Source organism: Cibotium barometz, chromosome 17 (genome assembly GCF_041138505.1).
Source record: "Cibotium barometz isolate CiBa-2024 chromosome 17, ASM4113850v1, whole genome shotgun sequence".
NCBI lineage: Eukaryota > Viridiplantae > Streptophyta > Polypodiopsida > Cyatheales > Cibotiaceae > Cibotium > Cibotium barometz.
This window is the reverse complement of record NC_141062.1, coordinates 21,167,293-21,289,719: the sequence shown is the minus strand read 5'-3', so window position 1 is coordinate 21,289,719 and position 122,427 is coordinate 21,167,293. Positions and strand designations below refer to the sequence as shown.

Here is a 122,427-nt window from a genome sequence, read left to right as displayed (position 1 = left end):
CTTCACTGTCGGGATCTCTCCTGGATGCAACTTAACAATTGAAGAGGGAAAGCATGCCTTTTGGGACTACCTTGCTAGGGGATTCTAGGGGAGAATAGGTAAATGGGTGGAGGAGAGCTTGGGGCTTAAGGGGTTTTGGGGTGATTGGCTACTGGGAGATTAATTAAGGAGGCAAGAGAGATGGATTTAATATTATGTATTATAAGATAATGCTGTGTGTGGGAGATTTGGGTCTTTAGGAATTTGTTGATATTTAATAAAGGATCTAAACAGTGGGTAGATGTGTTAGAGATGATGTTCAAATGTGTGCACTTTTTTTGGTATGTATACTATATTAATAAGCTGAATAATAATCTATTTGCTGAGGCAATTTAGGCATTGCAGGCAGTTTCAGGCCTCTGGTGTTGGGATGTTAACACATACTAGGGTACCCTAATGTTGATTGGTTTGTGGTAGGTGTACACTCGGAAAGATGTGAGAGCCAAATATCCCAAGTTTGGGACTAAAACTAAAAGGTGGTACTTGAAGGAAAAGCAACCATTGGATATTTGTATGGCCTTGATTAAAAATCCTTTGGGAAGGAGACCTATGGTGAAGATCTGGACTAAAGGTGGTACTTGAAGGAAAAGCAACCATTGGATATTTGTATGGCCTTGATTAAAAATCCTTTGGGAAGGAGACCTATGGTGAAGATCTGGACTAAAGGGGATTATTTTGAAGAGCAGAATCCTAAGGAGTTCACCTCTGATATTTTGTTGATTGCTTGTATGCAGTTGGGCTTTCATATATCTTGGGAAATGTTCTCTTTTGTTTGGGAAGATGAGAAGTGGGAGTTAATATGTGATCTTCTTAATAGGGACTGGGAGTAGATGTGATATGAATTTGGCTGAAAACTTTCTTTATGTTGTTGGTCTATAAATATAAATATATAATTATTGTTAAAGAAAGGAAAAAAGAGCATATCCTTTGTGTTTCAATTTATCAAACGAATTAATTCGTGGTACCCCCAATTAAGGTTGTGCCACAGCGATGGCTCTGCATACCTACGTGTTGAAAAACCCAAGAAACGCATGGGAGAAGAATTGCCAGCCAGTATGTATATGTAAGAGAGACGATGCATCCATCATTGGGGGGTTCTTGATCTCCGGCACTGGTTCTACCTTCTTCTCCATCAGATGGGAGCCATCGCTTTAACCTGATCGAAGCTTTTACACACACACCCATATCGATTCCTTGTGCAGATTTCAGGATCTGCTCTGTTGGCTATGGTGGGAGACAGCCGCGGTGGCCATCGGCATGATGGGGCCTCGCCATTGCCTTTCGGAATGGATGCCAGCCCTGCCCCCACTCGATGGGTACGTGTAAATTCTCTGCCTTTTGCTTTTTCTTGTTGACTTTCTGCTTTTCTGCTTTGCGGGCATATTGGATCAAACACCATTGTATTGATTGCTTTCTGTGTTCTGCTTTTTTTTTTTGGGTGGCAGACTGGAGGCAACACTATCTGGCCCCATGATCCACGCTCTGGCTGGAGCTACTGCGTCATGATACCATCTTGGATTGCACTTCCCAACTCACAGACTGTCGCCTCTGTCGATGTTGGCAGCCATACTGCAAACTCTACTGTGGTAAGTGTTTTTGATTTTCTTTTTCTCCCCCCTCTCTTCCTTCTTTGAATGCATTGATCATGAAAGGTGTGTTGGTGTTGTACATGGTCATTTATAGATGTGGCTCAGAATAGAACCTTCTTTGATGAGGAGTTCAGGATCCCGGCTATTGTTACAGATCGTGTACAAAGAGCCAAAGTAGCGTTGAGAACACTTGGTAGTGATCTAAGTGTATGTAGGTCTACTAGGGTTAGATATTTGGTGGACAGGTTGAGATATGATGGGTACACATCACATCATTGTGCATATATGGTCAAAGAAATACAAGAGATGGACGCAGGTCTACGAGAGCCCGTGGAGAGGTTGAGATATGATGAGTATTCAACCCATCATTATGTATATATTGTAAAAGCATTACAAGGGATAGAGCCCACATGCTTTGAGGAGGCACTTGGACATGAGCATGGGGAAGATGCCATGGATGACCTTGATTGTGGCCTTACCCTTGGCCCATTTGATCACAGTTAATCCGTAGCGACAATAGTATATTTCGTGCTAGCGTGCTTTTAGCTACAAGACTAATGAGTCCAACAAAATCCATTTCCCATTTAGCAAACGGTCTGACAAACATCATAGGTTATAAGGCACTTTGTCTTTTTATTGTGAAGCACTCGCACTCGCACTCGCACTCGTACTCATGGCATCCAAAGAGTGTCGGCCACCACAACCCGGCATAGAGGACTTTTCAAGTGGTAATTTTATCCCCAAAATGCTCTCCACAGTGACTCTTGCATGAGGTTATTCAAGAATATCTACGTACTTGTCTTCACATACACAAAGTCTCCTCGGTGCATCTAGCCTTCCAAATGTGTCGGGCTGTGATGCTAGCAATCAAGTGTCCAATCTCTGTGTTGGTGATACGTAGCTTGACTTTGGCATATCTTGAAGATGGCACCGTTGACCCACTCCTTGGGTAACCCGCATGACCATCTCTTTGTTGTTCCCTTCAAACTTGAGTTGCGGGCCGGACTGTGTCAACGAAGCAATAGCACCAAAACAAATGTAGACATTGCTCCTTATCCTTCTAAAAAGATGTGCTATTGTAATCCAACTTCTTTGTGCCTCCCTACACTCCCTATGAGGGAAAAAGGACGAAAGGGCCAGATGTACGAGAGATCAGAGCAAAAACAACACAGCATGAAATGGGTGAGTGAGTGTATATATGATGGTGACTGAAAATATGTACAAAAGATTCTCTGATGTGAGGAGACTCTGAGTAGAAGACCAGTGCAAAAGCATAGACAATGACTGAGTTGAAGCACGGTTGATGACGAAGGCTTGCATCGATGTGAGCAAAGGCACTCCGATAGGTGGTTGGTGTCGAAGGCTTGCATCGGTGGATGCAGAGGCACTCCGAGGTGGTAGTGGGCAGCAGAAGGTGAAGTGATGCAGACTTTGGTGACAAGGGTGCTGCGGTATCTGAGGGGTGATGAAGAACAGAGAGGGCTGTCGTCAGGAGTGGTGCAGGCTCTGGTGACGAGGGTGCTGCAATACTTGAGTGGTGGTGAGGAGCAGAGAGGGCTGCTGTCCCATGAGCTGAGGTATAACGTTGGTGTGCTAGAGCAGAGAGCTGATGATGATGAAGCAGATGTAGTGTAGGCCCTGGCAGCAGCAACACCAGTAGATGTGGTACCTGATGTGGTCTATGAAATGGTACAAGTGCTGAATGATAAAGCGAATCTATATATAGTATGTGGGATGCTGGTTGGCCTAGTGCAAGGGACAATCGACCAACAGTAAGACCCAAAAAACAAGAATAAAACCTAATAAATCCCCTTTTTAGGGTTGGACAAAATTCCATTTTCACACACCCCCTCTCAGGCCAAAAAGGGGACCATGAGAGAAGATGAAGGATACCAGGGTCCCATACTAACACTTTGGTAGAAGGAATGTATTCCCCTCTGGAAGCAAAGTTTGATAAGATCAGAGAGGGAGATCATGATGGCAAAGATGGTGAAGATGAGTGGGTTGATCATCTCTCAATGTAAGATCTTGAACGGGGCTTTCCATTGAGTGAGAAGTCCCATCCACTATGTGATTTAGATCAAAGTAAGGAGAAATAACTTCTGGTGAGAAAAATTGGCCCTTTAGGAGTGCGGGTAGACAATCCATGTTGTGTGCTCTCGAGGTCTTTAATCCTTTTGCTCACGATAGCTCTGATACCATGTGAGGGCAAAAGGATGAAAGGACCATATGTACGAGAGATCAGAGCAAAAACAACACAGCATAAAATGGGTGAGTGAGTGTATACATGATGGTGAGTGAAAATATGTACAAGAGGTTCTTTGATGTGAGGAGACTATGAGTAGAAGACGAGTGCAGAAGCAAAGGTGATGTCGGAGCTGAAGCATGGTCGATGACGAAGGCTCATGTCGACGTGAGGCAAAGGCACTCCGAGAGGTGGTCGATGTTGAAGGCTCGCATTGGTGGATGCAGAGGCACTCCGAGGTGGTAGTGGATCTGAGGACTTCCTAGTCTATTGACATGACTAAGATTGAATACAAAAACTAAAGAATTAGAGAGCGGAAAGCTGTGTTGTTTGCATTGAGACACAAGGCCTTGTTAAATAGGGCCTGAAGAGGTACAAATAAAGAGGTACATCCCTGATGAAAGGGTGTGTCGCTTGAATGAATAGTTATGTCCTTTGGACGTAGAGATGTGTCCTTTAATCAATAGATGTGTCCCTTTGAAGAGACGTGTCCTTTTGTGATGATCCATGTGACCCTTCATTGGTGTCCTTTCAATGATTAAGAGTAATTAGGATAATTAAGATAATTAAGAGAGATTACGTCACAATCGTAACATTCCCTCCCACTTAAAATAAGATCCATGGTTATATAAGTGATTGTTGTTGACGAAAGAACTCTTGAAGTAATTCTGGGTACTGTTGTAGATCTTTATCACTTTGCCAAGTTGAATATGAATCATCCAAATCTTTCCATTGTATCAAGAATTCTCTAATAATCTTCTGTCGAGTTCCTTTCTGTCGTACATCAAGAATCTTTTCTGGAATTAAGATCATATGCTCATCTTCAATCTCTGGAATATAATTGCAAAATGTCTGGAATGGGAGAATCTCCTTGTACAAACTTCTTGATCCATGATATGTGAAAAGTCGGATGAATCTTTTTCCATGAAGGTGGTAACTTCAACTTATAACTTAAAGGAGAATTCTTCTTAATAATCCGAAAAGGACCATAGTAACATGGTCATAACTTTGGAAAAACTGATTTCATTGTTTTATATTGATGAGGAGCCACGAACAAAAGAACCATATCACCTTCTTTGAATTCATCACGTCGACAACGTCGATTAGCCGCTTGTTGATATTGTTCCTGAACTCGAATCATCTGATCTCGAACTTGAAGAAGAGCATCTTGTATTTCTTAAACTAACTGATTCGTTAATGTCACCTTGTGTTAAGAACAAAGTTCGATGGCACAACTGGTGTATGACCATAAGCGGCTTGAAAAGGACTCACGTCCACGCCTATTGCTGTGTGATGAGAATTATTGTAAGCAAATTCCATTAATGGTAGATAATCTTCCCAAGATGCTAGGCGAGACTGAATATAATATCTGAGCATCTCTTCAAGAATTTAATTAACTCTTTCAGTTTGGCCATCTGTCTGTGGATGATATGTTGAATTGAACATTAAATTTGTGCTAAGTGACTTGAAAAGTGAAGTCCAAGAAATGCCTTGTAAATTTAGGATCTCGATCTGAAATAATGGACTTTGATAACCCATGTATCTTGAAAACATACTGAAGAAATAACGAAGCAATATCCGGAGCTTGAGCTGTCTTCTTGCATGGTATAAAATGTGCCATTTTGGATAATCTGTCGACCACCATCATTATTTGGGTATTACCTTTTGAAGAACGAGATAAAGATGTAATGAAATCCATACTGATACTTTCATTTGGTACTGAAAGTGGTTGAAGAAGATCGGCTAGAGCTTGTTTATTGGCTTTCATTTGTTGACAGGAGAAACATGCTGTAACAAACTTTATAACATCTTGCTTCATTTGAGGCCAATAATAATAAGCTGTCAGCAAAGTCTTGTTGATACCAGGATGAGCTGCATAAGGAACCTCATGATCCAAGAGTTTACGCATACTTGTGTTATGAGGCACACAAATGCGATCCTGATAATATAATAATCCATTGACGAGAGAATAAGCTGCATAAATCTTTAAATCAGAAGGAGTAGACTGTGTAGTCGTAATCACTCGAAAAGTATTTGCAAAATCTCGATCGTCTGCATAATGATCCACAAGAGTTGTTGGAATGTCGATTTGAACTGTAGAAATAGCCATTGCTAAGGCCTGAGGCATTTTGCTAAGAGCATTGACAACCACATTAGAAAGACTAGGAACATATTCAATAGCCATGTGGAAGTTTGCCAAATACTCCACCCATCTGTCTTGTCGTGCATTTATAATTGGTTAAGTGAAGATATACATCAAGGAATGATGATTTGTCTTAACAAGAGAATCTGCTCCTAGAAGATAGTGCTTCCAAGCTCGATAAGCATGAACAATTGCCAAGAATTCTTTATCGTATATTGGATAACGTGTTTGAATTGCTGAATGTTTATGACTATCAAAGGCAATGGCACGGCCTTGTTGCATGAGAACTCCGCCAGTTGCAATGTTAGAAGCACCTGTCGTGACTTTGAAAGGAAGTTTGGGGTCTGTGATTGCCATTACTGGGGTTGTTGTCAAAGCAACCTTTAGCTTATCAAAGGTGTGAGAAGCATCATCTGTCCATCGAAAAGCAGGGGCTGACTTTAAAACCTCTGTCGAAGATGCTGCAATTTCCGAAAACTTGAAGATCTTTGTATGATAAAAATTGGCAAGACCCAAGAACGATCTGACATCATGAATATTTTGCAGTGTCGGCCAATCTTGAATAACTTGTATCTTCTTAGGATCAACGGAAATGCCATAAGTTGAAATGACGTGTCCAAGGTACTTCAGTGATATCTCAAAAAATTCACTTTTCTCTGGATTGACAAAGTGCATTATCTCGCAAAACCTGAAAAACTTGATGTAGATGCTTTTTGTGCTCATCGATTGAAGCACTAAATACCAGAATATCGTCCAGATAAATAATCACGAACTTGTCCAGAAATGGTCGAAAGAGGTCATTCATGAGACTCATAAAAGTTGCTGGGGCATTGGTTAACACAAAAGACATGACCAAATACTCATAATGTCCATACTTCGTGCGAAAGGTAGTCTTGTGCTCATCACTGAAGGCACTCAAGGGTTAGGGTTAGGGTTTACACAGGTTCAAGCAAGCGTGGAAACCAAGATGAGAGAGAACACGACTTTTTGGTATGCGTCAATTATCTGAAAAGTGAAGTACAATAGCCACATGATAGTGACCCTAAAAGATAAGTGTTCACATGTTCGGCCATAAATGTGCCGGGTGGACCAAAACACTTATAAACTGCATATAAGTGAAACTGAACTAAACTGGGGGAAAAAACCTCCACTAACTGAAGTAAAAAGTGCCCCAGTAATCTACTGATGATCACTAGCACTCCTCTGGGTGCATACACAACATAAAACCCAACAAACCCCCCTGGAGTGATATGTGATCATTGTACATCATCCACCAAAAGGAAACAAATTCAAAGCATTGCGGAATGCTTCAAATTTCAGACGTGGTAATGCCTTGGTGAAGATGTCTGCCACATTCTGATCTGTAGGACAGTATATCAGACTGATATCTCCTGCCTGGAGTCTCTCCCGAACAAAATGATAGTGAATCTCAATGTGTTTCGTGCGAGCATGAAACACAGGATTCCTGGCCACAGCAATGGCACTCTGACTATCAGTATAGATAGGTGTAGGCTCCTCCACTGAAATATCCATATCAGTCATAAGACGACGCAGCCAAACACACTCAACAGTAGTAGTGTAGGCTGCTCTGTACTCTGCCTCACAAGACGAAGTGGCCACTGTGGTCTGTTTCTTGCTTAGCCAAGAAATGCATGAAGCGCCAAGGAAGAAACAATTTCCACTAGTGGAATGTCTGGTATCAAAATCACCAGCCCAATCTGAATCACTGTAAGCGTGTAACTGCATGTCACCCCCCTTGGGATAAAGCAACCCAAGAGACAAGGTACCTTGCAAATAACGGAATACACGCTTCACAGCTTGCCAATGTGACAACCGTGGGCTGTGCATGAATCTGCTCAACTGAGAGACTGCATACTGAATATCTGGCCTTGTATTACACAAGTAAATGAGGCACCCAACAGCCTGAGCATATGTAGTGGCATCAAAGGAAACACTGTCATCTCGTAGTGACAGTTTCATCCCAGGCTCCATAGGAGTACTAATAGGCTTGCAATCCTGAAATTTAAACTTCTCCAGAAGTTTAGCAACATAGCGTGATTGCAACAATCCAATGCCTCTGTTATCCTGCAAAAACTGTATGCCCAAATAGTAATGTACAAGGCCCAAGTCAGACATGTCAAATGTCTGTTGCAGTATCTCCTTAAAAGTTGCAATTTTGTCATCATTTGATCCCATGAGCAAGAGATCATCCACATAAAGACTGATGACCAGCAAATCTGTCTCTTCTTTCTTTACATACAGAGTGGCCTCTGCTGATGGACTGTTCACAAATCCCTGAGTGAGTAGAAAAGCATCTATTTTTGCATACCAAGCTCGTGGAGCTTGTTTCAAACCATACAAGGCCTTTTTCAGCCTGCAAACTTTCCCCTCATGACCATGTTCTGCAAATCCCATGGGCTGAAATACATAAACTTCCTCCTCGAGGTCCCCATGTAGGAATGCAGTCTTTATGTCCAACTGGTGAACAACCCAACCACGATGTGCAGCCAATGCAATGACACACCTAAGTGTCGACATACGGGATGTAGGAGCAAATGTCTCCTCATAATCAATGCCCTTCTTCTGTGCATAGCCCTTTGCAACTAGACGGGCTTTGTACCTGTCAATGGATCCATCTGCATGTCTTTTCAACTTATAGACCCATTTAGTACCAATGGCTTTCTTGCCTTTGGGCAGATCAACCAAATCCCATGTTTGATTCCTTTTAATAGAATCAAGCTCATCCTGCATGGCTTTGTTCCAATGCACATTATCTCGTGCATCCACAAATGAATCAAGCTCATCATCATCCTGTAAACTGGCTGCCATAACCAGATTCAAATCCATGATGTGTGCATGCTCATTGGTCCTTGTCTCCCTACGAGTACGACCAGCAAGAGGACCCTCTAAATGGCTGTCGTGTAATGTCCTCAAATACCATCTAGGTATATGTCTGACCTGTGGTGCCTGCTGTCCCATATTTGGTTCAGCTTCTGGCTCATTTGGCTGCTGAATTTCTGCACCACCTACATCATTTGCTGGCTGTCCAGTACCCTCATGAGTTGGATCACCAACTGTGGAATGAAACTCCATGGGTAGTAGACCTTCAAACACATCATTTTCAGCCTGATTTGCCTCATAACCAGCCATGGATATTTCTGATTTTTCATCAAAAATCACATCCCGACTAATGAATATCTTCCTGGATAGTGGGTCATATAACCTGGATCCCTTGCTCTCACGGCTATACCCAACAAAAATGCATTTTGTGGCTTTATCATCCAGCTTCCTCCTCAACTCTTTGGGTATGTGTGCATATGCAAGACACCCAAAGATACGAAAATGCGATACAGAAGGCTTGCGGCCATGCCAAGCCTCAAAAGGAGTAATAGAGACCAATGCCTTTGTGGGACATCGATTCAAAATATGACAAGCACACATTACTGCTTCCACCCAAAAGATATGTGGTAGTCTTTTTGCCTTTAGCATACATCTGGCCATCTCCATGAGTGACCGATTCTTCCTTTCTGCAACCCCATTCTGCTGTGGAGTGTAAGGAGTAGTATACTGATGTTTTATACCTCTACTCCCAAGAAAGGAATTCAGCACATGTGACATATATTCCCCCCCTCGGTCAGAACGGAGAGTCTTCACCTGACTCTGTCTCAGCAAGTGCTACAAAGGCCAAAAATGCATCATATACCTGTGATTTCTGTGTCAAAGGATACACCCAGCATATACGAGAGAAGTCATCAATAAATGTTGCAAAATAAAAGCAACCACCTAATGACTTCGTTTGCATGGGACCACAAAGATCACTATGTATAAGTTGCAACTTTGCAGTTGCTCTTAGAGCCTGATCACGTGGAAAGGAAAACCTGTGCATTTTTCCCAAAATACATCCTTCACAAATATGATCTGGAGGCTTCTCCATGAGAGGTAGATCTGTAAACATATTATGTCGCTGCATAAGCATAAGACTCCCAAAATTTACATGCCCCATGCGAGCATGCCATAACTCTGCATCAACCATAGCTGGAGTAAGAGTGAATGCATGATAAGCAGACTGATCCACTGGCTGAAATGCATCCAACTGATAAAGTCCATGACATAGTGTACCAGTAAGCATCAAGGTCAAGGCATTTGCTTTGTCTCTGACCATGCATTTATCATCATCAAAGTGGACTTTTTTTTTTGTTTTGGAAAAACGGTCCTTCTATTAGTTAATGAGAAAACGCCATATGGCTACAAAGCTCACCTCGCAAGGAGGGATAAAAAACACAATGAACACCTGAGCTCCCCCCCGTGGCTGGCCGCTCTCTGGGGGGGGCTACCTAGTAATACATGATGGAGGTGAGAAAAGCCAAACTGGCGGTCTATAGTGCCAAGTGACATCCTCGTCCCTCGCGGGCGGTGAGGAAAGGACCAGGCTGCCAAGTGCGGAGGAAAGCCTTGCGGCGCCCTCTCATGCGATCCGAGTCGCCCTGGAGTTTCCCCCAGTGTCCTCTCAAGGTGTGAATGATGTCCACCCAGAGGGCCTGTATGACCTCCGCCGGTGGGGTCGCCTGGTGGTCAATGGCCTCCCTGCATCGGGCTCTCCATATGTGCCAAGCCGTCATGCTGCTGATCATCTCCCATCTCTGCCCGACCCCCTCCTGAGAGGCTGCCGAAGAGAAGTCTGGTGTCGGAACCACCGCCATCGCCCTGTCAGAGACCTGGATGGTCACACTGCCAGGGACGTCCTCATATCCAAGTGCAGGGCCGCTGTCCGTGGCCCAAGCCACCGCACCCCACGTCACCAACATCTCACCTGGTGAGCCTGCAAAAACCATCCTGAGAGCGCGCTGCCAGACCTGTTGTGCCTGTGGGCAATCCCATAAGCAGTGCCGCTGTGACTCCTGTGCATGGCCGCACCGAGGGCAGGACGCTGGGTGTCTGCCAAAAGCTAGCCAAGCCCCCACAGCCAATCCTTTATGCGCTGTGAGCCAGAGAAAAAGCGTCACCTTCCGGGGCTGGAAACTGGCCCAAAGGCGCTGCCAGAAGTCCCTAAGAAAGGCAGGAGAGAGCCCCTGTCGCCGCCAATGCTCGGCCGCTGCCGGGGTGCTTGCTATCCTGTGTCTCTGAATCCGCCGCCCCAGCCTCGCTGTGTACTGAAAGAAGGGGATGGCAGGGCTGGTAGGGGCCGAGTAGGGATCTCGCCAAAACCACTCACTTGGATCCCACTGGAGGCGAATAAGAGGCCTGCTGTCCCACGCCCATAATCTCCAAGAGCAGTCCTCCCCTATCGAGGCCGGTGAGGGGTCTACATACCACTGCCTCTGATGAAAGCCGACCACCCGTACCCTCTGAAGAATACAACCCTGGAGCCCATCCAAATCCAGTCGTGTCCTCTGGAGCTGGCCACCCTCTCCCACCTCGAAAGTGAGTGGGGAGACGCTCTCCGCTGTGCCGCAGACCGCTAGAAGGATCTCATGCCGAGTAAAGACACCCATCCACTGTGGAGGTGGAGGGTCCTGTACTGGGGTCCGCCACTCCCGGGGGATGGCCGCCTCAATGTCCTGTCTCATCAACTCTCTGCCCCTCATCCCACTGAGCCTCCTCTCCTGAACCTCTGGAGGCAACTACTGAAAACATATCCAGTCGTCTAGGGACTGGGCCGGGCCGGGCCGGAGCTCAACGGGCCCCACGACACGTGAGACCGCGAGCCAACCATATGGCCACTGGGAAGTCGAATCAAGGGGTTCCAGATCAATGGCTGCCGCAAGCGTTCCTCATCGGTGCCCGGGGGAGTCTGGAAAAGGGACGGCCTCAGATGCGCCCAGGCCCTCAGAAGGCTGGCTGCAAAACGCTCCTCGAAGCCAAGGCCCACTCCTCTGGATCGCTGCTCCGTAAAGATCCACCTGATGCTGGGGGTCCAGGGGCCGCTAAGAGAAGGAGTGCGGCTGAGCATCCTGGAAACAAGAAACTCCTTCCACGGCTCAGCGCGCCTGGCAGGAGACCACGAACTACCAACTTGCCAAGCAAAGCACGACTTTGGCAAATAGGATCTACAATGCCCAGGCCGCCTCTCTCCCTCGGCTGAGTGATCACAGCCCATGCCACCTTGGCCCTGGCGGGTCGCCCGTCGCCTCCGGACCAAAGAAAGTTCCTGATGAGCCTCTGCACCTGGCCAATGCACGCCCGAGAGAAGGCCCAGCAAGAAGTGATGTACCACATGGTAGCGAGCAGAACCTGGTTGGCCACAACTACTCGGCCAGCCAGAGATAAACGAGCGGTACTCCAATACAGAAGCTTCTTCCGAATACTCAGAAGAAGGGGGGCTATCTGCTGCTCCGGAGATATATCAATGCCCACATAGCATCCCAAATAACGCACTGTAGTGCCGGGGGGCAGCCACTGAAAACCATCAACTGGCCTCCAAGTCGGGGGGGGCATAGAACTGACCCACAGCCCACACGACTTGTGCCAGTTGATCAAAGCGCCCGAAGCTCTGCAAAACCTGTCCATGGCTGAGGCGAAGCGACGGAGGTTCTCCTCACCTCCCTGAAGATAGACAGCAGTGTCGTCCGCAAACTCCGAGTCTAGGAGCTCCTCTGAGGTGCGGATGGGAAGCTGGAGGCCCCTCAAACCTGTGTCCTGTGCCGTCAAGAAGGTGCTCATGGCCTCCGCCACAAAAAGAAAAAGAAAGGGCGCCAAGGGGCACCCCTGCCGCACCGAGCGCGAGAGCTGGAACCTCTCTCCGCACACGCCCTGTATCAGCACCTGGCTATGAGCCGAAGTGTAGAGTGCAGAGACCCCACGAATCCACTGAGGGGGGAAGCCCATCCTCTCCATAGTGCCTTCCAGAAAGGCCCAGTCCACCCGATCATATGCCTTCTCAAAGTCGAGAAGGAGCACCGCCAGATCCTCCTGTCGAAATCTAGCCAAAGCCGTAGCCTCCCAGAAAGAGAAAATGTTATCCAGAATGCTCCTATCCTGGATGAAGCCTGTCTGCGTGGAGTGGATGATGTCCGGAAGGTGAGGCTGAAGCCGCCTGCTGATCGCCTTAGCTAGGACCTTGTAGGCCGTGCCTAGCAGGGTGATCGGTCTCCACTGTCTAATCTCCAGTCTGTCTCCTCCCTCTTTGGGGATCAAGTGGATCAACCCCTCTGCCATGCTGTCCGGCATGACTCCCGTCTCCATAATCTCCTGGAGTGCCAATCTGAAGCCCCTATGAAGGAGGCCCCAGTATCTCTGGAAGAAAGCCACTGAGAGACCGTCCTCTCCTGGGCATTTGCCCCGAGGTAATGCCTGCAGAGCCTCCTCCAGTTCCGTATCCGAGAAAGGGGAGAGAAGGGAGTGCTGCAAATGGACCGGCACAACCGGTCTCGTGAAGCTCCAGACCGCCTCCCTAGCCTCTCTCACCCTGTCGTCTGCTGGCTCAGCAGAGAGAAGATCCCTGTGAAAATCTGTGGCTATCGCCCGAACCCTGGGGGGATCCACCACAACCTGGCCATCAGCTTGGCGAAGCCGCCTGAGACCCTCTCGTCTGAATCGAGGCCCATTCGCCTCAAAGAAATCCCGAGTCACTCTGTCTCCAGCCTGAGTCCAAAAAGAAGCCCGAGCATGGAATCGAAACTCCACCCGCCTCTCCTCGATGGATCTGATCTCGGTGCGGGCTGTCTCCGTCTGCTCTGAGATCCAGGGGCTCAGAGGATCTCTCTCCTGGAGTCTCTGAAGGGACGCTAGACTCCTCCGTAGGCTCCTCTCCTGCTCTCTGAAGGCCTCCAGACGGTCCAAGGCAGCCAGTCTGAGCATCCGACTGATCTCCTGCAAGCCACTGGCAAGATCACTGGCTGTCGATCCTCTCCTGAACTGCAGCTCCTGCCAGACCTGCTCAACTCTGATTGCGATCTCAGGCTCCTCTATGAGGCAATCTGGAATCCGGACGCTCTGGCCCCGCTCTCCTCTCGTAGGGTCCTCAATCTGGAGAAGCACTGGGAAGTGGTCTGAAAGCGAGGAGCCTGCAAGTATGCCCACGGTGCCACCTCTATCACAAGCCCACTCATCAATGTAGAACCTATCGATGCGAGAGAGGTTAACTCCTGTGGCCCGTCTATCCGAGCGCGAGAAAGAGAGACTCCCCTGCAACCTGCCAAACTCCGGGAGAGTCCACGGATCCTGGCCTCTCACCTGTAGCACAAGCTCCTCCCAGGCAGCGAGCTCTGGCCCATGAATGGTCTCCTGGCTGCCCCCCAGCCTGTCCTCTGCATCCTCCAGCATGTTGCAATCCCCTCCTAGGCACTAGTGGTCTGCCAAGGGGAGGGATTGCCTAATGGTGCTCCAGAACTCAGCTCTCCCGGATGCCCCGTTAGGGGTGTAGAAGTTGAGGAAGCCAATGCGATCTTCCCCAACCCGAAGGATGATCCACTGCGCGCGACCCTGAACCAGGGTGCCAGAGTCCACAACCTCGGAAAGAAGCTGCTCGCTGACTGAAATGCATACTCCGCCCTGATTCCCCTGGGGGCCATATGCCGGGGACCAAAAAGTGTGACTCCTGCCTGGCAAGATCTTCCCGCAGGTGCGGGTACGCCCGGCAGAAAGGTGGTGCTCCTGGATGAAGAGGATATCTATGGGTCCTCCAACGAGAGCCCTCTGGATCTCCTGGCGAAGTCTGCCCCGACCAATGTAGCAGCGACGTCCACCGAGACCCTGGATGTTCCATGAGAGGATCCTCATGGATGAGCTGTGGCAAGTGAAGCAGCCACCACTGGCTCACCCCTCTCAGCCGGTCCGGATGATCTGCCCTCCACTCTGTGAGTCTTGGGCGCCGGCTTGGAAGGAGAGTAGTCACTGTCTGTCCGGGTGCGGAGTCTCTCGAGTCTGTGTCCAGCTCCACTCCGCCTTCGCCCTGTCCAGAGCATAGGCGTGAGACCACTCCTCTGCATATAAATATCGAAAGGTAGGCTGCACCCTCGGGGCGGCATGGAGGAGAATCAATAGCACCGCCTCAACTGATGTGTGGACCGGATCCACCCGCCAATCTCCTATACCAAACAGGCTCATGTGGGCTGAGTGTAGTCGGGTCTGCAATAAGTCCGTGAGCCCCAAGTCACTGAAGTGGTGAGAAAACTCCAGTATCTGGTCACGAAGAACTTCCTCTACAGAGTTGCAGTCCCATGCTGTGTCTGGGGCAACGCTGAGAGGAAAGGAGAAGGCCACCATGCTGCTCACCACTGAAGGAGAACGAGAGGGATGGCACACCACGCAAACTCGCAAGGGCGCGACCAGTGTCTCGAATGGGCCAGCATCCAGCTGGAGGCACCTGAAAAAACTGTAATCCACTGGAAGCCCCATCACTCGTGGGGGCCCCCCCGGGGAGGCTGGAGAGAACTCTGTGGCGGGCGAAGCTAGGATCGCCATCTCCACCGGCCCGGAGAGGCGGTGAAACAGCCGCTGGACTGAACTCTGGCCTACCCCGCTGCGCTGCCCCGGGGCAGCGGGTGGTCTGGCAAAATATCCTGGAGAGGCCGAAAGGGGGATGGGGGCTCGCGGCGAGGGGGGGGGGGGAGCGAGTGGAGGATGGAAAGGCATCTGCCAGAGGATAGGAGTCAGGGGGGGCCGCAGGGGGAGGAGGGAGGGGGGGGGGCGGGGGGGGGAGAGGGGGGGGAGGAAAGAGTGCTCTCCGGGTGGGGGGGAGAGGAACCGGGGGTCGCAGAGAGCGGCCGGGGATCCTCAGGAAACTGCTCCAAGGAGGGGGCGGGGCCCCCCGGGGGGGGAGGCGGGAGTGGTGTCTCCACGTGAGAGGCTCCACCATCGGCCTCAACAACGGGCACTGAGTCTGAATCCTCGTCCATCGGGGTGGGACCTGCAGGCCGCCTATCCCTGACTGGAGCATAAATGCGGGTAGGTGCCTGTACGCCAGCCGGAGTCGCCTGTCCACCAACCTGTCCGCCAGCCTGTGCTGCCTGCTGGCGTCTGCGACGGTCCTTGCGGGCCGGGCGTTTCCGCCGGCGAACCTCCTGCCAGCCGCCAGTCTCCTGAGTCTGCGCGGCGTTCTCCGCTGGAGCCTGCTCGTCCGATGGTGGTGCCTGCTGTGGCGAGCCAGGGATGTCCGGTCTTGGAGGTGGATGGCCACCTCTCGGGTCTCCTGCAGTGGGTCCAAAGACCGCATAGCGTGAAGGATGAACCCCCTTGCGGGGGCATGCGCGTGCGAGATGGCCCATCTCCCGACATATGAAACACTGGCCGGGGAGGCCCGAATACTCCACGCGCTGTATCAGATGTCCTCCAGAAAGACAAGGGAGGAGGATCGTCTTCGGGAGGGACTGGTGACGGAACCACAACACGAATGGCCGGGAGTCCTGCTGCCCGAGCAACCACTGAGGCCGCGGTCTGTGGCACCTCCACCACTTGCCCGAAAGCCCTGCCTATGGACGGCAAGAGGGGCAAGTACTCCCTTCGGAGACCTGGAAAGCAGACGGTGATGGGGAATCCAGTCGCGCCTGCCAGTGGATCAGACGATGGGTCGAAACCGTGGGTCCACCGTGCAAAGAACGCCCGAGAGGAGCGTAGGGCAATGGGGCTCCGAGCCAACACCCTCTGAGCTGCTGGAGGGGACTCGAACTCCACCTGGTAGTAGCCGCGGCCTAAAAAATCCACGCTGACGATTCTTGCAGTCTCGCCAATGAGGCTACCCTGCAGTAGGTCGCGTAGCTCTCTCCGCATTGGGCGGCTACCCACCACCTTGCAAACCAAGGAAGAGGCCTCCAAGGAAGAAACGGAGGACGCGAGAAGCTGCTGCTCTGCATCTGAGAAGTCTAATCAAAGACCTGTATCAGTCGGGGCTGACGGAGAGGCTGCCATGGAGTCCTCCTAAGGGAAAAGACCAGGTACTGGCTGAATCGAAGAGACGAACCCAAGAAAAACCTCTCCACTACGCGGAAATTGCCGAAAAAAAGGGGAACGGGGGGCTGAGGCGGGGAGAAGGGGAGAAGCAGGGACGGGGGGCAGAGAGGCGGGGGGGAAGAAAGGAAGGAGGCGGAAAACAGGGGGGGGGGGGGGGGGGGGGGGGGGGAGGCGGAGGCAGGAGGGCGAGGGGGGGCTGCGCAGGGAAGGCGAAGGGGGGGGGAAGAAGAGGGCGGCGCGGAAGAGGGAGGCGGGGGGCTGAGAAGGCTGGCGGCGCAGGCGGGGGGCTGAGGGGGGCAGGCGGGAAGAAAGCGGGGGAGGGGAGGGGCTGCGGGGACAGGCGGGGGGCTGGGAAGGCTGGCGGCGACAGCGATGGGGGAGGCGCAGGGGGCAGCAGGCTACGCGCTCGTCATCCAGGAGAGAGAAGGTCATCATCAAAGTGGACTTGCATTCCACAATGTGCTAAAGAAGAAATGGACAACAAATTCTTCTTTATCCCTGGTACATATAAGGCATCTGTAAGGCGGAGAATGGAGCCATCAATGGCTGTGAGCTGAATCTCCCCAATGCCACGAACTGGATATGAAGCATTGTTGGCACACTGAACAGTTTTGCCAACAGGGGCAGGGCCAACATGACTAAACAAATCCCTGCGAGATGTGATATGCTTTGAGGCACCACTATCAAAATACCAAGTACATGCATGCTCTGTCAAACTGAGTGCCTGTGAAGACCAAGAGGCATCATAGCTGCATGTATAAAAACAGTAATCCCTGTCCTCAACAAAAGAAGCAGTCTCTGGAGGAGCTTTAGAAGTATCATTAACTGACATCCCAGCTTCCTTTGCCTTCTCTTTGGCAATCCTCTTCCTACATTCCGTGATGTAGTGACCTGGCTTCTTACAGTAATGACATTTGCCCTTCTTCTTGGGCTGTCCATCACCTTTCTTGGTATCCTGTGAAGAACCACCATCACCTGAATTTTGATTTGCACTCTTTGGCTGAGTTTTTCCTTTCCCCTTTTGACCTGTAGTAAATGCTTGTTCAGCATTTGTGTTCATATTCATATTCTTCCTCATTTGCTCCTCTTGTAGTAAGAGAGCAACAAGTTCCTGATACTTGAGGGGTTCAACAGCATTCCTCATGCTGAGGTTCAAAGAGGTATGGAAAGCCAAGTAAGATCTTGGCAAAGAGTGCAAGATGGTGGACACAAGCTGTGTCTCAGGAATAATCTCATCCACATTGATGAGTTGCTCTCTCAAATCCTGCAGCTTGTTTAAGTGGCTAGACATATCATCTCCTTCATTCATTTTCTGATTTTCCAGCTCTCTTTTCAAAAATGAGATCCTAGCCTCATTACGAGCAGCATACATCTGCTCCAAAGTCACCCATGCATTCTGTGAAGAGCCAGCTGAACGAATATGAGGTATAATGGACCTCTGAACTGACAATGCAATGAGTGACAAAGCTTGTGCATCCCTGGCATCCCATGTCTTTTGAGCATTTGTTCTCTGAACAGGCAATGGCTGTCCTGGAGCCTGTACCTGTTGTCCTCGTCCACGAGCACCCCCTTGGGGAGGAGTCTCTGGAGCCAATGGACCTGGACGTGGTTCATCACCACTAACAAAATCCCAAAGACCTTTTGCCACAAGCACATTTTTCAGCATAAAACTCCACAAGGAGTAGTTCGTGCCATCCAATTTGTCTTCCTTAGACAAATATGTGAATACATCACTTTGCTGTTGATTTGCCATTATGCTTTACGCACAATGTTGTACCTGTTTGCCAAAAAACCCAATAACAGAAACCCTGATAATAACTGTACTCCACTGAATACAGTTCACCCAAATCTGCCTGCACTCTCAATCCTCTGAACGTGCAGCTCAATGCACCAATGACTGAGTAGAGCAGCAAATGGCGTACACAATGCCAAAATGCCCCAAAAATGCCCAAATTTGCTGCACCCAAACTGTGCAAAAAAACCTGTATAGTTCTTTGCTAGAAAATCTGCCTGTTGTGCCTGTATATTTTCACAGAGAAAATAAAAATGCCCAAAAACTGAATTTTAATGCTTACCACTGAATGACTGGTTAGCTTGTGGTATTCCTGCAGGTATAGTTGACTGTACTAGTAGGTACAGTTTACTGATTCTGGTAGTTGCAGGTCACAGCAGGTACAGTCGTATCACAGCAAGTAGAGTCGCCAGGTATGCAGCACTGAATGCTGCACGATTCTCTGCGCAGGTGATGGTTGGCGCTGACTGTACGGGCGCCTGTTGTTGCAGCAGAGTCGATTGAGTACTCTAAAGCGACCAGCGTTGACAAGAGCTGGTGTTGATACTGACAGGCGCAGTCATTCGAAGCAGGTACAGTATAGGTACTGAAGACGGCGACCAAGTACAGTAGACGACCAAGTATAGTAGGCGGCGCACAGATGTACGGGCTGAAGGCTGCGCTTGAATGTACGGGCTGGGCAATGCTGAGGCAGTGTACGGGCAGTGTACTGCGCTTGACTGTACGGGCTGGTACAAGAACTGAAGGGGATGCAGGCGGCGCAGACTGGGTGTACGGGCAGCTAGCGCACACGTGTAGCTGAAGGCTGCGCAGGTTTGATGTATGGATGCTGTACAGGCAGATGCAGCAAAAGCTTGGCAGTGTACGGGCAGGGCAATGCAGAGCTTCAATGCTCTGATACCAATTGAAGGCACTCAAGGGTTAGGGTTAGGGTTTACACAGGTTCAAGCAAGCGTGGAAACCAAGATGAGAGAGAACACGACTTTTTGGTATGCTTCAATTATCTGAAAAGTGAAGTACAATAGCCACATGATAGTGACCCTAAAAGATAAGTGTTCACATGTCCGGCCATAAATGTGCCGGGTGGACCAAAACACTTATAAACTGCATATAAGTGAAACTGAACTAAACTGGGGGAAAAAACCTCCACTAACTGAGGTAAAAAGTGCCCCAGTAATCTACTGATGATCACTAGCACTCCTCTGGGTGCATACACAGCATAAAACCCAACAATCACCTTCACGAATATGGATTTGATGATATCCGAACTTGAGATCAATCTTGGAAAATACTTTGGCATGAAGCAACTAATCAAATAATTCATCAATCCTAGGAAGAGGATATGTATTCTTGATGGTCAGTTTGTTGAGAGCACGATAATCAATGCAAAGTCGCATTGACTTATCTTTCTTTTTCACGAGCAAAACTGGTGTACCAAAAGGACTCTTACTAGGATGAATATGACCTTTGTCCAAGAGTTACGTTAACTGGTGTTGAATTTCTTGGGATTCAGCAAAAGAGACTTGATATGGAGCACGAGTTGGTGGTGAACTACCAGGAAGTAAATCAATCGAATCGTCAAGGAAGCAAAACTGGAGGTAGTTCTACAGGAAACATGTCAAATCCCCACCGGATCTCCTCGTTGAACGCTCCTGGTACGAGACTCGAAACCTGCAAATAAACAAACAACAAGGGGGTGCAGGCCTGACTCACCTCCTAACCATGACAGCCGTGGGCAAGCCCACAGTCTTGGTTGTCCCCACCGAGCCACGAGCTGAGCTAACTAGGTTGACGTACCGACCAATCTCCACCTCGCGACGTCCCATACCTCCACGAAGCTACCCTCGCGGGCCTCGAGATTGCTGCCGGCCTCGGCTGCGTAAAGCAAGTGCACGTCTGCACTAGATTCAGGCTCCAGACCATAGAGCTCTCACAAATCATGCGAGACTCTATATGACTAATGACTAACCTTGGCCACCCTTTTATAGGCTCTTGGCCGGTCATCAGACATCCACACTTGGGTGCCCGCCCGTTCATACTTGGGTGCTCGCCCGTTAGTCTATCCCTAACTCAGCTCGTCAATCAGCCTGCCAAGCTCCAAGCTTCCCCAAACCTCGAAGCTAATCTTGTGTGCGTGTAGCACACGGTAGATACACACTGTGCACATGACATACTCCGCTTCCTCTAAGAGCTCACTCCTGAGCTCATTAAAAAGCTAGGGTAATCTCTCTGAAGAGTAGTCAATGTCTCCCATGTAGCGTCCTCCTCAATACGATCCTTCCACTTGATCTTGTATTCCGTGATAAGCGTATTACGCAATCTTCTTTCACGAAATCCAAGAATCTTTTCAGGTTCGTGTGGAACAAATGTCATGTCCTCGACATGTATAATTTCTTGAGGAGTAACTAACTGGTTTGTTCCACCCAGTACTTCCTTAAGTCTACTGACATGAAATACAGGATGAACTTTCACATGAGAAGGCAAATCCAATTCATATGCAACTGAACCAATCCTTCGTGTAATACGAAATGGTCCATAGTATCTAGGGGATAATTTCGGAGATCGACCTGTCCGTAAAGTCTCGGAATCTTTCGGAACTCGCATATACACCATCGTTCCTTCAGAGAACTCTCTGGGTGAACGATGTCTATTAGAATAAAATCTGTCTCGGTCTTGAGCACTTCTAATAGATTCCTTCGCAACTTGTAACATTTCCTGCATATCTTGCAAAAAATTACGTGCTGTATCATGCTGAAGTCCTGAGAATCCTATTGTAACAGGTGATCGAGGTTGAAAACCATACATAAGCATGAAAGGACTAAAACCTGTACTCGTATGCTTAGTACTGTTATATGAAGATAATCCTCCCATGAACTTTGTCTTTTGGATACATATGCTCGTCTGATTCACTCTTTCAGTCTGGCCATCAGATTGAGGATGATCTGAGGAACTCAAATTCAAAGTTGTTTCCAACTTCTCAAAAACAAGTTTCCAAAAATCACTCGTAAACTTAGAGTCCCTATCACTGACTATGTCCTGCGGTAACCCGTACAGTCTAAACAATTGCTCGATAAACTGCCGTGCTAATTGCGTAGTTGTAATAGTCTTCCGGGTTGGTAAAAATCTAGCCATTTTTGTCAAGCGATCTACCACAACCCAAATAGAATCGTGGCCTTGATGTGTTCTTGGCAATCCGGTAATAAAATCCATGGAAATACTTTCCCATTTATTACTTGGGATTTGCAAAGGATGCAACAACCCAGCCTGTCTAAAGCGTTCAGCTTTATTTGCCTGACAAATTTGACACTTGAGAACATAATCTTTTACATACCCTTTCATCTTTGGCCAATAAAAAGTGTGTTTCACTAACGATAGCGTCCTGTGTACCTCAGGGTGTCCAGCAGAAGGGGCGTCGTGCAATCCTTAAGAATCTTGGACCTAATGTCCGGGATCTGTGGTACACAAATTTTGTCATTACGGAATAGTAAACCATTCTGAATCATCCACTGGCCTCCTGCAGCCTGAATGGTAGACTGCTCAGTCATTGAGTCTTGGTCTATCAATGAGCTCCCGTCCTGGATCTTCTGCCAGAATGGACCAAAATAACTATCGGTTCTGCAAAGCCCTCGCAATGACTGAAATAAGTCAGTAGAAATCTCGGTGAACGACAAAGTATTCACCTCTTTAATTCGACTAAGCGCATCTGCAACACTATTCATGGACCCTTTCCGATAACGGATCTCAAAATCAAAATCTTGCATTAACTCAGCCCAACGAGCTTTCCTTCCTCTCAAATCATCCGCAGCACACATACACTTATTGACTGATGATCAGTCAATACCACAAACTTGGAGCCATATAAATAATGTCTCCAAACCTTGAGAGCATGAATCACAGCATAAAGCTCTTTCTCAAGGGTTGGCCAACGAGATTGAGTGTCGTCTAGCTTTTTACTTTCAAAAGCAACCGGTCTACCATCTTGAAATAGAGCAGCCCCGATGGCATAGTCACTGGCATCAGTTTCAAGAACATAAGGCCGACTAGGATCGGGTAATGCTAAGATAGGTGCTTCCTTGACTTTATCTCTCAAAAGTCTGAAGGCCATATCCAAATCGTTATTCCAAGTGATAGGCTGATTTGACTTACGTCCACGACTTTTCAATAAGTCGGTCATCGGTAGTGTGAGCTAAGATTACTCCCGCACAGATTTCCGAAGAAAAACAACAAAACCCAGAAAAGAACGAAGTTGTTTCACTGTTCGCGGTATAGGCCAGTCCAGAACCTTCTGAACTCGGTCATAGTCAATCCATCTCTAGTGATCTTGTGTCCCAAGTAAATGATGTCTGTCATAAAAAAACTCACATTTACTTAACTTAGCATATAGTCGATTCTGTCTTAAAATAGATAAGACAATCGTGAGGTGTCTAACATGATCCTCAAGAGTACGACTATATATCAAAATATCATCCAGGAACACCACCACAAATTTTCCCAAATGTTCACGAAAAAGATCGTTCATCATTTGCTGGAAAGTGGCTGGAGCATTGATTAACCCAAAAGGTAATACGAGAAACTCGTAATGGCCATACCTAGTCCGAAAGGCGGTTCTTTCGACATGCCTTTCATGAATACGTATCTGGTGATAGCCAGTACGTAAATCGATCTTCGTGAAATATTTCGCTCCTGCTAACCGGTTAATCAGGTCATCTGATCTAGGGAGAGGATAACGGTTCTTAATTGTCAACTTGTTCAATCTCTTGTAATCTATACACATTCTCCAGGTGTTGTCATTCTTTCTCCTAAGCAACACAGGTGCACCCCAAGGTGATTTACTTGGACGGATTTGGTCCATCCTCAAATAATCTTCGAGTTGTTTAGCCAACTCATCTTCCTCAGCTTGGCTCATCCTGTAAGGTGGAATACTGACAGGATGGGCACCAGGGATCAAGTCAGTACGATGATCTACTGCCCTTTCAGGTGGTAAACCCGATGGCAGTTCCTTAGGAAGTACATTTTGAAACGAATCAAGTATCTTCTGTAATTCTTTGCTTTCAAACACACTTAATTCATTTACATCCATGGAAGGGATGAGAAAGGAAGAAAGTGGAATCAATACACAATGGAAAGCGGTATACAAAGAAGAATCCATTATATTTCCAAAATCATCTATATTTACAAGAGGTCCGTGAGAGGGATGAATACCATCACCTAAAATACTATACTGGATGTGCCTATGCTGAAAAGAAAAAATATGACTAGACCAATCTATCTGGACTTGAAGAGTCTTAAACCACTCAATCCCTAATAACAAGTCTACATTTTCTAGGTGCATAACATAGCATTCCAGAGTACCTTTGTAGTCCTTAATCTGGATTGGAAGCATCTCCACCTTTCGATCCCATACTTGTCTTCCTGTAGGTAGGCGTACCTCATAGGTATGATCGCTGGGTGTCGTATCAAGACTCAATTTCTGCACAAGTTTGTAGTTAACAAAGTTGTGTGAGCTGCCAGGGTCTAGAAGAATGTGAATTTTATGGCCACTCACTTCTCCATAAACTCGGAGAAGATTATGCAAGCCAAATACTATAGAGTTGAACAGACAATCAGAACATGCACTAGGGCGAGAAAGTACAGTAACTGACATAACTGTCAAAGACAACTGATTAGCTGCCTTTGGCTTGGGTCCTGCGTTGGTCTTTGCACCCTTTTGCTTCGGGCACTCGTTATGCATGTGTCCTTTTTCTTCGCAGATAAAACAACGTTCTTTCTTCTTGAGCTTTTAAGCCTTAAGGAGTCGTTTCTTCTTCGCTGGTGTCGAACTTGAATTCTTCGAAGGTTGGTCCGAAGACTTTCCTTCAGTCGTGTTAGCCATAGGTGCAGAGAACTTTCTTTTATGCTTGTTCCCCTGCGCGGTAACGGGTTTCGACTTGGAAGAGACCATTGTATCATCATAGATACGAGCAGAATGGGCTTCGTCCAATGTTTTGCATTTGTTATTTTTAACTTGTAAACGGTATGAGTCTGGTAAACCAGCTACGAACAACCCCAAAAGAGTAGTGGGATCCATCTTTGTAGCTTTCATTTGCAAGTCCCTAAACTTCTGGAGGTAGACCTCATAAGTGAGGTGCTGCGAGGTCATGGTCAAAGCTGTAAACCGGGCAACATCATAATCATCCTCTTTCTTGAGGAATTCATTCTTGAAGACGTCTTCAAATTGTGCCCAAGTTGTGGGCTTAGGGTTGAGTTCCTTCCACCAAAGCAAAGCTTTGCCTGAGAGGAAACCTGCTGCTAACTGGATCTTTTTTCCATCATCATATGGATGAAACTGAAAATGGACCTGCCACTTATGTAGCCAAGTGTCCACGATCTCCTTGGTACGCTGCTTTTGCTCGCCCCTGAACGGTTCCGGAGTAATGTTGGGGCCTAAAGCAGAGGCCAAGGTATCCATACCCGAGAGGGTAGAGAGGGTAGTGGTCAAGAGAGAGATGGAGTTCTGCAAAGCTTGCATTTGGGCGGCGATTTGTGCCCGACGTTCCGAAGAAGAAGCTTCGAGAGCAACTTTGAACTCTCGGAAATCTGATTTTGACACATAATTATAAAAAAGATCGGCATTGGTATCTTCCGTAGCCGGCAAGCCTTCGCGTTCGACAAGGGGCTCCAACTTCGATTCTTGGGTTGACATCGTGAAGAGGGCAAGTGGAGAGAAAATTCGATCTTTGCACAATAAAAGTGCGAGGGAACTTGACAGCTTGAGAGCTTGAAAACTTGAGAGATGTGTGGCAAGAAGCCCACTTAAGGGGTTTATATAACTGTCCCCAAAAGCTACTTGAGCTTTTGCTTTTGTGTTTAATAAATAAATAAATAAATATATATATATATATATATATATATATATATATATATATATATATATATATATATATATATATATATTCTGCTTTCTTTAAAAAAAAAAACACCTCTAAACCTTGGAGGGGACCTTTAACTCTTTTAAAAAAAAGTTAAATCTAAAAAAAACGAAAGCAATCCCAAATCGGCGAATGCTTTCACTGTTTTTTTTTCTCTTCCCTCCTAGATTAGCGCCGTCGGCTGCCTGCGTGAGCCGGAAGTCGCCCACCTTGCTGCTGTCGCCTAACGTGCTGTCAGCGCCGCCTTCATGTAGGTGTGCGTGGCTGTCTGGGCCAGCCTGCCTGCGTAGGCCTGGCCTGGGCGCGTGCCTGCGTAGGCCTGGGCGCTTGCCTGCGTAGGCCCAGGCGCCTGCCAGCCTGGCTGCCTGCGTAGGCTTGGTCGGCTACCGCTAGCCGCCAGCGTGGGCATGGCTGCCTACACGCCTTTGCCTACAAGCTCCGGTAGCCCACGACCAGCACGAACATGCGACCCCGCATAGTCAATCGATCAGTTCTCTCGCTCGCTCTCTCTTTCTCGTTCAACCCAAAAGCAAACATGCTTTTTTTTTTTCTGTTTTCTCTCTGCAGTTCGTGCGGCTGCACAAACATCTTCAGCCTTCTTCTGGCAAAGCAAACAACCCTACCATCTACCTGCACGCTCATCACGGGTTTCCTATGATGAAAAAACAACATACTGAATCTGAAAAACAGCAGTATGCACAAAAAATACAACAAGCTTTTTGAACACATACCTCACTTCGACCTCATCTTCTCTACCTACCGACTTGCTCATTCACGAGGCACGCTCTGATACCACTGTCAAAACCCCACCGGATCTCCTCGTTGAATGCTCCTTGTACGAGACTCGAAACCTGCAAACAAACAAACAACAAGGGGGTGCAGGCCTGACTCACCTCCCAACCATGACAGCCATGGGCAAGCCCACAGTCTTGGCTGTCCCCACCGAGCCACGAGCTGAGCTAACTAGGTTGACGTACTGACCAATCTCCACCTCGCGACGTCCCATACCGCCACGAAGCTACCCTCGCGGGCCTCGAGATTGCTGCCGGCCTCGGCTGTGTAAAGCAGGTGCACGTCTGCACTAGATCCAGGCTCCAGACCATAGAGCTCTCACAAATCACGCGAGACTCTATGTGACTAATGACTAACCTTGGCCACCCTTTTATAGGCTCTTGGCCGGTCATCGGGCGTCCACACTTGGGTGCCCGCCCGTCCATACTTGGGTGCTCGCCCGTTAGTCTATGCCTAACTCAGCTCGCCAATCAGTCTGCCAAGCTCCAAGCTTCCCCAAACCTCGAAGCTAGTCTTGTGTGCGTGTAGCACACGGTAGATACACTGTGCACATGACAAAACAAATCCAAATGTGGGGCAAGGAAGGGTTGAGCCAAATATGTCACTTTGGAATTCTGGTCAGGCACCGTCTCCTTTCAGAGAAAACCATTACGAGAGTGTTGAAGAACAACCGGCCTTACGAACCCACCGCTTCCCCGTGGAGGGTTGATCGCGAACACCTTGGAGATCGATGTCCATCCCATCTTTGACAAACTGTAAAGTGTGGTTGCAGAAATTGATGAGAGGATCATACTGATGTAACCATTGTTGACCCAAGATCATATCATATTGGGATAAAAGGCAGAACCTCAAAATCCATCTTATTGTGGAAGGAAAGTCGAGGAGCTATAGTATTGCAATTACAACCCGATCTGTCTGCAACTCAATCTCGTAATGTGGGGACTGCGAATAGTGCGTATCTTCAATCGTTACACCATCGCGGTGGCCACAAAATTGTGAGAACATCCACTATCAATTAGAACAGTGATAGGACAGCCGAAAATTGAACCAATCAGTGTCAACACTTGAGTGGACACGGAGGCTGGACATTTAGAGTCATCTTGTGTTTTCGCCACTGAAGTAATGACGCAAGCTTGTGCGTGCTGGGAGATAACCATGACACGTTTGCTTGTAGAATTATCTGAAGGCTGAACCTAAGACTTGTCTTCCGAGGTGGAAGGTTCCACGTTGGCGTTCTGCCGTTTACTGGGACGTTTAGGGCATTCGAACCAACGGTGGTTTCTTGAACAAATAGTGCATAGGCCTGTCTTCTGTTGGCCTATAGAGGAAGATTGCTTTGGGTTGCGGGATTGGTCGCGTCCAGAGTCTCGTCGACAGCAGCAGTAGCACCCTTTAGGATTTGATATTTGTCGTATGTCGTGACCCCATTGTAATCCTCAGTCCAGGATATGTTGGGCACGAGCTACGTAGGTCATTCCTCAGCCTTAAAGAGTCAGTCAGTCAGTCGAAGTCCCTTAACCCACTTGGAGAGAATAATTCATGCATATAAATATCATAGAAGCCTTAGGGTTTGCATCAAGACATGTTTGCATTTTTTATAGCATTTATCCCATATGCATTTAGACCACCTAGACCATTGCAGAAGCCTCAGATTATTATCCAGTATTTTTTTCCCATATTTTATATTATTTTTCTGGCATTTTTCCACATTATTATCACCATTATTTATTTAATGCAGGACATGAAGCAGTAGGCCAGTTTTCAGCCAGCCGACTTGTTCATGAAGTGCATATAAATAGCATCACTTGCTCATCCCATCATTCATCTCATAATTCAGCCATAAGTCTTCAAGCGCTTCATCCTTCAGCACAAGGAGCATTAACGCTTGGACCATTCAGCATAGCATCAACAAAACGCAGCATCAATTATCATTCAGCCCCTTCAGGGTTCAGCGTTTTCAGCATACAACCAGTTTTCAGCATTCATATCATCATCGTTTTGCTACAGCCCTTCCGGTGAAGGTAAAATACACGCATTCATTCACAGCCTAGAAACAAAAGCATGTAGCTTGTCTTCTAGGGACGATGTTGAAATCTCCAGTACCAAGTTGGTAAACTGCGAGATATAAGAGGCCAATGATCTGGTTTGGGTCAAATGGCGTAAGCGAGACCGTGGTTGAAAATCCGCATTGGTAGGTATAAACTGCTTGCAAATGACACGCTTGAATTTTTCCCACGTGCTGGCGGTCCTCCCATTAGAGAGTCGTCGTTGCCACCATAAGAATGCATTGTCTTTAAGCAAAGACGTAGTGAAGGTAATCTTTCTTGCATCAGTGAGGTCCATAGAATTGAAGTACAAGCGGAGCTTGTACTACATTGGTCGTATATAATGGTTTGGTTATTCTTGCAAATGATGCTAGGTTTTTGAGCTATTTTTGAGAGGCCCGTGCCTTTCTTGGAGAGTGGTGTATGAGTTTGTAGAATCAATGGAAAGCTTATTCCCTTCTTGCTAGTGCTTACATGGTTGGTTTGTGAACTTGTCATGTGCATCACCGCACGTGGACATACTTTATCAACAAGTGCACTTGAGGCTTGATACGACACACATTCATTGTGATCCCTATTCCAGTATGAGTCGCTCGTGTACCAAGGGGCAGCTAGGACTTATTGTCGTGCATGTCAGTGTGATGCCCATCATGCAGACACTTGTACCCCAACCCACTGTGTGGGATATTACACTGCCACATGGTAGCGCGAGGAACATGAGGGCAAGAATCCATTCCAACAGAAGCATAGAACCTAGGGTTGGGAGGTGAGCTAGCTTGCACCCCTCTTAGGGTTTGTACTAATCACTTGTGTTTTGTGTTTAGAAGATCTGTTGATGTGTTCGGGAGAACCTGCCTTTATAGCCCCATCCAAAGCACACCACCGTGAGGAGGAAACTATCACCAGCACCACAACCTAGCAGAAACACCACTAGAGACCACCAAGACACCCAACTGACGTCCCCGGATCCTCAGCTGACACAATTGAATACTTCAACATCCTCCCAACCTCCCTATTCAGTCCAGCTGCCTATTCAAATTGTCCTCTTAGGTCAGCTCTCACCTCCAGCACCCCTAATCTTCCAACTAAGAGCCCCTTCTGACCTTAGTTGACTCCCAGCTAACCAAAATGGCTTCCAGCCTCCATAGAACTGTCTATAAACTGTTTCCGAAGTCCTCTACCCTTTTCCAGTCATAAATCCGTTCTCCAGGCTCCCAAAATGACCTCCACAATTAGCTAGCCTCAAAACCTTGGATTAAAACCTCTTAGAATCAGACAGTTGCCCTCAGCTGACCAGCAGCAGCAGCTGACAACGAATGCTCCTAGTTGCCACAATCAAATCAGATACTAGCTGTCCACTTGCTTCCGAATTCTGATGGCTCTCCCGAGTCCAAAATGGGTCCTCTAGTATCCTTTATAATCCTCCAGCATCAGCTGACCCAATAGCCATAATCCCTAGACCTTCCTGGATAATCTGCTGACCCTCTTCCGACCTTTCTTTGAACTTCCACTTGCTAAGTTCTGCCTTAGAAATCTGGCATAGAATCAAATCACATACTAGCTGTCCACATGCTCTGAGTTCTGATGGCTCTCCCCAGTCCAAAATGGGTCCTCCAATATCCTTTATAATCCTATAGCGTTAGCTGGTCCATAATCCCTAGACCTTCCTGGATAATTTGCTGACCCTCTTCCGACCTTTCTTTGAACTTCCACTTGCTGTGAGTTTTGCCTTAGAAATCTGGCACAGAACCGTCTGCCTCAGAAGCCTACAGTAAATCAGAGTCTTTCCCAAATATCTTCAGACACCCACAAACCCTCAGGTATCTCTCAACTTGAAGGGATATCACACAATTAACTCTTTGTTGACTACAGCTGGCACCCAACTGCCTCCGAATTGACTGTCCCCAACTAATGAACTAAGCTGATCCAGGGGATGCGGGTATCCTCTCCTTTGCGTTAGCTAGCACCTCTCGAACCTCAAAACTCTTAAACAAAGCCCGAAGCCAACCTTAGAATCACTTAGCTGACAACAAGTGATTCCCTGCTGCCGCAGAAACCCTGTTAGACTACAAGGCCTTTTAACCGCTGACTGTTGACGGGCCACCAACAGTCAGCTGAGACTCAAAACCACCTCCCCTCAACTCAAAAAAGTCAGAACAAGATCCCTACGCCATCAGCTGACTATATTGATGCTCAGCTGATACAAAACTGACCTTGTACCTTCCCCAACAGTTTTTGATTATTGACTCAGAATCAACATCCCAGACATCAAACCAAACATGTAACACGCGGAAGCTCTGGGGGTCTTCTTTCAGCCCTAAACACCACTGAGAACATGCTGATGCAACAAAGCAGACAGAAGGGAGAGTAGAGAGGGAGAGAGAGATGGCTGGAAATTCAGTATATTTCATATGGTACAAAAAGATACCTAATTCTACAGCCATAGGCTGCCTTCTTGGAAAAGGTGAACATCACCAAAACTATTGCCTTCTAAAAAAGGTGAACATCACCAAAATCTGTCCTACTCTAAGGACCCTAAGGATGTCAAAATACGCAGCAGAGATGATATCCAAATCTGAGACCACAAGAGCAAGTAGAGTGCAAAAAATAGACAGCACAAGAGAAGGAGAGAGATAGGCGTGTAACTCTGCTCTATACACAAGATCCCGAAGTGAAAACAAGATACAATGGTGTGGGGGCCATGGGGCCATTTTATATGGCCCCAAACATGTAGTCGGCTTGTTGAAAAGGCAGCCGACTGGACCTGAATGTCCACGACCAGCTCCATCCACCAGTCGGCCAAGTGTACACAATCGGCCAGCATACATGAGAGGTCAGGGACTAGAAGGAGCAGTCGGCCAGCATCCAGGACATCCTGACCAGCAGTCGGCCAGTGTCTGGATCAGCCAGGGTGCAAAGAACTGCCTCCCACACCTGGTAAAAATAGGGAAAAATGGGGAAAAATACGGGGAGTGAGGAAAAATGAGAAAACACCTACAAAGGGCGGGCACACCCACAACAGAGGCCCTGGTGTCTGATAAAGACATGAGATGACTTCTAACACTCCCTCTCAGCTCCTGGCTGTGAAATCAACCCTAGGGAGCTGGAGTGCCGCCTGAGCGTAGCCTGAGGTAGAGACTTCGTGGAAAGGTCCACCGCATTGTCCTCCGTCGAACAATAAAGCAGCAAGATGTCACCAGCCAAGATCTTCTCACGTACAAAGTGATACTGTATCTCTATGTGCTTGGTCTGGGCATGGAAGACCGGGTTCCGAGCAATAGCTATACAACTCTGGTTATCACACTGGATGACTGTGGGCTTCTTCTGTGGAAACCCAATCTTACCTAGCAGCCTCCGCAGCCACACAACCTCGCAAGCAGCACCACAAGCTGCCCGGTACTCAAAGTTTTGGATGTGTTGATCCTAGCTCGTAATAGGTACAAGGACTCGCTCGCTGAAGCTCCCGCCTCCACCTTGCTCTGCGCGCCATCGCTCCCCCCCCCTCCTCGCGGCCTTTTCTTTCCTTCCGCCCCCCGCTTGCTCCCCTCTGCTCGCCGCTGCGCCCCCCCCTCCTTCCTCGCTGCTGCGCCGCCCCCCCCTCTTCGCCAGTTCGCCCCCCTCCCCTCTTCGCCAGTTCGCCCTCCCTCCCCGCTGCCGCCTGTTCGCCCTCCCTCCTCGCTGCCGCCAGTTCGCCCCCCCGCCTCTTCGCCTCTTCACGCCCGCCTCCCTTCAGCAGCGCCCCGCCCCCCTCCTTCTCGCGTTGTCGCCACCCCCCCCTCTGGGCCTCTCCTCCGTTTTTCGCCCCCCCCCCCCCCCCCCCTCCCTCCTCTGTCGTGCTGCTTTTCACCCCTTGGGGGTTTTTGTTTTTTTTCCTCATTGTCATCCGTCCTTCCGCCTCTTGGTGTGCAGCCCGCTTCTTGCAGGTTTTCCGCTTTCGCCTCGCCTTCGCTTGAGCTTCAGACTCTGATGGAGACTCCTCCCGCCTCGCCTCAGAGGGACTCTTCCGCAGCCCCCTCGCCCGCCTCTGAGGTCATCCCCATCAGGCTTTCTCTTTCGCCGGAAGAGGAAGCGAGCCTCACCGCAGAGGTGGAACGCCTTCAGGCTCACTCCACCATCTGCCGTATAGTCGGCACTCGCCCTAGCAGAGGGGAGATCAGGGATCTACTTCAGGCTCGCCTTCTTGCAGATGTGGGCAAGATCCTGGATGTACAGCTCTTGGGCCGGGGACATTATCAGATCGAGTTCGAGGCCGCCCAGAGCGTTGCCAAGGTCCTTGCCATGAGTCCTCTGGATATCAGGGGTGCTCGGGCTTTCTTCAGGCCTTGGCAGCATGGATTTGACCCAGCTGCGGCGGAGCAGGGAGAGCGCCTCTTCCATATTACAATCTGTTTCCCTGGTCTCCGCCGGGAGTATCTTCCGCTCCTCTCCAGGCTCGGAGCATTGGTGGGCTCGGTTCTTGAGACGGGCCCCTCAGCAGCTTCAGTGGTGGCCAGAGCAGCTGGGCTACCTTCGGTCAGAGTGTTGGTATCTGACATCTCCTCCCTTCCTAAGGTCATTCAGCTACCTAGGATAGGGGGGGGGTGGATAGATCAGAGAGTGGAGTTCTCGGGGCTCCCGAACCAGTGCTTCATTTGCAGGCAGGTCGGTCATCTGGCCAAGGCCTGCCCTCGCAGGAGACCTTGGCCCTCACCACAGCAGCAGGCCACGGATGGCCCGCCCACAGATTCGGCTCGGCAGGCTGCCTCAGGGACACCTGCTCAGGCCACAGAGACCTCGGAGTGGCAGCCTGGACAGGGGCGCCGTCGAGGGAGATAGCCACAGCAGCACGCCCAGATTCCGCTGCAGCAGCAGCCACAGTCTCAGCCTCACTGGGTTCCCGTGAGGAACAGATTTGCTCCCCTTCAGGAGGAGACCCCTACAGCGACCGAGGACCAGGAGATGCCAGCTCCCCCTCCTTCACCTCCCCCACACCCATCCCCTCCCACCGCCTCGCTTCCACCATCGCCTCCTCCCGCCCCCGCTCCGGTCTCGGCAGCGGCTCCCTCTCCTCCTCCCTCGCCTCCCCCTCCTCCCCCTCCGCCCGCCTCGCCTTCCCGGGAGGTCCTGGCAGTTCCCTGGCGCTCACCTGCAGTCCGGAGGGCGCTGAGCACTGACCTCGCTCGAGCATCACAGAGGAGACCTATGCCGATTAGGGCCTCACGGATTTCATCTATCCGCAGTCGGCTGAGTCGCCTCGGCATTCGACAGCGCTCGGAGGCGTTTGATTATACCTTCACACGGCTTTTTGGAGCAGAGGGCCCCCATGAGCCAGCACCCATCCGAGTGCATGTAGTGATACCTCCGGCCCGCGGGGAGGAGGCACTAGACTCAGCGGTGGCCTTCTCGTTCCCTCTATGTGGACCTTGTGACCGGGAGTGGACTCTAGAGCTCGCTCTCAGCACGTTGAAGACTCAGGCAGTTGAGTTTTCTCATCACATGAGCGATTTGGAGGTTACAGATGTGATAGGCCGACTTTGGGAGTTGGCTCATTTTTTCTTGGATCCCGGGAGTGTGGATACATCCGGGATTCGGCATTTGGTCGTGCGCATAGTTGCAGATTTGGCACGCGACCCAGGGTATGTGAGTATACACGAGGTTACTATGTCAGAGCAGGAGGCAGTCGCCATGGGTCACAGCCAATGGCGCCTGATCCGGGATTCTTGCAGTACACCGGGTGGGCAGACTCGCAGCCGTTCGGATGGGGACTACTCTCCATCCAAGCCGCTTGCGAAGGCCCGCCGCACGGCTGAGACAGCATCCACCTCAGTAGGACATCCATGAGGATCATCTCATGGAATGTACAGGGCCTTGGCGGAGCACACTTTATACGCTATCGATGCTGCTTGAGGCAGGAGCTACAGAGATGCCTGGTTGGTGGCAGCATTGACATTCTGATGATGCAGGAGCACCACTTGGGTGAGAGCAGGATCCGGAGATATGGTTCGGTGATGCCTGGTAGATGGGACACTTTCTGGTTTGCAGGGTTTGGTCCTTTGGGTGGACAGGGAGGAGTATGCATGGTTATTGCAGATGCATGGCGGCAGGCCATTGTGGATCGAGGGATCATTGTGCCTGGTAGAGCACAGTATGTCATTCTGAGGATGCATGATGAGCTATTGGGTGTGCTCAACATCTATGCGCCCAATCATGCTAGTGCCAGAGCAGAGTTCTGGACTCAGGTTACAGATGCATTGCCAGAGGCCGCACATTGGTGTGTTGGGGGAGACTTCAACATGCTTGAGGACCCGGCAGATAGGGTGGGAGGCTGTCATGTTACAGTGCACGGCACGGAGCTTGCAGCTTGGGACCGGTTTTGTATGTCACTGAGGATCACTGATGCATGGCAGCATGGGGCTTTCTCCCGGTCTCAGGACAGTCTTAGTTTCTCTCGGTCGGATCGCCGGCAGGGAGGGACTAATCTATCTCGGATTGATCGCTTTTATGTGGGCGATTGGTTGGGGGAGCGAGGGGGCTCCGTCGGCATTCTTGCTGGCACCTCATTTTCAGATCTTGCGCCAGTTATATTGACTTTGGAGGAGGGGACACGGGAGCCCAGCTTGCAGTTGAGGATCCCAGAGAGGGTACTTGCAGACCCCAGTCTCGCTGAGGACATTGAGAGGATCTGGCATGATAGTCAGTGCTCTGACCAGGATGCAGCGGGCCAGTGTGCCCAGGGACTCATTGATCTTAGCTCTTTTCTACACGCTGCAGCTTTGACACGACTGGGAGAGATTCGCGAGCGGGAGCAACGGCTGAGACGCAGCCTTGCTTCGCTACAGCGCCTTCAGGAGCAGCAGCCTACATGTGAGTGGGTGGCGTCCCAGCTGAGCCAGGCACGCCAGGAGGTTAGAGAGGCAGAGGAGCAGAGACATGAGTTTTACTATCGTCGTCAGGCCTCTCAGTGGACGCAGCTTGGTGATAGAGTGACTGGGGAGTTTTTTGAGATCACTGGACCCCGTCATGCGCGAGCAGGGGTTCGCCAGCTTGGTAGACCGGATGGATCGATAGCTACTGAGCTCGGGGAGATCAGAGCCATTGCCACTGCTTTTTATAGTGACTTGCTTTCAGCGGAGCCAGCCACTGAGGATCGAGATGTATGCAGACAGACTGTGTGGGCCCATGTGCAGAGGAGGGTCACAGACCATATGCGCACAGTTCTAGGTGCGCCTCTGTCAGAGATTGAGCTTGCCGAGGCCGTGAGGGTCCTGCCGCGACATAGTTGCCCAGGGGAGGACGGACTGACGCCGGCCTTTTTTATGCGCTATTGGGACCTTTTGGGGCCAGGCCTCCGCAGGGGCTTTCAGCATGTTTTGGACACTGGGGTGATGCCGCAGAGCTTTTCAGAGGGCTTGATCTATCTTATCCCCAAGGGAGAGGGAGTATCAGATGATATTCGGCATTGGAGGCCTATTACGATCCTCAATACTGTCTACAAGGTCTTGGCAAAGGCCTTGAGTTTGAGGATCCAGCCCTTCCTGGGGGAGTTGATTCATGCTACTCAGACAGGATTTGTCAAGGAGCGCAGTATCCTTGACAACATCTTTACTTTCTGGGAGGCGACGGCCCGAGCTAGGTTTCTTGGCGAGGACTTGGTCGTGATGCTTCTCGATTTTGAGAAGGCATACGATAGAGTTGATTGGGGATTCTTAGAGGGCACTATGCTACGCCTGGGCTTTGAGCCAGGATGGATCAGAGGGGTGGCAGCTTTGTATTCCACAGCTCGCAGCCAGGTGCTGATTGCAGGAGGTCGGGGGCCGAGTTTTGAGCTGACCAGATCAGTCCGTCAGGGGTGTCCTCTCGCCCCTTTCCTTTTTCTCTTCTTTGCGGAGGCTATGAGTATGTATTTGACGGCAGAGGAGGTTGGTTTGAGAGGACTTCAGCTCCCAGTCCGGGGGGAGGATTTGCTTGATGCTGAGTTTGCAGACGACACGGGCTTATTTTTGCATGGCCAAGAGGCCAATCTTATTCGGGCAGAGCAGTCGCTCCAGGTTTTTAGTGCAGCTTCGGGAGCATTGATCAATTGGCGCAAGACAGTGGCCTTTTGGATCAGTAGTGCTCCCACTCCGGCATGGAGTCCGGACCCCGGTTTTAGATGGATTCCTCCCGGCACAGCAGTGCGGTATTTGGGATGCCAGATTGGCCTCGATTTGTCACCTGAGCAGCAGATTGCCCCGCTTCTTCTGAGCATTCGGAAGAAGCTATTGTATTGGAGTACAGCTCGACTATCCTTGGCTGGGAGGGTGGTGGTGGCAAATCAGGTGCTGTTAGCGACTATGTGGTACATTACGTCTTGCTGGATTTTCTCGAGCTCTTGCATCAGCCAGGTACAGAGGCTGATCAGGAACTTTCTGTGGTCTGGGCGGGACGGTCAGCCAGCTCGGGCAAAGGTTGCATGGGCAGTTATTACACTTCCGCTGGCTCAGGGCGGTTTGGGCATTATAGATCCAGTCGATCAGAGTAGAGCCTTATTGGGGAAGCTTATTGTTCGGGGGTTGCTTCCAGGCGCCGAGCCTTGGAAAGAGCTTCTCTTGCAGCGACTGCAGGCCCGGGCGCCTCCTGCAGGGGGTACTTGGGCACCAGAGATTCGCTGGATCTTCATAGAGATGAGGAGGACAGGCCTCAGTAGAGGATGGGAGGACAGATTTGCTTTGAGTATCCTGAGAGCTTGGGAGCTGCTGAGACCGGGGCTCTCTCAGCGGCCTCCTTCTTGTGTTGAGGAGCGGGCCAGGCAGCCGCTCATCTGGAGCCCAGCGGTTCGTACAGAGCAGGGTCATATGCTGGGTTCTCGGCCTCGTCTAGCCTGGGGACCTTTAGCGGCAGGCCCAGCTCGTAGTTTTGGAGACTGGCAGGCTTTCTGCAGTCTACCAGAGGAGACCCAGGTGGAGAGGCTGAGTCACTTCAGAGGGGGGTTGATTATGAGGGATGATATTCAGGAGGCACTTACAGAGGAGTGGTTCACACCTCTCGAGCCAGTGGCCCCACGGTGGATGGGAGCCTTTACACAGTTGGAGATCCTGATTGCTGTCAGAGCTAGCACTGAGGATGGCAGATGCCTCTATTATGAGATTCAGGATGAGGGCAGACTCCAGAGAGTGGAGGTGGAGTCGCCTTTGGTTGCAGAGTGCACCTTTCAGAGGATTCGGGTAGTGGCTGCCGCTTCTCGGAAGTGGCATATTGACCCCGACCCTGCTGACGTGCTCCCGGATTGGCGCATATGGGCATATGCAGCGCGCCCCTTGGCCCGGCTACAGTGGGACCCCGGAGAGTACAAGTGGCATGATCCTTATGCATCCCTTGAGGCCACAGAGATCACATTTTTCCAGTATACTGTTCGGCTGGGACGGCATATTTTGACGGCGAGGAGGACGGTTTCTCCAGCGGCAGCGGGGCATTGGCGATTGCAGGGACTATCACAGGAGTTCCTGGAGGATTTCTGGGCTCGGCTCTGGGCTAGTCGACAGGCCCGCAGGATCTCGGCTTTTCAGTTGGCACTTGGCTTGTTTACAGCGGTCTTCCGGCGGCCTGCGTCAGATGCGGCCACCCTATGGAGACACAGAGACATTGCCTTTGGGACTGCCCTCAGGCACAGCAGATTTGGCTGCGGATGCTGCGTATTCTAGCCCCCCTCTCTCCAGAGGGTATGTTTACGTGGGGTGCCGCTGCTTGGTCGACTTCGTCAGGGCCTGCTATGGGCTATGAGATGGAGCAGGGCAGTCAGGCCATCAGATTTATTAGGGGCCAGCCTCGCCTGGTTCCGGCACCGGATTTCTCGTCCGCCAGCTGGACACAGGAGAGGGATTTACGATGGGAGCTCCTCAGCAGCCTCACCATCTGGTTCACCTGGAGGGCCCGGTGCTTTACGGCCTTTGAGGGGAGATTAGAGCCACCAGCAGAGACTGTTCGGGGGATTTGGCAGGAGTTGATCCACACCCTGCGAGGACAGTACGACCGCATCCGGGGAGACTCGGATGAGGCGATCTTACGGCGCGAGGCCTTTCATACCACTTGGCGCTGCGGCCCGTTCTACACCCTACACACGGGATCCCCCCGTTGGCACTACAGGCCACCTGTTTGGCTCTTTCCCCCCCCCATTGTATGATTTAGCCGCTCAGTCCTTTAGACTGATGCTTGTATTTTGCAGCACCTAGGGAGAGTCTCCCGGGCTGCCATGATGTATTCACTGCTCTTCTCTCTGTTAGGAGCAGGAGAGATCTCTTTTGTAGCCCTACGGGCGTTTTTTACATAACTAATGAAAGGATCTTTTCTCGGAAAAAAAAAAAAAAAAAAGAGCTGCCCGGCACTCTGCCTCTGTTGAAGATAGGGCAATAGTTGGCTGCCTCTTACTGCTTCAAGAAACTGCTCCTGAGCTGAGGGTAAAACTGTAACCTGAAGTAGATCTCCTCGTGTCTGGATCTCCTCCCCAATCTGAGTCACTCCAACCTTGGAGTTTGACTCCATCCCCTCCTGTGTAAAAGAGTCCTAGATCTTTCGTACTCTGCAGATACCGCAAGATCCGCAATCGTGCGTCCCAATGAGACTTCAATGGCGTGTGCATAAAAGAGCTCAACACTCCCACAGAGAAGCTCAAGTCCAATCTGATGTTCAGCAACCAGATCAATGAACCAACCAACTTCTGATACTGTGAGGCATCGACTAACTCACAAGGATCATTAACAGTTAACTTTGTATTTGGGTCCATCGGCGAAGTAATAGGCTTGCAGTTCTCCATCCCAAAGGCCTCAAGCAACTCATGAACATACCGCTGTTGAGAGACAAAAAACCCCCTTTGGGTCTGCCAGATCTCCAATCCCAAAAAGAAGTGGAGTAAGCCTAGGTTGGTCATCTCAAACTCCTTTGACAAGGCAGTCTTCGTCATGCCAATGTGCTCCACATGACCACCGGTGAGAATGAGATCATCCACATAAAGGATGATAATCGCATAAAGGATGATAATCGTAACCATGCCGCGTTCCCCAAAGAGATACAGGTTGGGATCTGCAACCGATCTCTGAAAACCAGTCCGAACAAAGAAGGAATCAATCTTCTGATTCCAAGCCCTGGGAGCCTGCTTAAGACCATACAAGGCCTTACGTAACCTGTAAACCATCCCTTTTGATCCTGGAACAACAAAGCATGGAGGTTGCTCAACATACACCTCCTCCTGCAGGTCACCATTAAGGAACGCAGATTTTACATCCATTTGATACACAAGCCACCTCTGAGAAGAAGCAAGGGCAAGAACGGTCCGAATCGTGGTCATCCTTGTTGTCGGTGCAAAGGTATCCTCGTAGTCGATGCCTGGCCGCTGAGCATAACCTTTAGCCACGAGTCTGGCTTTGTGTTTGTCCACCGACCCATCTGACGCATATTTGGTCTTAAAGACCCATTTGACACCAATGACTGACCGTTTCGACGGCCTCGGTACCAACTCCCATGTGTTGTTCTTCTCGATGGCATCAAGTTCCACTTGCATGGCTTTCCTCCAAGTATCCTGTGAAAGGGCTTCCTTAACGGAAGTGGGCTTCTTGTTCCGCATAATACGAGACATCAAAGCATAGTTTACCTAAGGAAGCTCCGCTGTATTGCTTTTGTCGCGGACTTTGTGCGATCTTCGAGGGCCGTCCTCTGTGGTCCACTCGGAGGGTAGCTCCGTGACACCTGACTCCCGAAGGGTGTCCATCAACCACCTGGGTACTCGAACAGATTGTGGAGCCTCCTGCTGTTGTGGGGGCTCTACTCCAGCCGGGCTCAACCTCCTGTACTGACTGTGGTTGATCAACTGGAACAATGATCTGGGAATTATCATCAGACTCCTCTGGATCTCCAAGAAGTGGCGGCTCCTCGACGGTGGATACTGGAACATGCTCATCAAAGACCACATCTCGGCTGACAACAATCTCATTCCTCTCTGGATCATACAATCTGTATTCCTTGGAAAGAGAATTATACCCCACAAATAAAAGCTTGCGGGATTTGGAGTCAAGCTTCCCCCTTTGCTTCTTTGGAATATGTACATACGCATCACTCCCAAAAACACGGAAATGGGAGACATCAGGTTTCCTGCCAAAGTATGCTTGAAACAGAGTACTCGTTGAGGGTATGGATAGCCGTTGCCACAGCCTCTCCCCAAAGTGGACAAGGAAGATCACGATGCTCCAGCATGGTCCTTGCCATCTCCACCACAGTCGTGTTTGTGTTCTACAACTCCATTCTCTGAAGGCGACCCTGTATTGGCGAGTTCCCTCTTGATGCCATGATCTGCACAAAATCTGAGAAAAACATTCGAAGAGAATTCACCCCCTTTGTCAGCCCTGAGAGTCTTTACCCGCAATCCAGACTCTTTTTCCACCATCACGTGCCAATCCTTGAACCGTGCAAAAGCTTGGTCGTTCTGTGAAAGAAAGTAGACCCACGTGAATCTGGTACAGTCATCAACAAGCAGCATGAAATAGAGAGATCCTCCCAATGATGGTGTCTGCTGAGGTCCACACGAGTCAGTGTGAATCAACTCCAATGGTTTTGAAGCCCGCTTGGAAGCCTGCTTCAGAAAGGATTCCTTGTGTTGCTTACCACGTATGCAAGAACTGCAGTGTCCTTCCCTGCTGCCAACATCTGGCAAGCCAACCGGTCCCGGGAAGCTCGCCGCAGTGCATCCACATTTAAGTGGCCAAAACGAAAGTGCCACATATCTTCGACCTGAGAACTTATCAATGAGGAGATGGTGGAGAGCTTGTAGATACCATTCTCCACACCGCCTTCCCAAACAACCTGGCCAGTCTCACGGTCGCGTAGAGCAACTGAATGCTCCTCAAATTCCACCCGAAAGCGAGTCTTGCATACTTCATGCACTGATAGAAGATGAAAACCAAGAGTAGGGACGTAAAGAACATGGGATGTATGCTTGCCTCCCTTGCCGTCCGGAATAATCTCCATTCGGCCCTCACTGTGTATCGGAATGGTGGAGTTGTCGCCAATGAAGATGCGACCTGACTGCCATTTCAGATCCAAAAAGAAGTCTCGGGACGGAGTCATGTGCCTGGAAGCACCACTGTCAAGAATCCATTCCCGGGTATCCTTTGCGGTGAAGCCAACTGCCTCCTTGCTCGAAGACGATGAAGCATCTGAGTCCATCATCTCAAGTGCACAAATGCAGGAGTCTTTGCAGCTGAGGCTATAGAATCAGCACTCTTCCCAGTCCGCTTAGGACACTTCCTCCAATAGTGACCTTTCTCGCCACAATCATTGCAAGACCTCTCAGCCTCTCGATCTGTGTCAGGCTTCTTCTCAGAAGACTTCTCCGGTGAAGTCTTCCCTTTGCCCTTGTGATTTCGGCCTTTCGGCCGTTGGCCAGTTAAGGCCTCTGAACCTCCGCTATGAGGAGGGTTCGTGAATCGTTCCTCCTGGTCCAAGACCATGGGCACAGCTCCTCCCATGTAATGGTGTTGAGCCTGCCACTAGTAATCAAAGAGGAGTAGAAAGCGGAATACTGAGGAGGCAAGTGGGACAGCAAAGTAATGGCCATATCTTCTGATGATATCTCCTTCACAGCCTGGAGGACTTCCTGCTGAAGGGCCTGCAGCTTGTTAATGTGCTCCCGCATCGTCGACGACTTTGCAGGGTTCATAACCCGCATCTGTACTTCCAAGGAAATCCTCTTCATGGGCGATACCCTGTTCTAAAAAGAAGCCAAGTGCTGCCATATGCCTCTGGCCAGCGTCATATGCTTTACGTGATTGATCACTTGCGGTGTGCAGTTGAGGAAGATAAATGAACGGACCCTGGCGTTGACACGATCCCACATCTGTGCCTGTGCCTCGCGGTCCTTTCTGGTTGACTGTAACTCCCCTTCCTCTGCTTCCGGCCGTGGAACCCCGATAACGATGAAATCAGCAAGGTCATATGACTCCAGCACAGACTCCATCATAACCTTCCAGATGCCATAATTGTTCCCGTCCAACTGACGGTCCACTGGGAACGTGGGGAGTGTTGGGATCTTCACATGCTTCTCAGCCATCTCTAACAAATCTGCCATTGCGGGGATGTAACTGAAAAAAGGGTGGGTGGGTGGGAAAAAAAACTTTAAACCTGCAAGTGGCTGTCCAGCAACTCAGCCCGCCTTCCTCTTGCTTCTTCTCTTCCCGAACAGTCCCTAACAATCCACCAATCAGCAACCCAACAATCCCCCTCTTGCTCAGAAAACTCCCAAGATCTTTCAAGAGCCTAGGGCTCTGATACCATGTCAAAATACGCAGCGGAGATGATAATCAAATCTGAGACCACAAGAGCAAGTAGAGTGCAGAAAATAGACAGCACAAGAGAAGGAGAGAGATAGGCGTGTAACTCTGCTCTATACACAAGATCCCGAAGTGAAAACAAGATACAATGGTGTGGGGGCCATGGGGCCATTTTATATGGCCTCCCAAACATGCAGTCGGCCTGTTGAAAAGGCAGCCGATTGGACTTGAATGTCCACGACCAGCTCCATCCACCAATCGGCCAGCTGTACATAGTCGGCCAGCATCTAGGACATCCTGACCAGCAGTCGGCCAGTGTTTGGATCAGCCAAGGTGCAAAGAACTGCCTCCCACACCTGGTAAAAATAGGGCAAAAATGGGGGGAGTGAGGAAAAATGAGAAAACACCTACAAAGGGCGGGCACACCCACAACAGAGGCCCTGGTGTTTGATAAAGACAAGAGATGACTTCTAACAAAGGACCCATTCCATAAAGGAATGAATGAATCCTACAATGAGCACTTGCCCCCTTTTATAGCCCCTTTGGACATCTTGGAGTGCTGGCCAACCAGCAGCAGTCGGCCAGCCGACTGGTCACATAAATCCATAAAGCTGTGCCGCTTGGTCTTCTTACTATATCTTGATGCGTTTTCAGCCGCCTTGCTATCCGGTACAACCGACGCCTTCTGGAAGCAGCCGACAGCAGCTCCCGTGCCTTCATGCTCTTGCTCCAAGTCCACACTGCCAAACAGCACTCTGTGCTCCATGTTCAGCTCTAAAGATCTTTTTCTTGGCTGCCCTTTCTGGATTAGTTCTGAGAATGTCCATGGCATTTCATGCACATGACACAACACATCCTGGTGGTCCATCTCCATCAACTCACTCAAGAACAACACACATATCTCAACTATCATATCAAATACAAATACTTGTATCCATTCAGAATTGAGACAAACCAAACTCTCAAATTTCATCAAGTAGATAAAACCGAATAACATCCCAACATCCTTGAGATATGGGGTATGAACAGTAAAAGAGGCAACAAGAGCAAAGGGGGATCCACAACAAGATTGTCCCAACTTTTCAATTCCATGAAACCAGACTCATAAAAGGCTCTGCAACCACACCTGCAGGCCACTGCCAACAACCACAACAGAGAAAGAATTGAGCAAGCCTTGGGTGGTTCAAGTTCCAACAGTGCTGCAGCACCACAGAAATCTTAGGGAACCCACCTCTCTACAAGATACTGTATCTCCTTTGCACTCTCTGCTCTGAACAAGCCGATCTTCCTAATTCTATCCTGCGTTGGTCCAGACAAACCAGACAAAACCAGCAAGCTGCACAATATCTGCATTACAAATCAAAGAAATCTTGGGTCTCTCCACCCCTTCTCAATGTTCTTTCTTCTCACTCTTCCCTTCAATTGTTCCTCATCTCCAATACCCCCGTCCCCCCATATTGTGCCTCGCAGCTATTGTGTATTTTTTGTCAACCACTCTCGCCATCTACAACATCCCTTGTTCCTAAGGTTTCATACATACTCTACAAGCCTTGCATCTTCGTGGGGTGTGGGCAGTCACCTCCATTGGGCATATCCCTTGGGCCACAAAAAATCCTATCATTATTTGCAGAGCCCCCCCCATGGTTAGAGCATTCATGCTCAACCACTTATTTGGCAAACACTTTATTCAAACTAGCAACTACCTAGCTCCTATCTAATTATTTGTACCACCCAGCCTCAACATACTTCTCCACCGGGATCAAATGGCATTTCCATGGCTATGTCATGCATCAAGTCTTCATCAAGGGAGTCTTCAGCATCTTCTTGACCATCCGGTTAGTCCAAGGCACCATCCCTAAGCATGGATCTCATATCAAACCCTTGCAGGCTCACATTCAATTCCATGGAGTCACCTTGCTCTGAAACATCCTGATTCTTCATAACAGTGAAGTCCATAGAAGCAACCAATTCTTCATCAATGTCGCCACAAATTGTAACATGCGGAAGCTTTGGGGGTCTTCTTTCAGCCCTAAACACTATTGGAAACAAGCTGATGCAAAACACAGACATGAAGAGAGAGTAGAGAGAGAGAGAGAGAGCTGGAAATTCAGTATATTCATATAGTACAAAAAGGTACTCAGTCCACAGCTCTAGGCTGCCTTGTAAAAAGAGTGAACATCACCAAAATCTGCCCTACTCTAAGGACCCTAAGGATCCACTCCTTAAAGGAATGAATGAACAACACAATGAGCAACTATGCCTATTTATAGGCTGAATATGACAATCAGATCTGGCTGACTGCTGGTCGGCCAGCTTTCTGGGCACAATATTTTATTTGCTTCAGTCGACTGGACATCCCTGCATATGCTGGCCGACAACACTCCATGTCCTCCAATCAGTCAATTCCCTGCCCAAAACAGCAGCACATGCTCGAATTCCCTGGTTCTAGTCATCTTTTTCTGGCTGCCCCTTCTGGACTAGCTTTAGGATATGTCCATGGGCAAAACTTGCACATGACATTCCCCTCTGCTAAACTTGAACATTTCCCTCTGCTAAACTTGATGACGGATTCCAACCTGTTCTTGGATGACTGTCATCATCCCATTTTGTTCCCTGAGTCCCTCTGTCATCCATCCGTCTCTAGCAACCCTTTTCACTGAAAACCCGGCCCGGTCTCCAAAACTGCTCTGACTCTGAATAAGATCTATGCATCTGTTCCATCCAGTCCCCAATCCGTTCTTGCCGTGACTCTGAACACCGTCTTGGTCTTCATTCTTGAGAAATGAGTCTGGCACTCTCACTCCACCCGTTGGAGGATCATCCTCCCTTGGGACCGTTGCCCGAAAACCTATCTGGCTCACAGGATTTCCATCCCCTTTGGGCTTTGTGGAACACCACCAACAAACCTCTTGGGAGCTCTTCCCGATCTTGTGTTCCTTGCCTTTGGGCTTCGTACCTGTGCACTTTCTTGTACCTTGGACCTGCACACCTTCATATGGGACTGAATCAGTGTTTAGCCTTGCTGAGCCTGATGCTCTGATACCAATGTAACATGCGGAAGCTCTGGGGGTCTTCTTTCAGCCCTAAACACTACTGAAAACAAGCTGATGCAAAACACAGAGATGAAGAGAGAGTAGAGAGCTGGAAATTCAGTATATTCATATAGTACAAAAAAGTACTCAGTCCATAGCCCTAGGCTGCCTTGTAAAAAGGGTGAACATCACCAAAATCTGCCCTACTCTAAGGACCCTAAGGATCCACTCCTTAAAGGAACGAATGAACAACACAATGAGCAACTATGCCTATTTATAGGCTGAATTTGACAATCAGATCTGGCCGACTGTTGGTCGGCCAGCTTTCTGGACACAATATTTTATTTGCTTCAGTCGACTGGATATCTATCCTGCATATGCTGGCCGTCAACACTCCATGTCCTCCAATCAGTCAATTCCCTGCCCAAAACAGCAGCACATGCTCCAATTCCCTGGTTCTAGTCATCTTTTTCTGGCTGCCCCTTCTGGACTAGCTTTAGGATATGTCCATGGGCAAAACTTGCACATGACACAAATATCTTCATCAAACATAGACGGGCGACTACTCTGGTTTCTTAACATAGCTATCCTGGCATATGCATGCTGCACATTCTTCTGTATGTCAAGATCGAGTGCCATTTCTGGTTCAGTTTCACTAAGAACGTCAATATCCCAACCATCAGGTATATTAACCATCACATCATCCACAAGATTGCCTAGCCTCTCCAAGCAGTCGTGAACAGCCACACAGTTTCTCAGGTCCTTAGTAACTGGCAAAACACTAATAAGTTCTCTAGGTCTGTCCTTCATACCAAAATCTATGGGCTCTTGAGATCTTGAGAAAAAATAATGTATCATTTCCTCCACATACAGCCCCTAGGCATCATCCACCTGTATGTCCAATTCCCCAGCTATACCTTGGTTACCTGGAACAACTGCATCAACAGCCTCAGCATCTATGTAGAGATCCATACACATATCTTCAAGAATCAAGATACATCTCTTCTTCAACTGACAATATCATTTGGCTGTCTATTTCCATTGGCATCCCTACCTGCTGACAAACATACAGTTCCTCTGACCCTTCCTCTGCACTGGAGCCTATTCCAACTGTAGACACACCACCATGGTTGCTGGTACCATCCTCAGCAAACTGGCTTGCAATATTACACACCTCTCCTTCAAAACTCATGCAGCCACTTACCAACTGGCTGTCACACAGGGATTCCAGGTTGACATCCTTCCTTTCCAAGCAATCATCACTGACCATTTCGTCTTCTTCATCTCTAGGAAGAGCTTCAAAAAAACCATTCCCCTCATTAGAATTCTCAGTATCATGTTCAGCTGACATATCATTACTACAGCCTGCTTGGGGTTGATGACTCTCCTAAATCCACAGATTCAAAGCTCCCTTCTGTATCCTGCATACTCTCAAAGGTCCTGCAAATGGAGGTATCCATACTATTGTCCTCAGTGGCTACATCTTCTTTATCACTTCCCATGGCATCCCTGAATCTCTTTTGTATCCTGTATAGTCGCTATTGCTTCCCTATGCTTCCCACGCTGTTCCTTTCTCTTCTTTTTCTTCATGGACCTGACCTCTTTCTGAAGTGCATAGTGTATAGCCTTATCATAACTATTACACCCATACCTCACAACTCTCACCTGCCACTCTGGTTCCAAAGGTTCGACAAAGCACACAATCTGAAGGTAGTGGAGCACAACATCCATTCCATCAAACAAATCAAAATAAGCAAGCCAAGCATCCTTATACCTCAACTGAAAGTCAGAAATCAGCTCTCCATCAAGCTTGCTGATGTTTGAGAGAACTGTCCAAGCCTCCCTTCTGCCTCCCTCCAGTAAAAATCTGTGAACCAAAGCCTTTGACAACAGCTTCCAACTATCTTTTACATGATCTAGCAAAGAAGTGTACCAAAAGGCTGCAGGTCTTGAAATCCTCTGTGCAAGGAACATCCCTCGAGCCCTGTCATCCTCAATCACTACATGTTTGCACTCTTTTCTTACAAGATGAACAAAAGCATGAACATCCTCATACCCATATCCATTGAAACCTCGTGGCTTCTCCATCAGCACCAACCTGCTTGATATGAACAAATAGCAAACTGAAGGGTGCCTTGAAAGCCCTCCTCTTTCTGTGGAGGCACCAAAACAATGATGTGTCTGGGAGAACTTGCCTTAATAACCTCGTTTGAAGCACAGCACCGTGAGGGGGAAACTATCACCAGCACCACAACCCAACAAAAACACCACTAGAGACCACCAACACACCCAGCTGACATCCCATGATCCTCAACTGACACAATTGAATACTTCAACACCCTCCCAACCTCCCTATTCAAATTGTCCTCTAGGTCAGCTCTCACCTCTAGCATCCCTAATCTTCCAACTAAGAGCCCCTTCTGACCCCAGCTGACGTCAGAAATCTGTTCTCCAGGCTCCCAAAATGTCCTCCACAGTCAGCTAGCCTCAAAACCTTGGATCAGCATCTCTCAGAGTCTATAAATTGTTTCCGAAGTCCTCTACCTGTTTCCAGTCAGAAATCTGTTCTCCAGGCTCCCAAAATGTCCTCCACAGTCAGCTAGCCTCAAAACCTTGGATCAGCATCTCTCAGAATCTGCTACAGAACTGTCTATAAATTGTTTCCGAAGTCCTCTACCTGTTTCCAGTCAGAAATCTGTTCTCCAGGCTCCCAAAATGTCCTCCACAGTCAGCTAGCCTCAAAACCTTGGATCAGCATCTCTCAGAATCAGACAGTTGCCCTTAGCTAACCAGCAGCAGCTGACAACGAATGCTCCTGGCTGCCACAATCAAATCAGATACTAGTTGTCCACCTGCTTCCGAATTCTGGTGGTTCTCCTGAGTCCAAAATGGGTCCTCGAGTATCCTCTATAATCCTCTAGCATTAGCTGACCCAATAGCCATAATCCCTAGAACTTCCTAGATAATATGCCAACCCTCTTCCGACCTTTCTTTGAACGTCCACTTGCTGAGTTCTGCCTTAGAAATCTGGCACAGAACCGTCTGCCCTCAGAAGCCTACAGAAAATCAGAGTCTTCCCCAAATATCCTCAGACACCCACAATTAACTCTTTGTTGACTACAGTTGGCACCCAGCTGCCTCCGAATTGACTGTCCCCAACCAACCAACCAAGCTGATCTAGTGGATGCAAGTATCCTCTCCTTTGCGTCAGCTAGCACCTCTCGAACCTCAAAACTCTTAAACAAAGCCAGAACCCAACCTTAGAATCACTTGGCTGACAACAAGTGATTCCCTGCTGCCATAGAAACCCTGTCAGACTACAAGGCCTTTTGACAGCTGACAATTGACCTTTGACAGGCCACCAACAACCAATTGAGACTCAAAACCACCTCCCCTCAACTCAAACAAGGCAGAACAAGATCCCTACGCCATCGTCTGACTATATTGATGCCCAGCTGATACAGAACTGACCCTATACCTTCCCCAACAGTTTCTGACTGATGTAGAACTGACTTAGAATCAACATATTAGACATCAAACCAACACATCCTGGTGGTCCATCTCCATCAACTCACTCAAGAACAACACACATATCTCAACTATCATATCAAATACAAACACTTGCATCCATTCACAATTGAGACAAACCAAACTCTCAGATTTCATCAACTAGATAAAACTGAATAACATCCCAATATCCCTGAGATATGGAGTATGAACAGTAAAAGAGGCAACAAGAGCAAAGGGGGAGATTGTCCCAACTCTTCAATTCCACAAAACCAGACTCATAAAAGGCTCTGCAACCACACCTATAGGCCACTACCAACAACCACAACAGAGAAAGAATTGAGCAAGCCCTTGGCAGGTTCAAGTTCCAACAGAGTTGCAGATCCACAGAAATCCTAGGGAACCGACCATCTTACAAGATCCTGTATCTCCTTTGCACTCTATGCTCTGAACAAGCCGATCTTCCCAATTCTATCCTGCATCAGTCCAGACAAACCTAACGGTCATGTGCATAAAATGCCATGGACATTCTCAGATGTTGGTCCAGAAGAAGCAGCCAGAAAAAGAGTATAAGAATCAGAACTTGGAGCACAGAGTGCTATTGGCAGTGTCCGACAGCAGTCGGCTAGCGTTTCATTTGTCCCGAAGGCCTATAAATAGGCAGTTTGCTCCTCATTGTAAATCATTCATTCCTTTATGGAGTGGGTCCTTAGGGTCCTTAGTCTAGGACATATTTTGGATTTATACCACCTTCTGTATGAAGGCAGCCTAGGGCTGCAGAATTAGGTACCTTTTGTACCATAGGAATATACAGAATTTCCAGCCATCTCTCTCTCTCTCTCTCTCTCTCTCTCTCTCTCTCTCTCTCTCTCTCTCTCTCTTCACGTCTGCGTTTTGCATCAGCATGTTTCCAGTAGTGTTTAGGGCTGAAAGAAGACCCCCAGAGCTTCCGCGTGTTGCATTGGTATTAGAGCATCAGGTCAGCAAAGCTAAACACTGGATTAGTCTCATATGATGGGGTACAGGTCCAAGGTACAGGAAAGTACACGGATACGAAGCCCAAGGCAAGGAACACAGAATCGGGAAGAGCTCCCAGGAGGTTTGTTGATGGTGTTTCACAAAGCCAGAGGGGATGGCAGTCGTGTGAGCCAGATAGGTTCTCGGGCAACGGTCCCAAGGGAGGATTATCCTCCAAGGGGTGATGTGAGAGTGCCAGACTAAGTTCTCAAGAATGAAGACCAAGACAGTGTTCAGAGTTAGGGCAGGAATGGATTGTGGACTAAATGGAACAGATGCATAGATCTTAATCTGAGACACCGGGCCGGGTTTTCAGAGAAAAGGGTTGCCAGGGATGGATGGATGGATGACAGAGGGATTTCGGAAAAAGAATGGGATGATGACAGTCATTCAAGAACAAGTTGGAATCCCGTCATCAAGTTTAGCAGAGGGGGATGTCATGTGCATAAAATGCCATGGACATTCTCAGATACTGGTCCAGAAGAAGCAACCAGAAAAAGAGTATAAGAATCAGAACTTGGAGCACAGAGTTCTATTGGTAGTGTCCGACAGCAGTTGGCCAGCGTTTCATTTGTTCAGAAGGCCTATAAATAGGCAGTTTGCTCCTCATTGTAAATCATTCATTCCTTGATGGAGTAGGTCCTTAGGGTTCTTTGTCTAGGACAGATTTTGGGTGTATACCACCTTTTGTATGAAGGCAGCCTAGGGCTGCAGAATTAGGTACCTTTTGTACCATAGGAATATAGAGAATTTCCAGCCATCTCTCTCTCTCTCTCTACTCTCTCTTCATGTCTGTGTTTTGCATCAGCATGTTTCCAGTAGTGTTTAGGGCAGAAAGAAGACCCCCTGAGCTTCTGCGTGTTACATTGGTATGAGAGCATCAGGCTCAACAAAGGTAAACACTGAATCAGTCCCATATGATGGTGTACAAGTCCAAGGTACAGGAAAGTACACGGATACGAAGCCCAATTCAAGGAACACAGAATCGGGAAGAGCTCCCAAGAGGTTTGTTGGTGGTGTTCCACAAAGCCAGAGGGGATGGCAGTCCTGCGAGCTAGATAGGCTCTCGGGCAACGGTCCCAAGGGAGGATTATCCTCCAAGGGGTGATGTGAGTGGCAAGCTCAGTTCTCAGGAATGAAGACCAAGACATTGTTCAGAGTCAGGGCAGGAATGGATTGTGGACTAGATGGAACAGATGCATAGATCTTAATCTGAGACAGAGTGGTTTTGGAGACCGGGCCAGGTTTTCAGAGAAAAGTGTTGCCAGGGATGGCTGGATGACAGAGGGATTTCGGGAAAAGAATGGGATGATGATAGTCATCCAAGAACAAGTTGGAATCCCGTCATCAAGTTTAGCAGAGGGGGATGTCATGTGCATAAAATGCCATGGACATTCTCAGATGCTAGTCCAGAAGAAGCAGCCAGAAAAAGAGTATAAGAATCAGAACTTGGAGCACAGAGTGCTATTGGCAGTGTCCGACAGCAGTTGGCCAACGTTTCATTTGTCCAGAAGGCCTATAAATAGGCAGTTTGCTCCTCATTGTAAATCATTCATTCCTTTATGGAGTGGGTCCTTAGGGCCCTTAGTCTAGGACTGATTTTGGGTGTATACCACCTTCTGTATGAAGGCAGCCTAGGGCTGCAGAGTTAGGTACCTTTTGTACCATAGGAATATACTGAATTTCCAGCCATATCTCTCTCTCTCTCTCTACTCTCTCTTCATGTCTGCGTTTTGCATCAGCATGTTTCCAGTAGTGTTTAGGGCTGAAAGAAGACCCCCCAGAGCTTCCGCGTGTTACACTAACAAAACCAGCAAGCTGCACAATATCTGCTATACAAATCAAAAAAATCTTGGGTCTCTCCACCCCTTCTCAATGTTCTCTCTTCTCACTCTTCCCTTCAATTGTTCCTCATCTCCAATACTCCCGTCCCCCCATATTGCGCCTCATAGCTATTGCGTATTTTTTGTTAACTACTCCCGCCATCTGCACATGCAGCAATCCCACACGTCATTCACTGCAGTTGGCAACAACTGTACACCTGAGGTTGGTGGCCATGCAACATCCCTTGTTCCTAAGGTTTCATACATACTGTAACATGCGGGAGCTTCGGGGGAGATCGGTAACTTCAATGCTCAGAAATCAGCACACTTTTCGCGACGGAGTTAACACACAAAACTGAATGAAGATGTGTAGAAAATAGAGGGAGAGAGGGAGAGAGGAGAGGACACAGTATTGGGTCCCAAATATCGTCTGTATGGCCCCCACCACGAATGGTGTATTTGCTTTATTAGAATGATGTAAATCTGAAAAGAAAATACAAAAATCTTGACCTTTCTTGGCTGAGAAATCTCTGCCCTTGACTTGTAGTCCTTCACCCCTTTGTGTTAGCAACTTCTTGGCTGTCCTGGCCCTTGTTTGCTTGAACACTTGGTGAATTATGAGATAACACAATGACTTGTGGGCTCACCTATTTATACTCCCAATAAATAGCAGTCGGCCAGCTCTTATCCAGGCGGCCAGCTCTTATCCAGGCGGCCAGCATCTTTTTGTCCCACGACTGAATATTCAGCATTTAATGCTGAATAAATCACATAAAAAGCTGCGCTTGTCTTCATGGCCTGGGCGTCATGTGCCTGATTCTCTAGGGGCTGGGCTCTGAATTCCCTCTGTTTTGAGGGCTGGGCAGCTTGTGTGGGCTGCCCCACACTTGCCCTACAACCATCAAACACTAGATGTGCTGTCGGCTGCCCTTGGCATGCCCCTAGGGCTGTCCTGCAGCCTCTCCATGGCTGGTGGGTTCAGCCAGGGCCTTCCTGGCCCTCATGGGGGTGGTTTCACACTATCCCCATGCCCACACTAAGACTTGGGGTAGCCCTATGGGCTGGCCCCTTGTTCTAAAAGCAAACCCTAACTAACTACACAATGATCTGGCATCCGGTACCATACCGGATACACAGAATCACTGTCATCATTCCAGAGGGAGACACATAGCGCGGACTGGCACTGTTTCATGTGCAGGACACTGCACACCTGACCTTGGACTCCTGTGCAGGACAATGCACACCTGACCTCGGACGCCTGGGACTCGTCCTGGATTGGGCTCACATGGGAATAGTTTACCATCCCAGGTCTTGCACCTTCTGGACAGAAATGTCGACGTGGCATCCAAGTGCGGGATGCACGTGACATCCCCTTTTGCATAACTTGACGGAAGCTGCATAGCCTCCAAATAATCCGTTAATAACGTCGGATAGTCTTCGAAAAACTCTTTGTCAAGCCATACCGCTTCGTGGGTCCCTTGGTCTTGAAACTTCATGAGGAACTGTCTTTGTCTTCGGCGTGAGCCATGCTTGAAACGGTGCAGAAGGATCTGTTTTGGAACCATAACTTCTGCTTCATCAACAATATCTGGTTCGGCCTCGTCTTTGACTTTTGAAGGGATTGGACCTGCATATGGCTTTAACCAACTGACGTGAAACACATCGTGCATAGTCCAACACCTCATTAATCTTCTTTTGGATGGAAAAAGGTCCGAAGCTCCTGAAAGACAACTTCGGGCATCGCTTGCCCACCTGCTTCAACCTTTGCATGTGGAAGCTTCGGGGAGATCGGTAACTTCAATGCTTAGAAATCAGCACACTTTTCGTGATGGACTTAACGCAGAAAACTGAATGAAGATGTGCAGAAAATAGAGAGAAGGAGAGGACACAGTATTGGGTCCCAAATACCCTCTGTAGGGCCCCCACCACGAATGGTGTATTTGCTTTATTAGAATGATGTAAATCTGAAAAGAAAATACAAAAATCTTGACCTTTCTTGGTTGAGAAATCTCTGCCCTTGACCTGCAGTCCTTCACCCCTTTGCGTTAGCAACTTCTTGGCTGTCGTGGCCCTTGTTTGCTTGAGCACTTGGTGAATTATGAGATAACACAATGACTTGTGGGCTCACCTATTTATACTCCCAATAAATAGCAGTCGGCCAGCTCTTATCCAGGCGGCCAGCATCTTTTTGTCCCACGACTGAATATTCAGCATTTAATGCTGAATAAATCACATAAAAAGCTGCGCTTTTCTTCATGGCTGGCTGGGCATCATGTGCCTGATTCTCTAGGGGCTGGGCACTGAATTCCCTCTGTTTTGAGGGCTGGGCAGCCTGTGTGGGCTGCCCCACACTTGCCCTACAGCCATCAAACACTAGATGTGCTGTCGGCTGCCCCTGGCATTACCCTAGGGTTGTCCTACAGCCTCTCCATGGCTGGTGGGTTCAGCGAGGGCCTTCCTGGCCCTCATGGGGGTGGTTTCACGCTATCCCCATGCCCACACTAAGACTTGGGGTAGCCCTATGGGCTAGCCCCTTGTTCTAAAAGCAAACCCTAACTAACTACACAATGATCTGGCATCCGGTACCATACCAGATACACAAAATCACTGTCATCATTCCAGAGGGAGACTCATAGGGCGGACTGGCACTGTTTCATGTGCAGGACAATGCACACCTGACCTCGGACGACTGGGATGGATCCTTGGCTGACTCGTCCCGGACTGGGCATTCATGGGAATAGTTTACCATCCCAGGTCCTGCACCTTCTGTACAGAAATGTCGACCTGGCATCCAAGTGCGGGATGCATGTGACACTTACTCTACAAGCCTTATATCTTCGTGGGGTGTGGGCAGGCACCTCCATTGGGCATATCCCTTGGGCCACAAAAAATCCTATCACCGTGGGGTGTTAGCAGAGTGCCTGCCCACACCGTGGGGTGTGGGCAGGCACCTCCATTGGGCATATCCCTTGGGCCACAAAAATCCTATCACTGTGGGGTGTTAACAGAGTGCCTTAAGTTTTGGAAGTAGGATGCCAAGGATGGAGTCCATATGCAGTAAAGGGATAATGTGAGTCATCCAAGATGAGTTGGATTCCCGTCATCAAGCTTAGCAAGAGGGGATGTCACATACTTAACTCTCTATTTTAGCTAGGATTTGGGAGCCTTTTTAGACATAACCAGTCTGTTTGGGTGTTTTTCTGTCCAAGGACTTGGGCGACAGCAGTTGGGTACAAGTAGGGGCAGTTCCATGAGCCTATAAATAGTCTAGAGTTCATTGTGTAGTCATATGATCCCTCATGGCTGGGACAGGTTATAGGCATAGATGTCACCTTTTGGAGGCCATGATTGGCTAGGATCTATGTACATCTTGATACATATATACAGAAAACACTGTTACAGCAACATCTCTCTCCTAGAGGCTAGTGTGGTGTCCCATGTGCAAGTTTTATATTTTCAGCTTTCACGTGGATGTGTTTCAAGGTTGTGGCCTTAAATGTCCAATGTCCACTCCATTTTGAAGTGCCTGCTCATTACACCATAATATTAACCATACTAATACCTCAATTGAAATTAAACATGGTGCCGGTTTGGGGCACATGAATAGGAGGACCTTTTGCAAAAAAAGAGCATGCCATGTTTGTGATGTTAAGGCTGTGCCACGTAGGGATTGATTGCTTTGTCTTGTTGTCTTGACTTCCAGTTTTTCAGGGTACTAGTTGGGATACAATCTCCAGAAGGTGTGAGCACACTTCATGGGATATTAAGACGCTTTAGTGACTTCATGAAACTTAATGACTCGGTATGTTTAAATGCCTCTTATGAACTCTTTTATGATTGTTTTTGTGGGCATGACAACCTTTGGATGCCATTTCTGTATCACAAATCTTTGTGACTATGCTTTGTGTGCTAACACTTCGCAGTTGAAACGTACGTTCCCAAAGAAAAAGCTCCCCGTTCCTCCTAGAAAATCATTGAGGCAGATAAACCATAGCAAACATCATCTCCAACAGGTAAGGTTTTTCTGAATGTCAGATTTATATATATATACGTGTGTGTGTGTGTGTGTGTGTGTGTGAGCGTGTGCATGGGTGAGATGAGGTGTTGGGGTTGGAACTAATGTCCCCTTTTGTTAGAGTGGCTCAATGTTAAACTTAACGAAGTTTTCACTTTTTTCTTAATGTCCTTGTGCTCTTTGCAAAATTTCCTAGTGGATGTTTTCATTTTGTATTTATTTTTTTGGAAAGTTTTTGTAAAGTGATTTGACAGGGTTTGTACGATAATTTCCATTTTGCAGAGAAGGCTTGCTTTGTCGGAGTGGATGGTCAAGCTACTTGGAGATATTGATGTCTCACGTAGTGCTCCAATTGCATCTTTCTTGGAATTGGATGATGCTGCCAAAGCAGCAAAGCCAGGTGAGCAACTGTAAGTCGTGAAGAAGGTCTAGTGACAATTTAATTTTGGTTAACTACTATCATGGTTGTAACTTGCCATGTGCTGGTCAACATAACTAAGGTTGGATTGGACGGATTTCCCCAGAATGTCACATGCACCCATGCATTGAGGTGGAGTGTGACACACTGGCTCATCATCAATGCTATACTTACACATAAATCAGTACCTTTTTAGAGACATTTGTCGTACATTGTGACCCCAATCCGGGACATGTCAGGCACGAGCTATGCAGGTCAGTCTCCCAGCCATAGGTGTCAGGGTCAGTCCCTTAACGCAGTTGGAGAACAAGCATTTAGGTCATCTAAGGTTAAGTCAGTCCTTTAGGAGCATGTAGAACAGGTTAGCTCTCTCTCTCTCTCTCTCCCTCTTTGTATCTTATGGCTTGGATTTGACATTCCAAGTGGCTTAAGGGACTAACCCTGAAACTTAGGGCTGGAAGACCGAGGCTCAAAAATCTGGACAGAAAACCTGATGTTCACAAGACCCAGTGGGTCTATGAGATCAAAAGTGATACAATAGCATCCATGTAATCCCATCATGGTACAAAAAAAAACAAAGACTAGAGCTATGAGGTGGAGGCCTATAGCACTAGAGTCAGCCGACCAGTAGCCTATTGACACTATATGAGCAGCCCCACATTCTTTGCATAAATCATCTCATAAATCATTCATTCAGCAATAGAATCAGTGCAGAACATGTGTAACTACAGACCTTGGTCTTTTTCATGTATATAAATCTTAGCCAAGCACTTTTGCGCTTCAGTCCATAGTCAGCCCCGAAGTTTGCTTCAGCATCCAGCCTTCAGTGGTCCATCTCCCTCAGCAGATTTGGGTGTGCATAAGGCTATCCAAAGTAGCTTCAAAGTTGGCTTCAACCCGCTTTATGGTTTAGTAGACAACATGTCATGTGCACAGTGTGTATCTACCGTGTGCTACACGCACACAAGACTAGCTTGGAGGTTTGGGGAAGCTTGGAGCTAGGCAGGCTGATTGGCGAGCTGAGTTAGGGATAGACTAACGGGCGGGCACCCAAGTATGGACGGGCGGGCGCCCAAGTGTGGACGCCCAATGACCGGCCAAGAGCTTATAAAAGGGTGGCCAAGGTTAGTCATTAGTTCATAGAGTCTCGCGTGTCTTTGGTCTATGGTCAGGAGCCTGGATCTAGTGTAGAGGAGCACCTGCTTTATGCAGCCAAGGCCGGCAGCAGTCTCGAGGCCCATGAGGGTAGCTTCGTGGTGGTATGGGATGTCACGAGGTAGAGATTGGTTGGTATGTCCATCTAGTTAGCTCAGCTCGTGGCTCGGTGGGGACAACCAAGACATGTTGGCTTGCCCACAGTTGTTAAGGTTGGGAGGTGAGTCAGGCCTGCACCCCCTTCACGTTTGTTTGGTTTGTTTGCAAGTTTCGAGTCTTGTACCAGGAGCGTTCTACGAGGAGATCCTATGGGGATTTGACAGTGGTATCAGAGCAAGCCTCGAGAACGAGCAAGTCGGTAGGTAGAGAAGATGAGGTCCAAGAAAAGATATGAGTTCGAGAAGATTGCTGTTTTTTTGTGTATACTGTTGTTTTTTCAATTTCAGCATGTTGCTTTTGCATCGTAGGAACCCGTGATGAAGGTTTGGTCTTGTATGGATTGTTGCTTTGCAAAGAAGAAGGGCTAGATGTGTTTTTTTAACTGTATGAACAGTTAATAGAGAGAGAAAAAGAAATAGCCAGTCGGTTGTTTGTAACAGAGAGGGAGAGAGAGAAAGTAGCGCTTGTATGGTTGTAGCGCAGCTCTTATATGCGAAGAATCTTGTATGCGTAGCCAGGGCAGGTGGTCATTTGTAGTCGTTGGCGGCTGGTTCACTTAGGTGGGCAGGCGAGTGACCTAGCGCCCGTAGGCGGACATGCCTTGCAGTCTGGTTGTATGCGAAGGAATAGGCACAGGTGTGCCGATTTTAGCCGGGCGCAGTCGGACAAGCACGTGCGCAGGTGGTCCACGCAGGCCGATGGGCGTTAGACAGGCGGGCGCTAACTGCAGACAGCAGGCGGGTGGCAAAAAAAAACACGAAAAGCAAACACGTGGAGTTTTTAGCTTTCGTAAAAAAAAAAAAACCCACGTTTGTCTTTGCTTTCGTTTTTTTTTCTGAACCTTAGAGTGGGTTTAAAAAACCCATGTATTACTTTGTAAGTGTTTTTTTTAAAGAAAACCAGAATTTTATATATATATATATATATATGTATATTTGCAAAAAAAAAACACAAAAGCAAAAGCTAAGTAAGCTTTTGGTGGGGAAGCCTATAAATTCCCTTTAAGTGGGCTTCTTGCCACACATATCTAAAGATCTCTAGCACTCTCCTTGTGCAAGATAAATCTTTTCTCTCATCTTGCCCTCTTCAAGATGTCGACCCAAGAATCCGAGTTGGAGCCCATTCTCGAACGTGAAGACCTGCCGGCTACGGAAGCCACCGATGGCGATCTTTTCGACGATTTTGTTTCAAAATCAGATTTCCAAGAGTTTAAAGGTGCTCTCGAAGCTTCTTTCTCGGAACATCAAGCACAAATGGCCGCGCAGATGCAGGCTTTACAGAACTCCATCTCTATGTTAACCACTACTCTACCTACTCTTTCGGGTATGGATACTTTGGCATTTGCTTTAGGTCCCAATATTACTCCGGAACAGTTTGGGGGCGAGCAAAAGCAGTGTACCAAAGAGATAGTGGATACTTGGCTACATAAGTGGTAAGTCCATTTTCAGTTTCATCCATATGACGATGGCAAAAATATCCAATTAGCAACAGGTTTCCTCTTAGGCAAAGCTTTGCTTTGGTGGAAAGAACTTAACCCTAAACCATCGACTTGGGCACTGTTCGAAGAAGTCTTCAAGAAAGAATTCCTCAAGAAAGAGGATGACTATGATATTGTTGTCCGGTTTGTTACTTCGACCATGACCTCGCAGAACCTCACTTATAAGGTCTATCTCCAAAAATTTAGACTTGCAGATGAAAGCTACGAAGATGGATTCCACCACTCTTTTGGGTTTCTTCGTAGCCGGTTTACCCGACTCATACTGTTTACAGGTTAAAAACAACAAATGCAAAACTTTGGACGAGGCCATTCATTCCGCTCGTATCTATGATGATACAATGGTCTCTTCCAAGTCTAAACCCAGAGCAGGGGAACAAGCACAAAAGGAAGTTCTCCGCATTGATGGCTAGCACGACTGAAGGAAAGTCTTCGGACCAACCTTCAAAGAATTCAACTTCGACCCCAACGAAGAAAAAATGACTCCTTAATGCTTTGAAGCTCAAGAAGGAGGGACGTTGTTTCATCTGCGAAGAAAAAGGACATATGCGTAACAAGTTCCCGAAGCAAAAGGTGTAAAGACCGACGCAGGATCTAAGCCAAAGACAGCTAACCAGTTGTGTTTGATAGGTACGTATGTTACTGTACTTTCTCGTCCTAGTTCATGTTTTGATTTTCTGTTCAACTCTAAAGTTTTTGGCTTGCATGATCTTCTCTGAGTTTATGGAGAAGTGAATGGCCATAGAATACATATTCTTCCGGACCCTGGCAGCTCACACAATTTTGTTCATTAGAAACATGTGCAGAAATTGGGTCTTAACACAACACCCAGCGATCATACCTATGAGGTACGCCTACCTGCAGGTCGGAAAGTATGGGATCGAAAGGTGGAGACGCTACCGATCCGGATTCAGGACTACGAAGATACTCTGGAATGCTATATTATGCACCTAGAGCATGTAGACTTGTTATTAGGGATTGAGTGGTTTAAGAAACAACTCGCAGATTATTTGAGGATGGGCCAGATCTGTCCAAGTAAATCACCTTGGGGTGTACCTATGTTACTAGGAGAAAGAAGGACAACACCTGGAGAATGTGTATAGATGACAAGAGATTGAACAAGCTGACAATTAAGAACCGTTATCCTCTCCCTAGATTAGATAACCTGATTGATTGATCGGTTAGTCGGAGCAAAATATTTCACAAAGATAGATTTACGTACTAGCTATCACCATATACGTATTCATGAAAGGCATGTCGAAAGAATCACGTTTCGGACTAGGTATAGCCATTACAAGTTTCTCGTCTTACCTTTTGGGTTAACCAATGCTCCGGCCACTTTCTAGCAAATGATGAACGATCTTTTTCGTGAACATTTGGAAAAATTTGTGGTTGTGTTCTTGGATGTTATTTTGATATATAGTCGTACTCTTGAGGATCACGTTAGACACCTCACCATTGTCTTAACTATTTTAAGACAGAATCGATTGGATGCTAAATTAAGTAAATGTGAGTTTTTCATGACAGACATCATTTACTTGGGACACTAGAGATGGATTGAGCATTGACTATGACCGAGTTCAGAAGGTTCTGGCTTGGCCTTTTTTTTTTTTTTTTTCCGGAAAAAAGATCCTTCTATTAGTTAATGAGAAAACGCCATATGGCTACAAAGCTCACCTCGCAAGGAGGGATAAAACACAATGAACACCTGAGCTCCCCCCCGTGGCTGGCCGCTCTCTTGGGGGGGCTACCTAGTAATACATGAAGGAGGTGAGAAAAGCCAAACTGGCGGCCGATAGTGCCAACTGACATCCTCGTCCCTCGCGGTGAGGAAAGGGCCAGGCTGCCAAGTGCGGAGGAAAGCCTTGCGGCGCCCTCTCATGCGATCCGAGTCTCCCTGGAGTTTCCCCCATTGTCCTCTCAAGGTGTGGATGATGTCCACCCAGAGGGCCTGTATGACCTCCGCCGGTGGAGTCGTCTGGTGGTCAATGGCCTCCCTGCATCGGGCTCTCCATATGTGCCAGGCCGTCATGCTGCTGATCAACTCCCATCTCTGCCCGACCCCCTCCTGAGAGGCTGCCGAAGAGAAGTCTGGTGTCGGAACCACCGCCATCGCCCTGTCAGAGACCTGGATGGTCACACTGCCAGGAGCGTCCTCATATCCAAGTGCAGGGCCGCTATCCGTGGCCCAAGCTACCGCACCCCATGTCACCAACATCTCCCCTGGAGAACCTGCAAAAACCATCCTGAGAGCGCGCTGCCAGACCTGCTGTGCCTGTGGGCAATCCCATAAGCAGTGCCGCTGTGACTCCTGTGCATGATCGCACCGAGGGCAGGACGCTGGGTGTCTGCCAAAAGCAAGCCAAGCCCCCACAGCCAATCCTCTGTGCGCTGTGAGCCAGAGAAAAAGCGTCACCTTCCGAGGACGGAAGCTGGCCCAAAGGCGCTGCCAGAAGTCCCTAAGAAAGGCAGGGGAGAGCCCCTGTCGCCGCCAATGCTCGGCCGCTGCCGGGGTGCTCTCTATCCTGTGTCTCTGAATCCGCCGCCCCAGCCTCGCTGTGTACTGAAAAAAGGGAATGGCAGGGCTGGTAGGAGCCGAGTAGGGATCTCGCCAAAACCACTCCCCTGGGTCCCACTGAAGACGAATAAGAGGCTTGCTGTCCCAAGCCCAGAGTCTCCAAGAACAATCCTCCCCTATCGAGGCCGGTGAGGGGTCTACATACCACTGTCTCTGATGAAAGCCGACCACCCGAACCCTCTGAAGGATACAACCCTGGAACCCATCCAAATCTAGTCGTGACCTCTGAAGCTGGCCACCCTCTCCCACCTCGAAAGTGAGTGGGGCGACTCTCTCCGCTGTGCCGCAGACCGCTAGGAGGATCTCATGCCGAGTAAAGACACCCATCCACTGTGGAGGTGAAGGGTCCTGTACTGGGGTCCGCCACTCCCGGGGGATGGCCGCCTCAATATCCTGTCTCATCAACTCTCTGCCCCTCATCCCACTGAGTCTCCTCTCCTGAGCCTCTGGAGGTAGCTGCTGAAAACATATCCAGTCGTCTAGGGACTGGGCTGGGCCGGAGCTCAACGGGCCCCACGACACGTGAGACCGCGAGCCAACCATATGGCCACTGGGGAGACGAATCAAGGGGTTCCAGATCAATGGCTGCCTCAGGCGCTCCTCATCGGTGCCCGGGGGAGTCTGGAAGAGTGCAGGCCTCAGATGCGCCCAGGCCCTCAGAAGGCTGGCTGCAAAACGCTCCTCGAAGCCAAGGCCCACTCCTCTGGAGCGCTGCTCCGTAAAGATCCACCTGATGCTGGGGTTCCAGGGGCCGCTAAGAGACGGAGTGCGGCTGAGCATCCTGGAAACAAGAAGCTCCTTCCACGGCTCAACACCTGGCAGGAGACCACGAACTACCAGCTTGCCAAGCAAAGCTCGGCTTTGGCAAATAGGATCTACAATGCCCAAGCCGCCTCTCTCCCTCGGCTGAGTGATCACAGCCCATGCCACCTTTGCCCTAGCGGGTCGCCCATCGCCTCCGGACCAAAGAAAGTTCCTGATGAGCCTCTGCACCTGGCCGATGCACACCCGAGAGAAGGCCCAGCAGGAAGTGATGTACCACATGGTAGCGAGCAGAACCTGGTTGGCCACCACTACGCGGCCAGCCAGAGATAAACGAGCAGTACTCCAATACAGAAGCTTCTTCCGAATGCTCAGAAGAAGGGGGGCTATCTGCTGCTCCGGAGATATATCAATGCCCACATAGCAGCCCAGATAACGCACTGTAGTGCCGGGGGGCAGCCACTGAAAACCATCAACTGGCCTCCAAGTCGGGGGGGGCATAGAACTGACCCACAGCCCACACGACTTGTGCCAGTTGATCAAAGCGCCCGAGGCTCTGCAAAACCTGTCCATGGCTGAGGCGAAGCGGCGGAGGTTCTCCTCACCTCCCTGAAGATAGACAGCAGTGTCATCCGCAAACTCCGAGTCTAGGAGCTCCTCCGAGGTGCGGATGGGAAGCTGGAGGCCCCTCAAACCTGTATCCTGCGCCGTCAAAAAGGTGCTCATGGCCTCCGCCACAAAGAGAAAAAGAAAGGGCGCCAAGGGGCACCCCTGCCGCACCGAGCGCGAAAGCTGGAACCTCTCACCGCACACACCCTGTATCAGCACCTGGCTATGAGCCGAAGTGTAGAGTGCAGATACCCCACGGATCCACTGAGGGGGGAAGCCCATCCTCTCCATAGTGCCTTCCAAGAAGGCCCAGTCCACCCGATCATATGCCTTCTCGAAGTCCAGAAGGAGCACCGCCAAATCCTCCTGCCGCAATCTAGCCAAGGCCGTAGCCTCCCAGAAAGAGAAAATGTTATCCAGAATGCTCCGATCCTGGATGAAGCCTGTCTGCGTGGAGTGGATGATGTCCGGAAGGTGAGGCTGAAGCCGCCTGCTGATCGCCTTAGCTAGGACCTTGTAGGCCGTGCCTAGCAAGGTGATCGGTCTCCACTGTCTAATCTCCAGTCTGTCTCCGCCCTCTTTGGGGATCAAGTGAATCAACCCCTCTGCAATGCTGTCCGGCATGACTCCCGTCTCCATAATCTCCTGGAAAGCCAATCTGAAGCCCCTATGAAGGAGGCCCCAGTACCTCTGGAAGAAAGCCACTGAAAGACCGTCCTCTCCTGGGCATTTGCCCCGCGGTAATGCCTGGAGAGCCTCCTCCAGTTCCGTATCCGAGAAGGGGGAGAGAAGGGAGTGCTGCAGATGGGCCGGCACAACCGGTCTCGTGAAGCTCCAGACTGCCTCCCTAGCCTCTCTCACCCTGTCGTCTGCCGGCTCAGCAGAGAGAAGAACCCTGTAAAAATCTGTGGCTATCGCCCGCACCCTGGGGGGATCCACCACAACCTGGCCATCAGCCTGACGAAGCCGCCTGAGACCCTCTCGCCTGAAGCGAGGCCCAGTCGCCTCAAAGAAATCCCGAGTCACTCTATCTCGAGCCTGAGTCCAAAAAGAAGACCGAGCATGGAATCGGAACTCCACCCACCTCTCCTCGATGGATCTGATCTCAGTGCGAGCTGTCTCCATCTGCTCAGAGATCCAAGGGCTCAGAGGATCTCTCTCCTGGAGTCTCTGGAGAGACGCTAAACTCCTCCGAAGGCTCCTCTCCTGCTCCCTGAAGGCCTCCAGACGGTCCAAGGCAGCCAGTCTGAGCATCCGACTGATCTCCTGCAAGCCACTGGCAAGATCACTGGTTGCCGAGCCTCTCCTGAACTGTAGCTCCTGCCAGACCTGCTCAACTCTGAGCGCGATCTCAGGCTCCTCTATGAGACAATCAGGAATCCGGACGCTCTGGCCACGCTCTCCTCTCGTAGGGTCCTCAATCTGGAGAAGCACTGGGAAGTGGTCTGAAAAGGAGGAGCCAGCAAGTATGCCCACAGTGCCGCCTCTATCACAGGCCCACTCATCAATGTAGAATCTGTCGATGCGGGAAAGGTTAACGCCTGTGGCTTGTCTATCCGAGCGCGAGAAAGATAGACTCCCCTGCAATCTGCCAAACTCCGGGAGAGTCCACGGATCCTGGCCTCTCACCTGTAGCACTAGCTCCTCCCAGGCAGCTAGCTCTGGCCCATGAATGGTCTCCTGGCTGCCCCCCATCCTATCCTCTGCGTCCTCCAGCATGTTGCAATCCCCTCCTAGGCACCAGTGGTCTGCCAAGGGGAGGGACTGCCTGATGGTGCTCCAGAACTCGGCTCTCCCGGACGCCCCGTTAGGGGCGTAGAAGTTGAGGAAGCCAATGCGGTCTTCCCCAACCCGAAGGATGACCCACTGCGCTCGACCCTGAACCAGAGTGCCAGAGTCCACAACCTCAGAAAGAAGCTGCTCGCTGACTGAGATGCATACTCCGCCCTGGTTCCCCTGGGGGCCATATGCCGGGGACCAAAAAGTGTGACTCCTGCCTGGCAAGATCTTCCCGCAGATGCGGGTACGCCCGGCAGAAAGGTGGTGCTCCTGGATGAAAAGAATATCTATGGGTCCTCCAACGAGAGCCCTCTGGATCTCCTGACGAAGTCTGCCCCGACCAATGTGGCAGCGATGTCCACCGAGACCCTGGATGTTCCATGAGAGGATCCTCATGGATGAGCTGAGGCAAGTGAAGAAGCCGCCACTGGCTCACCCCTCTCAGCCGGCCCGGATGATCTGCCCTCCACTCTAGGAGTCTTGGGCGCCGGCTTGGAGGGAGAATAATCACTGTCTGTCCGGGTGCGGAGTCTCTCCAGAAAGAGGGTGACCTGTGTCTGAGTCCAGCTCCACTCCGCCTTCGCCCTATCCAGAGCATAGGCGTGAGACCAATCCTCTGCATATAAGTACCTAAAGGAAGGCTGCACCCTCGGGGCGGCATGGAGGAGAATTAGTAGCACCACCTCAACTGATGTGTGGACCGGATCCACCCGCCAATCTCCTATACCAAACAGGCTCATGCGGGCTGAGTGAAGTCTGGTCTGCAGTAGATCCGTGAGCCCCAGGTCGCTGAAGTGGTGAGAAAACTCCAGTATCTGGTCACGCAGAACTTCCTCTACAGAGCTGCAATCCCAGGCTGTGTCTGGGGCAACGCTGAGAGGAAAGGAGAAGGCCACCATGCTGCTCACCACTGAAGGAGAACGCGAGGGATGGCACACCACGCAAACTCGCAGGGGCGCGACCAGAGTCTCGAATGGGCCAGCATCCAGCTGGAGGCACCTGAAAAAACTGTAATCCACTGGTAGCCCCATCACTCGCGGGGGCCCCCCAGGGGAGGCTGGGGCGAACTCTGTGGCGGGTGAAGCGAGGATCGCCATCTCCACCGGCCCGGAGAGGCGGTGAAACAACCGCTGGACTGAACTCTGGCCTACCCAGCTGCGCTGCCCCGGGGCAGTGTGTGGTCTGGCGAAGTATCCTGGAGAGGCTGAGGGAGGGATGGGGGCGCGCGGCGAGGAAGGGGGAGAGCGAGGGGAGGATGGAAAGGCATCTGCCAGAGGATAGGAGTCAGGGGGGGCCGCCGGGGGAGGAGGGAGGGGGGGGGCGGGGGGGGGAGGGGGGGAGGAGGGAAGAGTGCTCTCCGGGTGGGGGGGAGGGGAGCCGGGGGTCGCAGAGTGCGGCCGGGGATCCTCAGGGAACTGCTCCAAGGAGGGGGCGGGGCCCCCCGCGGGGGGAGGCGGGAGTGGGGTCTCCACGTGGGAGACTCCTCCATCGGCCTCAGCAACGGGCACTGAGACTGAATCCTCGTCCATCGGGGTGGGACCTACCGGCCGCCTATCCCTGACTGGAGCATAAATGCGGGTAGGTGCCTGTGGGCCAGCCGGAGTCGCCCGTCCACCATCCTGTCCGCCAGCCTGCGCTGCCTGCTGGCGTCTGCGACGGTCCCTGCGAGCCGGGCGTTTCCGCCGGCGAACCTCCTGCCAGCCTCCAGCCTCCTGAGTCTGTGCGGCATCCTCCGCCGGAGCCTGCTCGTCCGATGGTGGCGCCTGCTGTGACGAGCCAGAGATGTCCGGTCTCGGAGGTGGATGGCCACCTCTCGGGTCTCCCGCAGGGGGTCCAGAGGCAGCAAAGCGTGAAGGATTAGCCCCCTTGCGGGGACAGGAGCGTGCGAGATGGCCCATCTCCCGACATATGAAGCACTGACCGGGGAGGCCCGAATACTCCACGCGCTGAATCAGATGTCCTCCAGAAAGACAAGGGAGGAGGATCGTCTTCGGGAGGGACTCCGGTGACGAAACAACAACACGAATGGCCGGGAGTCCTGCTGCCCGAGCAACCACTGAAGCCGCGGTCTGTGGCACCTCCACCACCTGCCCGAAAGCCTTGCCTATGGCCGGCAGGAGGGGCAAGTACTCCCTTCGGAGACCTGGAAAGCAGACGGTGATGGGGAATCCAGTCGCGCCTGCCAGTGGATCAGACGATGGGTCGAAACCGTGTGTCCATCGCGCCAAGAACGCCCGAGAGGAGCGTAGGGCAATGGGGCTCCGAGCCAGCACCCTCTGAGCTGCTGGTGGGGACCCGAACTCCACCTGGTAGTAGCCGCGGCCTAAAAAATCCACGCTGACGATTCTGGCAGTCTCGCCGATGAGGCTACCCTGAAGTAGGTCGCGTAACTCTCTCCGCATTGGGCGGCTACCCACCACCTTGCAAACCAAGGAGGAGGCCTCCAAAGAAGAAACTGAGGACGCGAGAAGCTGCTGCTCTGCATCTGAGAAGTCTAGTCGAAGACCTGTATCGGTCGGGGCTGACGGAGAGGCTGCCATGGAGTCCTCCTAGGGGAAAAAGACCAGGTACTGGCTGAATCGACGAGACGAACCCAAGAAAGACCACGCCACTCCGCTGAAGACGCCGAAAAACAAAAAAGGGGGGGGATGGGGGGGCTGAGGCAGGGAGATAGGGAGAGGCAGGGACGGGGGGCGGAGAAGCCGACGACGCAAGGAGGGGGGGGGAAAGGAGGTGGAAACAGGGAGGCGGGGGGGAGGGAGAGAGGCGGAGGAAGAAAGATGGCGAGGGGGGGCTGCGCAGAGAAGGCGAGAAAAAGGGGGGGGAAGTGGAGGGCGGCGCGGAAGAGGGAGGCCGGGGGCGGAAGGGTGAAGGCGGAGGGGAGGAAGTGCTGCGGGGACAGGCGGGTGAAGGAGGAGGGGGAGGAGGCGGCGGCGACTGCGAAGGGGGAGGCGCAGGGGGCAGCGGGCTACACGCGCTGCAGCGAAAGGAGGAGGGGGAGGAGGCGGCGGCGACTGCGAAGGGGGAGGCGCAGGGGGCAGCGGGCTACACGCGAGCTTCAGATGACAGTTTTTGTCTCCGCTCTCAACGGTTCTGGCTTGGCCTATACCGCAGACAGTGAAACAACTCTGTTCTTTTCTTAGTTTTGTTGTTTTTTTTTGAAAATTTGTGCGGGAGTACTCTCAGCTCACACTGCCGATGACCGACTTGTTGAAAGGTTGTGGACGTAAGTCGAATCAGCCTATCACTTGAAATAACGATCTAGATATGGCCTCCAGACTTTTGAAAGATAAAGTCAAGGAAGCACCTATCTTAGCATTACCCGATCCTAGTCGGCCTTATGTTCTTGAAACTGATGCCAGTGATGACTATGCAATCAAGACTGCTCTATTTCAAGATGGTAGACCTATTGCTTTTGAGAGTAATAAAAAGTTGGCGACACTCAATTTCGTTGGCCAACCCTTGAGAAGGAGCTTTATTCTGTCATTCACGCTCTCAAAGGTTGGAGACATTGTTTATATGGCTCCAAGTTTGTGGTATTGACTGATCATCAGTCAATCAAGTATGTGTGTGATGTCGATGATTTGAGAGGAAGGAAAGCTCGATGGGCTGAATTAATGCAAGATTTTGATTTTGAGATTCTCTTATAGAGAAGGGTTCATGAATAGTGTCGCAGATGCGCTTAGTCGGATTAGAGAGGTGAATACTTTGTCGTTCACCGAGATTTCTACTGACTTATTTCAGTCATTGAGAGGGCTTTGCAGGATTGATAGTTATTTTGGTCCATTTTGGCAGAAGATCCAGGATGGGAGCTCATTGATTGACCAAGACTCAATGACTGAGCAAACCATTCAGGTTGCAGGAGATCAGTGTATGATTCGGAATGGTTTACTATTCTGTAATGACAAAATTTGTGTACCACAGATCTTGGACATTAGGTCCAAGATTCTTAAGGAGTGTCACGACGCCCCTTCTGCTGGACACCCTGGGGTACACAGGACATTATCGTTAGTGAAACACACTTTTTATTGGCCAAAGATGAAAGGGTATGTAGAAGATTATGTTCTCAAGTGTTAAGTTTGTCAAGCAAATAAAGCTGAACGCTTTAGACAGGTTGGGTTGTTGCATCCTTTGCGAATCCCAGGTAATAAATGGGAAAGTATTTCCATGGATTTTATTACATAATTGCCACGAACACGTCAAGGCAACGATTCTATTTGGGTTGTGGTGGATCGCTTGACAAAAATGGCTAGATTTTTATCGACACGGAAGACAATTACAGCTACACAATTAGCACGGCAGTTTATCGAGCAATTGTTTAGAGGTTACCGCAAGACATAGTCAGTGATAGGGAAATTTTTTTTTTCCCCCGAGAAAAGATCCTTTCGTTAGTTATAAAGAAAAAACGCCCACTGGGCTACAAAACCCCTCTCTTGCTCATAAGAAGGTAGAGCAGAGATGCAATCAAGGCAGCTAGGGAGACTCTCCCTGGGTGCAAAAAAGTGCAAATACAAGTACAAGTAACTGAGAGGCTATATCATACAATAGGAGGGGGGAAAATCCAAACAGGTGGCCTGTAGTGCCATCGGGGGTACCCGCGTGTAGAGTATAGAAGGGGCCGCTGCGCCAAGTGGTGTGAAAGGCCTAGTGCCGCAAGATCGCTCGATCCGAGTCGCCGCGGATGCGGTCATACTGTCCTCACAGGGTGAGAATCAACTCCTGCCAGATGCTCCGAACAGTCTCTGCTGGTGGCTCCAGTCTCCCTTCAAAGGCCCTGAAACAACGGGCTCTCCAGGTGAACCATATGGTGAGGCTACTGAGGAGCTCCCATCGTAGATCCCTCTCCTGTGTCCAACCGGCGGATGAGAAACCCGGTGAAGGAACAAGGCGAGGCTAGTCCCGAATGAATCTGATGGCCTGACTGTTCTGCTCTGACTCGTATCCCAGAGCAGGCCTTGACGAAGTCGACCAAGCAGCGGCTCCCCACGTATACATGCCCTCTGGAGAGAGGGGGACCAAAATGTGCAGAATCCTCAGCCAAATCTGCTGCGCCTGTGGACAGTCCCATAGGCAATGTCGTTGTGTCTCCAATGGGTGGCCGCATTTGACGCAAGCTGACGGAAGGCAACTGTAGACAAGCCAGGTGCCAACTGCAGAGCCCCTGTGGGCAACCAGCAACTGGAAAATCGAGATCCTGCGTGCCTGTTGGCTAGCCCAGAGCCTGGTCCAAAAATCCTCGAGGAACTCTTGTGAGAGTCCCTGTAGCCTCCAATGCTCCGATACAGCTGGAGAGACCATCCTCCTTGCCGTCAAAATATGCCTCCCCAACCGAACAGTGTACTGGAAAAAGGTGATCTCTGTGGCCTCGGGGGACGCATAAGGATCATGCCACTCGTACTCGCCAGGGTCCCACTGGAGCCGGGCCAAGGGACGCGCAGCATATGCCCATATGCGCCAATCAAAGTCCACATCTGCAGGGTCTGGATCAATATGCCACTTCCGAGAAGCGGCGGCCACTACCTGTATCCTCTGAAAGATGCACTCTACAACCAAAGGCGACTCCGCCTCCACTCTCTGAAGTCTGCCCTCATCCTGTATCTCATAGTAGAGGCATCTACCATCCTCAGTGCAAGCTCTGACAGCAATTAGGATCTCCAACTGTGTAAAGGCTCCCATCCACCGTGGGGCCGCTGGCTCGAAAGGCGTGAACCACTCCTCAGTGAGTGCCTCCTGAATGTCATCCCTCATAATCAGCCCCCCTCTGAAGTGACTCAGCCTCTCCGCCTGGCTCTCCTGCGGGAGGCTGCAAAAGGCCTGCCAATCTCCAAAACTGCGTGCTGGGCCTGCCGCCAATGGTCCCCAGGCTAGACAAGGCCGAGAACCCAGCATATGACCATGCTCTGTGCGTATTGCGGGGCTCCAGATGAGCGGCTGTCTGGCCCGCTCCTCATCACAAGTGGGAGGTCTCTGAGAAAGCCTCGGTCTCAGCAGCTCCCAAGCTCGCAGGATGCTCAAGGCAAATCTGTCCTCCCACCCTCTACTGAGGCCTGTCCTCCTCATCTCTATGAAGATCCACCGTATCTCTGGTGCCCAAGTGCCCCCTGTTGGGGGAGCTCTAGCTTGCAGCCGTTGAAAAAGAAGCTCCTTCCAAGGCTCAGCGCCTGGAAGCAGCCCTCGAACAATAAGCTTCCCCAACAAGGCTCTACTCTGATTAGTTGGATCTATAATGCCCAAGCCCCCCTGGGCCAGCGGAAGAGTGATAACTGCCCAAGCAACCTTAGCCCGGGTCGGCTGACCATCCCGCCGAGACCAAAGAAAGTTCCTGATCAGCCTCTGTACCTGGTTGATGCACGAGCTCGAGAAGATCCAGCAAGACGTGATGTACCACATAGTCTCTAAAAGCACGTGATTTGTCACCACCACCCTCCCAGCCAAGGACAGCCGAGCTGTACTCCAATATAAAAGCTTCTTCCGAATGCTCAGAAGAAGCGGGGCGATCTGCTGCTCAGGTGACAAATCAAGTCCAATCTGGCATCCCAGATACCGCAGTGTTGTGCCAGGAGGAATCCATCTAGAACCCGGGTCTGGGCTCCATGACAGAGCGGGAGCGTTACTGATCCAAAAAGCCACTGTCTTGTGCCAATTGATCAATGCTCCCGAAGCCACACCAAGAACCTGTAGCGACTGCGCTGCCCTCTGCAGATTGGCCTCCTGGCCATGTAGAAACAATCCTGTGTCATCAGCAAACTCAGAATCGAGCAGGTCCTCACCCCGGACTGGAAGCTGAAGTCCTCTCAAACCAACCTCCTCTGCTGTCAGATACATGCTCATAGCCTCTGCAAAGAAGAGAAAAAGGAACGGGGCGAGAGGGCATCCCTGACGGACTGATCTGGTCAACTCAAAACTCGGCCCCCGTCCTCCTGCCATCAACACCTGGCTACGAGCTGTGGAGTATAGAGCCGCCACTACTCGAATCCAGTCTGGCTCAAAGCCTAGGCGAAGCATAGTGCCCTCTAGGAAGCCCCAATCGACTCTGTCGTATGCCTTCTCAAAATCGAGAAGCATCACGACCAAGTCCTCACCGAGAAATCTAGCTCGGGCCGTCGCCTCCCAAAAGGTGAAAATGTTGTCAAGGATACTGCGCTCCTTGACGAATCCTGTCTGGGTAGCATGAATCAACTCCCCAAGGAAGGGCTGGATCCTCAAACTCAAGGCCTTTGCTAGGACCTTGTAGACAGTATTGAGGATCGTAATAGGCCTCCAATGCCGAATATCATCCGACACTCCCTCCCCCTTGGGGATAAGAAAGATCAAGCCCTCTGAAAAGCTCTGTGGCATCACCCCAGTGTCCAAAACATACTGAAAGCCCCTGCGGAGGCCTGGCCCTAAAAGGTCCCAATAGCGCATAAAGAAGGCAGGCGTCAATCCGTCCTCCCCAGGGCAACTATGACGCGGAAGGACTCTCAAAGCCTCAACAAGCTCATCCTCTGAAAGGGGCTCACGCAAAACTGTGCGCATACGATCTCTGACCCTCATCTGCACATGGGCCCACACAGTCTGTCTGCAAGCATCACGTGCCTCCATGGCTGGCCCGCTGAAAGCATGTCTCTATAGAACTCAGTGGCAATGGCTCTAATCTCCCCCGGCTCAGTGGCTAACGATCCATCCTGCCTCCTGAGCTGACGTACTCTTGCTCGAGCATGGCGGGGTCCAGTGATCTCAAAAAACTCCCCAGTCACTCTATCACCAAGCTGCGTCCACTGAGAGGCCTGGCGATGATAGTAGAACTCATGTCTCTGCTCCTCTGCCTCTCTAACCTCCTGGCGTGCCTGGCTCAGCTGGGACGCCACCCACTCACATGTAGGCAGCTGCTCCTGAAGACGCTGAAGTGAAGCAAGGCTACGTCTCAAGCGACGCTCCTGCTCTCGAGTCTCTCCCAGCCGTGTCAAGGCTGTAGCGTGCAGGAAAGAGCTGAGCTCGATGAGTCCCTGGGCACACTGGCTTGCTGCATCCAGGTCAGAGCTCTGGCTATCATGCCATATCCTCTCAATGTCCTCAGAAAGATTGGGATCTGTAAGTATCCTCTCTGGGATCCTCAACTGCAAGCTGGTCTCCCGTGTCCTCTCCTCCAGTGTCAAAATAACTGGCGGATGGTCTGAAAAAGAGGTGCCAGCGAGAATGCCAACGGAGCCACCACGCTCCCTGAACCTGTCGCCCACATAGAAGCGATCAATCCGTGATAGATTAGTCCCTCCCTGCCGGCGATCCGACCGAGAAAAACTAAGACTGTTCTGAGAGCGAGAGAAAGCCTCATGCTGCCATGCATCAGTGATCCGCAGTGACATACAAAATCGCTCCCAAGCTGCAAGCTCTGTGCCGTGCACTGTAACATGACTGCCTCCCATCCTATCGGCCGGGTCCTTAAGCATGTTGAAGTCTCCCCCAACACACCAATGTGCGGCCTCGGGCAATGCATCTGTAACAAGGGTCTAGAACTTTTTTTTTTTTCGAGAAAAGATCCTTTCATTAGTTATGTAAAAAACGCCCGTAGGGCTACAAAAGAGATCTCTCCTGCTCCTAATAGAGAGAAGAGCAGTGAATACATCATGGCAGCCTGGGAGACTCTCCCTAGGTGCTGCAAAATACAAGCATCAATCTAAAGAACTGAGCGGCTAAATCATACAATAGGGGGGGGGAATAGCCAAACAGGTGGCCTGTAGTGCCAACGGGGGGATCCCGTGTGTAGGGTGTAGAACGGGCCGCAGCGCCAAGTGGTGTGAAAGGCCTGGCGCCGTAAGATCGCCTCATCCGAGTCTCCCCGGATGCGGTCGTACTGTCCTCGCAGGGTGTGGATCAACTCCTGCCAAATCCCCCGAACTGTCTCTGCTGGTGGCTCTAATCTCCCCTCAAAGGCCGTAAAGCACCGGGCCCTCCAGGTGAACCAGATGGTGAGGCTGCTGAGGAGCTCCCATCGTAAATCCCTCTCCTGTGTCCAGCTGGCGGACGAGAAATCCGGTGCCGGAACCAGGCGAGGCTGGCCCCTAATAAATCTGATGGCCTGACTGCCCTGCTCCATCTCATAGCCCATAGCAGGCCCTGACGAAGTCGACCAAGCAGCGGCACCCCACGTAAACATACCCTCTGGAGAGAGGGGGGCCAGAATACGCAGCATCCGCAGCCAAATCTGCTGTGCCTGAGGGCAGTCCCAAAGGCAATGTCTCTGTGTCTCCATAGGGTGGCCGCATCGGACGCAGGCCGCCGGAAGACCGCTGTAAACAAGCCAAGTGCCAACTGCTGAGCCCCTGTGGGCGACCAGCCACTGAAAAGCCGAGATCCTGCGGGCCTGTCGACTAGCCCAGAGCCGAGCCCAGAAATCCTCCAGGAACTCCTGTGATAGTCCCTGCAATCGCCAATGCCCCGCTGCCGCTGGAGAAACCGTCCTCCTCACCGTCAAAATATGCCGTCCCAGCCGAACAGTATACTGGAAAAAGGTGATCTCTGTGGCCTCAAGGGATGCATAAGGATCATGCCACTCGTACTCCCCGGGGTCCCACTGTAGCCGGGCCAAGGGGCGCGCTGCATATGCCCATATGCGCCAATCCGGGAGCACGTCAGCAGGGTCGGGGTCAATATGCCACTTCCGAGAAGCGGCAGCCACTACCCGAATCCTCTGAAAGGTGCACTCTGCAACCAAAGGCGACTCCACCTCCACTCTCTGGAGTCTGCCCTCATCCTGAATCTCATAATAGAGGCATCTGCCATCCTCAGTGCTAGCTCTGACAGCAATCAGGATCTCCAACTGTGTAAAGGCTCCCATCCACCGTGGGGCCACTGGCTCGAGAGGTGTGAACCACTCCTCTGTAAGTGCCTCCTGAATATCATCCCTCATAATCAACCCCCCTCTGAAGTGACTCAGCCTCTCCACCTGGGTCTCCTTTGGTAGACTGCAGAAAGCCTGCCAGTCTCCAAAACTACGAGCTGGGCCTGCCGCTAAAGGTCCCCAGGCTAGACGAGGCCGAGAACCCAGCATATGACCCTGCTCTGTACGAACCGCTGGGCTCCAGATGAGCGGCTGCCTGGCCCGCTCCTCAACACAAGAAGGAGGCCGCTGAGAGAGCCCCGGTCTCAGCAGCTCCCAAGCTCTCAGGATACTCAAAGCAAATCTGTCCTCCCATCCTCTACTGAGGCCTGTCCTCCTCATCTCTATGAAGATCCAGCGAATCTCTGGTGCCCAAGTACCCCCTGCAGGAGGCGCCCGGGCCTGCAATCGCTGCAAGAGGAGCTCTTTCCAAGGCTCAGCGCCTGGAAGCAACCCCCGAACAATAAGCTTCCCCAATAAGGCTCTACTCTGATCGACTGGATCTATAATGCCCAAACCGCCGTGAGCCAGCGGAAGTGTAATAACTGCCCATGCAACCTTTGCCCGAGCTGGCTGACCGTCCCGCCCAGACCACAGAAAGTTCCTGATCAGCCTCTGTACCTGGCTGATGCAAGAGCTCGAGAAAATCCAGCAAGACGTAATGTACCACATAGTCGCTAACAGCACCTGATTTGCCACCACCACCCTCCCAGCCAAGGATAGTCGAGCTGTACTCCAATACAATAGCTTCTTCCGAATGCTCAGAAGAAGCAGGGCAATCTGCTGCTCAGGTGACAAATCGAGGCCAATCTGGCATCCCAAATACCGCACTGCTGTGCCTGGAGGAATCCATCTAAAACCGGGGTCCGGGCTCCATGCCGGAGTGGGAGCACTACTGATCCAAAAGGCCACTGTCTTGCGCCAATTGATCAATGCTCCCGAAGCTGCACTAAAAACCTGGAGCGACTGCTCTGCCCGAATAAGATTGGCCTCTTGGCCATGCAAAAATAAGCCCGTGTCGTCTGCAAACTCAGCATCAAGCAAATCCTCCCCCCGGACTGGGAGCTGGAGTCCTCTCAAACCAACCTCCTCTGCCGTCAAATACATACTCATAGCCTCCGCAAAGAAGAGAAAAAGGAAAGGGGCGAGAGGACACCCCTGACGGACTGATCTGGTTAGCTCAAAACTCGGCCCCCGATCTCCTGCAATCAGCACCTGACTGCGAGCTGTGGAATACAAAGCTGCCACCCCTCTGATCCATCCTGGCTCAAAGCCCAGGCGTAGCATAGTGCCCTCTAAGAATCCCCAATCAACTCTATCGTATGCCTTCTCAAAATCGAGAAGCATCACGACCAAGTCCTCGCCAAGAAACCTAGCTCGGGCCGTCGCCTCCCAGAAAGTAAAGATGTTGTCAAGGATACTGTGCTCCTTGACAAATCCTGTCTGAGTAGCATGAATCAACTCCCCCAGGAAGGGCTGGATCCTCAAACTCAAGGCCTTTGCTAAGACCTTGTAGACAGTATTGAGGATCGTAATAGGCCTCCAATGCCGAATGTCATCCGATACTCCCTCCCCCTTGGGGATAAGATAGATCAAGCCCTCTGAAAAGCTCTGCGGCATCACCCCAGTGTCCAAAACATGCTGAAAGCCCCTGCGGAGGCCTGGCCCCAAAAGGTCCCAATAGCGCATAAAAAAGGCCGGCGTCAGTCCGTCCTCCCCTGGGCAACTATGTCGCGGCAGGACCCTCAAGGCCTCGGCAAGCTCAATCTCTGACAGAGGCGCACCTAGAACTGTGCGCATATGGTCTGTGACCCTCCTCTGCACATGGGCCCACACAGTCTGTCTGCACACATCTCGATCCTCAGTGGCTGGCTCCGCTGAAAGCAGGTCACTATAAAAAGCAGTGGCAATGGCTCTGATCTCCCCGAGCTCAGTAGCTATCGATCCATCCGGTCTACCAAGTTGGCGAACTCCTGCTCGCGCATGACGGGGTCCAGTGATCTCAAAAAACTCCCCAGTCACTCTATCACCAAGCTGCGTCCACTGAGAGGCCTGACGACGATAGTAAAACTCATGTCTCTGCTCCTCTACCTCTCTAACCTCCTGGCGTGCCTGGCTCAGCTGGGACGCCACCCACTCACATGCAGGCTGCTGCTCCTGAAGGCGCTGTAGCGAAGCAAGGCTGCGTCTCAGCCGTTGCTCCCGCTCGCGAATCTCTCCCAGTCGTGTCAAAGCTGCAGCATGTAGAAAAGAGCTAAGATCAATGAGTCCCTGGGCACACTGGCCCGCTGCATCCTGGTCAGAGCACTGACTATCATGCCAAATCCTCTCAATGTCCTCAGCGAGACTGGGATCTGCAAGTACCCTCTCTGGGATCCTCAACTGCAAGCTGGGCTCCCGTGTCCCCTCCTCCAATGTCAATATAACTGGCGCATGATCTGAAAATGAGGTGCCAGCAAGAATGCCGACGGAGCCCCCTCGCTCCCCCAACCAATCGCCCACATAAAAGCGATCAATCCGAGATAGATTAGTCCCTCCCTGTCGGCGATCCGACCGAGAGAAACTAAGACTGTCCTGAGACCGGGAGAAAGCCCCATGCTGCCATGCATCAGTGATCCTCAGTGACATGCAAAACCGGTCCCAAGCTGCAAGCTCCGTGCCATGCACTGTAACATGACTGCCTCCCACCCTATCTGCCGGGTCCTCGAGCATGTTGAAGTCTCCCCCAACACACCAATGTGCGGCCTCTGGCAATGCATCTGTAACCTGAGTCCAAAACTCTGCTCTGGCACTAGCATGATTGGGCGCATAGATGTTGAGCACACCCAATAGCTCATCATGCATCCTCAGAATGACATACTGTGCTCTACCAGGCACAATGATCCCTCGATCCACAATGGCCTGCCGCCATACATCTGCAATAACCATGCATACTCCTCCCTGTCCACCCAAAGGACCAAACCCTGCAGACCAAAAAGTGTCCCATCTACCACGCATCACCGAACCATATCTCCGGATCCTGCTCTCACCCAAGTGGTGCTCCTGCATCATCAAAATGTCAATGCTGCCACCAACCAGGCATCTCTGAAGCTCCTGCCTCAAGCAACCTCGATAGCGTATAAAGTGTGCTCTGCCAAGGCCCTGTACATTCCATGAGATGATCCTCATGGATGCCCTGCTGAGGTGGATGCTGTCTCAGCCGTACGGCGGGCCTTCGCAAGCGGCTTGGATGGAGAGTAGTCCCCATCCGAACGGCTGCGAATCTGCCCACCCGGTGTACTGCAAGAATCCCGGATCAGGCGCCAGTGGCTGTGGCCCATGGCGACTGCCTCCTGCTCTGACAGAGAAGCCTCGTGTATACTCACATATCCAGGGTCGCGCGCCAAGTCTGCCACTATGCGCACGACCAAATGCCGAATCCCTGAGGTCCACGTGGCATCCAAGTGCAGGATGCACGTGACAAACGCAAAGATTGAAGAAGACCAACACCGTGCACTCCCGGGATCCAAGAAAAAATGAGCCAACTCCCAAAGTCGGCCTATCACATCAGTCACCTCCAGATCGCTCATGTGGTGAGAAAACTCAACTGCTTGAGTCTTCAAAGTGCTGAGAGCGAGCTCTAGAGTCCACTCCCGATCACAAGGTCCACATAGAGGGAACGAGAAGGCCACCGCTGAGTCTAGTGCCTCCTCCCCGCGGGCCGGAGGTATCACTACATGAACTCGAATGGGTGCTGGCTCATGGGGGCCCTCTGCTCCAAAAAGCCGTGTAAAGGTATAATCAAAGGCCTCCGAGCGCTGTCTAATGCCAAGGCGACTCAGCCGACTGCGGATAGATGAAATCCGTGAGGCCCTAATCGGCATAGGTCTCCTCTGTGATGCTCGAGCGAGGTCAGTGCTCAGCGCTCTCCGGACTGCAGGTGAGCGCCAGGGAACTGCCAGGGTCTCCCGGGAAGGTGAGGCGGGCGGAGGGGGAGGCGAGGGAGGTGGAGAGGGAGCCGCTGCCGAAACCGGAGCGGAGGCGGGAGGAGGCGAAGGTGGAGACGAGGCGGTGGGAGGGGACGGGGGTGGGGGGGGTGAAGAAGGGGGAGCTGGCATCTCCTGGTCCTCAGTCGCTGCAGGGGTCTCCTCCTGAAGGGGAGCAAAGCTGTTCCTCAATCACGGGAACCCAGTGAGGCTGAGACTGTGGCTGCTGCTGCAGCGGTCTCTGGGCATGCTGCTGTGGCTGTCTCCCTCGGCGGCGCCCCTGTCCAGGCTGCCACTCCGAGGTCTCTGTGGCCTGAGCAGGTGTCCCGGAGGCAGCCTGCCGAGCCGAATCTGTGGGCGGGCCATCAGTAGCCTGCTGCTGTGGTGGTGAGGGTCGGGGTCTCCTGCGAGGGCAGGCCTTGGCCAGATGACCGACCTGCCTGCAAATGAAGCACTGGTTCGGGAGCCCCGAGAACTCCACTCTCTGATCTATCCACCCCCCCCCTATCCTAGGTAGCTGAATGACCTTAGGAAGGGAGGAGATGTCAGATACCAACACTCTGACCGAAGGTAGCCCAGCTGCTCTGGCCACCACTGAAGCTGCTGAGGGGCCCGTCTCAAGAACCGAGCCCACCAATGCTCCGAGCCTGGAGAGGAGCGGAAGATACTCCCGGCGGAGACTAGGGAAACAAACTGTAATATGGAAGAGGCGCTCTCCTTGCTCCGCCGCAGCTGGGTCAAATCCATGCTGCCAAGGCCTGAAGAAAACCCGAGCACCCCTGATGTCCAGAGGACTCATGGCAAGGACCTTGGCAACGCTCTGGGCGGCCTCGAACTCGATCTGATAATGTCCCCGGCCCAAGAGCTGTACATCCAGGATCTTGCCCACATCTGCTAGAAGGCGGGTCTGAAGAAGATCCTTGATCTCCCCTCTGCTGGGGCGAGTGCCGACTATACGGCAGATGGTGGAATGAGCCTGGAGGCGTTCCACCTCTGCGGTGAGGCTCGCTTCCTCTTCCGGCGAAAGAGAAAGCCTGATGGGGATGTCCTCGGGGGCGGGCGAGGGGGCTGCGGATGAGTCCCTCTGAGGCGAGGCGGGAGGAGTCTCCATCAGAGTCTGAAGCTCAGGCGAAGGTGAGGCGAAAACGGGAAACCTGCAAGAAACGGGCTGCACACGAAGAGGCGGAAGACCGGAAGAAGAGGAGGAAAAAAAAAAAAAAACAGAAACCCCCCCGGGGGCGAAGAAAGGCACGAAAGAGCAGGGAAGGGGCGAAAAAAACCCCAAGGAGAAGCCCTGGGGGGGGGGGGGGGGGGGGGGGGGGCAGCAACGAGAAGGGCGAAGAAAGGCACGAAAGAGCAGGGAGGGGGCGAAAAAACCCCAAGGAGAAGCCCTGGGGGGGGGGGGGGGGGGGGGGGGGGCGGCAGCAACGAGAAGGGGGGGGGGGCGGGGCACTGTTGAGAGGAGGCGGGCGCGAGCAGGCGGAGAGGGGGGGGACGAATCAGGCGAAAAAGGGGAGGGAGGGCGAAAAGGCGAAGAGGGAGGGGGGGGGTGAGTCAGCGCGAAGAGGCTAGGAGGGGGGGGGATGAGATGGCGAGAAGGGGGGAGGCGCAGCAGCAGCGAGGAGGGGGGGCGCAAGCAGGCAAGACCGCGAGAAGAAGGGGGGGGGGGGGGCGCAACGGCGAGTAGAAGGGGGGGGAGCAAGAAACGAAGGCGGCGGCGATGGTCGAGCAGCGCAGGGGGGCGAAGGCGGGAGCTTCAGCGAGCTGGTTCGAGAGTGGTTCATGTAGCTTCTCTATGTTTTTCTTGGTGCAAAAGCGGAGGACTAAGGGTCTAGAACTTTGCTCTTGCACTAGCATGGTTGGGCGCATAGACATTGAGCACACCAAAGTGCTCATCGTGCATCCTCAGAATAACATACTGTGCTCTACCAGGCACAATGACCCCACGATCCACAATGGCCTGCCGTCATACATCCGCAATGACCATACATACTCCTCCCTGCCTACCCAAGGGGCCAAAGCCTGCAGACCAAAATGTGTCCCATCTACCAGGCATCACCGACCCATATCTCCGAATCCTGCTCTCACTCAAATGGTGCTCCTGCATCATGAGAATATCAATACTGCCCCCAACCAGGCATCTCTGAAGCTCCTGCCTCGAGCAACCACGATAACGTACATAGTGCGCGCCGCCAAGGCCCTGTACATTCCATGAGATGATCCTCATGGATGACCTGCTGAGGTGGAGGCTGTCTCAGCCATACGGCGAGCCTTTGCAAGCGGCTTGGATGGCGAGTAATCCCCATCCGAGCGGCTACGAATCTGCCCACCCGGTGTGCTGCAAGAGTCTCAGACCAGGCGCCAGTGGCTGTGTCCCATAGCGACTACCTCCCGCTCGGAGAGAGAAACCTCATGTATGCATACATAGCCAGGGTCTCGTGCTAGGTCTGCCACTATGCGAACCACCAAATGTCGAATCCCGGAGGCATCCGCACTCCCGGTATCAAAGAAATGTGCCAACTCCCAGAGTCGGCCTATCACATCTGTCATCTCCAAATCGCTCACATGGTGAGAAAACTCAACTGCCTGAGTCTTCAACACACTAAGAGCGAGATCCAGAGTCCACTTCCGGTCGCTAGTGCCACAAAGAGGGAAGGAGAAGGCCACCGCTGAATCAAGTGCCTCCTCCCCTCAGGCCGGAGGTATCACCACATGAACTCTGATGGGTATTGGCTCATGGGGGCCCTCCGCTCCAAAGAGGCGTGTGAAGGAGTAGTCGAAAGCCTCCGAGCGCTGTCTAGTGTCGAGACTACTCAGCCGACTGCGGATAGAGGATATCCGTGAAGCACGAATCGGCATGGTAGGTCTCCTCTGCGGTGCTCGAGGAAGGTCGGTGCTCAGTGCCCGCCGGACTGCAGGTGAGCGCCAGGGAACTGCCAGTGTCTCCCGGGGAGCTGAGGCGAGAGGAGGGGGGGGAGAAGGGGGTGGAGAAGGAGCCGCTGAAAAAGAGGGAGCGGGAACAAGAGGAGGCGAAGGTGGAAGCGAGGCGGGAGGGGGGGACGGGGGAGGGCGAAGGGGGGGGGTGCTGGCATCTCCTGATCCTCAGCTTGCGCTGGGGTCTCCTCCTGGAGGGGAGCGAAGCTGCTCCTCACTGGAACCGAGTGATGCTGAGGCTGTGACTGCTGCTGCGTGGTCGGTCTCTGGGCATGCTGTTGTGGCTGTCTCCCTCTATGGCGCCCCTGTCCAGGCTGCCGATCCGAGGTCTCTGTGGGTTGAGCAGGTGTTGCCTGCCGAGCCGCATCTGTGGGCGGGCCATCGGGGGTCTGCTTCTGCTGCGGCGGTGAAGGTCGGGGTCTCCTGCGAGGGCAGGCCTTGGCTAGGTGGCCGACCTGCCTGCATATAAAACACTGGTTCGGGAGCCCCGAAAACTATCCTAGGTACCTGAATGACCTTCGGAAGGGAGGAGATGTCAGAAACCAAAACTCTGACCGAAGGTAGGCCAGCTGCTCTAGCCACCACTGAAGCTGTTGTGGGGCCAGTCTCAAGCACCGAGCCCACCAATGATCCAATCCTAGAAAGGAGCGGAAGGTACTCGCGGCGAAGTCCAGGGAAGCAAACTGTAACATGGAATAGGCGCTCTCCCTGCTCGGCCGCTGCTGGGTCGAAACCATGCTGCCAAGGTCTGAAGAAGGCCGGAACGCCCTTGATGTCGAGGGGACTCATGGCTAGGACCTGGGCCACGCTCTGGGCTGTCTCGAACTCAATCTGGTAGTGTCCGCGGCCCAGTAACTGAACGTCCAGGATCTTGCCCACATCTGCAAGAAGGCGGGCCTAGAGTAGATCCCAGATCTCCCCCCTACTGGGGCGGGTGCCAACTATACGGCAGATGGTGGAATGTGCCTGGAGGCGTTCCACCTCTGCGGCGAGGCTCGCTTCCTCTTCTGGCGAAAGAGAAAGCCTAATGGGGGTATCCTCAGGGGCGGGCGAGGGGGCTGTGGAAGAGTCCCTCTGAGGTGGGGCGGGAGGAGCCTCCATCAGAGTTTGAAGCTGAGTCGAGGGCGAAGCGATAAACGGGGGGTCCTGCAAGAGCCAAGCTGCACGAGAAAATGGAGCGGGGAGGGGAGGAGAGGGATGGGCGGAGAAAACAGAGGGGGGAGGGGGGAGAAAAAAGGGGGGGGGGGACGAAAAGGGGGGGGGGCAGCGGGGAACGAACGGGGGGGGGGGGGGTGGGGGGGGCGGGGAAAGCGCGAAGGGGGGGGGCCGGGAGCGAAAGGCAGAGGCGGAGGAGGGGGGGCAGCGGGGAACGAAAGGGGGGGCGGGGAAAGTGCACACCCAAGTATGGACGGGCGGGCATCCAAGTGTGGACGCCCGATGACTCGCCAAGAGCCTATAAAAGGGTGGCCAAGGTTAGTCACTAGTTCATGGAGTCTCGTGTGTCTTTGTTAGAGCTCTATGGTCACGAGCCTGGATCTAGTGTAGATGAGCACTTGCTTTATGTAGCCAAGGTCGGCAACAGTCTCGAGGCCTGCGAGGGTAGCTTCATGGCGGTATGGGACGTCACGAGGTAGAGATTGGTTGGTACTGTCAGAATGCGCAGCGGAAGACTAACGCACGTAGGAGACGCATCACCATCGAGCACCACGAACACCCCCAACGGGCACTGCAGCAGCCACCGGGCTCCCATCTCCCGGTGAGCTGCCTCCCAAAACACCGGCCGGAGGAGATGATTATGACAAGGTGCCACTCTAGCCCATATATGGCTCTTCAACTTCCCATGCTTCCACTTATGGGATAATCCAAGGCACCTTCTAGCCATAGATCACAAGCTCGAAATCGCCAACCTTCCAACAGGTACGTCCATCTAGTTAGCTCAGCTCGTGGCTCGGTGGGGACAGCCAAGACATGTGGGCTTGCGTACGGCTGTCAAGGTTGGGAGGTGAGCTAGGCCTGCACCCCCTTCACGTTTGTTTGGTTTGTTTGCAGGTTTCGAGTCTTGTACCAGGAGCGTTCTACGAGGAGATCCTATGGGGATTTGACACAACAAATGTCCGGTCCACGTTGTCCTTGCGTTTGGCAGTCTCCGTCAGTCATACTCAGTAAGTTCTCTGCATTGTAACACTTCTCCAAAGTAATAAATCAAATACTCCTGCTTGTGGGAGGGGGGCCTTTAGTGGGTATATCGGGATGCAATGTGGTGTCATCTTTGCTCTCTCTCTCTCTCTCTCTCTCTCTCTCTCAGGGCCCTTTAGTGGGTATATGCTGCACTCGGAGCCTTGGAGAGCTAGTGTGTACACATCCAGTTTCATGAGCCTCGGACGAAGCTCTGGTTATTTGACACGTTGGTTACACCAGTGCTTTTGTACGGCGCTCCCATCTAGGGGCTGAGTCTCTATCATAGGCGGAGGAGTGGATCTATAGCAGAGCAACTAGCCTCGAGTGGAGGGGAGTTTTATGATGGGTGGGAGCAGATGGAGAGACCACTAGTAATGATGGTCTCCCGCATGATCAGGAGTAAATCATCAGTACCACATGAGATAGTCCGGGCAGAGATGGGAGCCCCACCGATCGTAGCCAAGGCCCTCTTCCAGACGGTCACTTTCATACATAGGCTATGGAGCCTCTCTAGGCACAGATACTCTAGACTCGCACTAGAGTTGTCCAGACAGCTCGCATCATAGGGCGACACGGAGTGCTGGTATGCCCAGACTAGCACATGGTTACAGCTACATGGTATGCATATGGACCGCCTTCCACCTTTATAGTTCAGCCTGGACTCCCCCTTCCTGGAGTTGAGCCGGAGTGAGCTCAACAAGATCATCAGGATGGATATCATTTAGCTACACATAGCACGCACATGGATCACATCGGCCAAGCCACTAGGGACGAAGATGGCTTTCTACCGAGAGCATCTTCTCCACTTATCCCTTGATGGAGACCGGTCGATATGGAGCCATCTCCCTTGCCCTTGAGGATCGGATTTGCCAGCTCTGTCAGTTAGAGCCAGAGACTGAGGAGCACTACATATGTCGGTGCCTAGTGTACTACGAGATCCGGGGGGCGCTTTCATTGCCTCTTTCGAGATGGATTTGGGCCATTGTCCATAGTGATGGACTACTCAAACCAGCATTGCCTTGGGCTTTTTCTCCTCGAGCTGCGGAAACACTGAGACCACATCCTAGGGGACATGTCCAAGACACAGGCCAGCGCACCCTTACTGACTTCTTCAGAGTAGCAGTGACCCCGCGCACCGTTGACCACGAGTCGATTGGGCCCACGCAGCCACCTTGAGGAGTCACCTTGGACAGAGCTGGAGAGCTATGTAGAGCACGGCATCCATGATCCGCTCGGCTGCGGCCCCAGCAGAGACATTATCAGAGGATACATGCGATATTGGCACGACCTCAGCGCTTCAGCCTGTCTATGCTGGATCGGCCTATGCGAGACATTATGGGATGAGTCTATCTTAGCTGCTTCCCATAGCCTACCTTTTTTCTAGTTCCACACTTTTATCAAATATGCCTTTTTCTGGTAGTTGTATCAGGCCACTAGTTCCTCTTTGGCCACGTGTTATAGCTAGTTGTTTTTCAGTTTATGCTTTTCATTTTCTACTTGGGACATTTAGTTTCCTCCAGTTTTGGATGTATTGGTACTTTTGTCTCATAGGCCACTTTGGCCTCTTGTAGACGTTAATATATCTTTCTTTCTCTCTCTTCAGCTCTACTGCTTGGATTTGACATTCCCAGCTCATAGCTCTAGTCTTTGTTTTCTTTTGTATCGTGATGAGATTACATGGACACTATTGTATCACTTCTGGTCTCATAAACCCAATGGGTCTTTCGAAGACGTATAATATAACTTTCTTTCTTTCCCTCTCTCTCTCTCTCTCTTCAGCCTTACCTCCTGTGTTTAAAGATTAAAGTGGATTACTTCATGTTCACTAACATAAAGGTATAAAGAAGGTCTTGCTGTGCGCTACACGATCAAACCAGTTGCGTGTTACATAGAAAGTCTAGCATGAATAGTTTGGACATGCATTGTATAGTGGAAACTAAAAGTGGATGAGTTGAACCATGTACCTGAACCTCCCGAAGCGAGTGCTGTAATGCACAGTTTATATGTTTTGTTTGTCCACCCTCCCTTGTGAAGAGGCACCAGCCACATGGTGAAAAAAGCTGTGGACACCTTTCCTGTCTGGGGACTTGTATGAAGCGGGCTAAAAACTATGATAATGAGTTTGTACTAGGAGCTGTTATTAATGCCATTCCACACTTCTTCCCCTTGCAGCTTTCCCCCTCCTCATGCACTCTTTTACTAAGTTCTGATTTGTGTTTTGTGTTGTTTATGTTTGTCATTTGGATTAAGAAAGACACGGACAGGCGGGAGCTGCAAACTTGGCTAAGGAAAGGCATTGATAAAGAGGAGGTGCAAACCCAGCAATCAGAGAATGATTTCTCTGAGGCAGAAGACAATTTTACATTGACAGACCCAACTTCAACAATACACGAAGGGGCAGAGTCGACGTCTTTGAATGCACTTGGTGGGGAGAAGCAAAGCTCTTGGCATGGTCGCAGGCACTCAATGGACAGTGATGCAAGTGAGTTGAGCTTCACTAGTGGGAGTGAACTCTCCTCTGCACCCGTGGGTGATGGCAGGGACCAAGTTTCAGAAGGTTTGCCCAGTCTTGATGGAGAGATATTGAAAGCTGTACAGGCTCTCTTACCCATAGATCAGAGAGGAAACCTGAGGAGGGTTTTAGCCACCTTACAGAGGAGAGTGACCACAGCAAGGGCCGACATAGAGGATTTGGTTGCACGGTTGAACCAGGAAACTGCTGTCAAAGAGTTTTTGTTAACAAAGGTGCATTGAAGGCATTTGTTAAGAGTTGTTTTGAACAGAGTTCCTTTGAATCTCCTATTAATGAGGCTGTTTTCTGAAAGGTGAAAGACCTTGAAGTGGAACTCAACAAGGTAAAGCAAAAGAGCATGGAGAGTCTGCAGCAAGCCGTGTCCATAGAACGTGAGGGATACATGAACCTTCAATGGGAGCTTGAAGAGTCTCGGGTTTCCCTTGCCAGAGCTGTGGAGGCGGCTCGATTAGCCCAAGTATGTGTTAATCTTTAACCTTTGCCAATGAATTGCTTTGCTGATTTGTTTTTTCGTTATGTCAAATGTTTTATTTTCCAAAAAAATTTCAGGAGGGCAGAACCCAAACTGAAGAGCGGTTACAAGCTGTTGAATCAGAAAACAGACGGGCTGAACATGCATTGTCTGAAATGAGAGAAAAGCTTCAACTCTTGCAGGTGGACAGGGACAACATAAAAGCAAAAGCAATGGCTGAAGCGAAGGTTCTTGTCAAGGAAATAAAAGTTTTGAGGAAATCTCAGCCAGAGCTCAAACAGAATTTGGAGGTGGCCTTGAGAGCCAACAAAGAATTAGAGGTAAAAGTGCATGCTTTTGGCTTCACAGTAAGGTGGCCCTTACTGGAAGGTGAACTGTACTAGCTATTAAGAGTGTATGCATTCAGTTGGTTTACTTGTATGAGGGTTGTGGTGGATGATTGGGGATGATTGAGATCATCCACATATTTTTTTTGTGTATTTTTTGTGCTACACTGCACAGCTACAGAGGCAATGATGCTTGGACCCCCACAATGCTCTTTAGTGTCAGCAAGTAGTGGCTCTCCATGGCTGTGCTAATGGGAGAACCCTCCCCACTGCAGAAACCAGGATCAAGAAACCCCAGATGAAACCAAATTCCAATAAAGAGCAAATAACTTTGTGACTGAGGTGGGCATGCTGTGCGACTGCTAGTTAGGAGTCCTTATTGGTATACCCACTTCCCCGATAGGGTTGTACCACGTGTGGACCCTCACTGTCCAATCCACACCTTTATGAACCTGAGAGGCATACAGAATATAATCAGAAACAGCCAGCTTATAGTAGAATATGTCAAAGTTTACGCAGTAGAACTCTAAAACCATCAACAGACCAGTTATTCAGCACCTTTGTAACTATTTGGTCCTCCAAGCTCTTTTCACATGATGGAACTCATGCCCGGACACTTGGACATGTTGATGGACACATGGGAACAGGGATCTTTAGGTTGGCACAGGAAAAAGCACCATCATTGGTCAAAAAGCAAGAAAAAGGAAAAAGTCAAACTATGTTGACCAAAAGCTGAGGGCACCATTGGAAAGAGGACATTGAACTGGATCAAAAAGCTAAAAGCCGCTTTTTCAAAAAGCAGCCTCCAGGGCCAAAAAGCAAGGCCCTAAAGATTGTTTTAAAAAAAGCACAAATCAAGAACTTTGACTATTATTAATATTTAATAAAACAAAGCAAAGAGGCAAAGCAAAAGCAAGAAAATAAAACAAAAGCTAGACGGCAAAACAAAAGCAAGGCAAGGCAAAAGCATGGACTCCCCGTCAAGTATATAAGAAGCTTGTACTCTCATGGTGGAGCATAGAATTTTTGAGATCAACCCCGTGAAGAGCACGAGCAACCTTGTGGAGAACATCATTATTATCTTCTCCGCCATCCTGTGCCTCTGTACGGACAGCATCTCCAGCACCTTGTGCTAAGCGCTGCCCTGTCAACACCTGTCGCAACTGCCTCAGCACCGCCTAGTGAGCAGCGCCGCATCTTGCACCTCCATTTGCCGCGCTATGCGCCGCCTCTGCCTTCCGCTGTTTCTGCTCAGTCGTATGGAGTAGCGTCACCACCGCTACAACTCCCTTAGCAGCGCCTCTTTGCCATCTCTGCCTTGTTGCACCGCCGCTTGCGTTGCAGTTGTGCCGCCTTGCGTCTTTGCCCTGTGAACTCTGCCGCTGCCGTTTGCCCTGTGCGCCGCCTCTGCCCTGTGCGCCGCCTGTGTGTATTGCCTGTTGTCTCCATACGGTGCCGGTGCCGGTGCCGGTGCCGGCGCTAGCCACAGTGCACACCTATGAGCGTCGCCACGGCTAGCTTCTTTAAACCCCTAAGGAGGAGGGGTTGCCTTGTGAAGACACATACTCACCACCTTGGTGTGAGCCTCTTGGGATTGCCTTTGTCCGGATTGAGTGTGGAGAGCCTTGTGGATATTTTGGAGCATCAGTTTGATTTAGACATTGGGTTTTGGTACTAGCCCGGTATAAGACTCTTGTGGGTCATCCTTGTGGTGAGCTCGGCATCAGTTATCTTGTGCCTTGACATCGACTTCAGCCCGACCTTGACATCGACACTCTTGTTTGATATTGTATTGGTCCTGGCTTGGAAAAGCCCATGGATTGTTACTGAAATAAATTCTTGAAAAGGGGGCGGGACCTGTTCCCCGCTTAGCGTGGTGTACTCTGTGATACCCCTATTCCCATTTTTCTCTCCCTTCTCTCTCTCTCTCTATCTAAATCTCTTGTAACTGAACGAGAGGTGGGCCAAGTAATCCACTAATCACTCACCACAAGCTGTTTCAGAACATTTTCCACCTTTTGAAGCCTCTCCAACATAGTAAAATTGTAGGCAAAGCGGGTTGTAGAGTGTTTTAAGATATCCTTTTGGGGAGACCTCTTTCTGAACTCTGAGAGAATATAGTGGTGACGAGTGATAAAACTGACAATCTCTCTCTCTTTCTCAAGAACAGGTGCCAACCATTGCGAATCCCCAATGTCCTTCAGCAAATTTTTCAGCCCATGTGTGATACAAGAGTGAATGTGGTATGGGGATCCATCTCCTATGACGTGAATCACATCTTCTGGACCGATGGTGTCAATGTCAACATCATTTGCCCACTCCTCCACAAGTACATCGGAGCTCTTCCCCGGTTCAGATGCATCATGTGAGGATGCACACCACCTCGTGAATAAGCCACAATACCGTGGATGGTGCGAGAGTGAGAGTCACTCCAGCCATCAGTGATAAGAGACACCCCATTCCTCTTCCACCCAACAGTTAACACGAATATTCTTTGATGCTGTAAACAGAAGGGGCAATTGAACATGGAATCTAATCAATCATGAAATTTGAGAATACACATGCATGGCAGATAAAACAAGATGACAAATCTGCACAGTACACCACACTAGGGGCCAGAAATGGGCTGAACACCCCCCCCCCCCCCTTTATGGTTAGATTACCAAAAAGGAGTCTGCTTCCAATACAACTTTGCGGGTGCCCAGAGTCACCATTGGCTACACCTGTTTCTTCCAATACAATATGAAAACAAGAAAACATCACATAATCTGAATTTGCTGACAATTCTCAGCACAAGTGAGCATTCCCGGCATCAAGCACATGCAGGACAACTATGGACAGCCCATAGCACTCCCACATCAGCCCGGGACAACTCAACATCTTCATCTTCTTTCTGTCTAGCTCATAGGGCAAGTCGACCAGCCCTCAAGGCTGTTTTCAGCAGTCAACCAGCCCTCAGTAGCCATAGAAGAAAGCGACCAGCAGTTGTGCACAAGCGTGCAAACCTCCGGTCGGAAGGAAAACTGTCTAGAAGCCCACGACCAGCTCTTCCTCCCTCTTTTTAACCTCTGTCCAGCCTCTATTCAAGCTGTAAATCAGCCGGCCAGCAGTGGAGAACATGTAGAAAGAGTCGGCTAACTTCTCCCATGCAACTGGTGAACTTTAGTCGCGATGGATGGCTGTAGAAACTTGCCAACAGGCTGAAAACCAGCCGACTAGTCCTCATGCACCCCTGAAAAGCATGCGCCTCCCTCAATCTGGAGTTTTTGTTAATATTGGAGGCTCCCCTGCTGAAAATAGCCCACACGTGTGCTTTTCTGGTCCAGAAAGGGACGCCTACATGAAGGGAGTCCAAATAATGTCCATTGCCCGGTCTTTGGCCGCCACGTGTATTAAATAAGTCATGCTCAATGTGTACTCACTTATAAGTTGTCTGATCACTTTTAAGTGAGTGTGAACCTGCACCCATAATTATTAACATGTGAACTCCTAAAGCTATAAATTGAGTTTTTGGGAATCCTCACCACCTGCAAAACACATGTAGACCACCTATCAATCCCAAACAGGTGTGCACATACACGTCCCAAGGGTGCCCAGGCGTCCCCGGTCCCATGGACAACACAGGCAAAAATCTCACGCATTGTCCAGGCAAACAAGACAAGTCATCCAAAGATAAAATAAAAGTCATGCACACACATGAGTGCAATTATATTGGAAGAAACACCCATCTGCGCAGTTGTATCCGATAAAATGTCCAAGGCTCATGATCCTTCCGGAACCTTCCGAGAACATAAATACACAAGATCTCCAAGATAGCTAGTCCCAGAGACTTTCATCATGTCAGGCTCCATGGCCATACATGTACACCATGTCAGGCCCCACAAGCCACACATGTACTATCATGTCAGGCTACACCAGCCATACATGTACGGTCATGTCAGGCTCCATATGCCACACAGACACACCATGTCAGGCTAGACCAGCCATACATGTATGTCATGTCAGGCTCCACATGAACAGTAGAAAAATAGAGGCTGTAAGGAGTTTTGTGACATTCCCCCCCGGCTTCGAAGCAGTTGACCGCAACTCAAAAGCTTCCAAGTAGGCATTTAGAAGTTCTCGATAATCCGCAAAATAATCCTCGTCCATCCATTTTGCATCCATAGCCGAATAGTTTTTAAACTTCACAAGATACCTAAGCACCAGCTTGCCACTTGGATGCTTGTGCTCTTTATGAAAAACTATCTGCTCAGGTTGCAATACCTCTTCAAGTTTATCCACTTCAGGTGGATCTTCCAAAACTGGTTCCATAGGAGGTGGTCCCACATAAGGTCTTAACAAACTGACATGAAAGGCATTGTGGATTTTCCAGTGATCGGGCAATACCAATCTATATGCCACTTCATTTATTTTTTTCAAAATTTGGAATGGCCCGTAATACCTGTTTGAAAGCTTAGGAAACCGGCCTTCTTTACCTGGCCGCTTCCGAAGACGTGCTTTCTCAAACTTTAGTAATACCCAATCACCTTCCTTGAAAACCACCTCTCGCCTGTGTTTGTTAGCAGTTGCCTTTTTTTGCTGAGCTTGAGATCTTTCTATGGCTGTCTGAACCTGTGCAAGCGCAGTATCCAAATCACGGACATACTCATCTGCTGCAAAGATTTCATCTTTTGTTCGTAAGATAGGTGGAAGCACCACCTTGCCATAGACTATCTCAAATGGAGCCTTATTAGTTGAAGAATGCATTGTGTTATTGAATGCAAATTCAACCAATGGCAAATACTTTTCCCAATCTGACTTCTGCTCAGATACATAACATTTGAGCAAATCAAGCACAATTGAATTTGCTATTTCACTCTGACTATCCGTCTGAGATGATAGGTTGATGAAAAACTCAACTTTGTGCCCATACTATCAAACAATGCCCGCCAAAAGACTGGTAGTCCGAGGATCTCTATCCCCCACAATAGACTTGGGCATGCCATGATGTTTGAAAATCTGAGCTAAGAACAACTTTGCCAGATTGTTTTCCTCACAGGAATAAAGTGTGCCTGTTTGCTAAAACGATCTATGATAGTCCATATAGCATCATTTCCATGTGCCGATTTCGGAAGATCCATAATGAAATCCATAGCAATGCTTTTCCATGTTTCTTGTGGAATGGGTAAAGGTTGAAGCAATCCAGGTGTCTTGTGTCTGTCAAACTTGACTTTCTGACACTATGCACTCTTGCACATAAGCTTCAATATCCCTGCGTAGAGCTGGCCAAAAGAAATATCCCTGCGTAGAGCTGGCCAAAAGAAATATATCTTTCCAAAGCTTGTGTAGTAGCCAGAATACTACGATGACCAGCATATGGCGGAGCATGACACTCTTCCATAACACCTTTTGGCATAATTCACGCACTACACAAATACGATTCTGCATCATCAAAAACCCATCTCTAATCGAATAAGATGGGACAGCAGTACCATGATTCAAATCAGCCCAAATAAGTTGAAAATCTAAGTCCAAAGCATACATATCTGGCATCCCTGATAAGTCCTGGTGGTAGGTGGTAGTTACGGCATGCACTTGTGGCCTGTGTGACAAAGCATCCGCCACCAAATTCTTCTTGCCCGGGGTATGCAAAATCTGAAAATGAAACACGGACAAGAAGTTTGCCCACCTTAGATGCTTTTCCGAGAGTTTAGGCTGTTTAAGAAAGTGCCGTAAACTGTGGTGGTCTGTTTTTACCATAAATTCAGCCCCCAAAAGATAATGCTTCCATGTTTGAAGGGCATGAATAACGGCTAACAACTCTTTCTCATAAACCTGCAAATACAATTCTGCATGTTGCAGGCGGCGGCTTTCAAAAGCCACTGCATGTTCCTCTTGGTTCAAAACAGCCCCCAAGCAATCTCCACATGCATCACACTTGACCACAAAAGGCCTACGCAAATCTGGAATAATAAGAACTGGCCCTGATATGATGGCATCCTTGAACTTCTGAAAAGCTGTCTTTTCGGGTTTCGACCAACGGAATGCTACTTTCTTCTTCGTTAGATCATGTAACGGTGAAGCTAAGAAAGCAAAGTGTCGAATGAATCGATAATAGTACGAGCATAAACCAATAAAGCTCCTAACTTGATGCACATTCTGCAGTTCTGGCCAATCCTTGATTGCTTGAATCTTTGCGGGATCCATGCGTACTCCATCCTTGGAAACAATATGCCCCAAATAGTGAATTTCTGACAAGAAGAATTCACTCTTCTTCCCATTGATGAAAAGCTTATGTTTTCTTAGCTCTTCAAAAACAATGGCAAGATGTTCTTTATGTTCAGCCTCACTCTTTGAGAAAATGATAATATCAACAAAGAAAGTTTTTGTGAACTTGCGGTGAGGTCTAAAAATTCTGTCCATCATTCTATTGAAAGTGGCGGGAGCATTCGTAAGTCCAAATGGCACAACCAAATACTCATATAATCCAAATGATGTTCGAAAAGCCGTTTTGTGCACATCTTGAGGTACCACTCGAATTTGATGGTAACCACTCTTAAGATCAATGTGACTGAAACAAGCAGCTTCCTCAAGTTTATTAAGAATATCATCGATTCGGGGAACCAGAAACCTGTTCTTGATAGTAATCTTGTTAAGGGCCCTATAATCAACACACATCTTGTATGTCCTATCCTTTTTCTGCACAAGTAAAATTGGAGATTAATAAGGTGAAGAACTTGGCCTTATCAACCCCTTCTCAAGTAGATCATTTACTTGAGTCATGATTTTTCTCCTGTTGGGCAGCACTCACCTTATAAGGAGGTCGGTTAGGAGGAGAGCTCCCAGGGATTATGTCAGTACAATGATCCTCTGGTCTCTATGGAGGTAATTGTCCTGGAAGTGAATCGGCAAAACAATCAGCATATTCACTTAAGAAATCTACGGGAGCTACAACATCATGCTCAACATTATCACGTACAAAGACCAAGTAAGAACAAGCTGATTTCTTTATTGCCTTTGAAATAGATATATGGCTTACAACGGGTATGGTACTCCCAGTAGTACCCGCATCAATACAAACTTCCCTACCCCTATGAGTAAACATAACTTTCTTTTCTTTGTGCAAAATCTTGGGATCCAAACGGTAATCCAAGGCATCCCAAGTAACACATCACATCCTGTAAGTGGTGCCACGAGGAAGTCTTCATGATCCTTCATGATCCAAAAATCCTTGAATCTGTATGCGAAGCTTCCTAATGATGGGAGTGACCTTAACTTCCTTGCCCTCAAAGGCAACATCTCCATCAAAGTCCATGCCCGATTCCTCAAGCTTTAACCCAAGAGCAGCAGCTATCTGTATGGATATGAAGTTATCTGTTGAGGCATTATCAAAAAGAAATAAAGCGGTTTGGTCCTTTAACTTGCCCCAAGCTTTGCATAAATCCCATAGGGTTACCTTGAACATCGGGTATAACATTCACACTTGGTTTGGCATCCTGCACATTATTCTTTTTGAGATTCTGGGGGCATTGAGCTTTCATGTGATCTTTGCTCCCACATGAGAAACACTTTCCCTCTCTCATGCAATCAAAGATATACTGTCTAGACAGCTTAGGATCATCCTTTTTACCCCCCGGCTTCTTTTCTGAGCCCCCTTTTGCATCCTTGGACTCATGAGACATAAACTTAGGTGGCTGTCCACCCTTTTTCTGCTCATTTCCAGCTCTGAATTTTCCCTTGTATGAGCTGAATTCTTGTCTTATTGATGCTCCCTTGCCAAGTTGCTGAGTGTATGAGCTCTTGTAAAGTGTTGTGGGGGTACACTGCAAGGCTCTTTTGAATGATTCGTTTGCAGCCCTGACTCAAACTTTCTTTTCTTCTCGTCCTCACTAATCGTCATGAAAGGTGTGACCTTGAGAAGAATCCGCCAAAACTTTGAAACATAAGAAGAAACGGATTCGCCTTCATCCTGTGTTAGCCAATCCCATTCCTTTCGTACATCCTTCTCAAAGTGAGGAGGAAGGAACCAATCATAAAATTGCTCTTTGAAAGCACTCCATGTACGGGCAGTTGTCCTATCCAAAAGCTTTGCCATCCACCAATCACTTGTAGTCTCTTTAAGATGCATACCCACATGCCTGAGTATAGATTTCTCAGTAAATTCCTCAGTGCAAAACACTATTTCAAATTGCCTTATGAAAGCAAGTGCCTTGGTAGTATCCAACTTTCCATTATAGCTCTCGAATTTAATGTCCTTGTCCCCTGATTTGAACTCTTTGGCCTTCTTGCCATGACGGGCATCCCGACGCTCTAATACATCCTCCTCCTCATCATGCCTACGTTGGCGACGATGCCCAGATCTAGGGTTGATTTCCCGCGTAACACCCTCCACTCTGGATGGAACTTTAGGAGCAAGAGCATACCTAGAAGGTGGAGATACCACCGACAATGCATGAAGATCTTCTGCATCTCTCAAATGGGCTGAAAACCCCTCATCATTCCCACGAGCTGCATGTCGATGTACATCATCTCCTCGGCTGCATGCCCACTTACATCACTTGCTTGGACTGCATGCCCTCTTACATCACTGGTGCGGTTTGCATGCCCTCTCACAACATCATCGGAATTCCCTTCACGGGATAGCCTTTGAGGCTGTCGTGTGAAGACCCACTTGCCCTCATCATCGGAAACAACTTCGCCACGGCTTTTTAGATAAGCAAAAGCCAACTCTTGAGGTTTGTCGATTCCCATCTGTTGGGCAATTGCATCAAAAGTGACCACATCAGCCTTGACATGAGACTTTGATTCTATGACCCTCTGTACATCAGGATCTCTTTGCAAAGCACGGAGCTCTTCGAGCTCATTCATCAAGGCATCAATATCCTGCTGATCCTCAGCCCTGGAAGATAACGGTGGATCGTTACCCGCCAAAGCCCCAACATGATCCCTGTCTCTATCTTCTTCCCGCATGCGGCGAATACAGGTGATAGAGTCCTCCATAGAATGATCAGACTAGCTGGCCACAATGTATCTTTCAGCTTTTCAGAAAGAAAAGAATTTTCCTTGCCCCGGAATCGCTCTCTACCAGTTTTCCAAGTATGATACTGAATAGACTGCAAGGGTGCAACAGTGCCCCTACACAGACAGGAGGGCCACGAAGTCTTTCCACACGCTCACTGCCGCTTAAACCAAAGGTAACCTCTTTTGAGGCACGACAATAAGATGAGGGCTACCTCAGAATCCCAACCTTCTCTCACGGATAATGACTCCTTACAGCCATATCCAACATCATATTAGGCACAACTGTGTAGAAAGCCAGGCTCTGATACCAATGTAAACGGAAGGGGCAATTGAACACGGAAAATCTAATCAATCATGAAATCTGAGAATACACATATGCATGGCAGATAAAACAAGATGACAAATCTGCACAGTACACCACACTAGAGGCCTGAAGATGGGCTGACCCCCCCCTTTATGGTTAGATTACCAAAAAGGAGTCTGCTTCCAATACAACTTTGCGGGTGCCCAGGGTTCACCATTGGCTGCACCTGTTTCTTCCAATACGATATGAAAACAAGAAAGCATCACATAATCTGAATTTGCTGACAATTCTCAGCACAAGTGAGCATTCCCGGCATCAAGCACATGCAGGACAACTATGGACAGCCCATAGCACTCCCACATTAGCCCGGGACAACTCAACATCTTCATCTTCTTTCTGTGTAGCTCATAGGGCAAGTCGACCAGCCCTCAAAGGCTGTTTTCAGCAATCAACCAGCCCTCAGTAGCCACAGAAGAAAGCGACTAGCAATTGTGCACAAGCCTGCAAACCTCTGGTTGGAAGGAAAAGTGTCTAGAAGCCCACGACCAGCTCTTCCTCCCTCTTTTTAACCTGTGTCCAGCATTCAAGCTGTAAATCAGCCGGCCAGTAGTGGAGAACATGTAAAAAGAGTCGGCCAGCTTCTCCCATGCAACTGGTGAACTTCAGTCGCGATGGATGGCTGTAGAAACTTGCCAACAGGCTGAAAACCAGCCGACCAGCCCTCATGCACCCCTGAAGAGCATGCGCCTCCCCTCAATCGCCTCAGAAGTGGGCACAAAGTGGTTGCACAATGCTTGGGACAGTTGGAAACTTTGATGAGACTAGCCTGCATCTTTTCCTTCATTGGGAGGACACTTTGTATGGATACCGTACAATTAAGGACAATTGGAGTTTTAGTGCGGGAGAATGTGACACACCTGCAAGTAGGCGGTGGTGGACATGTTGTGTGGGTTGTGTTTGGACAGTCTAGTTTGGGGTTGATTTGGGGCCAATTTAGCAGTCCTGAAGGTGCCCAAAAGTATCCATGCAAGGCACCCATGGATGGGACACCCTTCGGGCACAGTATTACAGCATTTGGAATGTTGTTTTTAAAGGTAAAAAGGGCTGACCGACCTGAATCCTATTTGGCATGTTTTTCCCAATCAAAAGGGGTTTGGATCCTCATTTGTTCATCTCACATTTTTTGGAGCACACAATCAAGAGCAGCCATGTAAGGGCTGATTGGAGGTGTTGGAAACAGACCTGCAGCAAGGCATTGGGCTGAGTACTAGCATCTAGCAGCAGTGTTAGGGCTGAGATTAGGGATCACCATTTTCAGTAACATTTTGCACTTGAAAATTAAGTTGTAAACATTTTCCCTGTATAGGGCTACTTGTAATTGCTTGTGTTTGAGTTTGGCTGCACTTTTCTCTCTCTATTTCTGTAAACCCTAGCACATAGGCACAAGTATTGGATGAGGATAATTTTTGTTGCTTTTCTAGCCCCTTTTTTAACTAGATGGATCTTGTCTATAAGCATTTGCAGGCACAGGTACAGCAGCAGCAGAAGCAAAAAGAAAGTAGAGTGAAAACTCTACGCGAAGTGGGAGCTCTGCGTGAGAGGCTGCAACAGTGCACGGTAGACTTTTTGGCCAAAGAAGATGCGAGGGGTGGCAAGAATAATGCAGCTGTGACAGATGCTGCGGACCTGCTGATGACATCAGACAGTCGAATAGGGCTCCTTATAGCAGAGGTTTGATTTTGTACTTAAAATGAAATTTGCAATTGATTTGGAGAGATTTGAATTTTCATTTGAACTCTCTAATTAAAGAGATAATGATGCAATTAATTACCAGGTTAATCACCAATCATTTAGCAAGAGATCAGTAGCGATTAAGGCAAATCAGTTGAGGGCTTCTTTGTAATGTGTCAGATCACAGATACTGGGAGAGGTCTTGCTCTGCAAATTGGTGCTTAGAATAGCCCATGTAATTGCACTGCAGGTTTTAGTTGTGCTTGTGAGATTTCTTCCTTGATGGTAACTTCACTGGACCTTATCATGCAGGCACAGCTTCTTGCAGAGGAAGAGGATGATGATGATGAGGTAACTGGGGAGACTTTTAGAGTAACAGGACCTCACAATGAGGTGGATGATGATGGTGGCAGCTTTTCACAGGTCACACGGGGTAGTGGTGAGAAGATGAGAAAAACATTGATGGACATTTTTGTCGATAATGCGCATTTACATAAACTGGTCAATTCGTTAACGCTGAAGGCTCTATTAGTTGACTCAAAACAGGAGAAGGTTCAGATCAATGAAGGGGCACCAAGAAAAAGCGTGTTGTATAGATTTTTGTAGGGATTTTTGTACAGAATGGAATTGCATGGTGGCGATATCGTTCTGCAGGAACATCATGTAAAATGTATGGAAAATAACCACCTATGAGCATTTCATTTTTTTTGCAGAAAAGAGACTTCTATTAAGTAGAATAAAATCATACAAAGGGAGATATCAAGCCAAGAGGTAGGAGATCTCAACCAATCGGGGGCACTAAGCTGCCATGAAAGCCCCCGTAGGAGTGGAGAAGAAGAATATACCATGGTTCCACTCTCTCATAAATCTGCTGCATTTTGTCTACGCAGCACTAGAAGATCCCTGTATGTGGGCCCAGGTGGCAAAAAGAGCATGAACGATGTCAGTCCGTATATAAACCTGAATACCCTTGAAGACCTATGTGCATTTAGGAAGGGCACCGTGGAAGCTTTACCCTTCAGCACGGACATCTAAAACACAGATTTAAGGCCCTCTTGGTGCTGAGTTACTGGCCTCTGAAAAGAAGAGGTTATCAGGACAACTCACAGATGACTGTGCCAATGGATTGTATTGGCACTCAATGGCGCAACATGTGGGTTAAGAAAGGCATCAGGTTTCACATTAGATTATCATGCAAGCAGGAGCAGGTACTCGTGCACTTATGACAGGAATGAATAAGAAGGCTCTGGTTGGATCATCAAGAAGAACTTGAATCGAGACAGCTGCTCTGTGGAGTTATCATGCTACGACATTCGCCTTCCTCCATACATATAGGTAGAGTATTTTTGACTCATGTTTAAGTGTGTGTCTATGCATGTTTGTATGTATGTGCTTATGCATGCGTGCATGTGTATGTATATGTGCATGTACGCATGTATATGTATGGGCCAGTGTGTGCGCCCTCTCAATAGACCAAGTGTGCAGGCACGCCTTTTTCGAAAGCCACATTTCATTTTAAGAAGAAGGAATTTCTTCTACCTTCTAACAGAGTAGGTTTCTTTCAAAATTTTTAACTCTTCCAATTTTTCTTGTTATTTTGTAGAGTCAGTGGTGCCCACGTATTTTATTCTGCAGCAGTTTGAATCTGTAAAGCAAGGCATTCAGTGGAGGTAAGCGACTCAAGCAGGCGAAGGAGGTGCCATCACAACATGCATGCTTACCTTTGTTTTGTGTAAATTGGTTTTTAAAGGCGGCCTCCCTTAACAATTTTGATCTTTAACAAAGCTCCATACTGTGTAGTCAATCAATCTTTGACAAAGCTCCATACTGTGTAGTTAATCCTTGAAATTAATCCCTTTGAATGTAAATTTTCACTGTGTACATCGTGTTCTGTTTAAATTTTGTTATGACATTTCACATCTTTTCCATTTCCTTAAAATAAGGGAACTTTTTGTTTGCAGTTAGTACTTATGATGACTCAAAAAATTGGCAAAACATGTCTCTTTGTGAGCAACCAAAATTGGGGTAATTCGTTGTATGTGATGGAAATGCTAATTTCTGAGGAGCCATTGATTAAGTATTTTGATGTTTGCTACCCATTTTGGATAGTTGTCCACTTTATTCAAAGGTTCTCCTTATATCTCTGCTTGCTTATGGTGAATAATGGCACCAATTGTAAACTCATCATCCACTCCTAATACTAGGTTCTCTATTGTGATCACGGAAAGATGTTCAGCTATATAATCTTGCTTGCCCTTTTACTGAATTCATATTTTATAAGCTAAAGAATCTGTGGAGATTATTTTGATGCAAACAACGCGAGCCGACCAAGTATAAAAAGAGCTTAATATTCAAGTAAAAAAATGTGAAATTACATGCAATAAGATACCAAGACAAGTTCATTGCATATGCCATTGGCAACGGTGGTTGGATAATGCTGTTATGCACCATTCATTTTCTAGAGTAATAGATTTGGTTATCCAAGTTTTCTTGCGTCAATACGCGTCCAATGACAAATTTGGATGCCTAAATATACACATGAAATTCCACCAAGAGTTAGGCATTTTAAGGATAGATGCATTGACCATAACCTTCTTCAAGCTTGTTGAAGCATTGGTCCACACAAAATTCCATTCGCAATTTGTAGTGAGGTCTTGCTATCATGGCCAATTCTACGATGAATTTGTGTCAGTACCTTGCATGATCTATGAAGATTTGTAGTCCAATACTCGCCTTTATCTTGGCCTCGATTTTGGTAATATTTAGAACCACTCCATGTGTTGCCATGAACTATGGGATTCAAGAAATTTGCTAGTACTAGCACTTCCTTGAGAGTCTCATGTATTTCAACCGTTTTGGGTGCATGCACAAAGTCATAAATGAAGGTTTTTGAGAACTTCATTCCTTGAATGTAATACACATCAACCTTTGGAATGTGGCAAGGACATTACAAACACAACCCATTAGTGTGCTCAATCTCATAGATAAATCTTGTATCCTATTGTTTTTGGATCTCTTCTTAGTTTTGCATGCCTTGGAATGGTTTTGCATGGCAACGAGTTTTGGAAACACAACCCATTAGTGTGCTCTATCTAATAGATAAATCTTGTATCCTTTTTTTTTTGGGGATCTCCTCTATCAATTTTGCATGCCTTGGAATGGTTTTGCATGGCAATGAGTTTTGGATTGGCAATCACAAACTTTGTGGGGACTCCTTTCATATCCTTGTAGACCCATGCAAATTGGTCTTAGTATTCCATGAGTAATGTCTTAAGCCTTTCTAGCTTACAATCAAGAAATTATTTCCAACGTAAATGGGCTTGGAGTCCTCCCTTAGCAAAAGCTCAAACTATTTATTTCATTTTTGCAAGGTTGGTATAAACGACCTCCTTGGCATCTTGTGCCTATTATTAAGCTTTTAGTAATGTTTCAATATACTAACTTCATAGGATCACACTCGTGGCTGATTTTGGCCTCCTATATACTTGTGTTTGTGTTCATGCTCCATATGTGTTGCTATTTCTTTCTTCTCATTACAAAAATCTTTTTCACCTTCCTTTTGAATGGGTGCCATTTGCTCAAACAACTTCTTGTCATCAACTACATTGTGCAAAATAGTATCCTTATCCACATCCATAAAAGATCTTGACATTTGATCCCATTTGGATGGTCATTGCTTGTATGGCATAAAACATCGAAGCATTGTGCATTCACACTTGCACTTTCTATAGATCTCATACATGTCTACCTATTTCCTATGAGGTTGAGGTATTCTTTTTTGCTTACTCCTAGGCTTGGCTAGTGTTTAATTATCCTTCAGATTTGGTGGATCACCCTCCTTGAACTTTAGTTCATCTTCATCTTGAACTTAATTAATTAGTAGTTGAGAACACGATGTCTCTTTCATGCTAAGTGTTGTTCATGCTAAGGGTTGTGTAAGTAATTCTACCCATAGGTCAAAATTCTCCTCTAAGTGCATAATGAATTTATCTTTCTAAAAGTACTATGATAAGCTCTTAGAGGTTGGTGGGTGTTCATATAATTGGCTATTTCCTCCCCTATTATTTTAGACTCTTTTTAAGAAGATTCACTCTCAAATGAAGCATACTCTCAAATCTCATATTCTTGAACGTTACTACTTCTAGAACTTGCTTCTTCTATCCTATGATAAGGATGCCCAAGCTACCTACTACACCTAACTCATGCATCTATTTAATATGTTGATCACTATTCACGTCATCTTCCTATCCATTTGATCTTTTAGGGGTTCTACTTGTGGTCTTTTTAAAAGCTGTGTTAAATTCATATATAACCATTGGCTATGCCAAACATTTGTAGGGTCATGAGTCTTCCCTTCTTTTGAAGAGTTGAAGTTTCTTCTTACACCAAGCATGTATCCACCATAGTTTCCTAAATGAAGGTGTACCCAAGATTACAACAAAAATTTGGTGGATCTTAGACATAGAATGTACCATGATAGGGATAACAAAAATAAAATGAAATTAACATCCCTTATAGTGGCAATCCCATGGGATTCTTCCTTCCTTGATTTGCAAGCTTTGTTTGGTTTGAGTTCACCTTGCCAACATGTGCCATGGTGAAGAGCCGCAAATGCAACTTTTGCTTGTGATTGAAGTGCCTCAAAGCTAGGGTGTATGGAGGGAGCTAATCCTACCTTGAAAGGAGACGAGAAGATTATCTAGTCTCCAAATCAAGTGGGAAAAAAAAGCTCCTAAGCTCAAGGGAACTGACTATATTTTTCTCCTCAACTCACAAGCTACAATCCTAGATATGTAAGCATAGAACCAAACCAAGCAACAGAGTATTAGAGAAAAAGGGAAAGAGATCACAAAGCTTGATTCTGTCAGAGAGTAAGATAACTAAGAATACAAGAATGAGCCAAAAAACTCTACAAAACAACTTATATTCAAAGAGTTGTTTCCACACTATGATCGGTCAAGACTTGAAATAGTCCTTGATCTTACGTAGTAGCTCCACTAGGTCCTTTTATATACTAGAATGAAGTCGCAATCATCATGGGGCTTGGATCTCCCTCTCACCTTGCACTTCATTGACTCCTTACCATAACACGAGCAATTTAGGAGAGGTTGAGATGTCGGATGGGTCATATCAAAATATCACTCTCTCACCAAGGATCTTGTTATAGAAGAGCCTCGCACTTGCAAAGTGTCTCAACAAAAGTCCATAGCGAGAAAGAAGCCATGGTCAAGGTTTAACATCTAGTCACTAAAGGTCTGAATTCAAATGGGATCAAGTTTGAAGACATCATAGTCCCCAAATTAGTGCCTACCGTGCGACATGCATACTCACTAGATTCACTCACCAGAAGGCTAGGGACTAACACAATAGAATCACCATCCTAGCCATGTTGCTTTCATGACAATTGGAAAATTGGGCCGAAGCCTTTATACTTATGAACTCCAAGGCTTGTCTGCTAGTAGGCAAGATACATTGTGTCCACATTCTTACAAAGGTCCTTTATTATGCCATTAGCAAAGAACTTCCACCCCATGTGCCTCGCCCCACAACCCTATCCCAGCTTACCGAAGTAGTGTCTCTTCAACAACCCCAAGTCTTACCTTCCCCAAGTAGTGTCTCTTCGACAACCCCAAGTAGTGTCTCTTCGACAACCCCAAGCCTTAACTTCCCATGGGACATTTTGAAACCCCTTAGTCTCCTCACTTAGGCCAACCATGGAGGCTTCTTCAACTGCCCACGAGCCACTTGCCCAAGAGCAACCACAACGGTTGCCTCTAGAAGCCACAATCTCCATCCCACAATCCACTCAGGAAGAAGAGCCTATCAGCTTTGCCAAGTGATATGTTTGAGCCACATGACTTCTTGGGAGAAGAACCACATCAAGGAGAGGTTCTTGCGGCCCAAGTTGAAGATGGTCACCAAGAAAGCGAGCAAGTGATCCATGAGCAAGCCCAAGCCAAAGGTGCCCACCAAGAAAGCAAGCAAGTGACATGCTCCCCCAACCCTCCACAAATCCATCACCCACACCCATATCATCCCAACCTCAACATCCGTTCGATCAACCTCAACATCCGTTCGATCACCATTCGATCACCTTCCACCATCACAGGACCATCCCATGCCCACCTCCACGAAACCCTCAAGAGAATGTCATAGGTTAGTCTCTCTCACACCCATATCATCCCAACCTCAACATCCGTTTGATCACCTTCCGCCATCGGGACCATTCCATGCCCGTCTCCATGAAACCCTTAAGAAAATGTCATAGATTGGTCTCTCTCACACCATCTTATCCCATAGGATGCGACCTATCATTAATGACCTTCTAGCTCCCCTAAGCACTTCTAAATTTGACATCCACCGATGGGTCAAGATTAATGTGGTCAAGACATCCAAGAGGCATATCCTCCGAAAACAACATGAATTCATGTGTATCCAAGAGGAGTGTTGAAAACTTAACCACTCCCACCAATAATTGCTTTAGGTCACAAATGAGAAGAGTATAAACCTATATAAGCCAAGATCAAGAAAGAAAAAGCAAAGTGCATAGGCTTCAGAATGAGCTCATTGCTACCAAGGCCACCTAAGAGGAGCTTCATATTGTCCCATGGCAAAAACATCAACAGTTGCTTTGACATGTTAGCTTTGAGCTTCTAAACTTATGCTAGAATTCTAGGATCTCTCTTCTTGCATCCGAGCTTATCTGCATTAGCTTGTACAGCATCCTCTTGGAGAGCTTCAACCTATTTGCCTTAAGGCCACCCTAATCATCTTTTAAGGTTGCCACTAGTTAAACACTTTGTTTGAAAGATCCCTGCCCCCACTGCGCATCGAATTCGGGGGTGCTAGTAGCGAAAGTAGCACTTTTTGCACAGGGCAGAGTCTCCCACTTGGGGCCTCGCGCCTACCACGAATATCTGGACAAGAGACTAATCCCTCGGTTCTTCCTAAACCGAATCCAGAAAAACTTCCCTTGCCCAGCAGACATAGGCGATTCCACCAGGAAAGTCTATTCTATCGTAGTCACAAGAGCCTTAATTCACCCACCATTGACATTCCGACCTAACACACAGGTCACATGGCTGGGTCAAGGGAGGAACTTGCGCTTGGATCATAGAGACCAACGCTTTTTTCCTCTTCAAGAGGCATAGTCGTTGATTCTTTTCCATACAAGGATTATCCACATGATTTACTTCAACTATCGTAACTTAACAGAATTCAGTCTTATTTTAGGGATCCATCAGTCCAGCAGCCTAACCCCATCCGATCCCATGGGTTAGCCAACCGCCCAACCACCACTCTATTGATAGGATCCATTTAGAAATTTGGTTATGTTTTGCCTCGGGTACCAGGGAAAAGAGTTCCCAAGCTCCCTAGCCGGCGCTTCAAGCAAAGTTTAAGACAATCACACCACTTACACACCCAATATGAAATTACCTTTTTTTCACAGATTGAGCTGTCTTTAAAACAATCTTTTAATGAAACCATAGTATCACTGATCATAATCCTCCAAAATAGGAAAAAACCATAACTTTTTTGGTGATTTGCATAAATTGGAGCCCAAGAGGCTTAGATTTCATTGCTTTGATCCAAGCTTAGAAATTATGTCTTTCCAGTTCTAGCTAGTGAGTTAGCGGTATAGCATTGTGCTCATGGGTGTTGAGGAGTCATGGGTGGTGATCATTTCAACCCATGCATTTCATATTTTCTTATAAATTGTTTATGCATTATTGGTAGAGAAGCAACTAGAAAAATCATCCCAAAAACAATCAAAAAATATTTAATTAGCTGCATCATAACCATTAGGAACACTATACACATCCTATAAAGTCCAAAAAATCACAAAAACCACTAAAAACTAGGCTAAACAAGCTCTTGGGTAGGGGATGTGAGCTCGCGCCGTAGTGTCGTGTAAAAAGATGTGAATCTAGATACATGAGTTTGCAAACATGAGTCATGAGCGTGGAGACATAAGCTATAAGCCTTGACACATGAACTTATAAATGTGATCTTGGAGGTAGGTATGCCTAATATAGTACGGACTCACTTAGCAGAATGTTCCCTTGTTAAGAAGGTTAGACTACTTCAAATCCATCTCAAGCGAGGAGCTTTGGGAAGAAATGAGCCAACGAAACATATAAGTGAGTGGAGGAATAGTGAAATACCTATAAACATGAGCCACCTCGGTTCTCTGAACTCCAGATTCACTAACTGGCTCTAATAAGGTGTTTAACCACCCTATCTTTGGATGCAACCAGGAGTGGAACTTCAAGGTTTGCTCTCATAGGAAGCGATCAAACCATGTTTGATGCCATAATGTTTCAAACGTTTGGTGTGAATCTTCAGTTGCGTTTATCTCCCAAGCGAACCTAAGTAGTCCAACAACCATAGTTATGGCCAATCAAGACGTCTCTTTTGTTGTATCTTTAGGGATAAATGTTCCATAATACACCCAACAGTAAGCACACAGTATAAGAAGCAAGAGTCCCGCTCCACAGGAGCCCACTTTAGAAGTGACTTTACCATAGAACCATGTTTTAGTTCTTCTCTGTTTGGACGAGGAACAAGGAACGCGAGGAAAGGTAAAGAGCCAATGTCAAGGACTACCTCATCACAAAGGGATCCACAATGGCATTCACAGAATGTGTCCTCAGTCCTCCATAGTGAGTCTGCACCCTCAATGCTAGGCTGGTAGAGGACAAGTGCCATTGGAAACCGTGTAGAGCCCAAACCCATAGGGCAAGAGATCTTGTACCCTAAAATAGAGGGTCTCACACAACTACCTCCTTACGTTCCACTACCATGTGAATATGCAGAAGACATGATGAGCATGGCATTTGAGATGGGAAGGTGGGTTGCAACCAATATTGAACCTACAAGCTCACAATTGGGCAAAACCAAGCCAATCCACATCTGAAGGATGATGACATAATTTGATGGAACTAGAGATCCCATTCAATACCTAGAGAAAGTTTGATCAAATTTGTGAGGCCATGGGACATATTGAATATCCCATCGAGCTGTTCATTTGGAATTTACCTTGAAGGAGGCAAAGCACGCTAGTGGTTTAGATCTCTAAACCCACTTGAAAAGGCCAGCTAACAAGGTCTTGAGGCACACTTTTATAGTGGGATTCTCGCCCAGTGGAGCCAAATGGAGCCTAGTTGCACAAATCTATAACCTCAAGTAGGAGGAGGGAGAAACGATGTGGGATTATATTGCTAGGACCAAGTATTTTCACATGAGATGCAACATGTGAAAAATAATGGATGACTTATCGCTTGTTGATTGATTTATGATGGTCATGACAATCTCTACAAGCGTAGGCACTACAACTTTGATGAATGTTGCCACACAATGTAATAGACCTAGTAGATAACTTGCAAGACAAGCATGTAGAAGTCATCCACCCACACCAAGAGATAGGGGACGCATTATCCAAAGCCTTACATTGGCCAAGGGTGCCTTGCCAAATCTAGCTAGAGTCCTAGTTAAGGACATGAGCATGGATAAGTTGGTAGAAATATACTAAATTGTTTAGTACTCGATGACTCTGCTCCCTTGCAAAGATAGAAACCCAAGAAGAGAGCTATGAGTCTTATAACCAACAAGACCCATATGAGAAATAAAACATTATGATCCCTATGGGTATCTAGACCACAATTCACCTAGGCTACACCTCTTTGTTCTCTTTTTTTGAGACCATAGAGCAACAAAGAGCAAAAGACGTCTTCAATATGGCACCAAGCCACCTCTTCACATAGTGTTTCCATTGCAAGGGACTGCACCATGTTGTTGAGTGTCCTCATTGAACCATCACACCTAGTACCCCAACTTCATCATCATCGAGTGCCAAACCCTAATATCATTCTATAGAGGCACATGTTACAAGTGTGGATTCGAACATGATTTTAAGGTTTAACCCCAGTTGAGTGACAATCACCCCAATGGAAGGAACATTAGCCACTTACATGAGCCTTAAATTATTAAGTGTACAAGGAGGACTTATTCATTTACTCGCCCTTCATGCTATCATCCACTCGCCCTTCATGCTATCACAAGGCTCCAGACCAAGTCAAGGGCATTTGCTAAAAGGATACATCCAAGGCAATAAAGAAGAAGAAAGCTAAAGCTTTGAATAGCCCAAGACGGAGAGGCACAAGTCCCAAAGGGTGTAGCAGTCCCTAAAAGGGATAATGAACCTGAACCAAAGGTCTAGAAGAAGAACAAGACCTCAAAGAGCTCGTGGAAATGCATCACATGATCAATTGTCAAGAGCAACGATGTCATGACCATCAAAAGTGGTTCAAAGCGAACGATAGTTCCGAAGCTACCTCCTTCGCAGAACCTCCTTCGCAGAGCAGAGACAATGAGAAATCTCCTGTTCATGCTAGTACTTCCCAAAGAAAAGAAATGGATTGAATATAATAACCTTCGAAATAAACTCAACGAGTAATCCAACCCCATGTTGGATAAAGACCAAATGAAACAAACCCAAGAGCTTGTGAGGAAGGTGCAGGCTAAACTAGAGCTAGTACTTGAGCATGGTCAAGTACGAACCATTGACCCTGTTTGAATTGATCCCTAACCCCATCTTATAGACAATCATAGAACCAACAAGGGGACCTCAGTGCTAGCCAAAGTTGAAGAGGACTATAACCATTCTCAAGGGGCCGAAGAGTTGCTTTTGGAGCCTCTGTCTGCCACCTCTAGAACCAATCTGACCACATTCTGCATTGATAGATGCAATGAAGAGGGACTCAGTGGGAGATGAAAGTTGGCCTTCTATGGGTCAACATATCCACCATAGTATTTTCTTTGATGTGATAGGTGATGACTTCATTTTGACTCCATCAGAGGCACCACCTACTAGGGTCAGTGCACATCCCCTACACATTAGTTGGTCCAAGCACACCTCCAAGTGAGTACATTTTGACCCCATCAGAGGCACCACCTCTTAGGGTCAGTGCACGTCCCCTACACATTAGTAGGTCCAAGCTCACCTCCAAGTTAGTACAAGCTAAGTGAGCTTGAATATTGCACAAGGGAGGGACATAACATGCCTCACAACCTTCTTATCCTTGAAGTTAATTCTCAACTTTGGAGAGACTTATCTAACTGGATGAATGGGAATTTAAGAGCCACATAGTTGAACTTGAACCTGAACCTGAAGAGGAGGATGAGCCATGCCATAGTGGTCGCTCTCCTTCCATACTCAAGATTAAAAATAGCCAAAAGTGCCCACCATAAATAATCTAGCACACTACTTCAAAGAAAGAGATAAAATGAATGTTGTGTTATGTATCATTTATAAAGGAAGGATGGTCTTGGATGGTGGTGCTAGTGTCAGTATAATCACCAAGAATTGTTAGGAGAAGCCCACCACTTATAGGCATAAGCCTCATGGTTAAGCTTATTGATGGGATCATAGATAGGCCTTTGGGTGCATCCTTTAAGATACAAAGCTTACGACCTTCAAGCTAAGATTCCACCACACATTCATGATGGTGATGGATTTTTAGAGAAGAGGGTTATACACCGTGATCCTCGAAAGCCCTTACATAAGAGACGTAAGGAAAACTCATGATTGGGAATCCAATCACATTTATATATGCAAAAGGGTAACCACTCCTTGCAAATAAACTTGAAATAGGGAAGAATTATCCCATGGAGCATGGCATTCTTGCCAAGAAGCCTGACACAACCGCTCGGACAGATTCAATCAATATTTACAGAGCATGCAGCATAGAAGCTCACACCACATCAATTGATATCTATAGATCTTGTAACAAGATATTGGATGGTGAAGATGAAGACCAAGGATATAAGCCCCTCCTGGAGCCTACCGACTTTGAGGACTAGATTCATGTTCTTGCAACCATGGAAACTCTTCCACAGAAGCTTGAGACAAGGTTTGATTGGACAGTGCCAAAATCGCATCCCCATTTGTGCTTGAGACATTCAAGATAGGACTAATGTGGTGCCTTGAGCTAGAATTCTCCTAAAAAAGACCACCTAGCTATGTGGCCTACCTTCGTTCACACTGAGGTTACCCACAACGTGTTATCTTAGGGAGATGTGGACCTCATTAGGCCACCCACCCCTCGCACCATTGCAACAACCATTACCACAAGGGTGTCAAAATGGTGGATTTGATGGTGTAGCTACATTGGTTTAATGCTATGGAGGATCAAAGATTGGACTACATGTCACTAGTACTAAGCAAGAAGGATACCAAAATCCCTAAGATTGCTCACCTTTTTCCCTATTCTCTCTCCTAGATTCTAGAGCATCCCTTGAGAAGTGGTATGGTGCCTCCTAGTACAAACAAAGTGTAGTCCCACACTATGGGGTTGCCATTGGGCCATAGTCCTAGGCTTCTTTAGAAAGCCCATGCATCAGTAACATAGTTGGCCTCATGTGAGGTCTCCTTGTCGTGTTCTTCTTTAGCTTCCTCTTCTTCTCCTATAAGGAGAGCTTTGAATTTATTATTTAGGAAGCAATTGTCTTCAATGTGGTTGGTTTTACCATAAAATCCATAGGCCTTCTTCTTTGAGTCGATGTAGCTCTGCTTTGAATTTATTATTTAGGAAGCAATTGTCTTCAATGTGGTTGGTTTTACCATAAAATCCATAGGCCTTCTTCTTTGAGTCGATGTAGCTCTGCTTAGGGTCAGAGGAATCTTTGTTGTTGAAGAACTTTTTCATGGTCTAGAATGCCTCGTCATGTTTGTGGATTGAGCTTTGGTTCTCTTGCAGTCTCTTGTACTCTTCAAGTAGTGCTATCTCCACACTATCTAGCTTTGATTCTTGCAAGTTCTTTAAAGTAGACACTAGATGTGAATAATCCTCACTTGTTGGCATACTTTTAAAAAGTACAAATATGGCATATTTTACTAGTGTACCTATAGCTACAAGTTGGCCCATAAGACTCTTCATGTGATTAATGTGCTCTAGGAGACTATCAAATGTTTTCATTTTAAGCTCATAAAATTGGATTTTTAATCCTATCCTTGAATGTTTCCCTTTTGCCCCAAAAATCCTATCAAGGGTGTTCCATGCGTCATGTGCGCTCTTAGGCTCAGCGATGTGATGTATCTATGTATCACTCAAATCTAGAGCTATTATTGCAAATGCTTTTTTATTTTTTTATTGAGCCAAAGAGTTTCAGTATCCCCCCTGGTTGTTGGCTTCTTATCTTTCACATTGGATTTGTTCTAGAGTCCCTTCTTCTCATTAGTATAAACTTCACCTTGGTTGGCCAAGTGTGAAAACCTTTCCCGTCAAACTTATATGTGCGACTCTTAGAATCCATTGAGCAAGGTCTTACTGGTTGGCTTATAGCTCCTTATAGCTCAAGGGTAGTGCCTATTGCTTTACAAATGCATATTAGTACTAAGAGAACCACTCAAATCCATTTTCCTAGCATAATGTGTTGAAATATACAAGTGAATAGGGTGTGTGCGAGAACAAGCCCTTAGCAAGAGGCTGTAAATGAGTGAGAAGCTGTGAAAAGGTGAGAAGTATCTACTGGGAGAGAATAAAGGGTAGCATGAGAAGATTTAGGAGGTGTGGAGATATTCTGGGAAGAGGTGGAGAGAATCAAGCAAAAGAGGTGGAGTGAATCAAGGAGAGATCAGTGGGATTAGATGCTTGGATATAAACTCTATAAATTGAGGCATTGGCCTAATGAGAATTTGCTAGTTTTTGATTATCCATGCCTACATTAAGCTATCAGTTAATTGCTCACTAATCACATCTTAATTATCATCTAATCTCTTTTCTAATGATGTTGATTCTAGCATTTGATCCACCATAGCTCATCACATTGCTGCAAATTTAACATGGTATCAGAGCCTAGCTTAGAATCCATCAAATTTATGAGCCCATTATCTTGCTAATCACCTAGTTAATTAGGATTAGTAGATAATCAAGTCTTTTTTTACCTCTTTTTTTAAGAGCTTTTGTACCCCCAGCTGGTGGAGGGGCTTGATCTCCCTCCAGGATTAACAATAGGCAAAAGCCTCTTAGCCATACATAGTCATACTCCCCACGCATAAGCCCATCATCTCAAATCATCAAACCGCCGCCCGGCAGCAGCTGCCTGCTGAAATTCGTGAATTTACAGGCACTGTTTTTCTAAAGCAAAACTAAGATCTCTTCTACAACAAAGCAAAACTAGGATTAGTAGATAATCAAGTCTTTTTTTACCTCTTTTTTTAAGAGCTTTTGTACCCCCAGCTGGTGGAGGGGCTTGATCTCCCTCCAGGATTAACAATAGGCAAAAGCCTCTTAGCCATACATAGTCATACTCCCCACGCATAAGCCCATCATCTCAAATCATCAAACCGCCGCCCGGCAGCAGCTGCCTGCTGAAATTCGTGAATTTACAGGCACTGTTTTTCTAAAGCAAAACTAAGATCTCTTCTACAACAAATACAATTAGCCTAATTCCTCTTAGCTTCAGGGGTTTTCAAGGGTGCTCTACAAGCTGGTGAAGACAGCTTTTGATTTCATCAAGTCTACAGTGAGATCCAAGCTCTCCCATCAAATCTACAGATGACTTTGGTAAAATAGAGATTAAGCATTCAATGTTTGGTCAAATCTTATGTTTCTTGGCTTAATCCTCTACTAGATAATTGCTATTGATGGCTTTGAAAGGAGTTGAGCTCATTTGAACTCTAAGGCCCCATATCTGGACTCCCCGTATACTCTCTTTTTTGCACACAAAACAGAGGATTATTTTGCTAATCAATGATTAATGAGTACTAATCACTGTATTTTGGTGCAATTGAGGGTTCAAATTAACAATTGGGTATCCGATACAGATCCCTATAACTTCAGATTATAATTCAAAGATGGTTTGATACTCCAACCATTCAGTACAGATTTGTTACCCTTGGTTTTATGTGATTTTTGGTGAATTTATGCTGATAAATCTGTTGTTGTAATCATCACCTAAACACCAGATTGAGTTTTAAAAGGGTAGACACTACCCTTGAATCTTAAAATTAGATCAAGAGGTAAGGTGCCCTTCACATCATCATGAGCACAGCACAAGAGATAGCCAAATTTAATGGGGAGCAGTTTTATACATGGCAAACAAAAACCATGTATTTGCTCATGAGGAAAAATCTGTGGGGGCTAGTTGAGGGAAGAGATGAATGCCTAGAGGTGAGTGGGGAAGATGAGTGGAAGAGCAGGAATGAGAAAGCATTTTCATCACATCACCACAGGGATACAATGGGCAAAAGATGCCTGGGATGAGCTCAATAAATTGTTTGGCACTCAAGCAAAAAATTCAAAGATAAATCTGTTAATGCAATTCTAAAAACTGGATATGAAGGAAAGTGAAACTTTAATCACACACTTGAACAAATATAAAAGCATTAAGCAACAATTGGCAGCCCCATTGGCAAAAGAAGCAAGAAAATGATTAGGCACTGAAGAGTGTGGAAAAAGGTGAATATGAAAACAATGTAGCAACATTAAAGAATGTACCTGAATTGAAGCTGCATGAGATAAAAGGAGCTCTACTAGAGCAAGAGACCAGGGTCAAAGAGAAGAAATGGCTGGACTCAACAAATGGAGAAGAAAAAGCATTCTACACCCGAGGAGGGTTCTCTCGAGGATGAGGACGAGGAAGAGGCAGAGTAGGAGAGGAAGGACCTTCACTTGCCACCACAACTGTGGAAAGCCAGGACACATGGCAAGAGACTGCTATACAGGAAACCCAGTGGAGAGAAGGAACGACATAGGCAAACTTCATGGAGGCTCCTAAGGAAGTGGAGTCAAATCATCTTTTGAGAGAGAGAGAGAGAGAGAGAGAGAGAGAGAGAGAGAGAGAGAGAGAGAGAGAGAGAGAGAGAGAAATCTCACAACCCAATGTAACCTGCCCCCCCGACAGAGTAAAACCACCTCTAAGCCACCCCGATGATGTAGGCCATGTGGTAGATGTATGTGTGAGCACTTTAGTCAAGGTCATGGGCACTTGTAGTAGCCTTGGACACATAGAGAGAGAGAGAGTGTGTCAAGGACTACGAGTTTAGGGACTTGAGGCACTAGCCGTGGACTACCCACAGTAAGAGGGAAACTTGGTATAGGGTCCAGGTGTGCTAGGATTATTCACTTGAGGGGAGGTGTTAAAATATACAAGTGAATAAGGTGTGTGCGGGAACAAGCCCTTAGCAAGAGGTTGTAAAAGAGAATCTGTAAATGAGTGAGAAGCTGTGAAAAGGTGAGAAGTATCTACTGGGAGAGAATAAAGGGTAGCATGAGAAGATTTAGGAGGTGTGGAGATATTTTGGGAAGAGGTGGAGAGAATCAAGCAAAAGAGGTGGAGTGAATCAAGGAGAGATCAGTGGGATTAGATGCTTGGATGTAAACTCTATAAATTGAGGCATTGGCCTAATGAGAATTTGTTGGTTTTTTATTATCCATGCCTACATTAAGCTATCAGTTAATTGCTCACTAATCATGTCTTAATTATCATCTAATCTCTTTTCTAATGATGTTGATTCTAGCATTTGATCCACCATAGCTCATCACATTGCTGTAAATTTAACATAATGATAGTAATATGGTTTTGTTTTTCTAGTGGAGTTGGCCTTTTGGAGTTTTTTCTTGGCTTTGACATACTTGGCATTGGAAGATTCAGAAGAGGAAGGCATTTTGAATGATGAAAATCAACTCCTCTTTGATGTGTAGATAATATAACTACTTGGTGGGCAACAATTAATGTTGGTTTTGATAAATGATAATAAATATGGTTGTAGAAGCTTATGGATGAATGCTGTGAAGCTTGATAGTTTAGAAATTAGTGAGGTAATTAGTGTTAATCATTATTTAAATTGATATATAGAGAAATCAAGGAACACTTTGATATCTCCAACGAGTATTATGGGCTACCATGTTGAGATATCGAGCTCGTCTAGTGAGGCGGTGGACACTGATGACCCGCCTGGGGGATAGGCCCCACACTTACACCATTGGCATGGTTGGTGAGATCTTGGGTGATATGCGGCTAGTGGGATGACAGGCTGTGTGACAGCCATTCTAGAGACTGGCATAGTTATAGCGCCACCTCATTTAGTTGAGTTCACACTATAGAGAACCCTTGTATGTATTTGGTTGAGTACCTTTCATATTGTGTGTACTCTCTTATCTTGTATATGGTGTGTGTTGAGTGTTGAGTGAAGAAGAAGATTTTCAGCCTCTCACCTTGTGTGTTCTCTATTAGGGTTTTGTGAGTGTGTGTGTGTGCTTGCAAGAGCTCAAGCTCTCTTCCCCCCTGCATCTTTTCATGGTATCAGAGCCTGATTCATGCTAAGGGCTGAGCTGCAAAGCAAGAGAACCATAGGAAGTGGTACGAGGGTAAGAGCTTCAACTACTCTTCCCTATTTGTGTTGGTGACTACACCCTTGTCGGGAGCTCTACGGGAGGCACCGGCAAACGATCTCTGATTGAGGAGCTTTCTTCGTGGGAGTAAAGCTATAGGGCAACTATAGTGTCTTATCGAACAAAATTTTTTGGGCCAAAAACGTGTTTCGGGCGCGTCTGGACCTCCGTCTTCAGAAAGCAGGCGATTTCGAGCACTGCGGGTAAGTCATCGATTCTCTACTCTGTTTTAAGAACTGCAGGAAGACAGATTGGCTGTGCAGACATAGTGTGTGCTGCAAAGAGGTCAGCAGTTGCCATTGGGTGTATGTATGCATATTGAAGTCACTGGTTGTGACATTTGAGAGTACTACAGTACCGCTGCAGAAAATACAGCAGTTTGTGACATTTGAGAGTACTACAGTACCGTTGCAGAAAATATAGCAGTTTGTGCAAGACAAACTAGAGTGTTGTTTCTGGTAAAATTGTGTGTCTGGCAAGATGTCAAATGATGGCATAACCTAGATTGTGGCTGAGAAGCTTGATAAGAACAACTTCCATGCTTGGAGGTTCAGGTTGACAAATTTCCTGATGGGAAAGGGCTATTGGGACTACATATAGAAGGTGAGCATGAAGAGGCACCGGAGATACCGGACATAAATCTGACTGCTGTGTGGTGCAGATGTGAAAGAGTTTAAAGACTGGAAACAAGGAGCCAGGAAAGTTATGTATTGGCTCTCCATTAGTATACAGGACACCGTGATTGGGCACATTCAGGATGCCGAGTCCCCCAAGGAGGCGTGGGACACCTTGGTAAAACTCTATGAAACAAATACCAAGGCACGTAAGATACAGTTGAAGAATGAACTTCATACTATGGAGAAAAAGAGCATGTCTGTGAATGACTATGCATTGAAGATAAAGGGTATTGTGGAATCCCTTGCATCTATTGGTGTGTCAGTAGATGATGATGATAAGGTGAAAGTCTGTCTACGTGGTCTCGAGCCACAATACAAGGCATTCAAGACGTCTATTCAGACTCGGGAAAACATTCCCAACTTTACAAATTTGGTGTCTATGTTGATTATAGAAGAGAAGAGCTTGGGTGAAGACCAACAGTCTTCACAAAACAAAAACAGTTCAGAGTAACAGGCCTTCTACACAAGTTCAAAAAGAGGACGAGGTAGAGGAGGCCGTGGACGCGGTCAAGGAGGTGGCCAAACAGGTAATCAGAATTATGGCCAGCAGCAACAACAACAACAGTCCCAGAATACACAACAACAACATCAACAACACACAGGTGGAAGAGGTAAATTCAGAGGCAGGGGGAGTCAAAGAGGACGTGGAAATTGGCAAAGGTAATATAATGATGCACGTGAATGCTTTTATTGTGGTAAGCCTGGACATGTGCAGGCAGAATGTTATAAGAAGCAAGCTGACATGCAAAATGGGAAAGTGCAGCATAACATCTATGCATCCTCAAGCAGAAACAATGAGGATAATGAAAAGTTGTTGTTATGCAGCATGTCGTGAATGCCATATCTGAAAATGTTGAAGCAGCACAAAAAGATGATGTATGGTATGTGGATTCAGGTGCTTCGAACCACATGACAAGTCATGGGGAGTGGTTCAAGGAGATGAAAAACCTTGAAAGACTAGGTTTTGTGGAAACAGGGGATGACACTGCTCATCCAATTGCCCATGTTGGAGATGTGCCATTGTCTATGCAGGATGGCAAAGTGAAGTACCTTGCAGATGTACTTCACGTTCCGAACATAACAAAGAATCTGGTTTCAGTTGGCCAGATGATTGAGCAGGGTTTGCAGGTTCAGTTTAACCTTGATGGTTGTTATGTTGAAGACTTTAAAGACAAGTGCAGGTTGGTTGCAAAAGGCAACAGAGTGGGCAAAATGTTTACGTTGAATGTAGACATGCCTGAAATGAGTACTGCGATGTTTGCAAATGGTTTAGGAATTGTTGCAGACACAGACATTTGGCATAAAAGAATTGGACATGTGAATGTGCAGAGAATGAAGTCTATGCAGACTAAAGGAATTGTGACAGGGCTGCCAAAATTTAAAGTGGAAGGTATGTAGAGAATATGTGAAGCATGCCAATTTGGAAAGCAAACAAATCATGTATTTCCACGTAACAGATATGTGAGCAGAAATGCACTAGATGTTGTGCATTTAGATGTATGGGGTCCTACGAAGACCATGTCTATGGGAGGCTGCAGGTATTATGTGACATTCATTGATGACCACACAAGGAAAGTGTGGGTATATTTCATGAAGGAGAAGAGTGAGGTGTTCACTCACTTTCAGAATTTCAGAGTTTTGGTTGAAAAGCAAACAGGGAAATATGTAAAGTGCCTAAGGTCAGATGGAGGGGGAGAGTACTTCTCCAATGAGTTCTCTGAATTTTTGAAGAAGAACATGCAGATACACTCCGCAGCAAAATGGAGTTGCTGAGCGGAAAAACAGGCACATTGCTGAGATTGCACGAGCATTGATGGAAGAGAAGAATATGCCGCATAGCTATTGGGCTAAGGCTGTTTCTACAGCAGTATACATCATAAACATGACTCCAACTGCAGCCATACATGATGTAACTCCAGAGGATAGGTTTACTGGCAGAAAACCTGATTTGTCTCATCTGAAAGTTTTTGGATGCATTGCATATGTGCATGTGCCAGATGAGCTGAGAACTAAGCTAGATCCAAAAGCTGAAAAATGTGTGTTTATTGGATATTCCCTTGAGCAAAAGGGATACAGGTGTTAAAACCCTGCTACACGTGAGTTGAGGGTAAGCACGGATGTTGTCTTTGATGAGATAAGCAGCTGGTATGCTGTTGAAAAAGAAGCTGTTGGGGCTGATGTGTGGAAGTGTGGTTGCACAGAATACAGGTCAGCAATCACAGTCTTTGAGTGGACCAGGAGAGTCCTCATCTAGTGGGTCTGTTAATAGACCATGGAGTGGCAGGCTGCATCATAATACCAGTCCTGCAAATGTGATTAGTACATCACGTAAAGGAAAAGAGAAAGTGGTTGAGCCCCTTGGTATGCCTGACATATTTGCAGGGCATTCTCATGTTGATGGAGAGTCTAGTGGCTCAGAGATGAGCCTTGATGAGGAGCTTGGGATCCCAGCTATGAGAACACCTGGTGTAAAGAAGGCTATGGAAGCCATGAATGAAAAGCTGCGAAGATCTGGGAGAGTGAAAAACCCTGTGCAGAGGTTTACATATGATGGTTATGTGGCACATCACTATGCATATATGGCAAAGGTTGTGCAGGTTGTAGAGCCCACATGCATTGATGAGGCTGTTGGAAATGTGTGTTGGGAGAAAGCTATGGATGAAGAGATGAATGCACTATATGGAAATGAGACTTGGGATTTAGTGCAATTGCCTGAAGGCAAGAAAGCCATTGGATGCAAGTGGGCGTACAAAGTAAAACGTAACAGTGGTGGAAGCATAACAGGTACAAGGCTAGATTGGTAGCCAAAGGATATGCGCAGACATATGGCATTGATTATGAGGAAACTTTCAGCCCAGTTGCTAAGATGGCAACAGTGAGAGTTGTGATAGTAGTGGGCTGCGTCAAAGCAATGGTCTTTACATCAGATGGATGTAAAGAATGTATTCTTGCATGGGGATTTGCAAGAATAGGTGTATATGTTGCAGCCACCTGGTTATGAGGACGTGGGTCACCCCGAGCATGTTTGCAGGTTGAAGAAAGCCTTGTATGGCTTAAAACAAGCACCAAGAGCATGGTGGTCTGACAAGATTTCTGAATATCTTGTCACTATTGGCTTTCATGTAGCCAATGCAGATTTCTTGCTGTATGTGAGACATGGTGATAGAGGGGTTGTGCTTGTTGTCATCTATGTAGATGACTTGATCATTACGGGGGACCATGATGCAGAGATCTTTGATGTAAAGATCTTGCTTAGATAGAAGTTTGAGATGAAGGATCTGGGGGAGCTCAGATATTTCTTGGGCATTGAGGTGATTAGGTCACCACATGGTATTGGGGATTACTGCAGAGACAGTATGGCTTGGACATGCTGTACAAGTATGGTATGACAGGCTGTAAGCCTATTTCTATGCCATTGGATCAGAATGGCAAGTTGAGTGCAAATTCAGGAGAGATCTTGGAGGATCCTACTATGTACAGGCGCATAGTAGGAAGCTTGATCTATATGACGATCACAAGAATAGATTTGAGCTATGATGTTGGGTTGGTGAGTCAGTTTATGCAGGTTCCACATGGAAACCGCATTTGGATGCATTGAGATGCATACTACGGTATGTGAGGTCTACTTTGCATTCTGGACTATTCTATGAGACTGGGACTGCAGGGACAGCGTGGCTGCAGACCTCTTGTGTGAGCGAAGGAGAGACATGGAGTCGGGTGACTTGTAGTGGAGGTTGCCGCTTGGTGCTAGGGGGGTCACGCTGGAGTCATCGTGCAGAGGCTGGTGAGTGAGAAGAGTTGCAGGCAAAGGAAGTGGCCGCCTTGCAGGAAAGAGACTTCTTGAAAAAAGGTGCTGCAGAGAGGAGAGGACAGCGACCAGAGCAGGGGAGTAGCAGGGACAACTGGCTGGTGAGGGACTGTGAGGAAGCCGTCTCAAGTGTTGATGGCACGTAAAGCAGTTGCAGAGGTGGCTGGTAGTGCTGAAGCCTGGCGGGAAACAGGCTGGTGAGGACTGTCGTCGGATGCAAGGTCCCTGGTGTTGAGTTGGTGGGGGCTGGTAGCACACAGAGAAGCAGAGAGTGGAGGGTTGCTGGTGGGGCGCCCTCTGAAGAGAAGCAGTGGTTGGTTTTTGTTTGTGTTGGCTGCAGTAGAGGTGCTGATGTGTAGGCTGGAGACAGGTGGTACTCGCCTACAACACTTGGCAGGTAGCAGCTGGACAAAGAGTAGCCGGGCTACAGAGGAAGTCGAGGGTTGCTGGTGGGGCGCCCTCTGAAGAGAAACAGAGACCGGGAGACAGAGGCTTGGTTGTCAAACGCAAGGGTGAATTCCCTTGGCAGTAAATCCAGGCCAGAATCTTGGTTTTTGGTGTAATTGCTAAGTTTGTTTGAAGTGTGATGAAGATGGGACTGGATTTCCCAAAGTTTATGGTGTATAGTGCTGTGTATCTTTTTGCTGAATGATCATCTGTCTATCGTGGTTTTGAGCTATCTTTCAGGTGTGGGTGGGTGGTGAGTGAATAGTGAGAAGTGTTCCAACCGGTGGGGCTGGTGGTGCCTCCGTTGTGTTAGTATTTTCAAAGTTTGGGAGGTGAAGGGCTATAGAGGCGTGGTCTTTTTTCACCTCACACCAACCAAGCCAACTGATTCTAGAATTTTCCAGATCCGTTTGGTCAATTTTTGACCATTTTTGGATCAGTTTAGTCCACTTTTTGGATCTAGTTGAAACAGGAGAGAGGAGAGATAAAAATATCTCATTATTTGGGAGTTTAAAACTCATTCAAGCATGTGAAATAGGGGCCTCCTTCATGAGGGGAATTCCCCCATACTGAGGTGTCAAAAATGCATCATTTCATCTAAATATCACTCTTTTTTAACTATTAACCTCACCTCTTCATCTTATGTGAGTATTTACTCATTTTTGGGGGATTTTTCTTTTATTCTTCTATTTATCTCCTCCCTACATTTGGATGAATCTTATTGGTCCATAGGAACCTTAATTTAAAATTTCGAAAAAATCTTGACCCCCAGGATAATGCCTCTTGAACGGATTATACTTAATTTCTAATGCACCTTCTAAAAATATTTTTGAGCTTCTGTTTCAGGGAAATTTATTTTAATAAGATGAGATATTTTCTATCCAAAAATATTTCAAATTTGAATACTCTCTCTCTTGAACATTTTCTCTCTCTAGGCTAAAACTGGTAGAACAAGATCTTTTATAGGCTAAAACTGGTAGAACATTTTCTCTCTCTAGGCTAAAACTGGTAGAATAAGATCTTTTATATTTCTGAAGAGGGATTTGATTACAGGGGAAGATGCTGGACATCTTGAGAGGCTGGGGAGGAATCTTACATTCTCTTCCACTTGAAAAACACGAGATGCCCTCATCTCGCAAACTAGGGGTAATCCCGCAAACAGATCGGCTTCATTCTCCCAGGTGGCATCTTCAAAGGGATAGAACTTCCATTTTACAGATAATAAGAATTCTGTTCTTGAGAATCTTTTCTCGAACATCAAGAATTTCTTTAGGTTGGAGTTCCATCTGCCCTTGGGTTGAAGAGGTTAGGATTTCATCATCAAGCACATGATTTAGGCTTGGCACATATTTCTTTAGAAGGCTTACATGAAATGCATTATGAACTTTGAGATGAGGAGGCAGAAGAAGCTCGTAGGCTAAGTCACCTACTTTCTTTGTAATTAGATATGGCCCACAATATTTGGGGGATAACTTCTTGTACTTCCCAAGAGATAGAGAACTTCTTTTGGGCCGTACTCTAATGAAGACCATATCTGCTTCTTCAAACTTTTTGTCTGTCCTCTTCTTATTTGCATATTGCTTCTGTTGATCCTAGACAGCTTTAATATCTTTACGAATTGACTGCATCTGCTGCTCCATGTCATCAAAGCATCTGTCTGGACATCTCAACCCTAATCAATGGGTCGGACCAAGTTAATGGAGTTAAGCAATCTTGTCCATTCAGAGCTTTAAAA

At 48.4% G+C, this 122,427-nt stretch overlaps 1 protein-coding gene across 2 annotated transcripts; it reads left to right on the top strand.

Annotated features, from left to right (window-relative positions):
- The first annotated feature begins 861 nt into the window (after window positions 1-861).
- Window positions 862-100,245, top strand: LOC147629777 (PX domain-containing protein EREX-like). 2 transcript variants are annotated; one of them, XM_086811286.1, is made up of 12 exons: window positions 862-1,355; window positions 1,485-1,625; window positions 55,796-55,894; window positions 56,016-56,105; window positions 56,390-56,507; window positions 86,253-86,743; window positions 86,824-86,988; window positions 87,081-87,323; window positions 98,158-98,364; window positions 98,677-99,135; window positions 99,255-99,699; window positions 99,968-100,245. In XM_086811286.1, the coding sequence occupies exons 1-10, from the start codon at window positions 1,266-1,268 to the stop codon at window positions 98,968-98,970; spliced, it is 1,938 nt and encodes a 645-aa protein (XP_086667412.1). In that variant the 5' UTR covers window positions 862-1,265; the 3' UTR covers window positions 98,971-99,135; window positions 99,255-99,699; window positions 99,968-100,245. The 2 variants fall into 2 exon arrangements, with proteins under 2 accessions (XP_086667412.1, XP_086667411.1); XM_086811285.1 differs by having other exon boundaries at window positions 98,677-99,699.
- The last annotated feature ends 22,182 nt before the right edge of the window (window positions 100,246-122,427 follow it).

Bases quoted from the DNA above. Each gene is read 5' to 3' on its own strand.
- LOC147629777 (XM_086811286.1), top strand. From the start codon at position 1,266: ATGGTGGGAGACAGCCGCGGTGGCCATCGGCATGATGGGGCCTCGCCA. The intron at 1,356-1,484 runs GTACGTGTAAAT...TTTGGGTGGCAG, and splicing joins GCCCTGCCCCCACTCGATGG to ACTGGAGGCAACACTATCTG. The intron at 98,365-98,676 runs GTTTGATTTTGT...CTTATCATGCAG, and splicing joins TAGGGCTCCTTATAGCAGAG to GCACAGCTTCTTGCAGAGGA.